Source organism: Onychostruthus taczanowskii, unplaced genomic scaffold, assembly GCF_017590055.1.
Source record: "Onychostruthus taczanowskii isolate IOZ18803 unplaced genomic scaffold, ASM1759005v1 scaffold22, whole genome shotgun sequence".
Classification (NCBI taxonomy): domain Eukaryota; kingdom Metazoa; phylum Chordata; class Aves; order Passeriformes; family Passeridae; genus Onychostruthus; species Onychostruthus taczanowskii.
Genome location: NW_024499462.1, coordinates 601,640 through 743,584, shown reverse-complemented (window position 1 = coordinate 743,584; position 141,945 = coordinate 601,640). Strand labels below are relative to the sequence as shown.

Sequence of the window (141,945 nt, the reverse complement as noted above, 5' to 3'; positions counted from 1 at the left end):
GTGCCAGAGGTTTTCCTGGCACATTCCACTGATGAAGTCTCCAGTACAGGTCCTGAGAACCCAATCTGCCTGGAGGGATTTCAGTGTAGCTGAGGGTCGGTGAAATTTGGGATTTGCCCTTCTTCTCCCTCTCAGAAAAGAGCCCAAAAGCTCCCAAAACATTGCAGATGTCTTTGAAAAACAAAGCTCCCCGTTTGCCTTGATGTAACCCAAGCTCATGTTGCTAAAGAAATTCAATTAAACTGAGAGCAACTCCTTGTGAAATTCAAATTGGGTGATCTGTGACTGACTGGAACTGAGTATGTTCACTTGGAAGGGACCTACAATGATCAAATTGAGTGTTTGAAGCTCTCTGAAAATTCCCCTGAAAATTTCCTCTCCACAAACCATTGAACATGGTTTCATAATCATATACAATTTTATTCACTATTATATATAGAATCACTATTATAGGTAACCTGCACTGCATACAGTCAGGGGAAATACTGTACAAAATATTCTGACAGGAAATCAAAAATGGTGCTTTTACCTTGGTAAAAATATCAGTGCTGCTGCTTGTGCTTAGTGGAGGCTTGTGCTCTAAACAGCATCACATTTTAGCCAGGAGGCATTTTCTCTTTAAAATAAAAAAAAAATAAATAAATTAGGAAGTCCCTGTGGAGAGCAGCCACCCTTTCTCATGGAGCACGAGCAGAAACAGGCTCGTCACTTCTGATTTCACCCCGCAAAGTGGGAGGCAGAGGGATCCCAAACACTTTCCTGCTTCACAGGACACTGGAGCAGCTCTGGGATGTCACTGGTGTCTGTGAGACATGTCCTGACCAATGCTATTTGTCTGAATTCCCAGGAATGCTGCTGCTTGTTCTTCAGAGCGGAAAAATGTTCTATTTTTGGCCGTGACAACTTTTTTTTTTTTTTTTTTTTTTTTTTTTTTTTTTTTTTTCTGGGAATCAAATGATTTAAACAAAGCATGGCAAGGGTTTGTATAGGTCTGAGTGGTGTGGGATGAGGCTGGAGCGAGGCAGAGCTTCAGGCAGGGACAGGAGGAATCTATTACTGCTCTCCTCACAGTTTAAGTGGATAGTGATGGAGATCCTGGCGTGCCAGAGTGGAGGCAGACGTGGATATGTGGGAAAATGTCTCTTGGAGCAGAAAAAAAAAAAGAAAAGATCAAAACAAACGGGTAAATAAACACAGGAGCATATGTCTCAAGACTGGGGTGAGGAAGGGGGGGAGAAGAAAAAAATGAGATTGGATCAAAACTCAGCGTCATTCCAGAGCTTGATGTGGCCCTGGGTGAGCAAAGGAATTGTGGCTGCCCCTGGATCCCTGGAGATGCCCAAGGCCAGGTTGGACAGGGCTGGCAGCACCCTGGGATAGTGGAAGGTGCAGGGGTGGAATTTTGGGTCTTCAGGGTGCATTCCAATCCAGACCATTCTGGGATTCTGTGACTCTAATTGGTCTAAAATTGCTTTAGGCTTTGCAGGTAAAATGGAGTTGGAATCTCGAGGGAAGGCCCAGCCTGGATCATCCTTTAGCAGCTGCTGGCCTAGGGAAGGATTTGGCCGATTTGGTGTTTTACTGGTTTCCTCCCCTGTGATCGGTGATGCCCTGTGTTAAAGTGGTTTAGAGATGAAGCCTTTTTCTGCCCACTTTTTAAACAAAACCAGCAACTGGTGAACCTCAGGCGCGTTCGGCGCCGGCGGTGAACAAGCCCCGAAAATCCACCCTCCTCCAGAAACTGCCCCGTGCCAGCTCTGCTTTGAGAACTCTCAGAAATACTTTGAAGTAGGGCTGAAGCAGGAAGTTAATTAGAGCTGCTTTGATATCTTCCAGCGTGTTTTAACAGCTGCTTTGGAGGCAGCTCGAGCAGCAAGAGCGTGGTTTGGTTTGTGCTCCTGAAAGTCCACGCTGCCCCTGCTGAAATTCCTCTGTGTGTCGTGGCATGGCTGCTTTTTTCTTTCCTGAGAGCTCAAACTCGCTTTTACAGAGATTTGGGGAGATTAAATGGCCAAACCTTATTGATTGTGGCTTGTAAAATTCTTTTTTAAGTAGTAATAATAATAATAATAATTTTATTTTTAAAAATCCCTTGATGCTGGGGTGTTGCAGCCACAGTCTGAAATTTCCCCGTTTTTCACTTATGTTTTCAGTTGTCTTTCTCCCAAATCCTCCAGCAGGCTACCATTTTCCACGGCTTGTTCACATCTAAATGACTTCCCAGGATATTTTAAAATGAAATCATTGCAGTGAAGAGGTTCAAGCTGTCTCTTCGTGGTGAGGAACCTCTAAAAAGCCCAAAAGCAGAGGTTTTGACCCTGTTGGTCCACCCTCTTGGGGAAGAATCCTCAACTAACTCTTGCTGTGCTGATTAATGGTTGATTGGCAATGTGCTGCTCTGTCATGGAAAATAAACATCCCTTCCAAAGGTTTTCCTCACTGCAGCTGTAACATTTATCTTCCTTTCTTGTCTTTTGGTTGGTCTTCATTCTTGTGACTTGGTTTTTGTTATGTTTGTTACCAATTTTTTTTTTTTTTTAATCATAAAATCGTGTAATCACAGAATGGTTTGGGTTGGAAGGGATCTTAAAGCTCATCCCATTCCACCCCCTGCCATGGGCAGGGACACCTTCCCCTATCCCAGATTGCTTCTCTCAGTCATAGCCCACATTGGGTTTATCTTAAGCAAGGCCAATGTCTGGGTATGGATTTTAAAAGAAAAATGAAATTATTTGGGTGGCTGTAGAAAGCAAAACAAATAAAGGAAAATAAAACAAGGGGGTTCCCATCTTCCCACCTCTTTTAGCTCAAAGCATTCTACCTAGAATTGGGGAATACACATCTGTGGGTCACACAGTGGGATCTAAAATTGGGGAATACTCATCTGTGGGTCACAAATTGGGAACCAAAACTGGGGAATACACATCTGTGGGTCACAAATTGGGAACCAAAACTGGGGAATACACATCTGTGGGTCACAAATTGGGAATTAAATTGGGGAATACACATTTGTGGGTCACACAGTGGGAACCAAAATTGGGGAATACACATCTGTAGGTCACACAGTGGGACCTGAAATTGGGGAATGCACATCTGTGGGTCACAAATTGGGAACTAAAATTGGGGAATGCACATCTGTGGGTCACAAATTTGGATCTAAAATTAGGGAATGCATATCTGTGGGTCACAATGGGACCTGAAATTGGGGAATGCACATCTGTGGGTCACAAAAGTCACGAAAGCCATGACTTGCTTCATCATGGAAGAGTGGGAGATATCCAGGCTTTCCAATTGCTCCTTGCTCGTCCTCTTTGGGCTTTCTGGGAGCTGTTAGGAGAATGCCTGGCCCAGGCTGAGCTGTAGACACGGGGCAAGCCAGCGGAGGCTGTGGATTTTTGGGTCTGTGCTGGAGTTTTCCCAGTTAGCAGTGGCAGGAGGCCCTGGGCTCACAGGGATTCACAGGACCATGTCCCCATCCCTGGGGAGCACGAGCAGCCTCGGCACCTTTCTCCTGGAAGTGCCTCCTGAGGTGAGGCTAGAGGACAAATCCCACCCTGTGGTACCTCTGGAGCCTCTCTCTTTCCCTCTTGGATCCCTCCTGCTCACCCCTGGCCCTGGGCCTGCCTTCTGCAGCCACTGCAGCAACATCTGCTCTGCCCATCAGTGCCTCTCCTCCGCTGGCCCCAGCCCACACCATGGCTGCCATGGATTAAGGACAATTTCCTTCCCTGACCTGGAAGCACAGGCTGGATGGGGCTGTGGTGGAGGAGCACGGAGGGTGTGTGTGTGTGAATGCACAGCATGGAATCCTAGCCCTGGCAGGAGTCCTTGCTCCCTCTGGATTTGGGATCACCTTCTGAGAAGAACTTCTGTAAAGCCCCTGCACCTCTGACTCACCCTAAATCCAGTTCTCTCCACACTTTCTTCCCATTTTGCTCAAGCAGCTGACCTGAAGTCACTTAGCAGTGACTTAACGTGCCTGGAGCCGCTTCAGTGAGACACAAATCCCCCCTGGAAGAGCCAGGATCTCCTGTCTGGCTGCTGCATGCAGAGCCCAACTATTCCTGGAGCCATAAATCCTCACACCTCATTCGTCACGGGCCAGAGCCGGGCCATGGGACTGGTGTTAATTACTTTGGGGAAATTAAGGGATCCCCAGCCATCTCCTGGGCTGGTGCAGTTACCAAAGGCATGATCAGGCAGAGGGTTTGGGGAGGAATGCCATGTCTCTCTGTGCTGCCTGGTGAAGAGTTGCTCTTGGAACAGATGCTTCTTTTGGGGGGTGAAAATCGATGCTGCTCTTCCAAGTGTCCCTGGAACCTGCTGTGGATGGCTCTGGATGGGCTCCAGCCAAGGCACTGCAGGGTGTGGGGAAAAAAGACAGGAAGATGAAACCCCTTGGAGCTGATCACCTCACAGAAGTCACCACTGCTGCTTCTGCTTCTTCAAACCTGCTCTTTATTACCATTAATTATGAGCTCTCTTTATTGTGCTATTTATATTTTGCAGGAATCTTCGCTGGTTTGTCCTGCTGTGGAAAACCGGTATCTGTCAGAATTTGTGAAACACTGTCTTCCTGGAAAGAAGTTATTAAAGTCTAACTTGTTTTTTACACAAACAATCTCTGGCACCTTCAAAAATATTCCTCCACCCAGTGCCACAGTACTGTGACCCCTTAAATCTCTAGAAAACCAGCTATGTTCAGATGGTTTTTAAATTATTGAGGATTTTTGGCACATCCCCCGTGAGAGGAGAGAATGAGCAGGAGTAATCTGGTGAAGTGTCCAATGCAGGAGAGGATGGGGCTCAGAATCAGGGAATAATTTAGGTCAGAAGAGCCTGCTGGAGGTCTCTAGTCCAACTTTACCCAATGCCATGTCAGCTGTGAAGCTTCATGGTGCCAGTGCTGCAAGGATGTGCTTTCCTGGGATTATTGGGGTGAGGTGGGGTGGTTTCCTTGGGATTATTTGGGTCAGGTGGGATGGCTTTCCTGGGATTATTGGGGTCAAGAGGGATGGTTTTCCTGGGATTATTTGGATCAGGAGGGATTGTTTTCCTGGGCTTATTTGGGTCAAGAGGGATGGCTTTCCTGCGATTATTGGGGTCAAGAGGGATGGCATTCCTGGGATTATTTGGATTGGGAGGGATGGCTTTCCTGGGATTATTGGGGTCAGGAGGGATGGCATTCCTGGGATTATTTGGATTGGGAGGGATGGCTTTCCTGGGATATCCCACTGCCAAATTCAAAGCCCTGCCTAGAAAGGCACTTGGCCTTTCAGGATTCTGCTTCTTGCAAATAGCGTCTGTCACTAAACCACTGGAAATGTGGAGAGGGAAGGTAGAAAACCCTCTCCAATGCCTGCAGGTCAATGTCCTTCCAGGAAAAAAAAAAAAAAAAAAGAAAAAAAAGGAATAATGGAATTTGGCTCAGGCTTGAGAACAAACATGAAACCTCCCCTAAATTGCCATCTGCAGGAGAGGGACAGGGGAGAGCATGTTTACCATGGCAGGCTCCAGGGTGATGCAGGCTGTCAGAATTATAAAATATTCTTGGAATTGCTAAATGTTATAGACAGTAATTCCACCTCGGAAAGCCTCCCAGTGCAAATGAAATCCATGAAAGGAGGGCTCGGCACCAAATTAATCTGGGCACCGCTGTAGGAATTAGCTGCTCTTTGGTCCCAGCTCCTGGGGAACTGCTCAAGGACATTCCAGTGGAAGGTCCAAGGCCTGCTCAGGAAGGCTGTGCTGGCAGAAAGGGCTGGGCTGATGTGGAGGGGAAGACAAGAGGGTTTGACTTGTCTTCAAAGTGGAAACCACAGCAGGCCTTGAAACAGCCTGCAGGAGATGGAAATAGAAACAGGGAGCGCTGGATGGCAGCAGGGAGAGAGAAACCTCAGGAGAGAAACTGCTTTGAGATATTGGGAATCAGGAATTGTTCCCTGGGAGGGTGGGCAGGCCCTGGCACAGGGTGCCCAGAGCAGCAGTGGCTGCCCCTGGATCCCTGGCAGTGCCCAAGGCCAGGCTGGATTTGGGCCTTGGTGCCACCTGGGATGGTGGAAGGTGTCCCTGACATGGGAGGGGTGACACTGGATGGGCTTTAAGGTTCCTTCCAGCTTAAACATTGTGTGGGACAAAATGACCAGAAAGGTGTTGGAGACCCTTGAAGTGAGAAAAATCTCCTTTGGGACGCCACGGGGGAGAGGCCTGGTGGGCAAACGCTGCAATGGCCTCCCATGTCAGTGCTTGAATGGAAACCAGCCAAAATAACACCTCCGGCTTCTGGACAAGGAGCTGCTGGCAGCTTTGGAGAAGGCTGAGGAGCTTTTGGAGAGGGATGGTGGCAGCTCCAGAGAGGCTGCAAGCTCAAGATGGAGGCTGAGCTAAGGCCCGGCAGTGCCGAGGGGAAGCTTTAATCCAGGAAAACACCTAGTCCAGCCCTTTCTGCTCAGGACTGGCAGGTCTAAAACACTGAATCTCATGCAGATGAGATTTTTGGCACCTCTTAAGGTCCTATTTCTGTCCTTCAAGACAGACTCAACGTGACACATCTAAAAGTGTGTGAGGCACACGTCAGCAGGCTGGGAATTGGCTGCTGGGTCTGGCCATCCCTCCGATTGAAAAGTGTCCCAGGATGTGATTCCCACAGCCAGGGTCTGCTCTGCATTGTCTTGTGCTCTTTTTTATTAAAAAAAAAAATTAAAAATTTTAAAAATTAAAATTTTTGGTGGTATCAGCTGCTCTAGAGGGGAAAAGCCATGGTTGTCATGTTTTCATGGACTTTCTTTGTGCTGGTGAACTTTTCCCAGTCCCTGGGGGTTTCCTGGTCCCAGCCCCATGGCAGAAGTGCTGGTCTTGTGTCCAGCCCTCACAGGTTCTTGGCCATCCTGTTGTACAGCTGCTGGTGGTTGTTGTGCTTCTGTTTTACATCATCATGGCAAAAAGTCCTCTGGAAATCGAGAAGAAAAGAAAAAAACCCAAAAGCTTGATGGATGTGGTCATGTAAATAAGAGGTTGCCCGATACTATAAAGATATTTTTAAATTAAGTGCTCAGAATTGATTTAATATTAATTTATATAATATTTTTAATATTTATAGCTATAAAATATTTACATTAATATCAATAACAGTATATTATATTAATTATATTATGTAATATTTATATAATATAGTTTACACTAAACTTACAAATATTTATATTCATTATAATTTATTAAATATTTAAGCAGGGAAAACGGAAGAGCCCCTGTGGTGGGATGGGTGCCCTCAGCTGAACTTCCACCTGGGCTTTGTTTAAGCCCCATCTCACAGCAGCTTTAAATGGACACTTTTTGGGTTGGCCAATGTGGAGGAATATAAAAAACATTATTTTTTTTTTAAATTGCCCATCATTATAAACAAAACTGTAATAACATTTTCAAACCCTAAAGACCAACAAAACAAGTTACATCAAATTTATTTCTCTCTCAACTTACCTCAAACATAACATTAAAACAATTAAACCAATTAAAATATTAACTAAATAAAAAAATCCATACTACTTCCATTACAATTAAGAACATAATAACAAATGTTAATACTATCAAACATTCAAACAAAACTATCAGAAAACTAAGCTATCAAACTGAACTAACAAACAAAAACTATCAAAACAAAACCACCATCAATTTTCTTTTACCAACACATAACTATAAAAGCTTTAAAAAATTATATTACATTAAAATTATATATAATATATAAAATTATATAAAATTATATTATATATATTATATTATCTAACTATTCAGAATCCATCCACAAACAACTCAAAAACTAAAAAATCTAACAAATCAAAATAAAGCAGATCATAATTAAACAACTTATTTAAACGATAAAATTTCACACCTTAACTGAAAAAACTTTACAAAATCAATTTATATACATTAATTATTACAATAATATTAATATTAATACCTTATAAACTTTACTGCACAACAATCAATTAAAATTCCATCAAAAAAAGTTTTTTCCATTCAAAAAAAAAAAGCAGATTGGGCAGGGAGGCTCCCTTGGAGGTCCCTGATGCTGACCTGGCACCTCCAGCAGGTGAGTCCTGAGGATGGAGATCCCCCACTGCTTGGAAACCCACCCAAGGGAGAAATCCCTCTTTTCCAGACCAAGGTAATAGCAAATCAAGTGTCAGCACTTCAATTTGTGGTTTGTATCCCACAAAGAGATTAAAATTCCTTCTTGAATCTGTTCTCCCTTTGTGAAATCAAATCCGGCTCATGGAGTGACAGAGCATGACCTTGCTGAACTGGGATTCCCTACGAGCAACCAAACCACTAATGATGGACATGTGGTTATTTTTGGATGGGGAGTTCCTGTTACTTGGTTTGTTGTCACTTTTTCTTTAGTGGATCTGGCCATGGAGATATGTTTTTTACTGAATTTGATAACAGGGGCCAAATTGAGGCACTCAGAGCTTCAGTGTTGAACCAACACACTGAAATATTTTCTCTCAGAGGGAATTTGGGGCAAAGTAAGGGCTTGCCTTTCAAACATAGTGGTGATAGGGGATGGAAAATCATGGAGAGCTGCAGGCACACACACAAAATCACAAAATATTCAGGAAATTTATAGTAAATCATGGGCTGGCTGCAGAATTATTTCCCTACTTGCTAAAATCTAAAGGGGCTCGTCCCTCTGATTTGGTTTTGGCACTAAGGATGCAGAGTGGACTTGCTCTGCAGGAAGCTAGCAGGTCTGAATTCCACTGAGATGCTCCCAAAAAGAGTTTGTCTTCGGAGGGAAAGCTGATACCATTTCTTACAGAGGACCCACATGGGAAATACTGACAGGAAAAAAAGGGATGGGGAGCTGGTAGGAGGAGGGTGGTGCTGGAGGGGGTCTGGGGTCCCAGGGGGAATCACAGAGCCATGGAATCCCAGACTGGTTTGGACCTTAAAGACCATTTCACTCCATCTCCCTGGCCTGGGCAGGGATGCCACACCCTAGGCCAGGTTGCTCAGATAATTCTCTCTGCTCATCACAGGGATCCACATCTGGATACTGGGAACATTTTAGTGCCCCCAGTGCCCCAGGGGCAAACTGCAAACTGGAGCCAGTCCAGTGTGGGGTCCTGTGGAGAATGGGGAGCAGGGAGAGCAGCCCAGGCTTTTCTTTCAAGGGAAGAGCAAATGTTTGGGGGTTTAAATTTTCAGGTAACAGGAACAGTGTTTTGAAAGGGACATAAGGAACACCCTCCCTGCAACACCAATTTCTCCTCCACAAAATCCAAGGAACCTGTAAATGTCTTTTTTTCCCCTTTACCATGCCTTGCAGAGGTGCTTGCAAGGATCTGTGCACAGCTGTGGAGTCGAGATGCCTCGTGGGCTGGCTGCAAGCACAGAGCTTTGAATGACTGATTTTATTTAGAAAGTTTCAAATCCACTTACTTTCCAACTGTGCTGGTTGTGCTCATTTATTAACTTCCTTCTCCACCTCATTTACTGCCTGTCAGATGTTCACACCCAGGAAATGTGTGCTTGCATAACTGAAACTTTTGCAACCTCAATGTTCAGTGGTAGCTTAAGCTTCTAGTTATTTTTTTTTCTTTTTTCAAAAAAGGTGTGTTTTGCAGCCTCAGCCCTGTTTGCAAACCTGTAGTAATAGTATGCTGTTAATTCCTAGGCTAGTAAAACAGACCCACTCTCTTCCTCCAACTGGCTCTGAAAAACAGCTCTGTGTGGCACAGAAACTTTCTGGTGGTTATTTTTTTTTTCGGGGGGGCAAGTCAAACAAAACCTTTGATCAAAAATATGAAGCAATGACAGGGTTTGTTTCTGATGCAGGTTTGTTTCTTGCACTCACTTCTTTTGTTTTTCTAAACACCACAGGGAAGTACCTGTGGCAGGCAAGTGCTCCTTTCAAGATCATTTACTGAGGAAAAAAACCCCAAAAACAAACAAACAAACAAAAACAAACAAACAAACAAACCAAACTAAACAAAAAAAAAAATTAGTTCAATGTTTTTAACAATATAGGCAATAACCGTGCCCATCATTCCACTGTGAGGGTTTGGAGGGTGCAAGTACAGGCTGTACTTGGCTTTCTGTGAAAGAAACCCCCAGCTTTGCCTGTGCAGACATCAGGATGTGGGGAGTTTCATCTGAGCAGGCTGAGACAAGCCTCCCTCACTGGGAAGACCCTAATTTGGAGGCATTTTTTAATGTGAGTCCCACAAGGTCAGGGGGCTCCACTTCCACCTCTTGGTGAACATGGAGAAAAAACACAGAGACCTCGAGCTGTCCACGGAGGAAAGGTGGGCACAGACCCCAGGTTGTGCAGAGACCGAGGGGATCTTTGTCCCCCCTCGCTGCTTGGGTGGAAAATGCCCCAGGTGCTCTGGTTCTGTGCCAGGAGCAGACTCTGATGATGGGGAGGTTGCCCAAGTCCATCTTGGTGCTCCTGGGCTGACATTTGCTGCTGCCTGGCCAGGGTGATTAAGGAGTTGTAGGAGAAGGTGTCATTTGCCTGTGGATTTAGGGAAAGAAGGGATGGCTGCTGTCACAGGATGAGCATGCTGTGGGAGCTCCAGAGAGCCAGCAGGCAGGACAACTTCAGCTCCAGGCTGAGCATGGGGAGAATCTTCTAATGGAAACCTGATGTTGCCTTGCCTGGTGCAGCACATGGAGAGAGAGAGGGGCTGCTTGATGCTGTCACCAGCTGCTCCAAGGCTGACACTGTGGGCTTCTACTGAATCCTTCCTAGCCCAGAGAGCAGAGCAGATGCTCCCCCATGGACCTAGCTCGTTTTTGGGACAGTTACAGTTCTTGCACGCTGTAAGAACAAAATGATTTTCCAGATTAAACACGCATTAGTTAGAGCACGCAATTCTTTCTTTTTGCTTGGTTGCAATCTCAAAAGAAGAGATGGCCACAAAGATACAGGGTAAGATTGTGATCTAGCAGGGTGTTGAAGTGTGTGCACTGATGAGAGAGTTACATGGTCTGCACTGCCTTCTGTGTGTAACAGTTGTACTGAATTTGCAGTAATTTATCACAGATGTGGAGGGTGGGCAGGCCCTGGCACAGGGTGCCCAGAGCAGCTGTGGCTGCCCCTGGATCCCTGGCAGTGCCCAAGGCCAGGTTGGACACTGTGGTTTGGAGCAGCCTGGGACACTGGAAGGTGTCCCTGACATGGCAGGGGTGGCACTGGATGGGTTTAAATTCCCTCCCAACCCAAACCATCCTGGGATTTCTGTGGTTCAGCACCAGTACTTTGCTTGGAGAGCAGTGTGGGTGTTGCCTGCTCACATCACATGCTGGAGACCTAATCTGAAACCACAAACCAGAATTTGTGCCCCGGCCAAAAGAATGTGGAAAGCAGAGCTCGTCAAACCTTCGCTTCGATGCTCAGGGTGCAGCGCTGCCGCGTTTGACGCACGATGGGCAAATGCCACAGCGAGAAAAACCACAAAGGTTCAGGGCTGGGATCAGAAACACGACTTACAACCTGGGCTGGGTGAAAAGGAATTAATTACTAGTACTAGTGATGCCTTCAGGAATTGGTTTTGTGCTCTGTGTAGAGAGCTCACCGCCCCCTAATATGAAGTTCAGAACTACACACTAAAGCAGCACAGAATCTTAAAAATATAAAAGCTAAAACCTGAGGCATCAGCAGGTCAAGGAAAAGTGTGCTCCAAGCTTTCCAGGTGAGCAGTGACAAAACAATTCAGTGTAAGTGGTTTCCCAAGGAGAAGGTCCAGAGCCTGGTGGGAAGGATGGCACTCTGCAGATGACAGCAAGCTTGGAAGTGAAACTGGAAGTAGGATCACCAGCCAAAAGGTTTTGGGAGCTTTCCCCATGGTGATCAAAGGCCTCACAATGTGAAAATCCTGCAAAGGGAAATGTCTCTACCACCAGGTCATTTCACCTTGCCAAGCCAAATAATTTAAATGCAACCACAGGCTTTAAGAGGGAGGATCTCAGTGTGGGAAGAAGAGAAGAGATCCCAGAGAGAAGATATCCCACATCAGGCACTAAACTGAAGGCGGAAAATCTGGGTTCAGATCCAGGGGCTGAATAATAGAGGGAATTTAAGTGTCATCCCACAAGGCTTCCAAGCATCAGGTTTTTTCTATAGGCTTCTGTGAAAAACTTCAGTTTTAATACATATAAATTTTTTCCAGGAAGAAATTTTTGATGTGAAAAAAATCCTCAAAAATATCTGAAATCATAAACTTGTTAAGGAAAAGCAGATTATTTCCAGAAGGGAGAGACTTCTTAGTAGAATGCAGTGTTTTGCAGTTGTTTTGGTGTGAGAGTTTGTTAGCCTGAGGCCATTCTCAGTCCTCACAGGTCTCCTGGGCACTTATTTTGCAGTTGGGTTGGTCTGCTGGTCTGCGGCCTTCTCTGGAGATTTATTAACTGCTCTTATTCTCCTCATCAGGAGTGTCCCACAAATAACCTTTTTTGGGTTTTTTTGTTGTTTTATTGGGGGTTTTTTGTTTGTTTGTTTGGTTGGTTTTGTTTTCCTTTTGGGGTTTTTTTTGGGTTTTTTTGGGTTTTTTTTGGTTTGGTTTGGTTTGGGGTTTTTTTATTTTGTTTTTTTGTTGTTGTTGTTGTTTGTTTGTTTGTTTGGGTTTTTTTTTTGTTTGTTTGTTTTGTTTTATTTTGTTTTGGGGTTTTTTTTGTTAATTTGTTTGTTAGGTTTGGTTTTTTTGGTGAGTAGAGAAAATAGCTGTTCCCTCCAGAGAAATCACAACTCTGGCTGACGTTACCTTGCATTTCCCCCCTTGTAGTTCCTCGTGCTCATTTTGTGGTCCTGTCAGGGCATCTGGAGTCTGGTAGAGCACACACATCCCCTGCTTCTGAGCTGAGCTAACATGGAACCATGGAATCCCAGGAAGGTTTGGGATGGAAGGGACCTTAAATATCATCAAGTTCCACCCCCTGCCACGGGCAGAGGCACCTTCCACTGTCCCAGGCTGCTCCAAGCCCCAATGTCCAATTGGCCCTGGGCACTGCCAGGGATCCAGGGGCAGCCACAGCAGCTCTGGGCACCCTGTGCCAGGGCCTGCCCACCCTGCCAGGGAACAATTCCTTCCCAATATCCCATCCATCCCTGCTGAAGCTGCAGGGATTGGAGCACAGGTGTGATGAGGAGCATCTGGGGGAGCTGGAAAGGGGCTGAGCCTGGAGAAAAGGAGGCTCAGGGGGGACCTTGTGGCTCTGCACAACTCCCTGCCAGGAGGGGACAGCCAGGGGGGGTCGGGCTGTGCTCCCAGGGAACAGGGACAGGACAAGGGGAAAGGGCCTCAGGCTGGGCCAGGGGAGGCTCAGCTTGGACAGCAGCAGGAATTTCTGCATGGAAAGGGTGCTCAGGCCTTGGCAGGGGCTGCCCAGGGAGCTTTGCAGTGCCCATCCCTGGAGGTGTCCCAGGAAGGGCTGGAGGGGGCACTCAGTGCTCTGGGCTGGGGACAAGGTGGGCACTGGGCACAGCTGGGACTCCATGGGCTGGGAGGGATTTTCCAGCCTCAATGATTCTGGGATTTATATTTATTTGGTACACTTGTTAATTTTTACCTTCTCCCCTCCCTCCTTTTCCTTTTGTTGGTGGAAGTTTGGGGCTGGTTCTTTGCTCAGTGCTCTCTGGTGTCCACGGCAGAAGGAACAGCTGCCAACGAAGGGAGATGTGCAGCCCAGGGAACACGGTGTCCCCCCTGCAGCACAAAGCCTGGCTCTGCTGGAGCTTGCTCCAGGTGGCTACATGTGTGTTGGTGCCACGAGTGACTCACAGATGACTGCAGAGTTAAAGACTCCTTGCACGGGGTTGATCTGAGGTGAGAAGAGAGGGAGGAAGGAGAAATCTTGCTTGACTCTCTCAGCTGGTTCTTCGAGGGTGCTGGAGAAGTCACTTGCCTGTGAAATTCTCTCTCTGGCAAAGCAGCTTGCAGCAGATTATTCCCAGAAGTTCTTCAGTTCTCAGCAACCACTGTCAGGAGCCAGGGAATGGCTGGAACTGTCCAAAGAGGGTTTAGATTAGGTATCAGGGCAAGGTTCTTCCCCCAAAGGGTGCTGGGCACTGCCCAGGCTCCCCAAGGAATGGGCACAGCCCAATCTGCCAGAGCTCCAGGAGGGTTCATACACCTCTCCAGGGATGCCCAGGATGGGGTTGTTGGGATCAGGAGTGGGATCAATGATCCCTGTGAATCCCTTCCAGCTCAGGATATTCTGTGGTTCTAAAGCTGGGAAAGCCAAGATGACCAACACAGCCAGCAAAAGGAAGACTTCCTGATGTGTGTTTGAATGCAACCAAAGATTTTACTTAATGAGCCAAACTGCTGTGAGAACCACTCCAAACTGTGCATCCAGGCCATCTTACAGGAACTTATTTATGTCTGTGGGAGCTCTGTCTCCAAGCTTGCCCTAATGTCTTCTGCTCACATCTCTTTTGGAGGACCCAAAGAGTTTAGGAACAGCTGGATGTGGTTCCTGTAGTTTTTAGAATCAAAGAATCCCAGGATGGTTTGGTCGGAAGAGAACTCAAAGCCCATCCCATTCCACCCCTGCCATGGGCAGGGACACCTTCCACTGTCCCAGGCTGCTCCAAGCCCTGTCCAACCTGGCCTTGGGCACTGCCAGGGATCCAGGGGCAGCCACAGCTGCTCTGGGCCCCCTGTGCCAGGGCCTGCCCCCCCTGCCAGGGAACAATTCCTAATTCCCAATATCCCATCCATCCCTGCCTCTGGCAGTGGAAATCCATACCCCTTGGCCAGGCACTCCAGGCCCTTGTAAGGAATCTCTCTCCAAGTTTCCTGTAGCTCCTTCAGGCACTGGAAGGCCACAATGAGGTCACCCCAAAGCTTCTCCTCTCCCAGGCAGACCAATCTCCACTCTCCCAGCTTTTCCATGAAAAATGTGAGTAAAGAAAAGAAAGCTCAAGATTCCCCCTTGTCCCGTAGGACAATCCTCAGAAATTCCACCTGTTCTTGCAGGCCTGCATTTCCCAGGGTCTAAAATTCCCATTTTCCTGCAGTGGCTTGGATCTAACCTGGACAGCAGCTCTGCTTTGGCAGGCCAGGCTCTCAGGGAGGTGTTGCAACGTCCTTTGGGCTGTGGGAGCAGAGAGCTCTGGAAGTCTGCGTGTTTGAGCAAGTTCCATGCAGTTGCCTCTGCCGGAGCCTGACTTCCTTCCTTGGACCAAGCCCGAGGTTTGTGGGCTCCAATAACGTGGCAAGTCACCAACTTGGCATCTATAGGAACCAGGAGGGCGCGGCCCCGCTCCCGTCGCACAGAAAATGTCAGAGCCTCTGGAGAGGAGACGAAGGTGGAAGCAAGACCTGGTTTATTTTCTTTCCTCCCAAAGCCTGTTGTGTTTCTGGTTGCTGAGAGCCATTCCATAAGTGCCAGCACACAGGGAAAATTTTGAGGTTCTGGTAAAGGCTTGGGGTCTGAAGCTGTGGCGTTCAGGGTGGGGGATTCCTCTTGTGACAAAGCTTCTTGGTATTTTAACACTGGGAACAGAGAGAAGAGAGGTTGGTTGTGGTGGTTGGCATTGATTTCTTGGTTGAAGGAGGTGTCTGTCTGTGGTCACCTCTGCTCATGAGGTCATGGGCCACAGAGCTGGCCTGAGATGTGTCTTCATCCCTGCCAGCCACAGGGTGACCAGGGTGATCTCCAAGAACAAAACTAGTCCAGCATGGGCTGTTCTTTGTTTTCCAGCTTCTTGGCACGCTCACAGCCGTGTTTTTGAGCCATCCCCAGTGGTCACGTGGATGTTTCCTTCTGACAGCAAGAATGGAGACTGGTGCAACTTCTGGTTTCCTTTAAAGGAGCTTTAAAACAAATCATCAGAAGTTTGCAGAACTTGTTGTAAAGTGGAGGCTTCATGTTCTACTCGTTACTGTGGCTCCAAACGTCAAAGCAGCAAGCACTTCCAACATCATTGTCACAGTGCTCTTCCCTGGGAGGAGAAAATGCCGTGGGTCTGCTGGGAATGACAAACAATGCTGGCACAGGGAGAGGCAACAAGGCTGAAATCAAAATGCTTGTGTTCATAATTGCTTTTACCATGGTCCCTGGAAGGCTCCCATCGCAGGGTCCTGTAGGGTGAGGGGCTGTGCAGGAATAGAACAGGGCATAATCCCAGTCCCCAAAGGGTTTGAGGGCTGTCAGAATCCTCCACCAGCCAGACTGACACCACCACGCTTGGAGACCGTGTCACAGACACACTGATTTTAATTGGGAAAACAAAAAAGAAATTTATAGCCTTCTTTTTCAGCTGCAAATTAAATTTCTTCTGTCTTGTCAACGGCTTTTGGATGGCCACTGCGGAAGGATCCTTCTGGTGAGACAAAAAGGCTGCAGAATTAATAGAAATGAACGTCTGCAGCTGAAGAGCTTGACTGAGACTTGAAAAGTTTGCTTTGGGTGGGAGCCAGGTCCTGCTGAGGTCTGCAGGAGTTTTGCTCTTGGCCTCGGTGGGGCCAAGCTTTCACCCTCGGAGTCATGTCCTGAGGAAGAATTTAGTCTAAAATAATTCTCAAAACTTGTATTGTTTGACTCCCATCCAGGGGTTTTTTGGAGGCTGAGAGGCTTTGTGTTTCTAATTGACTCGGATTGCTCCCCATGGCATCTCCCAAGGATGAGCTCTCAACAGAGGGCCAGGAGGCACAAGGGAGGGTCAGACCTCAATCTGCGTTCCCAAACCAACAGATTCTTTAGTTTGGGGGTGTAGGACTTGTTGGGTATGTGCTGAAGGCAGATATTTTTGGAGGAAGCCGTAGCACGTGAGAGAGTCACACCACGGTGACAGCCAGGACCTGGTGGCATCATTGGGGGGGATATCCTTCCCTCTCCTCTGCTGATTTCCCATCAAGCAGGCTTTGGAAAGAGGTAAGAAGCAGTTGGATTCCTACTGTATGTGCTTGCTGTTCTTGATGATTTTCCCCTCCTTTTTTTCAGGACAGGGTGGCAGGAAAAGCAACTTGTTCAATTCACAGCCCTGAAGCTCCCAGAGATGCAAGGCTGGGTTTTCCCCAACCTGCTATAGTATCCCTCTTACACAGTACATAATTATCAATATTTAAGGTTTGCTTCCTGAATTCAATTGGTTCCACAGCAGACCCTGAGAAATTAAATAATTAATTTCTTTTTTTTTTTTTAACTGAAAGGGGGTGTGAAATCATTTTAGCAGGTTTCTTTTGGAAAACCTTGAAAACTGTCTAATAAATAGATCTATAGTGTACAGGCTTTCTTTGGTTGCACTTGAAGTTGTCCAGCGTGGAGTGCATGACTTAGACTCGAAAAAGAAATTAATCTGTGAATCAGTGACTGCAATACAGGGACTATCAACCACCAAGAGGCTCCTTGAAATCTCTGCTGAGCTGGGCTCTCTGAAAACTGTGACCTTGCATGGAGAAGAATAACAAGAATAAAAGGAAATCTGAGAATTATTTGTCTTGTAATTATTTTTAGAAAAATAATTTCTTTTTGCTGGGAGAGCTTTCATTTTTTTCCCTGCTCTCAAATAAGGCAGTGATATGGTCCTGCTGTGCCTCAGGCTGTCCGCTTAAAATAAAGGAAGGGCTAAAAAGATGGACCATCTGGAAGCTTGTGCAGAAGGAGCGTGCCAGAGCAGGCTGACGTGCAAGAGCATCCTTTGGATGTATTTTTGAACACTGGTCAATCCACTGAGGGCTTTTTTTATCGTTGTTTTCTTGTGATGAGTTGATGGCAACTTCTCAGAGGCTTTTGCTGCATGTTGCAGTGCCGGTGGTTATTCCATGAGAGGCTGAAAGGGAATTTTGGGACACGCTGTTTCTGCATGGAAGCAGCCTATGATTGGCACCAAAACCTCCCCCAGCTGAGTTTTGCGCTGAAATTCCAGCTGGGACTGGCTATTCCTCCAGGTCAGTCGTCTCCAAACTTTTTTTTATTATGCTCCCCTCTGTGCAAAACCCATTTTTAAGCGTGCACCTCAGTTGTGTGTGTGTTTATAAATTCCATAATGTGCTACTGCCATCCAGGTATTTCCTCCTGCTGCACTTCGGATCATCTCATGCATTCCCCTTTGGAATCACTGCTCCAAGGGATGATGGCACAAGGAGAGCCAGGGGGTGATGGCACAACCTTCACCCCATCTCCTCTTTATTGAGACCTTCCTCCTCCTCCCATTTTGGTAGGGTTTTTTGTGGTTTTTTTGTTTTTGTTTTTGGTTTTGTTTTGTTTTGTTTTGTTTTGTTTTGTTGGGGTTTTTTTTGTTCTGTGGTTTTTTGGGGTTTTTTTTTTTTGTCTTGAGAGGCCTGGTTCCTGTGACTCCAAAGCCTAGAGTGGGAAGTTTTCCATTCTGCTGGACTTTGCAGGACTGATGCATTAATCAGCAGGCTTTGCTTCATTTCTGCCCCCCAGATATAGGCAGAAATTTGCCCACATTCCTGGGAAAAGGGATTAATCTCCAGCACAGGCAGAATTCTTCTTCTTAGGTTATATCCTCAGGCGCTCAAGTCCCAGCCCTGGACTCGATGCATCTCTAGGGAAACAAGGCAGTTTTTTTGGGTTTTTTTTTTTAGGAAATTTTTGGGAAATCTTGTTTTTTGCAATGCTGCTGGTTCTGGGTTGATGGTTTGCCTGGATAATCTTAAAGCCCCTTTCCAACCTTAATGTTTCTATGATTTTTGGTGGAAATTTTCATGCCACAAGCCCAACCAGCTCCACCTCCTCAAAGGCTCTCGGTGTTCCAAGCAGCCTCCACGAGGAGGTGATTCCTGGTCCTTTGGAGGGTGGTGGAGAGGGACATTTGAAGGCTGGTAATTTTTTACAAGGACAAGTGATGGCACTTTCCCTCCTCTCATCGTGGCCTGTGTAGAAAGTGCTGAAAGACTAAAGGGCATCACAGTGTGGGGGCATTTGTGCTGTTTGTTTCTCCAGCCATATGTACAGCTCAGTCCTTTTTAGAGTGCTGCACAACCAGAATTGAATTTTTCGTCGTAATTGATCTGACCTGTATCATCCTGTTGGCTTTAGCAGAACTAATTCCAACAGTCTGAGATTAGGACTGAAAATATGGCCCAGTTAGAGGAGGAGCCATGACTTCCCAGCCATGAGGAGGTGCAGATTCTTTGCTTCTTTTTTGCCAGGATCAGGATTAAATGTGTGAGATGGTATTTCTTGTTTGGACTCAGATGTTTATTAGTTCTTATCTATGTTACAGTCTCACAAACCCTGAGCTCTGCAGCACTTCACTCTAACAAACTAAAATTGGAGCTCCATCCCTCTCTCTGCAAGGCTTTTTAAGGATAAACTGTCCAATTAAGAAATGACACCTGAATTATTTTTACTTTTAGCCCAATAACTAACCACCCATAGCCTGCAATGTGGACTTTTTATCCAATTACACAAAACACCCAAACCCATGGAGAAGAAGGTGGAAAAGAAGGAACAGCCTCCACCCCAAAACCCCCATCTTGTTTATATCTAAAACCTTAGATTCTAAGTTTCCCACCCTGTGATATCACACACTTCTATTCAAACTCCACACCTACAATCCCAGATTATGGCAAGAATTGAATTCTACCATTCATTCAGATAGAATTGAATTATATAATTTAATTTTGGAAGCCTTCTCCATGGCCTCAGGTCAAATGCAGTGTTCTCCTGGGGGTCAGTGCCTGTCAGCACAGAAAGTCTGAAATTCTCAGCATCCAGGATTCCAAGAACTTTGCCCGCTTTGTGCTATTCATACGTGGCACGTGCTGGAGGCTGACACAGGCTTGGATTGCTTTTGTCTTCCATGGGATGTGATGCAGGGGGAGCAGGTGGATGCTGTGGGCTGCCTCTGCCCACAGCAGCTCTGCAGTGCTGGGGCTGGTGGCTCTGGCTGTGTTTTATGGAAAACAGGAGGCTGAGGGTGCTGCAGTGTCCCACCCCTGGCCAGTGGGATGCTGAAGGCACCTGTGTCACTCCGGAGCTTCACACAGCAAACTGGGGCAACAGCCGTGCCAAAAACACTGCAACTGGTGAGCTGAGCCTGACCTTGTGTTTAGAGGGGGAAAAAAACCCTTTGGTGGTCTCTAAATCTCCCCTCACTACAGCCAGAGCTTCTCTCTTCAGCTTGGACTCTCAAAGGAAGAAACAGCTCTGATGGGCTGCTGACAATTTGAGAAGATTAGAAACTGTCCTACAAGATTAGGAAGCTGCAAAAATGGGCTGTAGCTACTTTCTTTCCCAGTGCTCTCAGCTGCAGCTGAGAATCTAGACCAGACTTTATTTTTGGCAAGGGGGAAAAAATAAATCTCCTTTGATACTGTGCAAAAAAAAAGAAAAAAAAAGGCAAGTAAATGTTAAGCCTTGTGCCTTGAGCAAGGATCTCTTCTGCTGTACAGCAGCAGCATTTTAGAGCTGAAATCCACTTGCTTTGATCGCTGATGGGAGAAAAAAAAAAGACATAAAAGGGATTTATTGTGAAATAATGGATTTGATCCCTGGTAATCCTTTCTTTGGGATTAGACTTGGAATATTATTTTTCTGGAATTAGACTATGCTGGCGTAACAAACCAGAGCATGTGAGTTGCTCTGCAGGATGAGGGTGAGCTGTGAATAGAGAATTACTTGCACAGAACAAAGCAGATGATGAATTTACAGTTCTATTTTTGATTACTCAAGGCCTACAGGCAAGTCTAAAACCCAGCATAAAACCAACCCCAACCCAAGGCAGGAAAGACCCCAGATCTTCTCTTCTTTGTGGCTGAGCTGTTGTAACCTCCAAGGAGTGTTGCTTAGAGTTCCTTTTTTGGGGATTTTCCCATTTATGGGAATTTAGGAGCTTGTACCCACTCCTGTTGGTGTGGCTGTGGACATGAGATTTAAAATGTCACTGGAAACCCCCTTGGTGCAGGTTCTGGTGTATGGTCACAGGGAAATTGGGCAAACCTGGCTTTCTCTGCCCAAAGGGTGAGAAACAACCACAAACCTCAGGTCTCCCAGCATGGGTAATGTGCTGAGAAGTCTCCCTGGGCAGGTCGTTTATGGGGCTCTTAAAACAAAATATGTGCAAAATGTGCTGTGCAACCTTGATGTGGAGCTTTGAACTCCCAAATCTTTCAAAGGAAGCTGTTCCAAGGAACTTCTCTCAGTTTTCCTGCCAAATTTCAGCTTTCTGCACTCAGGGGTAGCTTTTAAACTGAGGAGAAATTCTTCAGTGTTGGGCTTTGAAACAACTGATATTTAAAAAAAAAAAAAAAAAAAAACCACCAAAACCACCAAAAGAAGCTGTGGGCAGAGAGGAAGCTATGGAAAGGGAAAAATATTCACTGCCTGCCCCATTGCTGGGTGTGCTGCTGGAATTGCAAAGGTCATTTTGTCACTGAACTTTGACCAGGCTCCAAACCTCACCCTCACCTGGGCACCTGTGATCCCAGAGTGGCACAAAGGCATAGCTGAAGGAGGATTAAGGGAATGAGCTCTGGAGACCTCCTTGGCATCAGGGGCTGCTGCTGTGGTGCTCTGTGCCAGCTGCTTCTCCAGGGCCTTGGCTGTGAGCAGCTCCTCTTTTGGGAGTTGTGGAGAGCCCAGGACAAGTTATCAGCTTCCCCAGCACTGTGTTTCCTGGCAAAATGTCACCTCCTGAAAGTGCAGGGAGGATTGCTGTGCTGGCTCTCTGCATTTGGGGAATTATTCATGGAGAGCTTGGATGGGGATCCCTCCCAAAAACCACTTGCAAGGACTTCTGGGCAATGTGATCCCCTAGGAAGCAGCCAGTGACTACAACCCATTTTCCAGAGGTAAAACAGTCTCCTGTTTCCTCTGGAGGATGAAAAATGTGCTAATTCTTTCAGATTTTGGCTCAGGGAGGGTGAGCTACCTTTCCCAGGCGTTGAAGGGTTATGGATGAGGAGCTTGGAGCCCATCCTGCTTGGCTGATGCTCAGGAGCTTTGCTGGAGCACTCCATGTCTGGAGGTGGTGCTGACAGCCCTGTGCACAGCCTGCAGCTGGCACCACGCCCCTGGATCTGGCAGTGCCACCTGGATTCCCCAGATCCAAGTAATGGCACCACAGCATCTCCCCTTGGAATGCTCAGGGAAGGATGATTCAGGTCCATGAGGGAGTGTGGTGGTGCCTGTTTTGCCTGCTGACACAGAGCTGGGGCTTTGCTGGGGATGGTGCTGCTGATGGGGAGTGCCCAGCAGAGCCCCCACCCTCGTTAACAAACCCTGGTGATGATGCCTCAGTGTGGCATTCACATTCTCTGGAAAAATCCCTTTGCCCAGGATTTTTCTCCTGGGAAGCTGAGATGCCTCAGAGAAAAAGGAAAACAATTCTTATCTCATTTGCTTCTCCTGTTGTGTGCTCACATGTGGAATGTGTTTGGAGATTGTTTACCCACAGGTGATTGTTTCATTGGGTTCTGCTGTGAGTTGTTTCCACTCTTTGGCCAATCAGGGCCAAGCTGTGTCGGACTCTGGAGAGAGTCACGAGTTTCATTATTATCTTTTTAGCCTTCTGTAAGTATCCTTTCTGTATTCTTTACGATAGTTTAGTATTCTTTAATATAATATAGTATCATAAAATAATAAATTAGCCTTCTAAGAACATGGGGTCAGATTCATCATTCCTTCCTTTGTCGTGGCACCCTGCAAATACAATACCTCAGATTTTAGCTTTCCTATTTTTCAGATTCTCTGCTGCTTTAGTGTGTGGGTCCGAGCTTCACATTAAGGGATGGTGAGCTCTTTTCACAGAGCAAGGAGACAAAACCAATTCCTTCTCTAGCTGGGGACTCTGCATTTGGGGAATTATTCATGGAGAGCTTGGATGGGGATCCCTCCCAAAAACCACTTGCAAGGACTTCTGGGCAATGTGATCCCCTAGGAAGCAGCCAGTGACTACAACCCATTTTCCAGAGGTAAAACAGTCTCCTGTTTCCTCTGGAGGATGAAAAATGTGCTAATTCTTTCAGATTTTGGCTCAGGGAGGGTGAGCTACCTTTCCCAGGCGTTGAAGGGTTATGGATGAGGAGCTTGGAGCCCATCCTGCTTGGCTGATGCTCAGGAGCTTTGCTGGAGCACTCCATGTCTGGAGGTGGTGCTGACAGCCCTGTGCACAGCCTGCAGCTGGCACCACGCCCCTGGATCTGGCAGTGCCACCTGGATTCCCCAGATCCAAGTAATGGCACCACAGCATCTCCCCTTGGAATGCTCAGGGAAGGATGATTCAGGTCCATGAGGGAGTGTGGTGGTGCCTGTTTTGCCTGCTGACACAGAGCTGGGGCTTTGCTGGGGATGGTGCTGCTGATGGGGAGTGCCCAGCAGAGCCCCCACCCTCGTTAACAAACCCTGGTGATGATGCCTCAGTGTGGCATTCACATTCTCTGGAAAAATCCCTTTGCCCAGGATTTTTCTCCTGGGAAGCTGAGATGCCTCAGAGAAAAAGGAAAACAATTCTTATCTCATTTGCTTCTCCTGTTGTGTGCTCACATGTGGAATGTGTTTGGAGATTGTTTACCCACAGGTGATTGTTTCATTGGGTTCTGCTGTGAGTTGTTTCCACTCTTTGGCCAATCAGGGCCAAGCTGTGTCGGACTCTGGAGAGAGTCACGAGTTTCATTATTATCTTTTTAGCCTTCTGTAAGTATCCTTTCTGTATTCTTTACGATAGTTTAGTATTCTTTAATATAATATAGTATCATAAAATAATAAATTAGCCTTCTAAGAACATGGAGTCAGATTCATCATTCCTTCCTTTGTCGTGGCACCCTGCAAATACAATACCTCAGATTTTAGCTTTCCTATTTTTCAGATTCTCTGCTGCTTTAGTGTGTGGGTCCGAGCTTCACATTAAGGGATGGTGAGCTCTCTTCACAGAGCAAGGAGACAAAACCAATTCCTTCTCTAGCTGGGGACCAAGGACAAATGATCCCGATCTCAGCCCCAAGATCACAAACAACGTGGGCTGAAGAGAGAAAAACAAGCAGGATGGGACTGCATGGGCTGGAGCTGGAATTGGGCAATTAACCCCAATATGCAAATGGAGCAGAACTGATCACAGTGACAGACCCCATGATCAGTTGTCCATTTTGTGACCATTTTGGTTCACCCTGGGTGCAGCCCTGGCTGGGCTCTTGTGCTGCCCAAGGTGCATCCATGGAGGAGATCCTTTTAATAAATCCCTGCTTTATTCTTTAACTCTGTCTGGCCTCTGTTCTAGCTCAGCCCTCTCAAGGCATCAGTGGTGCTCCAGGTCTGCTGTCCCCCCTTGTGCCTCTGGCTGCTTCCTTCCCTTGCATGGAAAACCACAATTATGGTGATATCAGCTCTAACTCAGTGAAGGATCTGACCTCCAACCTTCATTTTCTTTCTAGATTTGGACTCCTTGATCCTAAATTCCCTAGCAGCAGAGTGGTGATGCTTCGGAATTTTCTGGGAGCTGATGGCAGAGTAGTCTGCCTGCACCAGGGGTTTGTGCCAATCCAAGTCACACTTGAAGGCTCAGCAGCTCCTGGTTTGGGGGGTCTGGAGTAGAGACCACACAACTATTTACAAGAATGTGTAGCAATAGGACAAGGGGGAGAAGCTACACACTGAAATAGAGGAGGTTTAGAGTTGAAATTAGAAAAAAAATCCTTCCCTGTGGGGGTGCTGAGGCCCTGGCACAGGGTGGTCAGAGAAGCTGTGGCTGCCCCTGGATCCCTGGCAGAGTCTAAGGCCAGGCTGGACAGTTTATTGGAAGGGGTTCCAGTTCACAGCAGGGGTTTAGAACGAGATGATCTTTTACTGATCTTCTTTACTTTCAGGGAGGTGTGTGTTTGGGCTATTTGTGACACAGCCTTGCAGAAAACAACCTGTCTCTTGTGCTTCGAGCTCCGGCAAATTTTTGAGATCTGAAATCTAGAGAGATTTCTTTGGTTTCCAAAGAAACCTTCACCTCTGGCTTTTATTTCTACCTTCAGTTGTTGGCTTTCGGAGCTCCTCCCAACAGTGGTTTGATCCAAAACCACAGACTCCTACTTGCTGAAAAGGAGGAACAGAAAAATCCAAGGAGAAATAACACTTCAGCATCACTATTAGATCTCTATTGTCTTCAGTCTCAAAGTTCTCTTTCCCTTTCACTGGATCCAGGAGAAATAAAATACTGTGAGCAGTTGCTTTGCGTTCTTCCCATTCCTTTTTTCCCCCTCCTCCCCTTCAGGGTGAGTCAGGGTGCTGAGGTTCTCAGAGAGGCTGGGAAGAGGAGAGTGCCTGATTTCCAGGGGCACACAGAGATGTGTGACAGATGCCAGCATCTAGTCACAGTTACAACAAGCAAAAATTATAGATGGTGTTTATGGTCAGGAAGAATCTCCATTTATTTGCCATATGAGGCATTCATGGATACTGTAAGAGAGAAAAAAAGGCTCAGTTTTGGGATTTTTTTATTAAAAGTGTTTGGTAGAAGAATAAACCCAGACCTCTCCCTGGGGAAGGACACTTGTTTTCCAAAATCAGGCCCAGTTCCAGCCAGGGATGGCGATTTATGGCACAAACTGAGGTTGTCTTGATCCTGTGATCTGAGGGTTGCCAACATTTGTCATGTCTCAGAATATCCATTAGTTTATTTTTAAATAATATTTTATTTATCATTATATTTCATTTATCATGATATTTTTTATTTCCTTTTTAAAATTTAATAATATTTTATTTATCTTTTTTTTTTTTTAAATTTATCATGATATTTTATTTATCACACTGCTTATCTGGGTTGGTGAATTGTTGAGTATTATCCCATTATAAGTCAAGGTAGGACTGGTTTCTGCTCTGGAAACACCCAAAACTAATTGCTTTTAATTAAAAATGACCTAACAGAGAATGAGTGTAGACACTGTCCCACCTGCCTGTCCTGGTCCTGTGAATGCCTCAGAGCACAGGATAAAAAGGATACAGGGAAGACTAAAAAATCCAGTCAGGAAGACTTCATGGCCATAAATTCATTGATTTAGAGTCAGAATCCTCTTTAGCGTCAGCTGAAGAAAACCCAGGTGAAGGAAACAAGTACGGACTGCAGAGCAAACTGGTGGTCCAAACTCTAAGATTCACCTATAAATTATAAAAAGCCTCCCTTGGCTGATGATACCAGGCTGAAAAATGGCATCAGCTTCTGCAGGGGCAGGGAACATCTGGGTGCAGATCTCCTCCAACGCCCCCAGGCTCCTGGGCAAGCTGCACCTGCCCCTGCAGGGTGTGTTTCAATAACTGATATTGAAAATCTTCCATGGCAAGCAGAAGCTGATGGGAAGCATTTCTTCATTCTCACAAACCATTACCCCCCCCAGATACATTTTATGAAGTGTGGGAACCCAAAAAGCTGAAGTTTAGTTTCCATTGCTCGTTGGTTCAGTTTTGCAGAGTCATTTTTCTCGCCTAAAAGTGGAGCAGTTTTCTGCCCAAAGCTGTGCTACAGACCTGATTCCTCTCTGTGGCCCACTCACCTTGCAGGCAAGGTCAGAGCCTGCTGATCTAGCAAGCCCTGATTGTTGCTTTTCCCCACCCCATCACTTGAAAGGGTTTCTCAGACACACTCGTGTCATGATCTCGATTTTGATAATCAGTCTCATGAGGGGGTTTTCACAGAGAGGAGGAGGGGAGGTTCTGCTCCTCTCAGCTCCAGCCACAGGCCGCAGAGCACCTCCAGGCCTGTTGAGGAGCCCTCAGCTGGTGGAATGTCAGAATAATGGCACAATGGAAGTAAAATTACTGATTTCTGAGTCAGTCCTTTCCTTTGGGGTGCAGTGGGAGTAACACCGCCCTGCCAGGGGAAACCTTGGGGTTAAAGAGGGGATGTTTCATGAATTCTCAGGTGCTGGTGCTGCCCCTGGGTCAGGGCAACACCCAGGATCAATCCAGGGGATGAGCAGCTGGAGCAGCCCTGGAGAAGGAGCTGGGGGTGCTCGGGGTGAGAGTTGGGAGCCAGAGCCTCCCCGTGCCCTGGGCTGAGCCCCAGCGTGGGCAGCAGGGGAGGGGGGGATTCTGCCCCTCTGCCCCTGGGCTCAGCTGAGACCCCACCTGCAGAGCTGCCCCAGCCCTGGGGCCAGCACAGGAGGGACCTGGAGCTGCTGGAGAGAGCCCAGGGGAGGCACCAGGATGGGCACAGGCATGGAGCAGCTCTGCTGGGAGAGCTGGGGGTGTTCACTGGAGAGGAGAACCTCTGGGGTGACCAAATTGTGGCCTGAAGGAGCTGATGGGAAAGATGGAGGGAGACTCTTTACAAAGGCCTGGAGGGGCAGGACAAGAGGGAATGGCTTCCCACTGCCAGAGGGCAGGGATGGATGGGATATTGAGAGGGAATTGTTCCCTGGCAGGGTGGGCAGGCCCTGGCACAGGGTGCCCAGAGAAGCTGTGGCTGCCCCTGGATCCCTGGCAGTGCCCAAGGCCAGGTTGGACAGGGCTTGGAGCAGCCTGAGACAGTGGAAGGTGTCCCTTGGCAGGGGTGGCACAGGATGATCTCTAAGTTCCCTTCCCACCCAATCCATCCTGGGATTCCGTGATTATGTCCCATTTGCAAATCCTCTAGAAACTTTCTCCAAGAGACAAACACAGCACCACCCAGATTTGGGCTATCAACTGCCCTCCTGCTGCTCAGTAAAGGTGCATTGCAGTGAGAACTTCAACTTGTGTCTGTGGAGACCCAGGTGGAAACCAGCCCAAGCAAAGGATGGCACAAGAGAGTTGATAATTTCCATTTGCCTCCCTCCGTCCTTCCTGGGGCTGGTCACTCCACCAAGAGCTTAATTCCCAGTGCCAAATTCACATCCATGGGGCCTGCCAGAGGGGCAGGAGAATCTCTGATGATGCCACTGGAGATGTCAGGACCTCTTGAGACCTCAAAAATGTTAAGCAGAGCTCAAGCTGAGAAGATGTTTAGCAGATATTTTGTCTAAAGAAATATTCTGTGTAACTGTGCGTGAGAACAGAATTTGCTTTTTCTGGGGTTTTCCAAAGTGTCCCTGAAAAAACACCTCTCCTTGAGCACAGAGCAGTGGCTAATACAGGAAAAGGTGCTGTGATTTCAATTTCCAGCTGCTGAACTCCAGCTTCTTCCCAGGCATGCTCCTAGAAAAGCACAGGAATAGGGTGGTTAAACCCACGAGTGTCCCACTGTCCAGTATTGGATACCAGGACACACCACTGGCTACAAAATAAAATATAAAATCCTTATCTCCTTGGATTGATATTCCCTCTGTTATTTTAGCCTTAACAGGTTTATAGCCCTCTGAGGGACTGAAACCAAGCTGTCCCTGATGTAAAATAGAAGGAATCTTGCAAAATTGCAGGATATTTGCAGGAATCCTGCAAATGAGGATATTTACTTTATTTGCATTTTAGCTCATTAACCAGGGCAAGCCCCTGGCTCACTGCCCCTGTGTGAGGCACAGCCATGTGATGCCCTTGTCAATGCAGATTTTTGGAGTTCCAGGATCATTCCTCAGGACTTAAGCAATGTTCAAAACACAGCTGCAGGTGCCACCATCCCCATTTCCATCCCCATTTCCAGGTGTGTCTCTGCACGCCCTGGGGACACCAGGAGCCCCTGGTGCCAGTGTGGATGAAGCTCAGTGGGGATGTAGGTAAATCTAGAGGATTTGGGGTCTGGACTCTGCTCAGAAGGGCACAGTCAGAGCCTCAGATTCTCCAGCACAAGCTGCAGCAGGGAACACCCACATTACTGAAATCCAGGCTTTTCAGCCCATTCCTTGGCTACCTGGGGAAAAAGGGATGTGCAGGATGGTAAAGCTGAGGGACAACATGAAAGAATCCATTCGTTAACTGGGGGCAGAGTGACTCACAAAGGGAAAATAACCCAAATGCCAGCAGTGAGGTGATTGGCTCTGACTGCTATCAGCACTCCAGAATGACATCCCCACATGCTGATGGATGGTCTTAGCTTGCAAGATGTGGCTGGGGTTGTGCATTTTGTTGCCATCTGTTACAGGTGGGGCAGTTCTCTTCTGTTCTTTGGGCAGTTTCCTTTATCTCTTCCACAACCAACCCTCCCTCCAGGAGATCTCTGCTGTTAATGGACCATTAATTATTAATTATCTTCTGTTCATGGCCAGTGAGTGTCCCTGCATGGCTGATAAAATTCCATCATCCATTGGGAGATGCTCTGCCCAGGGGAGGAGCCAAGCATTCCTACCTGGATACAATCTGAGCCTGGAACAGCACAGCAGCCGTTGCCCACTGCATTCCCAGAGGAGCAACTTTCTCCTGCCCTGCATTCCCAGAGGAGCGGTTTTCTTCTGCCCTGCATTCCCAGAGGAGCACCAGGCCCATCTCCAGCAGCCCTGGAGCTTCAGAGGAAAACTCCAGCCTTGTGCAGGATCCCTGCTCCAGCAGAACCACAGCTGGCATTGCAGGAGGGCTGAACCCCCATGGGATGGGACTGTGCCACCACCCTGACACATAGGGGTTCAAGGCCTGTTCTGACTCTGTTCATCTTTTTGTACTATTGCATTTGTATTCTAATTTTCCTAGTAAAGAACTGTTATTCCTACTCCCATATGTTTGCCTGAGAGCCTCTTAATTTCAAAATTATAATAATTTGGAGGGAGGGGTTTACATTTTCCATTTCAGGAGAGGCTCCTGCCTTCCTTAGCAGACACCTGTCTTTCAAACTAAGACAGATGGTCTCTGGAAAGAACTAGTCCATTGCTCAGGACCATCCAAAAAAAGCCAAAATGTTGTGAGGAATTACCTCACAGTAGAGGAAAGGAGAGCACCAGGATGCTGCAGCACAAATCCACCACGCCCTGGGAATAGTTTTAGTCTCCCCAGCTCAGAAGGGAGGTAACAGAGCTGGGAAAGCTTGGGGAAGGATGGAAGAACTGGAATGGCTTCTGTGGGAGGAGCTATTTAAGCCAGGTTGCCTGTGACAGGTCCTGCTGTAAGAAATTAGAGTGTAGCAGATGGCACCAGCTTCAGCTGGAGACAGGTTCAGGTTGGACAGGAGAAGGGTGCTGCTCTCAGGACACATATTTCCCCTGGTTTTGGGGATGTAGGGAGTTTTTGTGAGTTTAAAAGGTTGATGAATGAGTTAATGAATGACCAAGGTGCTGGTGGCTTCCAAAATGACCCATTTCATAAAATCCCTGAGGAGCAAAGTACCAGAAGCTGAGAGAGCCCTCAGGTGAAATTTCCCTGCATGTTTTCCTTGTTCCTACACCTCTCCCTGGGTTTTTGGGCAGAGTTCAAGGTGGGGTTCTGGCCTTAGGGGATTTGCAACAATGCAGACATTGTCACGCTCTCCTGACACAGGAAATCAAAGAGACCTTGCTTTGTGAAGATGGATGTGATGAGCAAGTGATTTCTGCTTTACATCCTCATTCAAGCTGAGCACCTGATGATGAAGCCCAGAGCTCAGAGACTGAGGGATGGAAAAATTCAACTGCCCCAAACCATTCTGTTTCAGAACACCAGGTTTCTGAGTCAAAGAACTACTTACAGGCTGCCTCAGGATCCGACCACAGAGCAATATTGGCAGGATAAAAGCCAAGTCAACCAAAATGCTGAATAAGCAGAGAAACCTGTGCCACTTGCAACGTGTTCTCAGCTGCTTTTGCCAGCAGAAAAGGGTCCTGGGCTTGTGGGTGATTTGCTTTATGTCACTTGGCTCCACCTCAGAGGTGAGGGTTTCGGAATTACTCACAGCCCCGTGCTAACGGAGCGGGTCGTGTGATGCTACTGAAGTTTGCACCCTTTGAACCCAAAGAGGTTCTGAGCAGGTGGCTTCAAAATGCTCCTTTTCCCCCCAGATTGAGGCAGGTTTCATTCCAGTGAGTCCTTGTTTCAGACTGGGTGGCTGGTATTGATTGAGCCTCGGCAAAACAATCTCAGTTCTTCACTGGGAAGGGATAAGTGGGCTTCAATTATGGATGGCACAGAGCGCTTAACCATCACCTAGGCATCACAAATCCATTTCCAAAATCCCAGAGCCTGTCTTTTCTCATCCAACTCACACAAGGAAGGAAAAGGCTTTGGTGCAGACTGCTTGAGGGCCTGGGCATGGTCTGGCAGAGATGGAACAAGGTGGAGTGAGAGGACTCAAGCACCTAAAAAGTACAACCCTCTTTTGACTCCATAGATGCATTTCCTCCCCAAGGAAACTAGAATCTCACACACAAGAACAAAAGAGAAAAATCCCCAGGCCTTGCTTAAGCCATATATCCAAAACTCTTGTAAATGGAAAGTTTGGAAGCCAGAGAAAATTGTTTGTTGTGCCAGATAGGGCTACTTTCAAAGTCCCCAAGTGTATTCCTTTGCCCTTCTCTCATTAAAAAGCTATAATGGATCCTGCACAGGTGTGTTTTTAAAGGTGTAAAGAGTTGCCCAAGAAGCTGGAGGGATCACAGATACTGCTGTGAGGACTGTGGTGCCTCAGCCTGGCTGGGATGCAGCTGTAGCAAAAATTACCCACCTTGATCAGTGTAGATGGATTTAGGAGGTGACTGCAATTGTGAATTCTCCCTCAGCCTGTGCTTTCTACTGAGTGGAGGCTTTGGCTTATTTCCCCCCACTTCTCAACTACATGGCCACCTTTGTTTCAGCCATGAAGCCGCCTTGGCCAACCAAATATTTTTATTAATACTCATCAGCAAAACTATAAACAGATACTGAGTTAGAACCACAGGCTCAGCTCTGATTGTTTGACCTTTAGTTTCTATTGACAACAGCTAAGTAAACAATTTCTGTGGGGACTCAGAGCTGATTTCTGCCACAAATAAATAAGACCATGAGATGAGCACAGTGAGCTTTAAGTTATTAAACAGAGACCTGAAGCCATCAAAACTGGGAGCTGCCCTGGAAGAATTGATACCTGTGGAGCAACGAGTGTCCCTGGCAAAATGCTGCTCTTTGCTCATCTTGCAGGAAGGGACAGGTTGGATTAGGATGGATCTGCCCGGTGGTGTGACTTGAGCTGAAGTGGGCTTGAGAAGGGTGTCTGCCCTCCTGAGCAGTGCTCAGCGTGGGTTTTCAGAGCCAGCAGCTCTTGAGGAGCGTGACTGGGCAGGGAAGATCCTGTGCACAGTTCTGGTGTTCCAAGAAAGATGTGGAACTGTTGGAGCAGGTCCAGAGAAGGCACCGAGATGCTGAGGGAGCTGGAGCACCTCCCCTGTGGAGACAAGCTGGAAGAGCTGGGACTGGAGAAGGGTGTGTGGAGACCTCAGAGCTCCTTCCAGGGCCTGAAGGGACACAGGGAAGCTGGAGAGGGACCCTGCAACAGGAGTGACAGGACATGGGAATGGGTTCCAAAGGCAGGGATGGATGGGATATTGGGCAGGAATTGTTCCCTGGCAGGGTGGGCAGGCCCTGGCACAGGGTGCCCAGAGCAGCAGTGGCTGCCCCTGGATCCCTGGCAGTGCCCAAGGCCAGGTTGGACTTTGGGGCTTGGAGCAGCCTGAGACAGTGGAAGGTGTCCCTGCCATGGCAGGGGTGGAATGGGATGGTCTTTAAGTTCCCTTCCAACCCAAACCATTCTCTTCATCTGTAATTTCATAATTGAAGCCGAGCATGGAAGTAAAACCCCAGATCCCATTGCTTTATAACTGGATAGGAAAACACTGAAACCTCAAACACAGACGAACCTGCAGTCAAAGTAAAAGGTAAAAAGCCCCGGTTTTAGCATAGCTGCTGCCCTCAGCAGAGACCAGGAGGCACACGGAATGCTGTCCAGGCTGTGAGGAAGATGGCCGGCCCAGCGGGCCTGCTGTACTCGGAGGGTTACGGTAGCCCCACGAGCCGCGCTGACCTTTCGGGAGCTGCGAACCCGCCGTCCCTCCCCCACAGCCTGGGACAGCTGTAAACATCCCCATCATAAAGACACAATTGTGAGATTCTATTTATTTGCCATTAGGAACCGGCCTGGCACGGGGCTCGGGTTGCCCGAGGGGCTGGGCAGGCCGTGCCTGTCCCTGCCCTCCTGCCACGGCCCGGCCGGGGACCATGGCGTGCAACAAACGCCTCTGGGCTGTCCCCCAGCCCCTCCTGGCGCCAGCACCCCTGGGACAGCTCCTGGGAGATGAAAACAACCCAATTCCCTCCTTGCCTCTCACCAGCTCTTCCCATCCCTGCTGCTCCCCCGGGTGCAGGGGCCGAGGGTGGGGAGGAGGGCAGGAAGTTGCTGACGCGGGTGGTTGGATTTGGGTTTGAACACCATCCAGAAAGGAGCACCAAATATTAGTAAACAGAGCAGGAAACGTTTCCGTGTTTGGCAGTAACTCTGCTTTTCCACGGCAGCCATCTCCAATGGTTTTTCCACCAGGGAGAAAGACCCCACTTGGTTGCTTTGCTCAAACTGGAGCAGCTCAGCTCCTGAAACCCCTTCAGATTCTGCCCTTCAAAGGCAGGTGCTGCAGCAGGATTCTGATTTGGGCATGGGTCTGATTCTTGCAGAGCACAGGGTGCACAGCAGCCATCTCCAGTGGTTTTTCCACCAGGGAGAAAGACCCCACTTGGTTGCTTTGCTCAAACTGGAGCAGCTCAGCTCTTGGAGCCCCTTCAGATCCTGCCCTTCAAAGGCAGGTGCTGCAGCAGGATTCTGATTTGGGCATGGGTCCGAGCCCTGCAGAGCATAAGGTGCACACTTTTGGACGTCCCACTGGGTTACAGGATCCTGCAGCCATGTCCAGCATCTCCACCATGATCCAGGCTGAAAAGGAAAGGATCAAGATGCTTGGCCTATATTGCTTTGGAAAAGAAGATTATGAAGCAGTTTCCTCGCTGTGTGGTGAAGAGGGAATTACTGAGTTCTGTGGGCTCCTTGTGGCAGGGACAAAAGGCCTGTCAAGTCCTGCTGCTTCAAGCTGTAGTCTGTCCCATTAGGGAAAAAGACACAGAAATTAATCAAGCGCTGCATGAAATCCTGATTTTACCATTTCTCAGCATGCTGGGATGAATCCAAGCTGCTCCTCTTGCAACATGTGAGGGAAATATAGCAGTCCCTGATTCTGGAGGACTGAACTGCCCCAAATCTGCATTTCTGTGCCCTTCACCATGACTTCCACTCAACAAGTTCCACTTTAGGGGCTTGGATAAAAAGCCTGTGGTCAAGGGCTGGTTTTGGAGAGAAAACCTCATTTTTGGGCACAGCACCGCCCACTGCAGGTGCAGAGGGATATTGATGTGGGATGGAGATGCCACCAGCATGAAGAAGAGGAGCTGAGAGGATGAGGGTCAAAAGTGAGGCTTGTAAGGGGAAAATAATTTCAAATGAGACAATCCTGACCCACAGCCAACAGTAACCCTAAAAGCAAAGGAGGAAAAAGCAACAGAATTTGTCTTTTTTCATGTTGAACTCCATGAGATGGTGTGAGAAACTATCTGATCTAACATCTCGTGTGACCAAGTCACTGTGAGTGCATGAATCATCCCACACAGGCACCTGGTGATGCTAAAGGTGACAGTGTGACACCCACAGCTTGCCACTTATTTTGCCACTGGTGGTTTTCACTGATACCATCAGTGCTGCCTGCAATAACTAACAAATGGCATGTCCATTTGAGAACCAGGGTCTCCAGGGAGATGCCACCACACCTTGTGTTCTCACCATTTCAGTCTCCTTCCTACACCTTTGCCCTGCTTTTTCTGGTTTACAAAGATAAGGGGCTTGTCTCGCTCCAACCCCTGCCATGGGCAGGGACACCTTCCACTGTCCCAGGCTGCTCCAAGCCCTGGCCTTGGGCACTGCCAAGGATCCAGGGGCAGCCACAGCTGCTCTGGGCACCCTGTGCCGGGGCCTGCTCACCCTCGCTGCCCATCCTGGGCATCTCTCAGCCCCAGCAGCAGGGCTAACAAAGGGAGCAGGAAAAGTGAAACCAGCTTTGCAATAAAGCTGATTCCAGCCTCAGGGATCCTGGGATTCTTTAAACACCAACCAAAAGCACCCCGAGGGAATTGCTGGTGCAGCCTCCCGGCCCAGCTGGGAAGTTAATGCCGGGTTTAAGGGGCTTTGCTGGGGCTGGGCTGGAGCTCAGTCGCGTGCTCAGCTCCTGCAGGGCTCATCTCCAGCTCTCCTGGCCCGGGGAAAGCGCTGAACGTGCCGGGGCGTTCTGACGAGGTTTCCAAATGGTTCCTACCCCTGTGCTCCCAGGCCAGGCTTGCATGGAGCAAACAGAGCTGTGCCGAGGCGTGGATGGAGCCGGAATCCTTTCCTAGCCATGGCCAACTGGGAATAAGAGTTACTTCTTTATAGCAGATGTGTAGCTCAAAGTTCACCATAAGGGCACTCACATCGAGAGCACAGCGTGTATTGTTCTGCAAGAAGGCTCAGCTCAGCCCTTCAAAAGACTCTGGAACAACTAATTTCATTATTCAAAGAATAAAGTGAGGCAGAGGGAGCCAAAATTAACCCTCTGGCCGCTCCCTGGAAGCAGGGACTTCTTTAGCACCCTGTGCTCACAGTTGCAGACAGAAAATCTGCCTCACGGTGTCCCAGCTCTGTTTTTCTCACTAGTTTAGGAGCTGGATATCTTATTCCTCTCAAAATGACTACCTGGAGCCAGGCCAGGCTGAGCACCTCCACATGAAGCCCTCTGTGTACACACTGCATCAACAAATATGGCTCGGGGTTTTCATCTCCACTTATGACCTCCAGGGAAAATCAGAAGGAAAAAATATTATTTTTTTTTTAATTATCCATACAAAAAAAAAAAAAAAGTTCTCTTACTGACCAAATTCAAAAATAATACTTGCAGACAAGAAGGACAAAAGAAGACAAGTTCCACAAAAGAAAAATTCACCTATTTTTAGGCAGATTTGAGCAAAGAAAAACACACTCCTGCAAATCACGTCCCCTCCTTGGCCAAGGATCTCTTGCCCGTGTGGCTGGGGTGTGAACTGTTCCTGAAATTCTCCCTGCACGACCAAATTCCTCTCTCTGGAGCTGAGCTGCTCTCTCAGCAGCAATCCTACCTGTGAGTTAAGTTCTAAGGGAAAAGCCCAGGACACCTAAATGAAATCCACCCAGAGCAGGAGGCTGGTAAAGGGTCGGTCAAGGACCAGGACCATGAGCAGATGTGTCCCTTCCATTTGCTGTTTCACTTCCCACTTCCAGCACATGGTGCAGGGGGTGGAATTGAGATGAGCTCTGGTGAAATACCAGGAACCATCTCCAACCACGTTTGGGGCAGAAACCCTCTGTTTCTCCCCAACCCAGAGCTGCTCAAAAATCCTTTGGCGAGGGCCAGGGGCCAGCAGGAGCTGTGATGTGTGACAGGGATTATTCACACTTGCTCCCGTCCTGCTGTTCTTGCAGCTTGCATTCCCAAGCTGGCCCCCAGGACTGCTTTTAAATCCAAGGAAAGTGGGATTTGCACTACACAGGTGCGCTGAGGGAGGCAGCAAACCCCAGGTGATGGGATGAGGGGTGCTGGTGGTCTGATTTGGACCAGACTCGCTCCAGCTCTCCCTGGACAGAGCAACACCCGCGCACAGCCCGTGCCTATTGCAGCATCACATCTGGGAGCAGCTCGAGAACAAAAATCCCTTTGTCCCGGCGTGTTCCCGAGGCTCCATCCCTCCCGTGCCGGGGAATGTGTAAATGGTTTGCTGCAAACGGGAACGGCGGCCGTGCCTCGCTAAATTCGAGGTGCTCAGCCAGAATTTTCTGCACTGCAGAAGGTGGAGAAGTGTGGGAAATGGAAAATTTTATAGAAAATTTTATAGAAATTTTTAAAAACTTAACAGAAGGCTCGTATAGTGTGTGTTTGTGTGTAAACTTTGAGATAAGAAATGTTGACTTAGAAATAGTATAGAGTAAGGCAGATATTGTTAAGAGAAGAATATATCTAGAAACAAGTTTTAAAAGGTAGTTTTATAAATAAGATTAGATACTTTAGAGAAGTAGAATTGTGAAAGATACTTTGTAGCAAGATTTACAAGGGGTAATTTTAGATTATCAGTTTTAAGGTATTTACAGCATAGTGACAGGCTAAGAAACACTTATCCTGAATTGTAATTAAGAAATCGTTTCTGACTGGAATAGTGTGGATTACAACGTCTGTATCATCTCACTCTTAAGACTAAAAATAGAATGAAAGTTTAATAGAAAAATAGAATAAAAAATAAAACTAAAAATAAAATTATATTAATAGAATAATAGTTATAATAATAGTTTAATATATATATTATATTAAAATTATCTTAATAGAAGAATAGAATAAAAAATAAAAGAATAAACGCCTCTGGGTCGGAAAAGAATATAATCCGACAGCGAAGGAGAGCGGCCGAGCCCCTCCTCTCCCGCCAGCTCATCCCCTTTCCCTGCGCTCCGGCTCGGGAAGCAGCTGCCGGGACAGAGGCTGTCCTATATTCCAGCTCTGACTGCCTACCACGTTTTTTTTTCCTTTTTAAAATAATTTTTCCCCCAAATCTGGGCTGGAAAAGGCCGGTCCCAGCCTCGCCCGGGGCGCTGTCACCCTGCAGGGCCCGCAGGAGCGCTCGGTGCGCGGGGCAGGTGCGAGCGGCCGATAGCGCTGGGAAAGGAAGGATGTCGGGCACAGGTGAGGGAGGAGGTGGCTGCAGCCTGTGCGCAGCCCATGGTGTCACGCTGAGCTGCGGGTGACCGCAGCGGCCCCGTGACCGGCTGGAGGGGCACAGCGGAACCGGCTCGTTTTCCCGCTTGCACGGCGCTGGCTGCCAGCCCAGGCCAGCCCCCGGCGCTAAAAACCCTTCCCCAGATCTTCGGGGACTCACACGCCCGGCTGGGTTTTTCCCTGGGATGGAAATCGGGAAAGGACAAGCGCGAGGCTTCCCAAGGGTCTCCAGGGGTTTCGTCCCCAACAGCCTCCAAGATGACAGAAACCTGCCCTGCACCCCCTTTACCCAACGTGAAATCTCTCCACTAGGGTTGAGCCATTATGGGGATTTTTGAATGAGTTAGAATGGGACTTCTAAATTGGTTTTGATGGTGTGGTTTGTTTTTTTGGTTTTTTTTAATCTTTTACATAGGTAGGATGGGTGAGTTTGGCTCACATCTTTATTGTACGGTTTAAAATGTCACAAGACCCCTAGTTACAAGACTTCTTAAGGATTTATTGACTAATAAAACAAGGATATTTATGGTTTTTACTTAGTCTTTAAATATTTAATCTCATGGACTCATGTTACAGTGTCAGCTTTCTTAGCCAATCATGTTATGACACACAAACCTACAGTACTGCATTCTAAACTTCTTGTTTACCTTCATAACTACTTTTATCTTTATATCTTTAAAACTCTTTTCTTCTTTTTAACTTAACATGTTAAAAACATGCTTTAAACTATAAATCCACATTCTCACTTCAAGCACCTAAGTTTGGAAGCCTTTTCTAAGGTCTCAGATCAAATCCTGGGTTTAATTCTAAGCTTGGTCTTACAGGCCCAAAGTTCTGAGAGCTCCTTGCATTTCGGATTCCAACAAGCCACAACGCTCTCCCTGTTTCCATTTATTTACCTCCAGGGGAGAAATTTTGCTTGGATCTTCTTGAAAATGAAGCCAGTCACTCTTCCTCCTCCTCCTCCTCCTCGGGAAAGGGGCTGCTCCATGCCCTGTGGGGCTGATCCTGGAGGTGCCACCTGGAAGTGGGAATGAAGCACAAATCCCAGGGAGGATGACAGGGAGGTGCTGCAGCGATCAGGGCACAGCAGCAGCAGAAGGCTCTGGGATTTCAGGGCTCCAGCTCTGCCACACAAAGCGGCTTAGGGACAGCACAGCTGAGCCAGGGGATGGATTAGAGGCAAAACCTGCTCTGGCTCCAGAGAAATCTCTGCACAGGGGCTCAAGGTGCTTCCTTGGGAGCAGCCAGGATCCTGCATCCAGCACAGCCTCCTAATGGCCTGTCACAGCCTCCTGGTGGCCTGTCCCCAGCCCCTTGGAGCTGGTCACTCTGGGATTTGCAGCCAAGCCAACGCTGCCCTGGCCCAGGCAGCCACAGAGCCCTTGGTGCCAGGCTGGGCTGGTGACCCAGACACGGTGTGGGTGGCACAGGGTCAGGTTCCTCTTCCTTGCCCTGACTGAGGGAGGAAACTCCTCTGGCAGTGTCACAGCAGAGACCTCTGCTTTGGGTCTGGGGCTGCACCAGCACAACGCTGCCCCTCCACCAAGAGGAAGTGTGGTCACAGGGGTGCTTTCAGCTGGGCAGCACTTCCCACCTGCAGCTGACTTTTAAAAATAATTTAAAAAAAACCAAACCAACACAAAAACCCCAAGTCTCCAAAACTAAATTAATCTCTTAAATTATTTTCATATGCTTGCGCAAAACCACGGCCCAGGTGTCTGGAGACAGAAGAGACTTGTCTGGTTGATTTCCTGGGATTTTCCCTGGATGGATGTGACTTTTGATGGCAGATCCATCCACTGCAGCCTTGTTCCCATATTCCTGATCCCATTGTAAGAGCAGTGGTTGCACAGGGTGCCACGGGCCAGCCCTGCCAGGGGATGTTCCCTGGGTGGAAGTTACCACAGCTGGGAGCTGGAAGGCTTTGAGAACCCATGGCCGTGGCTTTCCTTGTGATGAGGAAGACAAGAACACCGTGGTCTGGGAGCTGGAAGGCTCCAGTTCCACTTCAGGCAGTGGCTGGGCTTGTGGCACAGATGAGAGCAGACACAGCCATCCCCCTTGTCTGGGAACAAGGGGAGAGCGGCCGGAATGGATGGATCTGCCAGTTAATCAAAAATCAGGGAAAATCCCAGGAAATCAACCAAAAAAGTCTCTTCTGTTGCCACCCTCCTGGATACAGTGGGCTCTTTGAAACATCACCCTGTCACTCGCCCTGTGTGGGAATTCCACATCTCCCTGCTCCCAGCGTTCCCACTGCCCAGAGGAACACATCCAGCAACTTTTCCTCTCCACCTTAAAAAAACCCCAAGCAGCTTTTACCCAAATCACCTTAACCTGGAGGGTGCTGCAGAACTGGTAGACTGGCATGATATTTTCAGCAGGAATTTCTGCATGGAAAGGGTGCTCAGGCCTTGGCAGGGCTGCCCAGGGAGCTTTGCAGTGCCCATCCCTGGAGGTGTCCCAGGAAGGGCTGGAGGTGGCACTCAGTGCTCTGGGCTGGGGACGAGGTGGGCATTGGCACAGCTGGGACTCCATGGGCTGGCAGGGATTTTCCAGCCTCAGGGACCCTGGGATATGAGGAAGGAGCAATTTGAGACTCATAGGGATTCCAAAAAGCTCCAAATTGAAAATCTTATTACACAAAAAACATCTCTGAATCTGTGATTCGGGTACTTTGAGGCATCAGGGTGACCAAAGCTCAGAGACTGCTGAAAGGAGGAGTCACAGACATCTGCACTGGTGTCAGAGGCTGCTGCTGATACAAAGCCCCTGAAAGAGCATCACAGCTCTTCAGAGAATAACCATTGAGCCAAAGATGCATCCAGTTTTCTGCCTACTTTGAAAATGAACAAATCTCAAATTCTTAGTGCCACTTAAAATACTCCACTGGAAATGGCCAAGGGCAGCAGTAAATCACAGTGGTCAGCTGGTGTGATACAGGATGTCAGATTTGGGTGAAATGCAGGGGTAAAATAAGAAAAACAGAGGCTGAATTGTACTCTTCTAATGGTTTAAATTCTAACTGCTATATTTTGTTATTTTCAGTACTGGGGTAGAGACATACTGGACTTGTGACACATGATAGAAGAGGAAGGGCATGTTAAAATCCAATTTTCAATAAATAAATTATTTCTTGGTTAACTTCTGAGTAATTTCTGATCCCATCCCATTTCACCTTCTGCCATGGCAGGGACACCTTCCACTGTCCCAGATGGTCCAGGAAGCTTCCAGGGATCCAGGGGCAGCCACAGCTGCTCTGGGCACCCTGTGCCAGGGCCTGCCCACCCTGCCAGGGAACAATTCCTCCCCAGTATCCCATCCAACCCTGCCTTTGGAAGTGGGAAGCCATTCCTCCTTGTCCTATCACTAGGACAAGGAGAAAATAAAGCATTTCCAAGGAATAAGCCCTGCAGCTTCATGGATTTTTGTGCTGCTTCAAGTCAGGCTCCTCTCCTTGACATAATTTTCATGGGCTGTAAAAGTATCAGGAGACCTGGCAAGAGTGCTGGAGCTCTGTGCCTCTGCCTACAGCCAGGGAAAGTCTTATTTTAACCAAAGTAACCGCTCTGAGCACAGATCCTGGCAAATTCAATTTAATTCCATCCCAATAATTATTCCAGTGCCCCGATACATCTTCCTTTATTTGTTTTTTGCAAGATGATGTCGATGTTAAACTCAAATTCGATCCATCACAGCAAAATTCATAACAAATCTAGAGGAATTTTAGCAGCCTGAGTTTGAAATTGCTGTAAATGAGGCTTCACAGCCTCTGCAAGGCTCATGGCAGATTCTATGCAGCCATCAAAGTTGGAACGAGTGAAGCCATCACCCCCACAGATCAGGAGAGGCTGAGTGTGAAGAATCATCTGTCCTGGACAACTGGGCACAGCTCTTGTAACCTGAGAATGAAAAACATAAAGGGAGTGGGAAGAGAGAGTATTTTATTTACCTGAATTACACAGCAGAAAGATCTGAATTCCTGAGAAGCACATCACAGAAGCACAGGATGGTTTGGGTTGGAAGGCACCTTAAAAATCATCTCCCCCCCCCCCCTGCCATGGGCAGGGACCTTCCACTATCCCAGGCTGCTCCAAGCCCTGTCCAACCTGGCCTCCTACCCCAAAAGGTAGATCCAAACATTAACCATCAAAGTAGCACAGTAAAATACTTACTTCTGGGAGTTGAATAATTACAGTAAAACTTGATTGTGTGTGGAAATTTAGAAACTTTACAGCCTGTTCTGTTTTATTCTCAGCAGATACGACTTGTCTGACCCTGGTGCAGAGATCCAAAAAGGTGTGAGGGTGATCTCACATCAGCAAAGTGGGGCTTGCAAACGCAGGTCCAACACAGGGAAGGGAACCTCCTGTCTCTGGATCACAAAATCCCAGAATCATTGAGGCTGGAAAATCCCTGCCAGCCCATGGAGCCCACCCTGTGCCCGATGCCCACCTTGTCCCCAGCCCAGAGCACTCAGTGCAACCTCCAGCCCTTCCTGGGACACCTCCAGGGATGGGCACTGCAAAGCTCCCTGGGCAGCCCCTGCCAAGGCCTGAGCAGCCTTTCCATGCAGAAATTCCTGCTGCTGTCCAAGCTGCTGAAGCATGATACTCTTACAATTTTCTTTTGATCATTCCATGGATTTCCACCCAGTAAACCATTGCTGTATCCTCTTGTGGAACTGTCAGCTTCCAAGGAATCTTGCTGAATCCAGGGGATTTTTCCACTGGTTCAGATGTACCCTCAATGGCCACTGCTGAGCCATCCTCTGCCATGCCAAATGTGGATGAGATGCAAAGCACCCACATTTATGGCTGCATTTTCTGCTACTGGGTGTTAGCATCTCTCCAAAGGAGGAAACCAGCTGAAATAACCAGTTGCAACCCCTCACCCTTTATTCAGCTTAACAGAGGAGTATGGCAAATCCAGACAGAGCTTCTCCCTCAGACCAGTTTTAAGTCAGTACTTAATTTATTCCTGAATTTTTCTCACAGATCGAGCTGAGTACAAACAATGCAGAAAGACTTGGCAGAAAAAGTCTTTTTTGAGTGTCCTTTCTTCTTGGCTACCCAGTTTTTATTTGATGCTGGCTGTACCAAACAGCTCCTACCCCTCCTGATATTTGGTCAAAGGCTGATGATCTTGGAGGTGTTTTCCAGCCTCAGTAATTCCATGTAAAGTGACTGTGCCAAAGACACACGGTGGGTTGGGAAGCTGCTGGCTCTGAATGCTAATGGTGCCTTCACCATAATTAGAGCAAAGGGATCCAGAGCTGCAGCTGTGCTGCTAAGTAGTGTCAGTAGAATTTTGGAAGTCCTAATCCCTCATCTGCCATGGATAATTGTAATGTCTGCATTTTAATCCCAGGATTGTGTTTGGCCATGTGAAGGATGTTACAGCCGGATTTAATTAACAAGTAGGGTAAATCCCAACTAAAAGAGTCAGGGGAAACAGGCACCCATCTTATCAGTTCCTTTGGCCTCTGTGGCAACAGCTTATTATAATTGAAAGTAAAGAGAGCTTTAGGAGAAAGAGGGAGCTGTGCCCCAGATATTTCATTTAGGCAGTGATTATTTTACAGGGTGGCTTTAGCGATCTCTTTATTGAGATAACAGGTCTGACCTACACGGACTTATCTGCAACCTAAGACATATTGACATTCATCCACCAAATTACAGGCTGGTGATAATTCCTCCTGTGGCACCAGCAGCTGCTGGACTCAGAGCCCTGGCTGGCAGCAGCAACAGAAGAGTTGGATGGGCTTTGGGAACCCTTTCTAGAGCTGCATCCAACTCTTCTCCCTGCTTCCAACCACAGCTCTCGTGAGCACCAGCAGCTCTCAGCAGGTAAGGCAGGAGAAAAGTCCAGATGTCACAACCAGGGAACCTTAGCAGTGACACCTGTTTGTCAAAAAAATCCCCCCTGCACTGATGAAGAGGAACTTAGAGAACACACCACGATTTTCATAGGTTTTATGTAAGTCTTAATACCCATGCTAAGGTCGCTTTTGCAATCCACCAATACTTTACTTGCAGAAAAATAAACTTTGTGCTAACGAGACCAGGTTCCCAAACTGGATGCAGATCAAGGGGTACAAGCAGACTCCACAGCAACTTCAAAAAAGGAAAAAATTTTAGGGGACTGCTTTAAAAGTAAATATTTTGCATCAACCTCCACGTTCAAATTCACCAATGTAAATTAACTTGAGAGGCTTTGGGTAAACATGGAGATACACTCCAATACTTTAGGAAATCGCCAACAATTTCCTTGGATTTTTAAAAGAAGACTGCGAAATATACACATTTTGCTATTATTACCCTTAGGTAGTTTACTTTAAAATACTTTTCGCATAACATTCTGTTAAATTGAGCTGGGCCAAATCAAATAATAACAATTAGTAGGTCTGTACTTCTGCTCTTCTGTGGCAGGGTGGGAATTTTGCTAATATCGCCACGTATTTTAGGATGCAGAGAGATGCATTGAGTCATGATTTTTAAATACCAGTGAAAATCCCACCAAATTACATGGGATTTACTTCCTTCCTGTACACTGCTCCTACCCCTGCTTACCAGGAGAGCTGCATAACTCACTGCTGAGCCAGGCCCACGATGTTAAAAAATGGCTAAAAATGACCTGGCTTTGCTGGCCAGCCCTGGATGCTGCTCATGGCTGCGTGGAGGAATGTGTTATGGATATTGAGGATGGAAAACGCAGCCCCAGCAGGTCCTCCCAGCTGAGTACCTGGGAGTATCTCCATCTCTGGCACTTGATGCTGCTGGGTTTAGGCAGGGAGGGCACAATCTTCTGCAGGTGGCTGAGGATGATCTGCTGCACCTCTGCAGGGTCTGAGTCCAGGTGCTGCCTTCCGAAGGTCACAGTGGTGTGCACCACGACTGAGGGCCCAATGTCAGGAGACTCTGGGAGAAAGAAAGGAAGAGAGGTGCTTTTGAAGGATTGCTCATTCACACCTGCCTTCCCCACATGCTGACAATTGTGTCTCTGGCCTAGGAGTCAGTAAGAACAAAAATATCCGTGGTACCACTCTGTTTTTCCAGATGGGAAAAAAAGCACATGAAGTAACAACACAAGGAGGGCAATCTCTGAACCTCTGTCAGGGAGGACAATCTCTGCAACAACCTGGCCTTGGACACTTCCAGGGATCCAGGGGCATCCATAGCTTCTCTGGGCAACCTGTGCCAGGGCCTCACTGTAAAAAAATTGGGGTTTTAATCTCATCTAAATCAACCCTCCCTCAGTTTAAAACCATCACACTTTGTCCTATCACAAAAATTTGTTCTCATCTATGAAATCACAGATCAGGTGCTGACAATGATCCCAGCAGACCTGGAAAGGGCCAGGCTTTGTTACATTTGGGGCTGGCTGCAGGTTGTCTGCAGCAGGTGACTTCTGTCCCCTTGGCATGTTGGCTTGTCACCTTACAGATGTGGCCTAACAAGCAGCAGCCAGGGAATTTGGCTGGATTAGGGGATTTTTGTGTGCCTCAATGAGCAGGATGGAGCAAGGACTCTGTGTGGGTTATGCTGCATTTCAGCTGAGCTGGTTGTTCAGTTAAATGATTCCCTCTCACTCCCTTACGCAGCAACTCCCTCCTTTGGAAGCCTCTCCTTGGCTGGACCTTTGTTTGGACTAGCACATTCTTAGAAGAAGATTTTATTTTCATCAAACCAGTGTTTTCTGACCCACAAAGAAAGAGGTGGCTGAACACTTGCTGGCCATTCTGGCTGTTAGGCACCAAGCTTGATAAACTCCTTATCTCTGCTCTGCCACTGAAGAAATCTCCAGCTCCTCAAGGCAGAGATCCCCTGTGGGAAGATGACACATTCCAGCTTTCCAAAATGATCTCAGGGGTCATCCAAGGGTTACAACCTGGTCTCCAGCAGAAAACTATCCGTGGATGTGATAGGCACACATCTCCCACAGGAATGTTCTCCTCATTTTAAGGGAAAAGCATTGAGTATTTTTCTCACGTTGCTGCCCAAAACCTGAAGCCATAACAGATCCTGATAAAAACCATGATGCAGTTGTTTCCTGACCCTCAGGGATTTGCGAGCTTCCTGGGGAGATATGTTTTGCCCTCTGAACCCCATTCTGGTCCTGGGTAGCAGGAGGAGAAGGGGTTTTGCCACACTAAACAAACCCTGGAAGAAGGAAATGCTGCTGGGTCAGCGTGGAGGGCAGCAGAGAAGCTGGACACCTCTGGACAGGCTGGAACTGCACCCCTGCTCCCTGGGAGGCTTCACATGGTGCCAAAAGAGAAGTCAATGTGCAGGCCTCATAAACCCTACCCAAAAGTGTAAAAAAGAGCAGTGATCTACTTTACTACACCTAGAAAGCAAGAGAGGTGGAGGGTCACTTTCAAAATGCCATGCTGCTGTTTGGGAGGAGGGCCAGCGAGCTTCCCCAGTTATCCTCAGAAGTTCCCGTGGTTCCTAAGGTCCCATCTTCTCCCTGGAATAAAATCTACTGTCTGACAAGGCACTTTTGGGAGCAGTCATGGAAAGAATGGCACTGACTTTTTCATATTCAGAAACCCAGCATCTCATTAGCCTTACCAACAGTTTCTGATTATTTTTCTAAAAGGCAGGCAGGGCTGGCAGAGGATTACAACACAACTGGCTGCGTAACAAGCAAAAACTTAAATAGTTCCTTAACTCCTTCATCTTCCTAACAATTCTTATTTCAGGAAGGAAAGGAATCTCTATTTCAAAATTAAAGAGGATACTCAGGAATTATACAATGCCAAAAAACCTGTGAGGCAGATCTTCCCTTTAAATTACATAACCCCACGATCCTGGAGCAAAAGAAAGGAACCACTTCCCCTTTGATGTGTCATCTATCTTTAGTCCTCCTGGAATGCAGAGAGATGCAAAGACTGCGGTATTCCAGAAATAATTGATGCTGGAGAATTCCCACTGTCCCCCCCGACCTGGTATAAATATGGATGGGGTGTTTGAGGCAGCCAATCCCACAAAGTGTTTAATATTCATGCACGCCACACGGGGAATTCAGCACATGCTTCTGGTGGGCTCTTCCTTACATAACATCACCTCTGCAGGCAGGGATGGGGTTCTGCCCACAGCAGCTGGGATCCCCAGCTGCTGGAAAAAGCCTTCCCTCCTGGAGGCTCCTGATTACACCAGGAATTGGTGGCATCAGGGAAATTGCTTTATCAAACCCACCCCGCTGCGTGATCATGACAGCAAGGCCGGGTTGGGTTTCACTGGTGAAACGCCCACGAGTTGGAGATGTCTCTGCTTTACTGAGCCAAGGCAGGGACTGCCACGTCTCAGGCAAGTGACAAGGACAGTCTGGGCTTCCAACAGCCTTTGCTGTTGGCCTTTGAGGGCTGGACTACCTGCTTTAGGGGAGATGTTATCTGAGTCCCTCAGCAGAAAGCTCACGGGATCATAGAATCATAAAATGGATTGAGGATCATCCAGCTCCAAACCTCCTGCAGGGGACAACTACCAGCTACAGTTATTTCCTCTGGATCTCTACTGTTCAAGGCTGTTTATGAAAAAGTTTGAGGTGGCAGTGAGGGTGAGATAAGCCCCCATTTACTGTGGATACATCAGGTGAAGAAACACCTGATGTAGAGGTGTTTCTTCTGGAGAAACTAATGGCTTTTTGGGAATGATGTCTGCCCTGGAAGATCTCAGCTGCCTCACCCAGCAATTCTGCTTTCTCTGAATATTTACTTTTTGGTCGTCACCATCCTCTCTTCAGATGAGTCCAAATAATAAGGTTGAAGAATGAAAGAGTGGGAAGATGATGAGTGGGGTTAAAAGGGACAGCGAGGTGCTCCTGTGCCTCCCACTGAAATCTTCTGGAGGGCAGTCAAAAGCACAGGAAGAAAAATGCAGATGCAAAATACTTGCATATGTGCTAAAACAAGCATAAAGGAACTTTTTATTCATGTGTTTTGGTTGCAGGGTTGCAGGGTTTCACATGTAAATAAAGTTCACACTCAACCTCCCTTGCCTGTGCTGTCTAAAGCCTGTCTCCTAGGAAGAGACACACACAATTTGTTCTTCTTGGAAAAATTTGCTCATATAAACAGAACTCTCCCACAATTCCAGCGAAATTTCAGTGAGAAAGGTATGTGTCAACACTGATGTTCTATGTATTTGTTAACAATATGCCCCAAATAATGTGCTTTGTACTTGGTTCAATTGCATCTGGAGACAGCAAAGCTGTTTGATAATTCCATCACAGCTCCATATTTGCTGTTCTTGGTGCTGGGGCTTTGAGACCACACGTGCAGAGAGGTGGGGAAGGTATGGGTGGATTCCTCCTTGACACTGGTAAGGATAATATCAGTAGGTCCTATTAACTGTCAGGTATTTTTCATTGAACACAACAATGGCAACAGACTCACAGATGCAAGAATATCTCCAGCTGAACGCTGTCAGTAACAAGGAGACAATGCCAGAGGAAAAGATCACTCTGTATTTGGCTTTCCTTGGCTCTTTTTTTCACATATTCACCTAAGTCCCTGCTGGAAAAAGCACATCAGGATGGTTACATCCTTATTTTGGCCAGTCCATCCATTCTTCTCTTTTGTCAGATCAAGTGCCTAAATTCTTAGGGAAAACAACAAATTTGTGCTTGCAGAGAGGGATGGAGAATCTCTCCTACAAGGAAAGGCTGAGTGAGCTGGGATTGTTCTGCCTGGAGAAGGGAAAGCTCTGGAGAGATCTCGGACCCCCTTCCAGTGCCTAAAAGAGGCTCCAGGAGAGCTGGAGAGGGACTGGGGACAAGGGATGGAGGGACAGGACACAGGGGATGGCTTCAGAGTGACAGAGGGCAGGGATGGATGGGATATTGGGAATTAGGAATTGTTCCCTGGGAGGGTAGGCAGGCCCTGGCACAGGGCGCCCAGAGCAGCTGTGGCTGCCCCTGGATCCCTGGCAGTGCCCAAGGCCAGGCTGGACATGTGCAAGGTGTCCCTGCCCATGGCAGGGGGTGGAACTTCGTGTCTTTAAGGTCCCTTGCAAGCCAAACCATGCTGGATTCTGTGACTCTAACTGGTCTGCAAGTGCTTTTTCTTGAGCTTTTCTATGCCACCCCACTCCTGGTAGGTGAAACACATTTAATAAATAAAACACACACTTCCTCAACTGCCATCCTCCAGAAAGGCAGGAGAAGGCTCTGTCTTGGGGGATATTCTCCAAGCCCTACCAAGCACGTGCAGCCATTGCAGGGACTCTCCCTGATGACAAGAGCAGCCTGGCTAACTCTGAACTGGGCTGGGCAGCTCCAATTATCCAAGTCATTCTTGCCTCCAAGCCTTGAGGAAAGAGCAGGAGTTGTGGAGTAACGGGTGACGGGAGACAAACTGGCGAGTGTTTAAACAAAGGAACCCCAGCTCTTTCTTGGAATAGCAACATTTTGATGTCTCCAATCCCCTGACACTGGTTTTATAAACGCAGTAACATAAACCATGTGCTGGGGGCTGATTTTCTGGGGGCCGGCCCACTCTCATTGTGTGCTTCGTTACAGGCCAGAAGTGACATGAAACGCCATCCGCTGCGGCCCGGAGTTAAACACTCGCTCTGCTCAGAACAGCAACACTCAATTAAACAGCATTTCTCATGCTCTGCACCCTCCATTGTGGCTGTGTTTAAGGGAAATAATGGGAGCACTGACCTATATTGCGCTTCTCGTTATCGATGGAGATGAAGCGGACGCAGGGATTATCGGCGATGTACCGAGCAGCCCAGGGGACACCAATCCCTGTGCCAGCCTCATAAAACAGTCCCAGGGCGTAGCGGGATGAGTAGCTCACAGATTCCAGTTGCTGCTTTTGACTTTCATTAATTACTGTGAAAACAGAGAAAAAAAAAAAAAAAAAAAGGGAAAGAAAATCAGACAATCCCTTCCCCGCTCAGAACATTAAATATGGGAATGCTGCAGTTAAGCTGATTATTCCTTCCTGAAAATGACCAGACTGCTAAAACTAAGAATTTAATATTAAGCCTAGTGCTTTGTAGTATTTTTTTTTTTCTGGGACACCTCTTCATGAAGTTTTAATGGTGTATGATGTGGAGTGTGTCCTTCACACACGACCCTCCCCCAGCTGCTGGGGGTTCATCTCCCAGCTCTCCCTTAGTTGCTTCTGACTTGAAACTTCGATGATTTTGGTGACTTTTTGTTTCAAATCTTGTCTCAAAGGGTGAATAAATAGCAATAAAATGCTTGGGTTGCCTCAAGGACATCAAGTAAATGGTCGTATGGCTCGACAAGCACCAAAATGACTTCACATATCAAGAAAATGAACTCAGAGCCTCTTGAACCTCTGGGGAAAAGAGCCCTGTGACTTCTGTGCTGCAATTCAAATGAATGAAGAAAACTGCACTTCAGCCTACAAAAGGATTGTAGTGAAGTTCAGCTCCTTCAGCTGAAGGAATTTTAAAGCAGTTTAGAAAATTTCAGCGCAAGCATGAATCCTAATTCCTCCCTATGATTAACTCTTCTATCTTCTAATTACAGCAAGATCTGCTTTTTGCTGCGATTTCGTAATCTTCATAAAAAGCTGCACAAAGTAGCATTAGCCCCACGGTGAGCATTCAAATACTATTTAATTTCATGCCACGGGGAAATCCACCAGCTTGGCTAATTGTGGAGTTCTGTTCCTTGTCTCTCTTCCTGTGACTGAATGGATGTCCAAGGCTCTTGTGAGCTGGAGCAGCACATGCAGAGACAACAGCTCAGCTGGTATTGTATGAAGAAAGGAACAGCTCACCCCACAATGGGACAGGCTGACCAAACTCACTCAGGGGCTCCTGGTGGGTCTTCCCCACCAGCCTGACTTAATGCCCAGCACACCAGAGGATCACAAGTCAGATTCCACCTCAAAACCCACCAGAAACCCACACTGAAATGCCCCCAAGGGGAAAAAAAAAAACCAAACTGAAAAAACTTGGGGAGTTTTTTTCACATTTTCCCCACAAATATTCTGGGGAACAGAGAAATGGGGAGAGCAGAAGGAAGCACTGACCAAGCCACAAAAGCTGGGGAGAGGAAAGGAGGAGAAAGAGGCACCTGGCCAGAGGTAGGTGGTGGTGGAGCTGCCAGTGGAGGAAGCAGGACTGGCTGAGCACGAAGGGCTTTGGAGAAGCTCCGTTTTCCTCTCCAGTGTTCCCTCCCAGAAGGAGCTGAGGGGTCCAGCTGCCTCTCATCCCTGCACTCAGATCTTTCCAAAGAGGATTTACTCCAAGGTCACGCTGCTTTCTTCCTCCCCTGGGACCCAGGGCTCCTGGGTGCCATGCCAAAGGCCCAGAGCAGCCTGGCATGCCCCAGGCAGGGCACTGGCTTCCATCCCAAATTTCTGAGCTGCTCAGGCAGGACCCAGGCTCTGGCAGGACTGTCTCCTGCAGGCTGTCACCCCCATCCTCTCCCACAGCTTCCCTGAAGCCCTCAGGGATGGATTTCATGGCTTGGAGGCAGGGATTAAGCAGGGCTGTGGGGCAGGCTGGAGGGCTGCCCTGGAGGAAAACATGCCAGCAGGAAAGGACCTTGCACATCCCTCCCTGCTGGAAGTGTTCCCTGGCCCAAGTTCTCATCAGCTTAACGTGGTGCCAGCATCCAGGAACATCCCGGGGCTCTTCTCCAAGCTCCAGCACTGATTTCCCTGGGGCTTGTCCCAGCTCCTCCTGGCAGACCCCAGGAGCCCAGCCAGGGAGCAGAGCTGCTGCTGAACACACTGAACACAGCCCAGGGCACAGATGTCACGCAGAAGCCACCCCCTGTCCCCTCTGAGGAAGGAGCTGTGCCCAGCCTGGCTCCCAGGTGTCCACCACCAGCAGGCTCCTTCTTACAGCCACCACGAACAACCACACTGCACTGCCCATTCTCGCTGTGCTTCAAAAGAACAGAAAAGTCCTGCAAACAAGCAAAGGTGAAGTTGTAACATCCCATGGAGAACACCACCCTTTGTCCAGGTTGCTCTGGCTACTCCTTTTCCCTTGGGGAAAGGAACACAAACAAGACCTCCTGCAAATTTCCCGTGATGGAGCTGAGCTTCCTCAGGGTGGGAATCCTCTCCAGGTTTCTTACAGGGAGCCCCTGAGCAGGTACAACCTTCACAACATTCAGTGTTGCCAGAGCTGGGGTGGCCAGCTGGCTCTGCAGCACTTTTTTGGAGACCCACCATGTCCTTATGGAGCTGCCTCACCAGCTACAGAGCCTCAGGAGGTGTCAGGGGTCATCAGGGTGGAGGCTGGACAGCTGGATTGAGGATAAACTGAGATTTTGTCAGGTGTAAACACGTGGTGCTTGGCCAGGGGATGATGGGGAAGTGCAGGAAGGAAGGAAATGAGCCCAGCTGAGAGGGCAGGAGAGGGGAGAAGAGGGAACACAGGCAGCTCCAGGGCTGGGACTTCCAGATCCAAGGGCTGTAAACAGCCAGGGCAGCTCATTCCCAGTGGCAGGGGAAGGAACAGCTTGGGGAAGAAGTGACTTTTCCAAGCCTTGAGGAGATGAGATAACAGCCAGGCTGAGGCCAGGTGCTGCAGTGCCTGCAGGTGTTTTGGGGACAGTGACAGGCTGCTCACCTGGTGACATGTGAACCCCAGAGACACTGAGGAGCTCACACAGGATCCCTGAGGCTGGAAAATCTCTCCTAGCCCATGAAATCCACCTTGTGCCCAATGCCCACCTTGTCCCCAGCCCAGAGCACTGAGTGCCACCTCCAGCCCTTCCTGGGACACCTCCAGGGATGGGCACTCCAAAGCTCCTTGGGCAGGCCCTGGCGAGGTCTGAGCAGCCTTTCTGTGAAAAAAGGTTCCTCCACACTCAGCCCTGCCCTGTCCCAGGCTAAGCCAGAGCTGGGAGGGAACCTGCAGGCTGGAAGCAGGAGGACCCTGGAGCCCTGGCCAGGCTCAGGGCAGCTGTCCCAGGTCACTGGGGCCATGTCAGGGCATCCCTGGGGATGGGATCCCCCAGCACCCATCCCAGGGCTGCTCCCCTGGGGCTGGCTGGGGTTTTCTGTGCCCCAGCTGTGCCTCTGGTCTCTTCCTGACCACACCATAAACCATAACTGACTAAAACCCATCACCCCCAACAGTCAGCTTTACACCCCAAAATTTGAAAGTGCATTAATTCAGTTACTGATGCGTGTTTGCCAACTAATTTCCTTCACTACTGCTTAGGTTCTTTAAAAAAAAACCAAAAAAATGTCTGTGGTTCACTGGGTTCTGAGCAGCTGCACATTTACCAAATCGAGGAAGTTTTTATAGCTTGAGAAGACAGGCAAGAAAGTGACGTCAAATTTGAAATCCAGCAACAAAAAAAGCTGAGCTATGTGCAAAAACAAAGCTAAGAGTTGTAGGATTGAGGTTTTTCCCCTGCTCCATCCATTATGTATTTCAGCAAGGCCAACAAGTTGATCTAAGGACATGGAGAGAACCTTCATTTTGAATTTCCATACTTTTATTGGTTTAAATGAAAACCAGACTGTTGTTTTAGCGCTGGGTATGAAACCACAAAATAACTATTAATTTTTCCCCTTCCAACAAAAACGGTTAAGATGATTTTAATAACATTTTGGAAAAAAAAACCAAAAAAAAACCAACAAAACAACCCTAGCTTTCAGAACACAGAATTGCCCAGCATACAGCCATAGTGATATTTTTAAAGCAATGCATGAAGACATGAAAATCTTGTATTTTCCACTGCAGGACTCAGCTACAGCTGCGCTGTGAGCGCCACTGAAGTGAGTGTCCTCTGGAGATTTCATCACATCAAAGCAAGGGCCATGTATACTTTATTTGCTGTTTCTGCAGACACTGACAGCAGAGTGGATTACTTATCTGTAACACTCAATAAATACAGCCAGGGCCTTTTATCTACTGTTCCAGGGCTTTAATGTCACCTCGCTGCCTCCCTGGTGTTGTGGGAAGGAAAGGACCCAGAGATCCCATCAGGGCCAGCAGCACAGAGCAGAGCCAAGGCTGGAGCTGGCAGGCTGGGAGCACGGGCACCATGCCATCCAGGAGGGAGGCCAGCCTCCCACCACAGAGCCAGGGAGGCAAAAATAAACCCAGGAACTGACTGGGGTGATCACGGTTTCACCCTGGGCTTTTTTACTCTTCTTTCTGCCAGAAAGTGCAGGAGGCGGCTGCAATATTACAGCATCACAGAGTGGTTTGGGTTGGAAGGGACCTTAAAAATCATCTCTTCCATGGGCAGGGACACCTTCCACCATCCCAGGCTGCTCCAAGCCTGGCCTTGGGCACTGCCAGGGATCCAGGGGCAGCCACAGCTGCTCTGGGCACCCTGTGCCAGGGCCTGCCCACCCTGCCAGGGAACAATTCCTAATTCCCAATATCCCATCCATCCCTGCCCTGTGGCAGTGGGAAGCCACCCTGCTCTGCAGAGAGGCACTGCAGGAGTGCACAGTGCACCCCTCACCACCAGCTCATGGCAATTGTCAGAGGCTGCAGCAAGGGCTGGGCTCCCAAAATGCACCTTTGGGCAAGCAGAGATGGGCAAGAGGCACCACGGCTCAGTGCAGGCTGCTGAGGGCAGGGAGAAACCACTGCAGGGCTGCAGGGAAAAGCAGATGCCACGATGTGAGGTGTATTTAAAAGAACATTTGTTTTGGAAAGTTTCGCTATTGCTAACTCAGTACTGCTGAAAGCTTGTGGGGACTCAGGTCCCCATGAAGTCACCACATGACATCAGAGCTCAGCTGGAACGCCTGGAGCCAGCTCTTGCATGACCCCAAGGGTGTGTGGGCCAACTTGGGCAAAGGAACCAAGACCCTGGTTTGAAAGGCTTCCAGGGATGAGAGGGAAAACCCTCACTTTGTTTCACCAGCCAGTCTTGCTGAGTGGCAGAGGGGATTTTGCATCCTGACAATCAAAAAAGGGTAACAAACAGCCAGAACTATCTTCTGCTTTAGTGCACAGCAGCTACTGCCTAGAATGCTCAAAGTCACTTATTAAGGTATTGCCAAGGTGACTAAATCGAGAGCTAATAGACATGACCAGCCACCAAAGCAGTAAGGAAAAAAAACCCCTTTGGCAGTACTTTGAAGGAATGAAAGTGCTATTAAAACTGCAAAATATGAGGATGCTAGACTTTTTACTTCAGGAGAAGATGGCTCTTTTTCATCTTAACTTCTTTCACTGTAAACTTCTTATCCTAATAATTCCATTTTGACGGGAATAGCGTTAGAGCCTGGCTTGAACTTTGTGACTTTGCCACTGCCCAGCCACCCTGCAGCTTCCAGCACCTGAAACCCTCCACCTTCTTCATTTTTTCTCCCACTTGATTTCAGTGACCACCTGCCACTCTCACAGCCATGCCCTCAGTAACCCCACCGCTGACCCTGTGCCCCAAAAGGTTTTGTGGTTTCCTTAAACTGCTCTGCTTAAGATTTCACTTGCAGCAAATCCCCACACGTCACTCAGACTCTGCTGCTGACAGGGCATCTGTGAGTGCCCAGTGGCCAGCACTGCTCTAAAAGCAGAAAATGAAACTGTGGTTAAACGGCTACAAAGATATTTTCAGCTCAGGTATCAAGTTGAGGGATCTCCAGAGATTCACCCAGCAGAATGGGCAGCTCACATAATATCTGCAGGGACAGTTTATTGTCAGAGTTTCGGGTTTAGTGCTGCTGAAATGGCTCCTGAGGTATTAAAGTCTCTTTTTTCCCAGCCCCGTGACCGAAGAAGAAGCCGAGATGTGTAGGTTCAGCTTTTCAAGGTTTATTTTTCCTTATCTATAACATTCTTTCTCTGACCTGCTGAGGTCTGTCCAACAGGTTGGTTCATGGCACCTTGACCGCCCTTGGAGTGGTGTTAAATTTTATCCTAAGAGCTACGTGCACTTTATTTACAATAATTTCTCAATACCTAGCACCTATGTTAGACAGTCTGTCTCTAACCCAATCCAAAGTGTCACCATCACAGCAGAAGATGGAGGACAAGAAGAAGGAGAAGAAGGGCAGGACACGTCCAGAATCCTCCATCTTGCCTCCTGAACCCTCATTCTACAAACCCCAAAATCCTACTTTTTCACCCTGTGATAAATTCACTACCATTCTACTCAAACTCTTGTGGCTTGTACATCTTCACACAAAGCTGGTAATGTTCTCCATGGGTTAAAATCAAAGGCACAGGTGTTTTTGACTCCGTGCCAAGGTCTCTGAGCCCCCTGCCAGGGTCTTGAGCCCTTCAGGGCAGCCAGAGGAACTTCCTGGGTTCCGACACCACAGCTCTGCCCAGGAAGCGACTTAGGCTGGCACATTATCACAACCTTCACACACCAGAGCCTCCCTGCCCGGCCACCTCTCCATGCCCAGCAGAGAGCTCTCCCGCTGCTCTCCAGAGGCAGGAGCTGCTGCCCTGAGCTCCCCAGCTGCGTGGGGACAAAGGACAGGCCCTGCAGGCCACCCTCTCAGCAGTGGCCGTGCCACTGGCCCTCTGCCACCGCGCCTGCTCCTGCTGCTGCTCTGCGTGGGAGGGAGCAGAGGTTATGGGAAAGGCTCCGGTTTTAATCCAGCTGCCTTATCAAACAGCTCAGAAATCTGTTGGGTTTTTTATTTTTTAAAAAGGCAGCCTAACAGTTAAGGCCAGCCATGGTTGTGTCTGCACTGAAATGGTCACTAAGCACAGTTATTGCTGCGATGTTCTTCCCACTGCTGGAATAATCCTGCTGGGATCCAGCACGTCCCTCACCCCTGTGTGTGTGTTTGCAACAATAAATAATTACTTCAAATCACAGCAGCCCTGGCTCACTTGGCACAGAGCATCATTATCTCAAGTCTGTGGCACACGAAGGAAAGGCACATCTAGAAATGTAGATGATGAAGAGGAAAATAGATGCTGGGGGAGAAAAAGGCAGCACAGCGTAGTTTTTTATGAAGTTTCTGATTTTGAGAACTAAGCTTGCATAACTGTCCATCAGCTGCTCTTGAGGAGATTATTGGGAATTCACAGAATTCCAGATGATCCAGTGCAGACAGGTCACCTGGAGCAGGTGACACAGCAGCACTTCCAGGTGAGCTTGGGATGGATCCAGAGAGGGAGACTCCACATCCTGCCCAGGCAGCTCTGCCACCCTCATGGAAAAAAGTTCTGCCTCGTGTTGAGGTGGAACTTCCTGTGTTTCAGTTTATGGCCATTGCTCCTTGTCCTCAGTGTTTCACTCAGTATTAAACTGCAACCTTGCATTTTCACAAGAAACATTTCCATTCATCTCCTGCACAAACCCACGAGTTCAAGTCAACTTTTGAGCCAACAGAGAAATGGAACTGCACCTTTCCTAGAACAGGGGGCAAAGCTGGCACAGGGGCCGAGAGCCACCCACTCCTGTCTCCTGCAGGAAGGGCAAAAAAATTTAAAAAAATAAAAAAGAGGAGGGATGAGAAACCAGGGGAGAAGCTCCTTTGCCAAACACTTCAACGCTCAACTCATACTTTAAAAAAACCAACAAACCAGCTCTGTTCTCCAAAGCAATAATACTTTTTGTTACTTTTAACAGACAATTCAATTTTTAAATTTGGCAAACCACTACCCTCCATCCCCAATTCCATATTTTTACCCTGCATTGCACCCAGCCAAGGAGTTCCACACTGCTCTCTTCAGCCAGCACGCTCACTCTCAGGTGGATCAATGCACATGCTGACACCACATTCACATTTCCTTGTGTTTGTATTCGTGAAGAAAATCACTTTTCAGCCTGGTTACTTGGAGGACTGAGCTGTGAGGGCAGAGGCTGACTCTCAACCCAAAATCTGGTGGTGCAATGCCCACACAGCACAGCATGGAAATGCAGCTCCCCGGGGGTTACTGCATCCATGGTTTAGATCCAAAATTAATGACAGTCGAAAATATGAACCTCTGCTAAGCTTCCACCCTGGGAGGAACAGGATTTGACATTTATAAGCAAGTAGAGCTAAAGGAGAAGACAATAACTGAGTGTTTCTCACCATCCAAACCCTTCCTGTGGTTACAGCACAACCTGCCTGGGGAAAGGAAGCCAGTCCTGCCACGGTTCAAAATGCCCACATTTCAGCTGGGAATTTTCTTCCAGTTTTGTTTGGCTGTGCAGCATCCAGTACAGAGTAACTCCTTCCATCAAGGAATTAAGATCCCCAGAATTTTCCAGGAGAGTTTGGGCATGCCTGGAAATTAGATTCACTTAGAAAGAACCCTGAGAAATTAGTCAATAAAGCCCAAATAAAAAATATAATGCATGTGTACACTCCAGTTCCTGCTTTGTAAGCATTTAGAGGGAGATGCAGATGATACATATGGCAGATTAGCAGGACTGCAAATCCAGTTTCCACACAAAACCACATTTTTAATGTGTTATTCTCACAGAGCCCACTAGTTCCTGTGGCTAGCACTGATGTTGACAGAAACCAAAGACATCTTTGAGAAAATCTGATTTATTCAGGGATCTCTACACAGATGTCAGACCTCACCTTTGAGGTAAGAGACTTGGAAAAGCTTGGCTATAAAAAATAAAACTCATTGTCACATTTCCCCCAGATTAATCTGCAAATTAATTTGCAGAAGTTACTCTGTAACTTGATGTAGGAAGGAAGCTCCTCCAAGTCCTCTGTAATGACAGGGCACAGCAGGAAGATGAAACTGGATTAATTTGCAAATTAAGCTTCCTTCCTACATCGAGTCACAAAGTACTACACACAGTTCTGGTACTCTCTGGTGCCAAAACGTAAAAGCTCATTACTTACATAATCACCGTCATAAAACATTTAGCAAATAACTTCTTCACCTACTGTACACAGCATTGAGCTGAATAATAAAGCCAGGAGGATTTATTTTCTTTAAATATTCCACCAGTTGCTGAAATAGCATTAAAAGCTTTTCAAGGCAACGAAGCAAGAGGTTGGATTATTGCTCCGTGCTGTGACTCAGGCAGAAGAAACACATAAATAAATTGAATTAGGACTGCCTGATGTTTGTGGTTTCTGGGCTGCAGCAAGACCCTAATGGCCTGTAGGGCTGGGACACAGCAACTGGGATTCTCCCACAAGGTCCCAGTAAAGGCAGACTCCTGGAAACCCTTCCCTGTTTCCCAGCTCACACCAAGCCCTGCAAAGCAACACCAGGCAGTGCAATGCAGCTTCACAATGTCAGACACCAAAGCTATTTCCATTTAAATAAGAACTGGAGGAAAATGCTTTGCTTTCAGGCATTAATTATTGAAGAAGGATTCAGCTGGCCGCTGTAAATTTCCACTTAAGATGAGGTATTAACATATTTTCTTCTCTTTTTAAAGTGCATCTGGTTCATTACCAGGGGGATGCAGAAGAAGGATGCACAGGGTAGAGCTGTGCACGTAAGAAGTCAAATAAATTGCATTCAACTTTGTAAAGAACCTCCTCGGGGTGACTTTTGGGGGATTTTTTCCCCTCATTCAGGCCAGACTAAGTTTCAGTATTAATTCACATTATTCTCTACCTGGACCTGTGCTTTTGCAAATTCTCTGAGTCCCTCCAAACATCCTTCCTGGGCTTTCCAGCGCTGGAAGAGAGCTTCACACTCCGACCACAGTGCAGCTGAGGAGTCCCAGGCCTCTGAGCCACCTGGATGGCACCTCTGGAGCTCCTGGAATGCAGGGCTGCAGGCACAGCAGGCTGTCCCAGGGGATGCACAAGCAGCAGGAGCCTGCACAGGAGCCCCCTCCTTTCCTCCCACGCTGACCTGCACCACGGTCACCTCCCCAAGGCACAGCTTCTCTCCTGTTAAAACTGAATTATGGTGTTCTTCCTCCTGATGCTGTGGGAATCACCAATCCCACTCCTCCTAAAAAAGCAGAGCTGAAGGGGAAGGCACGGCCAAGAAGTGGTTTGCTGCCATCCCCTCCTCCCTGACAGTCCAGCTGTGGTTCCCCTGTGGTTTTTACTGGTAAGGAAAGGCTGTGTTCAATGCTGAAGGATCTGTCTGCTGCCTTACTTGGCTAAGAAAAATGCTTGCTGGGGAACTAAATGACCTTGCACATCTGCAGGGAATTTCTGGATGCCTATTCTACTGTTCATTCTCAGTGTTAAGCTTTGTTTTCTCAATTCATCATAAACAGCCTCCTTTTTTTGATATTATTAATGAATGTGAGTTTCTATCTGTCACACAATTTAGCTTAAATGCTTCCAGGCTGCTTCTCCTCCTTCCAGGGGTTTGGCCTGAAGTTGCCTCTGTATTTTACTATCCTCAGATGGGTCCTCTACCAGCTCTGCTCATTTCCACCCCCTCCTGACCAGAACCTCAGTGCATGCAGATTGGGATTTTGCAATTTTGAACTAAGCTGGACACTTGACTTCCCAAAGAGATGCAAGCCACGATGGTACAAAAAAAAAAAAAAACAAAAACAAAAAAACCCCCAGGATTTATTATGTTATTTTTTTTTTTAATTAAATCTGCAAAGAATGATCCCCTTATGGAGGTGATTCCTTACAGGAAATACCTTATCAGCTACCCAATCTATCCTGCTTCCACCACAGGAAAGCACAGACCAGACTGAAAGCAAAGAAGGGAAAAAAAAATGCAGCACAGAATAAATCCCAAAGAGAACAGTGGAAGATGTCCCTGCCATGGCAGGGGTGGCACTGGGTGGGCTCTAAGGTCCCTTCCAACTCCTTAAAGTTCTGTGATTCTGTGACAATCCTGAAGCCCCCCAGGAGGGCAGAGTTGCAGCAAGAATATTTTCCCCCATCTGATAAAGTTCTGTGCTGAAAACTCACAAAATATCAAATTTGGATGGGTGAGCTGAAAACTCCCCAAAATATCAAATCCCACTGTTCCTTCCTCCTGCTGTGGAATGTGTGAAAGGCAAAAAGACCAGGATGACAAAGTCATCAGACAGAAAGGAGGAAAGGCACTGGTGCAGGAACTATGCCAGTGGTGCTAGAAAATTCATGACAAATCACACACAAATATTTGCACAAAAAAAACCCCCCACCCCTAAATTATATTTGCAGGAAGTCTGTGATTTTCTACTGTTGGGAGAAATCTCATCACTGAAACACTGAATCCATTTAAATGTAATTTAAACTCCCAATGAGCCTTTCAGGCTTCCAAAGGCATACAAATTATTTCAGAGGGTAAATTCTCATCCTGCTAAGACACAGCCAAGAGAGCTGAGCTTGGTTTGTCAACACCTGCAGGGCAAGCAGGAGGGAGGTGCAGTAGGTTTAAAGGGAAGAAAGCAGGGGATAAGGCAGAGAGGTGACACAAGGCAAAGACACTCATTTCCCTCCTCATCACCAGAGAAAACAAGTATTTGCTTCATACAATCCACCACAATTGTGCCTGTGCAAACACAAAACTCCACTACTGGCACTAGAAGCTTTCTGATGATCATCTTTTGCTTAATCATGCCCAATAGCCCCCTGTCTCAAATAATTCATCCCAAACACACTTTTTTTTCTTTTTTTTTTTTGTTTTTTTGTGCCTGTCTGCCTTACCAGTACTTCAGGGGCTTATGGGGAAGGAAATAAAGCCATAAAGTTTATTCTTTCAAGAGGAAAATACAACTTTTCTGAAGAGAAAAGTTGTTATAACACCTAGTAGCTAATGAGAAAGTTTATTTTTAGGAGGTTTCTGCACTGTAATAATTAGTCCAGGAGAATCTGGGACACACAATTTCAGGAATCCTCATCCTGAGATAAAACTACATAACACTGGAGCATCACAGGGCTGGGGATCTTTATAACCACGTCACAAACATCTACAGATCCAAATTTGGATGGAATTTAAAGTTTAACATTCATAATATTGCGTACAGGATGATAATAATGAAAAAAATCAAATCCATTTACTTTCCTCTGAGAATTATCTAAGCAGTCTTACAAAGCAAATCCTCTTGCTGGGGGAGAAGCTTTTGGACAATGGAAAATGCCAGGACTTCACTACTGCCAGCCTGGACAGACACTTCCTGCAGGAAGAAATTCTCATCCATCAGATCTTTTACCCTTTTCATTACTCTCATCTCCTCTAAAAATGGCCCTGACAAACCTTTCCTTTTTTAAACCCACACCAAGTTCATATGAACTGTGAGAAACACAACGAACCTCCTCACAGAAATCAAGAGACAGAAATCAAGGATATAAAATGCCACTTTGGATTACACACCTGAAATTTGGGGCTTTTGTTTTATTCTGGATGGTTTTTAAACAAATAAATTGTGGCCATATTTCTTTCTAGGTTTTATTTTGCCTTTTTTTTTGTTTTTGTTTTTTTTTTTTTGTTCCCCGCAGCTGAATTAGTTCTAGACTTTCTGGGTCTTTCCTGCCAGAAGTTCTAATAAAGCAAAGACTGAAAAGCTGAAACAAACAGTTTTATCCTTTTGCTATTTTTAGAAGCCCATTTGAATTCTTATGTGCATATTTCAGTAACTAAAAGGGCAAGGGAGAGGGGGAAACATAATTTCTGATGTGTTCCAGCACTGCAAACGGAAGAATCTGAAGTGGATACAAAGGGATAGGCAGGAGAGAAAAGGGAAGAACTGGGACTGGATAAAGGAGCAGGGAAAGAAGCAAAAGGGCAGAGGAGAAAACCAAGGCAGTGTGTACAGAGGAAAAATAACATTAAACACAAGGCAACAAGACAGGAGGACAAGACAAGAGAAAATACAGTAGAGGTGACAGATTTACAAACAAAAAAAGTTTCAAACTTTTAGGGAAGAGTTTTCAAAAAGCAAGTGAAAGACGAATTAAAGGAAATCAGAACTAAAGGAGGAAAACACAGAACTGAGGTTTCCAGAGGGAGGCGGCCCAGAAGGAAGGCTCACAGCTCAGTTTAACAGACACTTCTGTGCATTCCCATGCCAGATGTTCTGTCTCCCTGAACTTAGAAGAAACAATGGGATGGCTCCTTTTACTGAACTGGCAGGGAATTTTATTTTCGATTACGCGGTTTAAGAATTCAAGTTGCCTTGGCCGGTGCTAAATGTCTGAAAGTCTCTTTAAAGATTTCCACTGCAACTGCTGACAAGAAGCATCCAGAGAGCTGCTGTTCTCCTCCCAAATATGCTCTGTGTGCTTTATTTACTCTTCTGAACAGGAGAACCACAAGAGATCTCTCCACCAAAAGCAGAACAAACTTAAAGGCCCTATAACAATTTTAAAAGTTACTGTGTTCTGTAACTGAATGCTCAGCACCACCACCAGCCCCAAGCAATCTCAGAGCTCATTCCACCTTTTCAGAAAAGGCTAAGACAACACAAAACACAACCTGAAAAGTTATTCAGGAGCTGAGAGATGCTAAAACACACTAAAAATACAATAAATGGAGAAATTTTTGAGGTCAGCTCAAACAGGGCTTGGAGCAACCAGGTCTGGTGGGAAGTGTCCCTGCCCCATGGCAGGGGTGGGGAGTGGGATGATTTTTAAGGTCCCTTCCAACCCAAAGCATCCTGTGATTCCCTGATCCTATGGCATGGGTGAGGAGCTGCCAGTGGGTATTTTCAGTGGGTTCCTGCAGAGATGGGCAAGAAGTTTAAAAGTGCACAAACAATTAAGTAAATGACAATGGGAACTTGCTAATGGCACAAAGTGTGGGCAGCCCTGCATCATCTGGACCTTCCATGCAGGAAGCTGGGGCAGCAAGGAGGAGGAGAGCTTGAATTCCTGAAATGACAAATTCTGACCTTAAAAAGGAGCTGGAGGAAAAAAGATGTCTGGGAGATGGGATAATTAAGGAGGCTCAGCACTTCCCACCTCTAAGAAGATCAGCCAGCCCCAGAAAAACACCTCAAGAGGCAACAACTGGAAAGAAAGTTTTCAAAAGCAGGTGGTTAACTAACAGGTGTTCCATCTTTGATGGCTTCTGCAAACCCTGAATTAATTTATCTGCTGAAGAGGGGAACCTACATGTGATTTATTGTCATCTGAGAGACCAGGCTCAGCTCAGAATGGGAAGGAAGGGATGGCCTGTGGCAGGTCAGGAAAAGACACTGACTGAACAGTCTTCCAAACTTTAAACCATTTGTGAGATCCGTGCAAAGTCTCTCCTGTCGTATCAGCAACCCAGAGGGGCTCCAAGAGAGCTGGGAAAGGACTTTGCCCATGGGAATGGAGTGACAGGACAAGGGGGAATGCCCTTAACTGAAGAAGGGAAGGTTAAAAGCAGATATTGGGTTTAGATTAGATATTAGGAAGTAGCTCTTTACCCTGCAGGCTTGGGGGGAGAAATCTCCCTCCTTCCCCAGCCTGGATGTGAGCCAAGACCCAAACACAACTTCCCAGTGCCTAAGGTAGCCCAGTGACTCCATCACCTCCTGTCAGCAATTCTGGTTTTCTTGCAGCACAGCCTGGACCAGTAAACACAGAGATCCATCCTTGCTGTACCCACAGCCAAAACCACAGCCCTGATGGGCTGGGCCAGGGGCTGGGGCCAGGACAGGAGCCAGGCATGGAACGCTGCAGGCAGGACAGCCTGGGCAGGAGGCACTGGGAGCACTGGGAGCACTGGGAGTACTGGGGGCACTGGGAGCACTGGGGACACTGGGGAACTGGAAGAACTGGAGGCACTGGGAGCACTGGGAGCACTGGGGACACTGGGGGCACTGGGAGCACTGGGGACACTGGGGGCACTGGGAGCACTGCAGGCACTGGGAGCACTGGGAGCACTGCAGGCACTGGGAGCACTGGGAGCACTGGGAGCACTGGGAGCACTGGGGGCACTGGGAGCACTGGGAGCACTGGGAGCACTGCAGGCACTGCAGGCAGTGGCAGCATGGGGGCACTCCAAGTGCCCAGGACTTTGAGGTCCCTTCCCACCCAAACCATTCCATGATCATCAAACTTCAGCTTCTCCAGCTCCCAGGTCAAGATTTGAAATTAAGCATGTTTGCCTTCTGATTTTTTAATTTCTTTCAAATTCTCTCACTAGCATAGAAAATATAATATTTAATCTTCCAGACATGGTCTAAAGCAGCTCAGAATTTAAGGTGACTCTTTAACTCTGGATTAAAAAAACCCAAACAAAACAAACCAAAACCAAATCCCCCAGATGCTGCAGAATAAAACTGATACCACTGTAACCACATGAAAAAATACTACCATGATAGCTGTAAAAACAGTATTTCTAGTTTTGAATAGTTGCATGATACAATCAAAGCTCTCTGACAAAAACTGCCAAAGGAAAAAACTCTTGCAGCCCCAGTCTCAATAACTAGGATTGGAAACTACTTATTTTTGACAAATCCCTTCATTCTGTGGAAATCAGGATTGTCACAAAGGCAACAGAAACCCATTAAGTGAGTGGTCCAGGCTTCCAGGGTATTAGGTCTCTTCCCTGGATCAAGCTGTGTATGTCTAAATATAATCCAGAATAAGCAGCTAAATGCTATCACATTCATAGTAAGTAACAGCAGAGCTTTTCAACTTAAATAGCCAACCCAAAAGAGGAAACTTCTTCTGGAGAAATAAAAACACCAGGGAAGATCCTGAAAATCTACTGAAATACTACTGAAATCTACTGAAAATCTACTGAAATCCTACTGAAATCTACTGAAAATCTACTGAAATTCTACTGAAATCTACTGAAAATCTACTGAAATCCTACTGAAATCTACTGAAAATCTACTGAAATCTACTGAAATCCTACTGAAATCTGCTGAAATCCTACAGGCACAGGATCTGGTCTTACAGAAATCCCTGAAGAACCAGTTCAGAAGGGAAAATCAATTACAGCTCAGTCCTTTCTGCAGGACACTGCAGGGATTTTCTCACCTGACTAACCAGAAAAAAAAAACAGACCAACCAAAAAAATTAGCAACAAAACAAGGAAAACCTGTCCAGTTATCTGGAAAAAAAAATCCTTTCCAAAAATCACGTCCTGGTCTGCTGTGTTAGTTCATACATAATGCACTTCCCTCATTAAAAGATGTTATTCTGACTCTGGCCCTTGGCTGAAAACGGAGCACAGCAGGACAAGTGTACCCTAAATATGTGGAGAAGTTGCAGTTTTGCTTGGCATTAACACACTGTCCCTTCCTACACTTGTTGTGATTCACAGGAAGGTTATTAACAGGCAGGAATTCTCTCCTCTGCTGTTTGAAATCCATCAAGCACTAAAGCCCCAGCCCTAAGTGAAGCTTTTTTACTTTTCATCACACATACACAATAAGATACATCAGTATTCAAATTACATCAAATTACAGAATGACCATAATGGATATTTTATGGTTAAAAATACCCTAAGCAATGCAGTCAACACCAGCCACTTCAATTGTTTATAGGACTGCAAACTCTTCTTTTTATAAATAGAGATTTCATCTATATGATCAAAGAAAGATTTCTTTGCAGCCACACTTTAAAAAAAAAAAGCTTTTCAAGTTCAGAAAACACTTAAAGAATGAAGCTTTCCTAGTCCAAGTCCCAGCCTGCAGCAGATTTTACAGTTGAGTAATAAACCCTTTTAAAATATGGTTTATTATGGAAATACTGTCAGAGCTTTAATTAAAGAAGGCGCCACAACAGCAGAGCTGCTTCCACAACAAATGGGCTCTGCAGAGCTCACCAGGCACCCACTGGGCATGGGGGGCTTTCCTGCCATCCCACCCTTCCTTTTTCCTGGAATGGGATCCCTGGAACAGCAGCTGGTGGAAGCTCCAAGGTGCCCACACCTCCTGCAATGCCGTGGAATCGCTGCTGGCCGCAAAGTTAGAAAGGGATCTTTAAACCAGACTTTAAGGTCTGAGGTTTAATTCAGCTGTGGCTCAAATCTGTGGTGTGGATCACGAAGAATTAAGATCCCATGTCAGCAATGTTTCATGATTTGCATTCAAATATCCTGGCCTCACCCAAGTCAGTTTTGCTCACAGCTTCAGAGCCCAAGTTTTACCCGAAGTAAATCAGAGAATCACCTGCTTATTATGGGAAAAAATAAAAAAAAAAAAAAAGAAAAAGAAAAAAAGGAGAAAAATTATGCATTATGAAAAGAATTTGTTACATGCTGGTAAAATGGGTCAAGACTGAGAGAGTCTGGTAAATGTAAAAATGTACTCTTCTATCAGAGAAATTCAGAATCTGGGTGTAAAACACACTGAGGGCACCTATTCCAAGCAGGAATGTTCCCAGAGCCTCCTGTCCTTCTGCAGCCTTCCCTCCCTGTGTCTAGGTTTAATCCCACAGTTCCTCACCCCGAGGCAAACAGGATTCTTTCCCAGTCAATTATGTTAATTGCAAAAGAACTTGCGTGTCCCTGGGGGAACTGTGGGAAGATCCTGCAGGGCCAGCCAGGGATCCCGGCCACATCCTCAGTGTCACTGAGCATGTTTGCCTCCTGATTCCTTCATGTCTTTCAGCTTCTCTCACTAGCATAGAAAATACTCAATTTTTAATATTTTTAATATTTTTTTTAATATATATATTTAATTTTCCAGACATGGTCAAAGCAGCTCCGAATTTAAGGTGACTCTTTAACTCTGGATTGAAAAAAAAAAAACAAAACAAACCCAAACAAAACAAACCAAGTGCAGGGGAGGAGGGAGGAAAGGAGGCTTCTGCCTCCAGCTTTAAGGAATGCTGGCTGTGCCAGGAGGAGGAGGCTGAAAGTTCTTCACATAGATGGTGTTTTCTTTGTGTTTTCATTTCCAGGGTACACCAGAGGCACAGTCTCCCCTTAATTTCCTCAAATGACCACGTCACCAACTTCTTTTTGTAAAAAGACCCAACTTCTTGGTCTCCCGGCCCCCCCCCCCCAAAAAAACCCATCAGGACAGCAGGGATAATACCACAGGAAAAGCAGACCCAGGAAAAGCACCTTCACGTGGTTTAAAGCCAGGTTTCTCCAGCGACAGAAAGGCAGTGCAAGGAGCCCTGGTGAGGACACATGAGGAGTTTTGGAAAGCACTGCCGCAGATGAAAAGCTCATGGGCTGAGCTCCGTCCAGCCCACGCACAGGAGGCCAAGGAACAACTGAATCCCACAGGGATTGCAGAAATCTGGGAAGCAAACATCCACTAGAGCGCTTTTCACTTGCAAGCCTAGCAAGGCCTGCTGGCCAGCTAAATCCAGGCTTTCTCTCGAGGCAGAATTTCAAGGGAGAGATAAATCTCTCAAAGGCAAGGAAGGGAAGACCTGTTGCCCTTCCCAAAAAGCTGAAAAATCACAAGCCAGAGCGATCCCCACTCCAATGTACCAAGCATCCTTTGGCTCATCCATCACTGGAAGTGTTTATGCCAAGACTGGATGTTTCTTTCTAGATTGGCCCCAATTAAAACAGCCTTGTGGCCTCCAGGGCACCGCTTTATCTGGTCAGAGAGGTCCCTCTGGGCTTTCTAATCTGTAATCTGATTTCCAATCATGGAACAGCACTGCTGTGTGCTCTCCTTGGTTCCATCCTTGGAAGTGTCATGCGGTGCAGGATGTGGTAAATAAAAGCACATAGCACTTATTTTTAAAGCTGGCTGGGCTGAGATAGGGAGGAAGGACTATTTGTGGGTGGTTTAAATGAATGTACTATATTTAATTCATGGCACTCATCAGATGACACAGCAAGAGGAACAGAACAAGGATCAAACAATTAAGATTTACTGAGAAAATGCAGTAATTCTACTGGTTTGGAATCGCTAAGGAGGGCCAGCTCTTCAGCCAGCCACGAGATTTCAGTTTTCCATTCATCAGTTTCCCCCCAAAGCCTGGCAGTGAAATACGTATTTATTCACATTAGGTTTGGTGACATCATATATTTAAGAACATACCAGATCTCCCCATCCCACTGATGAATTCTGGTGTGTAAAACAAGAACAGAACTGAAAAAATAACCTTGTCTGAGCATGGGCCCTCAGCACTGAACTGCTCCCAGCTTGCTTCCCATCACTTTGAATTCTCTGTGGATTTGCCAGAGAGGAGGTGGCCAAGTGGCTCTTCTGCCTGCCCCAGTGTCAGGCCACTCTAAAAGTTTGGTTAGATTTTTATGATAAATACAAATAATAAATCTACCTGGCCCAAGAATGCCTTTTTTTGTCCCCCTGAGTGCCCTATTCTCTCTCCAATTTTCCACACAATCGACAAACAAAAGAAGGTCTCGTGTGTTTCCTTGAAAAGAATTCTGTAATTAGAAAGAAATTTGACTGATACAAAGTTAGCTCAGTGGAAAACTGCAGGAATGGTGAAATGATCAAAGTCACTTGTAAAAACAGACAAAACTAAACATTTGCTGGTGTTTATCCAATGGGGCTCCAGAAAAGAAACACCAATGAACATTTTAATAGGACATTTCACAGCCTAGATAAAAACCGTATTAAAAAAACCCAAACAACTAATTCCAAATCAAATCTTGAGCAACTCAGGAGCATAAATGAAAACAATGAGCAGTCTCCTGTGGCATTCACATTCTCTGACAAAATCCCTTCAGCCAGGATTTTTCCCCTGGGAAGCTGAGAAGCCTCAGAGAAAAAGGCAAACAATTCTTATCTCATTTGCTTCTCCTGTGTTGTGCTCATGTGGAATGTGTTTGGAGATTGTTTACCCACAGGTGATTGTTCCATTGGATTCTGCTGTGAGTTGTTTTCACTCTCTGGCCAATCAGGGCCAAGCTGTGTCAGGACTCTGGAGAGAGTCACGAGTTTTCATTATTATCTTTTTAGCCTTCTGTAAGTATCCTTTCTGATTCTTTAGTATAGTTTAGTTTAGTATTCTTTAATATAATATAGTATCATAAAACGATAAATTAGCCATCTGAGAACATGGAGTCAGATTCACCATTCCTTCCTGCCACGAGGGTCTCTGCAAATACAATAGTCTCCTACTTTTTATATGATAAGCAAATCTCTGTTTATTAAATACCAAGGGCCCAATTTTCATTCCACAGGAGCTGCATGTGTAATTCCTCTCAGCTTTTCTGGAAGACAGCACTTGCAGGGACAGACAGCCATTCTTTCCAACCCCTGATGCCTGTGCTTCGTGAGCTTCTGAGTGGGAGCTCCTTTAAAGGGAACACGAAAGAACCAAGCACACATAAAGAGCAAATTCACAGCCAGACAAACAATAAACAGCACAACGAGGCCAGATTGTGATAGCACAGCAGAGGCTCGTCCAGCGTGTGCGCGCGTGTTGTTTTGAAGTTCAAAAAGTCACATACATTTTTAATAAGGCAAAACCACACATGATGAGTTCATTACTTATGAGCCTTCAGAGCAATGGCTTGGTGGACCGGAATAATAATCCCAAGCTGGAGTTCATGAGGTTCCAGGTCTTTTTCTGCACGACAGATCCCAGCCTCACGCAGTAAGGAGAACAATTCCCACCCTCTGCTCGCTCAGCCTGGGATTCCCAGGGACTGCAAACTTCCCCCACCGTAGCCAAGAGAAACTAAAACACCAAAAACTTATGCAAATCACCCCCCAAAACACCGCCTCAGAAAGAGAAAATGAAAATAAAAACCCTACTGCCGTTCGAATTCTGCATATTTATTTTCTCTCACTTCAGCCAGAAAAACAGACATTATGTTATTGCTCCGTGGTGAAGTTGTGATTTAAAAAACTTGCTTTTAAAAAACTTCCATGGTCCCTGCAGTGGATTTAAGGCTGTGAACTGTGTTCATGCTGAATAAGAAATCCCACAGTTTTTAAAACAAACCTCCTAAAAACAGAGAAGTGCAAAGGCAGGTGTTTAACCACCCCAAGTCCCATTTAAAATAAATCCAGTTTGGCAAGGGAGGGAAGGAAGGTGGAATGGCAGCATCACCCCAGCCACGTTTCCTCCAGAGAGCTCTGTGGGGGGAGCATGGAAACGTGAAAGTCAGAGAGAATTTGGGTTATTTGCACCTCCAAAATCTGGGACTCAGCCCAAGCTGCCCCAAACTTCCTGGAAGCCTGAATGGGAAGGGAAAGATATAACTATAAATATATTTATATTTTTAATATAAAAATGTTTTTACATTTATACATTATTTTTAGAATATATAAAATACATAAATATATTTTATATACTTTATGTATTTATATATTTATATACTTATATCTATATACTAATATAATAAATATATATCTAATATATTATATAATATTAATTACATTCTAGATAATATTATTATATAGAATAATATTAATAATTAATATTATATAATATTATTATATTTTATAATATATTATATAATATGTTATATAAATATATTTATATGTTTATATAATAATTATATATTTAATATAATGAATGTATATTTATATATTTTTCTATATCTTAATATAGTTTATATATCATATATATTTTTATGTCTTATATATTTTAATATATATTTTATAAGTACTTTTGGTTTTGGTTTGGGGGGGGGGGGGTTGTTTTTCGGGGGTTTTGGTTGTTTGGGGGTTTTTTGTTGTCATATTTGAGGATTTTGGGAAGGGCCCTGGAGGGGAATTCCACCGCCAGGCTGTGGTGCAGAGCAGGTCACTGGGCCAGGGCTCATTCTTGTCCCTCTGTCCCACAGAGCTCACCTTAGTGGGATATTTTGGAGGAAAATCCCCACAGCCCCATCTTCCTGGTGGTTACAGAGGTTACAAAGACAGCTCACTCTGAGGTAGTTCCCAGCTTCCAAATTAAGGGTTGTAAACCCTCTAAGGAAAGCAAAATAACTGATGGATTTTATAAAACCATTCTGAGAAACGCCCAGTGATGCACCTGCCCTACAGATCCAGCAGAGCTGCAGAGGGACTAAACCCCTGATTTTTAACTGTCTATAAAAACTTGCACTTGGCTTAAATTAGTGAAAAGAGTCACTCTGGCCCTGACTTATAAATTGTACATTTACCTGAGGGATACCAGCAATGACAGAGCCTCAACTATTTGATGTTTTCATATCAACCAACAAGATAAATTTGATCACTTGGAATCACAAAATCATTTAAGTTGGAAAAGGCCTCCAAAACAGAGTCCAGCCTTTGACTGAGAATTCCTTTTAATTTCAAGGGGAGGAATTTAGGACACAGCTTTCAAACTGACCGTGGAGAAGACTCCAAAACCCCAAAAAAACCCCTGACCAGTAGGAAGGTGATTCCACCCAGAACACCAAAAGCTTTGCCAAACAGTTATTTGCATGCAACTGATGATGGAACTGGTCCCAGCTTGCTTCCCACCACTTTGAAATCTTTGTGGATTTGCCAGAGTGGAGGTGGCTCTTCTGCCTGCCCCACACTGTCAGGCCAATCAAAAAGTTTGGTTAGATTTTTTTTATAAATATGAATTATTACTATTATTATTATTATTATTATTGTTGTTGTTGTTGTTGTGGTTTCATTTTAATTTTTATAATCATCATTATTATCATTATTATAATCATTATTATTATCATTATTATCACTGGTATTGGTATTATTGTTATTATCATCATAATTATATGACTGCATTATTTTGATTATTTTAAGGATAAATACTAAATAATTATTATTACAAATAAGTATAATCAATTATTATAAATGATAATCTATAACTGTGATAATTATCAATTATACTATTAATTCATATTATTGATTATACTAATTGTTATAAATAATAATCCATAATTGTGATAATTATCAATTATACTATTAATTAACAACAGCAACAATTTATTATATTAATAATAATGTAATGACAATAATAATGATGATTATAATAACAATAATAACAATAACAATAACAACAACAACAACAACAACAATAATAATAATAATAATAATAATAATAATAATAATAATAATAATAATAATAATAATAATAATAATTTATTATAGATCCAAGCACAAGTGAAGATGAAGTTTCAGGCCTGCACTCCCAGATAAGATTGCTGCTGCTTCCAAGCCAATATCAAGTTGTGCCCACCTGATGGAGGGAACAGTGAGGCAGCTCAAAGTTCTCATTACCTGCCCCAAGAGGCCTTTATTTGAAGGCTGCATGAATAAATGTGATGCTGATCCCTCTGCTGTTCAGCCCCACCCTGCTGGATCCACTCCAAAAATTTCCCGCATTTTCCTCAGAATTACCTAATGCTGAAGCTTGCTGTAATCACATCTGGTTTGGCCTTCAGCTGAGCCTCACCAGCTTGATGAAAAGGATGAAAACAAAGCCTCAGTGACAACCAAAGGCACGGGTGGAGCTGAAATTCAGAATACTGAGCGGGATTCTACCTGCTCACCATTCCTGTGCCAGCCAGCAAAAGCCACCAGCACTGTTTATTGTCATGGTGTGGGGTTCAAGGCAGGACTCGGTCTCACATGCTCTGCTAGGGATAAGCAATAGATAATTTATTACCTATCTGAACTAAAAAAACTCAGAGTAACACCACCAAATAAAGTCATCTCAGCCGGGAAAAAAAAAAAAATTAGTATTAGTTGCCAAATCAAAACTCAAAGTTTTAAAAAATATAATTTCTAGCATGCTCCATATACTGGGATTGGCAGAATAAAATTTAGCAAAGAGCAGATGGGATTTGCCCTTGTTATCCCCCCAGATTACGAAAAATAACACAATGCTGATTAAAATCAGAGGAAACTTCGCAGAAGATATTTTGGGGTTCTTGGGCAGCAGGAGTCCTGAATAAACTGGGAAGAAAAAAACAAAAGCAAAAAACAAAAACAAAACAATAAAAAACACAGGGAAAAAAAAGAAAACAAGACAAAAAATGAAAAAAAAAATCACTCAGACAAAAAGAAAAAAAATAAAAAATAAAAGAGCCCACCAAAAACCAAAACAAAAACCCCAGAAATTCCAGAATGCTCAATCCCCCGTGCTGGTTGTGCACAGGGACACACCATTCTCTCCGTCCACCCTTCCAAAAACACTTAGGGGAAGTCACAAATCACAGGGAGAAGCTCTCCAAACCCTGCAGAAGATTTCTGACCCTAAAGCAGTGGGTGACTCAGACGTGCAGCCCGAGCGAGTGAAACTGCTGACACCAACCCCAGTGCCAGGGGTGAGCTGGCATGACAATTATGCACACTCACTTCCAGCTAGCCAAAATGCCTCCCAAAAATAGAACCAGAGATATCAGGCCTAATTAGAAGTGTCTGAATTACCAGGATTCCTCTTTTTTTTTTTTTTTTTAAAGAACTTTATTGATGACAACTCAGCAGGTTTCCATTCCATCATAATTAATGTAGTAAAATATTCAGAATATTTAAAGGGAAATTAAGGAATGGCCCCACAAAAAAAAAAAAAAAATCTCCTACCTGGCAGTTTTGTCTTTTGTTCAGCATGAAAATTTACAGCTCATTAATTAGCTTTTAGGAGATGCTTTAGGTGCCCTGCAATGAATGCACATCTCTCACTGTAAACTGCACTGAGAGGTTCTGGAGCACAAAACCCAGTGTGGTAATGAACAATTAATTGGTAAAAGCATGCTAAAATTTAGGGCTGGCCATTTGACACACAAGCACACCTGAGCAGCACTGCTTTTCTTCCTACACTGCTGGAAAACAGCAGAGAAAATGCAGAATTGTGTGGGAAAGCTGTGCCCATCTGGGAGGTCAACACACATCCAAACTGACTCCTCCAGCAAGAACCTCATCATCCCGTGTCTGTGCTTTGCAGCCCTCTGCCTTAAAAACACTGAATTTACACAAAGCTGAATTTATTCTCCCTAGTTTTCTTCGATTCCTGTTTCCAGAGGTCCACATCTCTTCTTTTACTACCTAAATAAAAGGTACTGAATGCTTCCATAGAGATCCCTGCTCTCCACCACCACCTTTGAAAAAAATTCTCACAAAGTGCTAAAACTCAGTCAAAGCACAGCATTTGCACCGCCCTGAAATGAACATTTTTACACAGCAAAATGAAGCATTTTTGGTACCAACTGTTCCCACAGAAAGGGAACACTCAATCCAGTTTCCCCAAACGGAAAAAAAAAAAATAAAATAAAAAGGCAAGGAAAGACATTTTTAGACTGTACAAAAATACAAAGAACTGATATAACCCACAAGGAAGTGTGGCTTGTGTGCACCACTATTAATCTATCTTGACTGAACAATATATATATATATTTTTTTTTTTTTATTTCACTCTTCCGCCTCCACTTTTTGTTTGCTGTTGAGGACAGATAAGTGCTCCTGGCAGTATCTTGGCACAGGCATTTCACTGAACACGAGCTATTGTAAAAGCAAAAAAAAAAAAAAAAAAAAAAAAACCAACTCAATCCCTCAGGTTCTGAGAATTTCACTTTGGGCCTGTTAGGCTGAAAGGTCTCCAGTTCCAGGTTCATGCTGGAAAAACAAGAAACCTTTCCTTTGTAGAGAGTGCTAACCCAGGCAATGAGGGGGTTGAAAATTCTGATTAAATCCTGTAAGGTTCTGCCAGTACTGGGAAGGCAAACATCAGCCAAGACAAAGAATCCCACTCCTGGATGGTCTTTGAGATCCCTTCCATCACATTCTGCAATTTTCATCACATTTGTGATTTTCATCACGTTTGTGATTTTCATTTTTTTTATGTGAACATCACAACAAGCCTGGGAAGGAGGGTGCTGTAACACCCAGTGAGGAGCAGCTCCCTGCACTGGGGATCTTGCAGGGATTAAGGGCAGAGATTAACAAGTGGATGGGGAGTTTTTGCCTCACCCCTGTGGAAAACAAACAATAAAAAATCTGCCACATTAGGAGTTTTCACTCAGAAGGGACTGGCTCATCCTGGTAAATATCCCAACTGACGCTGTGCACGTTTTTTTTTTTTTTGTTTTTAAAGGGATTTTTCAAATCAGTTCACAGCTGTGTCATCTTTTGTACCAGCTTTGTCAGGCCTACTAAATTAGCTTTTTTTTTTTTTTTTTTATTTACTCTGAAGTGTCTTTTTAGGGAAGATTCAGAACTGTGCCAAGAAATAAAAGTGCTAAATCTTCTCAGACGTGAAGGTATCTTAAATAACTGTGTCGCTGTGCCTTTGATCATTTCAGGGTGTAAGCTTGGCAATGCTGCTGAGAGGAGTCATCCCCTCTATTAGCTCAGCAGATCCTGCACTGAGAAAACAGAAACACTTTGAGGCTCACCAAGCTCCCCTGCCTTTATCAAGAATGAAGTGAAGCTGTAATTGGCAAACCAAGGACTAATTGAGAGCAATTGCTCCCTCTGTAACTTGATTATGTTAATCAAGTAACAGTTAGGGGGGAAAATAAAAGGGAAAGAGATGGTTAACAGTAATTATCTTTTTCTTTTGGAAAGCTGATACATGCATCATCTTCCTCTTTGCTAAAACCTTTTTACTACACACATCCACCACTTTTATTTTTTTTTCTTCTTTTTCTTTCCAGCTGGCTGAAATCCTGCCTGTGGAGGCAGAGCTGTGACACAGGTGACATTCAGGTTTTGGAGGACACAGCCTCTGGACTTTAATTTAGCTACTTGTTTTCCTAGTTTTTTCCTAGAAAAAAAAAATCAACATTTTTTTTCTTCTCCCCACCTTCAGCTGGATTTATTTATCCCCTTACTATTCCCAGCAGCTCTGCAAAACTCATTTCCCTCATTCTTTTGGCTTCCTAGGATAAAGAGGCAATTGCACCCTTCAAACCTCATTATGGGGGAAAGACACAACTGAGGCAAAACCTACTTATGATAAAAGAGTCAGTGGAAATTTGGCAATTAACTGTGAGCAGGATGAGCTGCACAAACTGCCAGATCCAGGGTCCCCTTTCTTTGCTGATGATCAAACTGTGACAGCAAAGTTTTAAAAGTAAATTTAGATTTATTTTTTTTTAATACACTTTTCCAGGGCTCTTTTACCCCCACTTCATCATGGTTCTGAGAAGGCATTGCTGCATGTTCACAAAAATGTCCAGCACGTACTGCCAAATCCTTCTGGGTTTTTTTCAGCTGCTCAAATTTTCCATCAATTTTAATAACCAGCGATTTCTTCTGCTGACTGCTTCTCATTCTTCCTTCTATTCCTGAATTCAGGGATTCCATATTTTATTTCCTCTTCTTCTTTATGTGGGGACTTTTTTTCTTTTTTAATTTGCATGCATAGTCCCTGAATTTTATTGGAGGGCTTTTTTTTTCATTTACCAAATTTTTCACGAGATAATTCCCCAAACCCAGGAAATCATAGTTGTCTCCTACCAATTTCATCTCAGGCAACTGAAGGCACTCCATTTAAAATTAATTTTTGAGTAAAAAAAACACCCAAATTGCAGCTAAACTTGGCAGTGCACTCTTCTGGTGGAGGACGTGCTCTAAGTGACAAAGAGATAAAAAAGAGGCTCAAAATACCTTCCCACAGGAAGAAAACCTTGCTTTTTTATTCCAACCTAGCCCTTGTCTTTTGATTCAGAGAGCTTCAGTCGGCTTAGCCCATCAGTTTTGTGAGCAATAATTCTAATTAAACCCCACTAATAACGTTGACAGGGGAAATAAACCCTCTCCAAGTATAGATTTTCATAGAGCTAAACACACAACATTATAAAGCTGCAAGCAGCCACTGTAACAAAAGAAGGTGAGGTGCCAGAGTTCCAAAAAGAAATTGATAAAACCCCATTAAAATCCCCTTCTGGGAATAATTTGCAATCTGCTCCACTTGGTGGATTCAAGCATGTGAGCACAAACCTTAATCTGGGGCTTTGTTTGGGTTTGTTTCACCATGGGTTTCCCTCCCTGCTGCTTCCAGGGAAGGGAGAAGGACTGAAGTGACCACAGCACCACAGGAATGTCACATTAAGCCTCTGATCCTGCTGCAAGTCTGGAGGTGACACCCACAGGGCCCTTCCTTTTCCCCTTCTCTCACCCCCAAGCCCTTTTCCTAAACTCACACTCTCTTCTAAGCTGCTCTAATTGCAGTTACCCAAGATTTAAATGGGTATTTCCTTGTCACACAGCCTTTCCCAGGGATCACATCCCATTATTGCCCTGGTGGTTGCCAACCTGCACCCCTCACGTGTGTCCCAATGTCAGCTGCACTTCAGGGCAATCAAACAAGGGCAGGAGGCACCTCAAAAAGAACAATTTTTGGGTATTACTCATCCCCTTGAGAGATGCTGTGAAAGCTGAGCCTTATCTTCCACCTCCCTCTTTCCAAGGCAGCTGCAGGTGAAGGAGCAGAACCAGCAGGCGTGGGACAGCAAATGTGACCCCTGCAAGCACAGAGCCACAGCAGCACAGCTCAGAAAAGACCTGCCTGCTACATCACAGCCCAAAAAACCCGAAACAAACCGAAAAAAACACCCAGTGCAACGCCAAAAACAAGGCAGAAGCGAGTAGAGGGGAGAAGTACAAAGTGAAAACTGGAAGTGGAAAGAGAGCGTGTCAACTCTGGTGTAGCTGTCTGCTCTTCTGGAGTGTGACTCAGCAGAACAAAGGCTTTTGTCTTCATGGAGAAACAGAGTCCATATTGCACAGGAAGCGGCAAGAATTCACTGTCTGGAATGTGACTGGAGCTCCAGTGGCTTCCGTGGGGGATTTCCTCACTTTGGAGAGATTGCAGATCACCACCCTGCTCCACATCAGCTGCAGAGACCAGGGTAAGGCTCTGCTTTTCCTGCACTCAATGGAAATAAAAAAGAAATTCGCAGAAAAACTAGATGAGTGTGAGACTGTCATAGCTGAGAAAATTCACTTTTGCATGGAATGAATCTGGAAACAGCTGGATTTATAAACTGGAATACTCTGGATGGACACAGGTACAGGACAAACCCTGTGCCTCCACCATGACCCAACACTGAAACTGTCACCATACAAAAGTCACCAGGTTTAAGACCAACATCTATATTTGAAATACTTGTACTTCCCTTTTTACATCAGTTCTGTCACATGCATAAATGCTAAAGGAGGCTGAAAGGGGAACATGAACAAACAGCTTTTAAACCATCAATTAAAAAAAAAAAAAGATGTTTTTAGCAGTACCAAGAGATGCAGCACTTGGATGCGATCAGACCCAGAGGCTGCAGCTTATCAGCATTTTACAGTTAAAAACCATGTGGTAGAAAAAGCAAGACAGCTATAGCTTTATCCAAGGACATTTCTGTCCCATGCACACACTGCAATATCTGTGTTTGGACTAGTTTCTGTCACTCTTCCTCTCCAAGCATTCCTCACCAGTGAATTTTCTGATGAAAACACCCAGAAATCACCTGCTACCATGCAAAGCAGCATGCTCAGGAGGTGTAAAAACATAAAAGTTAACATAAATTAATATTAAAAATTAAAAGTTATTTTATTAAAAATAAAAATTAAAAAGTCAAATAGAAAAGAAAAGTTAATTTTCTTTGGTTTAGTGAAGCCATGCTTATCTTCACTTTGATAGAATAAATCTCCACCTCCATCCATGCACTCTTCCTGTTTTTATTAAAATCCTGAGTGCAGTTTTCCTTGCAGAGTGGGTGAGTGGGAGTGTGGAGCACAAGTAAACCCTGTCTCTGCACGTCACAGTTGTGAAACATATTCTAAATAAAACCATATGCTCTCAGAAGGAAAATTTCATCTCTCTCCCCTTTTGCTGCCTGCTCAGGTCGGCCCCAGTGCAGGACTGAGGGAATGCAAATACATTTATAGAAAGGTTTGATGAGAAACTGATAAAAAACACACTCATTTCTTTATTCATTCTGCAGGGTGAATGCACAAGAGACTTAATTTTAAGAAGAATTCCATTATTTGGCTGCTTCTCTTGTGTTATCCCTTGAAACAGTTGGGAATTGGTGTCAACTGGTACCTGTAATGTTTTAGTCTGAAACTTCAGTGATTTCCAGATCATCTCACGATGATGGGGAGGAAACAAACAAACAAAAAATCACCAATCCACTGTTCTAGCAAAAAAAAAGTCCTTAATAACAGATTTCTTCTAGAGCTGGTTAAAAGTTCTGTGGTTTTCCTCACATTTAACACTTTAATGATGCCCTGTGTGGCTCTCAGCTATGAAATTTAACAAGCCATTCTGTTAATTCTTTGTAACATTTTGCAAAACATGCCTGTCGTGCCACAGAAATAACTGACCCCACGTTCTTCTTTTCCATTCCTTATTTTCTGTCCAAATACCTGCCTTGGTGACACAGAGAGACTGACCCAGGAGCTTGGGGAGCAAAGATAAACCACCTCATTTCTCTCTCCTACCAGGACTTCTTCTGGTGATCAAAAGCACACCAAAGGGGAAGTGCCAGAACTTTTTCTGCTCTGTATAATATTTAATTTCCCATTCTGGGTTATGCAATGATCTCTCCCACGAGCATCTTTCTTCCCTGGGCCTGCACTAGGTATTTTGGACACATGTAAAGCCCACCGTGTGTTACCTTCTTCCTCCCATCCTTTGGCATCTCAGCTGTTGGTCTCAAAAAAAAAAAGGAGGCAAACCCAAAAGCAACACCTTCCAATGCTGCAGTTGTGGAATGATGGAAAAAAAGGAATATTGGGAAAGCAAGCCAGCAAGTCTGAAGGGCCAGGTTGTTCAGGAGTCCTCATCAAACCTTCATCTGTGCGATCAGCACTGACTCCCAGGCTCAGACACTGATAAAGGGAAGATAAACTTCCCCCCAGGCTGAGGCTGCTCCGTCGTGCAAACCACAGCCCCACTTCAGAGCTCTGACAGCTAAATGTTGTTAAATTACTAAATTTCCAGCAGTAACAGGGATTTTTGCTTGTTTTTCAAGCAGCTTCCTCGCCCGGTTTTCAGACGTACCTAAGACATAATCACTACCAGAGACGGCTAAAATAATGAAATTAAATTCAATTAAAGCTGTGTACATTTGTAATGCTTCACCCACAATCAGTTTCACGTGGCTTCGACTGGATCGCATGTTCTGGGTGTCTTGTCTGGTTTATTTCTTTTGTTTTATCACACATTCTTTCATTTTGAGTCCTGTCTCTCCTGTCACAACTTTCCAAAGGATTTAGACAGGCAGCCAAACATGCAGAGCACATGTTCTGGAAGGACAGATAAATTAAACAAGCTGTACCTGACTGCAGCTGGCCCCTCCTCTGCCATAATTTTGCCAACTTTCATAAATTAGACACACAGTCAAGTGCACAGCTTAAAAAACCTGGATCTCCACTCTCCTTTTTTTAGCTTGCGAGAAGGGAAGCCACAGCTAACAAATCCTAATGCACAAAAAGTGACACAGTGGAGGGGGGAAAATAAAAATATGATTCCTTGAAAGTTATTGACAGATCAGCTGCAACCTACCAGAGGCTGAAAAAAGATACCAGATGGAATAAAAGATCCTTGATATTAGTGCATCATTCCAAATGCTGGATTCTAAAGCCAAGCTCTGCCCTCCTCCTGCTGCAAGGAACTGTTTCTTGGAAAATTTTATTGATGGTGACTATTGGTTCTAATAGATAAATGTGACAAAGGGGAAAAAAAAACCCCAAACAAACAGAAATACTGATGTCGTAATACACTGTCCAAACCTCCCTGCCTTACAAATCCCATCAATTTTAAGTGAGTACCACGCAGGTACTCACTTAAAATTGAACCTTAAACCCCCACAAATTGTTATTAATACTGAGTACCCTGACATTTGACTTTACAGTAAAATACAAGAGATAACCAAAAAAAAAAAAAAAGTGGGGAGATAGGATTTCAGGATTTATGGCTGAAGGAAACATGACAGAAAAGAACAAATTCTAATTGAAAATACACCAAGTAAGAATGTCTCTCATTGCCTACAAACACACATGGATCAGCAGCACAGCTCCACTTCCAGCAGACTGATGCAGGCTTAAAAAACACAAAACAAAACCCCATTGATGTAAAGCCCAGTTCAGGCCAGCAAACCACCTGGAAATCCCGCTTAGGATCCAGAACTACCAGTTTTTTGAGCACTGAAAAGACATGAAAGCCAAACTTTTTCCCAAACAAGCCTCAAACCGCTCCCAAGGAAGTGTCAGATCCCATCCCTGTGGATTACTGAGGCATTCTACCACCTCCTGAGGGTTAAAAAAAAAAAAAAGAACTGATGTGTTACATTTATTTTCCAAACACCTGCTGGAGTTTCAGGGCCCGAAGCAGCAAAGCTGTGGTGACTGTCACCAACAGCCAGGGAAAATCACAAGAAATTCTGACCCAAGGGGCAAAAACTTGAGGAGTGAAGTTTAAAAAGTCTGCCATAACTGTGGCCTCTCCCAGGATTTTAAGTAGAATGCAAATTGAGACTGGGATGCCTTCCTGGAAGCATCCTGATAGCACCAAAATATGTCATTTATTAGTTATATATATATAATATATAAATATATATTTATATATTAATTAGATTAAAATAATAATAAAATAATATATGTAATAGATACATCCTATATATTATATAATATAGAATTATATAATAATATTGTTGTGTAATATATATTATTATATGTATATTACATAATATATAATTATGTAATAATTATATATTATATTAATTTATCTGTTTCTATTTATATTGTTATATAAAATTTAAAAGCCTGCTATAACCACGGCCTCTCCCCGGATTTTAAGGAGAATCCAAATCGAGACTGGAATGTCTTCCTGGAAGCATTCTGATAGCACCACAGATATGTCATTTATTAGTTATATATAATATATAAATAAATATTTATATATTTATTAATTTAAAAATTAATAAAATAATATATAGAATAGTTACATCACATATACTATATAATATATAATTATACAATAATATTATTATATAATATATATTATATGTATATTACATAACATAAGATATAATTATGTAATAATTATATACATTATATATATTTATATAACTTTCAATAAATTTATAGATTTCTACTGATTTCTATTTATATTATTATATTTATTTTATTTATTACATTCATATATAATATAGAATATTATATATAATATATGATATATATTATGTAAATATATATTATAAAATTAATAATTATATATAATATATAAACTACATTCTATATTATATAATATTATATAGTTATATTATATAATATATCATATAATATTATATAGTTATATATAATATAATATTATATATATAATATCATATATATATCATATATATAGTTACACATTATATATTTATATTATATAATATAATATTATATAGTTATATAGCTATATGATACAAAGTAATATAATATAGTATCATATCAGATTATAGAAAGTTATATGATATAAAGTAATATAATATCATATATTATATAATATAATATTATATATATAATATCATATATATATCATATATATAGTTACACATTATATATTTATATTATATAATATAATATTATATATATAATATCATATATATATCATATATATAGTTACACATTATATATTTATATTATATAATATAATATCATATCATACTATGTTTATATATATAATTATTCACCTCTTTCCAAGTGTGCAGATGCTGACAGATGCTGCAGCAGCAGCACGAGGCAAACAGACTTACACTGACATCTAAAGGTGTCATTTACCACACAATGCCCTACAAAATGTCTGCAAAGGGCCAGCGTCTTGTAAAAAGCTAACAAGAAATATCAATATTTAATTCTTACAATGAGTGTCCAAGGCCAGGCTGGACAGGGCTTGGAGAAATCTGGAACAGAGGAAGGAGTCCCTGCCCATGGAATGAGATGAGCTTCAAGGCCCTTCCCAAACCGTTCTATGATAGTCTGCACACAAACCCCAATTTTGAGGCAAATTTCCTTGTTTCAGTAAGAATTATGTGGTGTTTTCTTCCATCTAGAAAACTCAGCTTTGGCTAAATTCTGTCTTAGGGAAAAAGATGCGTCTTTTCCAAGGAGCTGGGCACAAATCCTAGTTGTAGTTCAGCCACTTGAAACCACGTGGTCGTTTCAAAGTTAGTATTTTTCCCTGCTTTTTTTGAGCATAAGAAAACGTGAATGCTGGTTTTGCAAGCAGCATGGCTTAAATCAGAATATATGAAAAGGTCTCTCATCAGTGATCCTGAACACATCTCCCACTGTGCCAGACAGAAAGGGACATGGAAACAGACAGCAAACCTATTTCTTTTGTGCTTTTCAAACCCAGCCAACACCTCCTTGTTCTGCAGTCACTCAACAGTCTGTGAGACACTTCAACCACTTGCTGCCTGCACACAGTTCACTGAATAAAATTTATTTTCCTGCATTTCCATAGGCATGCAGCCCACTCTCCCTCAAGTATAAATCCAGTGGGAAGGGAGCAGTAAATCCTTCTTTAAGGAGAGGTGTACACCCATCCTCTGTGCCTCTGCAGAGTCTCGCCACTCAGCCACATCCTGGCAGAGCTGCATTTCTAAAGGATGACTTTGGGAATAGAATTGGAGGCTCCTGGTACATCAGGGCTGACTCTGGAAAGCCTGATCTGCAGGTCCCTGGTTCTGTGGAATAAATGAAGTGAAGAGAGTTTTAATCCATTTCAGTAAGGTTCTTTAAATGTTAAATAATTTGGGCAGCAGAGTTCACTGCTACAACAGGAGGTGCTTCATCAGCAGAGTCAATAAAGGTGACCAATCACACCTTCACTCCTCACCCAGCCTATCCCATTTCCTAAATTACACCAGCCCTCGAAGAGAGCTTGTTTCTCTTTTTTTAAACAGTTAAAGTGCTTTGATCATCCCTGACAAGGTGGGTAGAGGAGGGAATTCAAACCCTAAGGAACAGCAACGCAACCAGTAATGAACTCTGGCTTCCAAGGCAGCACAGGTAAATCCAAAACCATCTGTAACATCTCACCTGATGGCTCAGGAAATCATTTTTGATTTCTACAAAAGGTGTCTGAGGGTGAGTTATTCCTAAGGCTTCTTTAATCCAAGAGCACACCAGCATTCCTGGAAATTACGAAGCCGAGTGTGGAGAGCTGACAGCAGGCTCCACACAAAATTTAGGTTTGACTCAATGGAGCCAAAACCTCATTAGGTTTAAAATTAGTATTTTTTTCTCTGCTTTAATCCAGATGTGGACCACAAAAAATAACTGAAGAGCTCACAGACGTGTCCGTGGGAGGTAAAGATAATCTTTGTAAAGAATGGTCTCAATTACAGTGATGGGAGTGGCCAGCAACTATTAAAAAATCCTCTAGAAATCTACAAAACCCCATCCAGTCCAGAGGCACTGCCTAAGCTATGAGAATACATTTAGAAAGCATTGTCCAGTGAAGGCTTTTGTCTGCCTACTCGATTGCAGCACTAAAAAATAAATAAATCCCAAAGCAAGCAATTAAATGCAAGGACTCCTTGCAAACCTGCACCAGACTTTTCAAGGGTTTTCAGCTCTATAAAATCCACAGTTTGAGTGGCAGATTTCACATCAAAAAGAAGGATGTAAAGTCCAAATCAGCCTGTGGTCACCTTTGCACCTTTCTGTCTCTCAAGGGTGCCCAGAAGGTTTGGTAACAGGAAAGGAGGAAGCGCTTTCCCAAATATATTTTTCCAAAACAAAAAAAACCCTGAGTGAAAAACTTCAAATTAAAAAAAAAGGATTTTATTCAAAGGGAGAGGTGACCCATAACATTATCATACATCCCAAAACCAACCATCAAAACCATTTTAGATTCAGGATCTTAAAATTCAAGGCTGGTAAAAATGCTCTAACTGGACTTCCTGAAGAATGAGATCTTATAGCACATCCCAGGCTCCTACAACACAGAAACCAGCAGTTCATTAAACACATGTCCCACAAGACACAAATAAAGAATTTTCAGAATTGCTCAGTTTGGTCTCATTTTTTGGCAAGGAACTTTTTTTTCCCCCCACCCCTTCCTTTTAGGCTCATGGCAAAAAGCAGCTTTGGAAAGATTTCTCCATCTGAACCTAACCCCTGGAGAGAACCAAAGACTGGGAAAAACTGAGAGGTATCTGTGTTTACGGTTGGGATAAACAAACTTCAGAGCATTTATTTGTTCTGTTCCAAGTATGTCCTGTGCACAAATACCATCACCTTTATTATCCAGAAAATAAAACCCCACTTTGTGCACACGGCTGATCTTTGTGCACGTTCAGCTTCTGTGGTCCCATTCTCTATTTCGGGTACTGGAATGACACAAAAGAGCTAAAAAAGCATCAGATAAAGTCTGTGACCAAGAGCCCTGGTGCTGATGGACCCTGCCAAGCCAGCCCAGGCTGCAGTGGCAGGAGAAGCACGTCCAGGTTTAAGGAATTACAAACAGCCACGTCAGGCAGACTTGAAAGCGTCAGCACACAAAAAAAACCCACTTCTTTTTCCAAACCAGCCTAGCTAAATCAGCACAATCTGCTGCCAGTTTAACGTGCAGGTGCTCTGAAATCCCTCCTGGGACTGCACAGGAAACCTGAGCTTAGGACTCAAACCACAGAATCACCAGCATTCAGAGGGCTCAACCACTCTCCCAGCCCCTGAGCTGCTCCCTGCCCTTGCTGGAAGAGCAGGATGTGCCAGCAAGTCTGTGGGCCACATGGTGAACTGAGGATCACACCACTGAGCCTGCTAAAAATAACTTCCCCCACCCTTTTTTGGGGGAGAAAGGGCGGGGGGAGCATGTCTGAGATCCCACAGACAGCTGTGCTGCTGCAGCTGGAGGTGGGGCAGGACAGGAGCAGGGACTGCTGGAGGAAATGCTCCTGCCACGTCTCCAGGCACTGAAAGGTGATGCTGTGACACAGCAGGACTCACCTTCCCTGCAGGGTGACTTTTTGAGAGCTGACACCCTGGTCTGGCCAAAGGATGGGCAGCCCTGGAGGGGGAACCAAGCCTGAAGAGAAGAAGCTGTGTATTTTGCTCTTCCAGCAAATTGCATCTGGTTTTCCTTCAGTTTTACCCTGACATCTGTCAAATAAAGAGTTTCAGCTCTCCACCCAAGGCAGGCAGCCTCAGCTGACAACACCAAAATGCAAACTAGCCCTTTATCTAATACAGACTGGATTTCTCTCTCCTTTCCAAGCCTCCTCTCTGCTCACACACGTGGGGTTTAATCCACACACTGCCCAGAGGGAGAGGGTCACTGGCATCAGCGTTTCACAGGTTTCCAATGTGCTCAAGAACTGCAGAATAAGCCCATTATAAGCACTGTGGATATTTTAAAAAAACACCTAAAAGCAGACTAGGTTTCCAATGTGCTCAGTAACTGCAGAATAAGTCCATTATAGGCACTGTAGATATTAAAAAAAAAAACAAAACAACACCTAAAAACACACTAAGCCAAACACACACTGAAGAATACACACGGCCTACTTTGACTTTTTTTTTCCTCTCCTCCTGATGTGCAATTCCAGCTCAGGCAGCCTTTATTTTTAGAAGTACTCCCTCAGAGAGGCTATACCCGAGCTGCAGCAGGCAGTGAGCACAAGAGGAGCTCTGCCCTGCTTTGAAGGCTGCCAGAGAGGTTCTGGAGGCAGCGGCTCCTCCTCAGACACTGCCCTGCTCCCCAGGGGTGCAGCGCCACCTTCTCCCTCCCTCACGCCCGTCAGACCATCCCAAGAGCAAATCCTCGACAATAACAACAAAAACAGCCTCCCCAAAACCAAAAGAAAACAACCTCCCAAAAGGAGGGCCATGGAGATGATCTGAGGGAGGGAGCAGCTCTGCTGGGAGAGCTGGGGGTGTTCAGCCCGGAGAGGAGAAGCTCTGGGGTGACCGAATTGAGGCCTTACAGGGCCTGGAGGAGCCAACAAAAAAGATGGAGACTCCTTACAAGGGCCTGGATACAGGGAATGGCTTCAAACTGGAAGAAAGTAGGGTTAGATGGGATTTTGGGAAGGAATTGTTCCCTGGCAGGGTGGGCAGGCCCTGGCACAGGGTGCCCAGAGCAGCTGTGGCTGCCCCTGGATCCCTGGCAGTGCCCAAGGCCAGGTTGGACTTTGGGGCTTGGAGCAGTCTGGGACAGTGGAAGATGTCCCTGCCCATGGCAGGGGTGGCACAAAGGTTTTTAAGGTCCTTCCAACCCAAACCATTCAGGGACGGCATGACAGAAATCTCCATCTCCCCGCTGGACTGGTGAGATCGCCTCACAGCAGGGCCCAAAACGCTGCTGGGCAGGGTTTGGGGCAGAGCTGGCAGCAGCAGAGGGACACAGGGACTGGCAGCCTGGCCCTGCATCCCAGCAGGGAACAGCTCTCCCTGAGTGCCAGGGGTGAATCCTGCCCCAAAACCCAGCAGGACACGAGGGTTTCCTGCACAGGGATGGATGCTCCATGTCCTGCTGCAGCCACAGTACTGTCTTTGGCACTCCCGTGCCAGGGATCACCCAAATTTACCACACACCCTTCCCCTGCCACAGCCTCAGGCAGCACTGGGTGCTCTCCAGCCAGGTTTTAAAAGGAGCACAACCAAGAACTCCTCCAATTATGTTTCCAAAAAAGCCCAAATATTTCCACATTGAGGCCTCAGCTCCCTGATAAGCAACTAACAAATCAGTGTACATGTTTACAGTGCACATTTCAGATCTGTTAGGTAATGAGAGCTCCAAGCTGGATAAGCCCTGCTTAGATTGCTTGGAACTGGAAGCACAGAATTCCGAATTTATCGTCGTGCTATCCAAAAATAAACAGATTCACTCAGCAAGGACTTGTGACTCGTGAAAAATTATCAGAGTTTTGTGCTTTCCTAACTCACATTATAAAGCCTTCCCACGCAAATACAGCCCTATTTCACTTGTATCTTCTCATCAGCTTGTATTATTTAAAACATGTGGGACATTCACACAGATGGAAAAAAAAAAAAAATAGGTCAGGCTCGAAACAAAAGCCAAGCCATCCTGTTTTATTAGCAGCTTAAACATGCAGAACTGTAATTTGAAATTCCAAGGAAAGCAACATAATGAAAACATTCTGAACGCACAAATAATAATTAAAAAAAAAAACTACTGCAAATCACTGCAACCTTAAATTGCCATGTTGCCAAATGCCTTAAACTAAAAACCAGAACTGATAAGAAGGCTTCTCCAACTGATATGAAAATGCAGGGAAAGAACTACACTGCTCAGTGATCATATGGAATTTGGGCTATAAATCTAGGATTTTTCTAACATCAACAGTCTGTGTAACAGTCCAGCACCTTTGAAATACTGTTGGACAATGAACAACTTGCAAAATCTTGTCCTTTGATTTGCCAAGATCCTACTTTTAAGTAAATTTATTCCTTTCCTTGAACTGACATTACAAACCTCAGAAACATTTATTCATCTCCCTTTTATCCGCTGCACAACCCCAATATTTACTAGCAGAATACGTAAAGCCCAAATCAGTGCAGTGAATTTAATTTAGTTATTCAAGCTGAATGTCCCAAACATCATTTGATTGCTGCCACCTATTGTTGTTCCAAACATGTTGCAAGGAGTTAACCCTTTATGCAGCAGCTACTGGATGTCATGCTGGAAGTAATTCTGGCTCTGCTGCTGCTAAATATGCAACTGAATAATTAGCATCTATTTGGGTGTGATAATTGTAGAAATAACAAATAAAGGCTGAAAAATAAGGTGAATTATATATATATATATATACACTCACAAACACATACACACACTGCTTATTACATTATTTATTTTATATCTGTTTTTTAAAATTGGGCATGTTTACACACTAATTTCTCCATGAATCTAAGACGTGGCTTTTCTCTCACAAGATAAGTAAATCTGGAACATTCATTTTTCACACAGCCCATATAAAATGGTCACTTTAGGTTGCCAAAGGCCACTTAATTCTGTCTCCTCCTAAACACAAACAGTTGCTCCACAATGATATCATGTTCAGGCTCATCTAAGAGGTTAAAGGACACAAAAACTATCCAGTCTAGTTTAGTCTGCTGAGTTCAAGTATTCAAACAGCAATGTAAAATTTGAGAGGTTGTTTCAAGATATTAATTTTCCGAGTATGCTGTAAATAAGTGAAAATTGTTTTCAAAAAAAATGGGGTGGGGGGCAAAAGACCTCCTCCCTCAGACAGGAAAAGATGAATTCCAGAGGGTTAAATTCCCACCTCTGACTCTGGCAAGTCATTTGAACTCTCCAATTCAGGCTCAAATGTCAAAAGCTAATTCCAGCCCTCACTAATGGATCAAAGCAACCCCTACCCCACCCGGCTCTTCCTTTGCTCCTTCTCCTCTCCTGCAGCCTTTAGCCACACATTAATGCCAGCAACGCCTCACCACAACCCATTTAAAAATTCATCTGGCTTTCAACTGGGAACTCAATTATACCCAAGTGGCTCAAGAGGGTCCTGGCACAGGTCTCCAGCCAAGCACTTCAACCCGTGGCAAAACTGCCCCAAAAAGGGAGCAGCTCAAATGGGACAAGAAAAGGGGGATGTGGTAGAGCTTTAAACCCATAGATGAGTTTAATAAATAAATGCCCCTGATGAAGGAGCTGCCAAAGCAGGGATGTGACACCAGAGCAGCAGGAGCAGCCAGAACTGGTTCCTTTAACACCCCTCATCCCAAACCACAACAGCCACTGGGATTAACACTGACCAGGCAGATTTTTCAGTTGGCTCCAGAGTCCTTCTTCTATACAATAAGGGCCTCCCAGGGCAGCAGGGAATACTCCCAAATCCTGTCCCCTTCCCTTTAAGCCGCCCGCGGTGGCGGAGTGGCCGCACGTGACCCTTTGCTGGCCACACAGGAGGAAGCCCTCCTCTTCCTCCAGCTCTGCACATCTCCTGTTTCGTCCCACGGCAGCAACAGAGCCCTGTCACCCGCAGTGACAGCCAGAGGGAAGTTTCCAACAGGCAGCAGGAACCTCCCCTTCCAGGAGCAGCTGGAATCGCTACCGGGAATGCACAAACATGGCTCCTGCTAGAATCCCATTTTTGCCCCTGGATTTGGGAGACCATAGCGTACAAATGACTAAAAAGTGTCAGTGTGGAGGGGAGAGAACACCCATTCCTTCCAGCAGCTGTCAGGAAACTGCATCTTAAATCCCAAGCGAGGTGAATCCAGGGAAAGCTCCCTTCTCTGCCAGCAAAACTCGGTTCTCTGACACACAACCAAAACAACGCTGAGATTTACACACAGCGATGCACCCGAGCTTCTGTAAGTCAAAACAGAGCTGAAACTGCACCCTGCTCAGGCTCTGAAACACCCTCCTCAGCTGCTCTTCCCCACACTTAGCTCTCAGCTTAAAGAACCAGGAGTAAAGCTGCCCATGGCTCCAATGCCAAGGAGCTCTGGGGCAGGGGGAGTCAGTCCTGCAGCCTGAGATGCAGAATGAACAGCTGGATGGACATCTGGAAGCTGGTCTCACCCAGGGAACAGGCAGAGAGGGCAAGAGAAACAGGAAGAAGGGGAGGAGAAGACAAAACTTGCTGGATTCCCTCAGATAAAAGTCAATCCTGCAGTTACACAGAGTATGAAGAGAGGATGTTGTGGGAAGCATCTGACAGCTCCAGCTCACCCAAGAGCAAGTGAAATGAGCTGTTCACCTTAATTACACCTTTCTGAAGGGGAGCTGCCTGCTTTCTGGACAAGAAAGGATTTAATTACCCCAAGAAAAACAATTTGCAAAGACATCAGTGCCAGCTGGGGAAGGCCTTGAGATGCAGACAGCAGAAACTCAGGAAGGCTCTGAAAAAAACACTCTACTTCTCTTCTACTTTTTATTTCTATTTTTCTATGCCATTTCTTATTCTATTTTTATGTCTTTCACTATTAACCAGAGCATCACAGTAAGGACAGGATGGGCCGGACCCACCACTATTTTCCAGAGTAAATGGGAGGCCTCATGAAACAGCAATTAGCAGAGAAGTCCTGTTCTTACAGAATATTCACCTATTTAGGCACAAAGCTTAAAATCAGAGGTTGTAATGAAGATCCTTCTCTTTACAGAAATGCTCAAGAAAACTTGTGCAATTCAGTAACTATTTGCAAGCTGCACAAAGACAAGCCCTGCTTTAGAAGTCAGCAAAAAAATTAAAGATCAGATTCAAAACTGACTCATCCATTTAGGTATTTTATGCCATCAAAACACATATGGCCTTGAAATTACCCACCTCTTATCATTTTCCAACCTGTCTCGATGGAATAATTAAGCAGCTCAGACCGCTGACTGTTATTTTTTGCTTCACAAGATGCTCAAATGCTATTTTAAATTCGACACCTGCCACCTTGAGGGCCCAAACTTACTGTTCACAATGTCACCTTGCAGCTGGAGAATCTGTGGTACAGGCATGGTGAGAATTACCACATCAAACTGCTCCGGGGGCCCAGCTTTCCTGGAGACTTCCCACCTGCCATCCCGCAGAGAGATGTGAGTTACGTGCCGCTCATAGGACACGTCTGCACCTGCGTGGGAAAAAGCAGCAGCTGAATACCTTACAGCAGGGAATTCCACAGGGAAAATGCACACAGAGAGAGTTATTACAAGGGGGAAAAGGGGGAATGGCTCCCCACTGCCAGAGGGCAGGAATATAGCTAATTATTTACAAGGTTAGGGTATAAAAACCAGCTGATTAAAAAACTAAATGAAATCAGTTGCAGGGAATGCCAAAGCTTGACTATTCTCTCAGCTCAAACTTCTCTGAACAGGATTAAATAAGTCATTGAACTGCACACGTGGTTGTGCCACATGGCATCTAAGGCAGTAGTTAGAGAGTTTAAACTCATTTCCCAAAGGACTCTCCACCCAGCAGGCTCACATCCTTTCCCCAAAACACAGGGTGGAGCTCACCCCTCTGCCCCCAGCTACACAGCAGATGTTCTGTTGGTACAAAGATTTTTATACCTGCAGGACTCGGAAATTCACCGAGCTCACAGACACGTTTATCCACCCAAGCGACTTCCAGACATACATAAACCAACGAGGAGCGTCAACATCCTCATCAGGGATTTAAATTAAAAAACCGTTCAAAGGCACCGCCAAAAACACAGCCATTAAAACCTTTCCCTTCACACAAAGGCATCCAAAGGCATTACCTGACTGCTCCAAATAGTACTTGACAACCGAGGAGATGCCCTGGGGTGCCACGTAATTGCGGGAGCCTTCTCTCACCACCATTCCTTCCACGGGAGCGGTCAGTGGCTTCAGGATGCCGTGAGTGACAAGCTCCTCGTAGAAGCTAGAAAGGAAGAAATACACAGGAAATACAGATGAATACACGGAAACACACATGAAAACTCGCTCTGTTTCTTAATCAAAGTAAAGACCAGCCAGAATGTTAATAGGATGCACTTTAAGGCAGGTTATGCATAAATGCAGCAATAAAACAACAAACTGCCTTGCTATTGCATTGGGCCTAGCATTTTACCTGAGAGCAAGGCTACCTGTGATGGAACTACCAGCAGTTGGGCAGGAGGCAGAGGAATACACAGCATTTCCCTAAAGCTCAGAACAGCAGCACGAACTCCACAGCCGCTGCGAAGCATAGGAATATTCAGGTGCCCGAAACGCACCTGCCTTTTCGCTGCTTCCCAGGCAAATTTTGCATTTTCACACCGCTGCTACACCTCCGTCCCCTTCCCCAAGGTACAGGCGAGCTACCCCTGCACCTTTCATCCTAACCTACACCTTTCCCGGCTTTCACCCCTCCACTCCTGCCCGCAAATCCCGCAGAGAGGGCAGCGAGCGAGCGGCTGCGGGGGTTTGGGGGCTGGCAGGGGTTAAAGCACCAGAGCACGGACCCCAGCAGCGGGGTCCCTCCGTGTCCCCACGCCGGGCCACCAACCCCTCCCGACCCGGCACGGAAGCGCTGGGGCGGGATGGGATGGGACGGGACGGGATGGGGCGGGTCTCACCTGAGCCGCGGCCCCGCCAGCTCCGGCTCGCAGGTGACGAACTGCGCGCCCAGGTCAGCGCTGCCGCGGTCGGTGCGGGTCGTGCTCATGCGGCCCCCTGCGCGACACGCCACACATGACACCACACTACACACGCCACCACACCACACGCCAGGGCTCCCCCGCCCCGCCGGACCCACCTGAGCCCCGCGCCTTGTCCCAGACGGCCACTTGTCCCCGCGGGGCCCCGCGCAGCAGCGCCGCGCCCGCCGCGCCCGTCAGCCCCGCGCCCACCACCAGCACCCGCGCCATGGCCGCCGCGCAAGCCGGGCACCCGCGGTGACAGCGGCACCGACACGCCCCGGGACACGCCCCGCGGTGGGCGGGGCCTCCCGCGCTGCCGCGCGCCCCCGGGAGCGAGCCACGCCCATGGGCGGGGCGGGGAATAGCCACGCCTACAGCCCGCACGTGTGCGCGCGCGGGAACCCGCGCACACACCTGTGCTGGGCACACACCTGGGCACACACATCTGTACGGGCACACACATCTGTACGGGCACACACCTGTGCTGGGCACACACCTGGGCACACACATCTGTACGGGCACACACATCTGTACGGGCACACACCTGTGCTGGGCACACACCTGGACTGACACCTCTGTATGGGCACACCTGTGCTGGGCACACACCTGGACTGACACCTCTGTACGGGTACACCTGTGCTGAGCACACACCTGTATGTGCACACCTGTACACACACACACCCTGTACGTGCAAGCCTGCCTGGTGCACACAGCTGGACACACAGACACCCTTGTGTCACACACCCCCACATCTCACAGCCCTGTGTCACACACACCTATACACACACAGACACTCCTGTGTCACACACCCCCGTGTCACATGCACCCCTGTGTCACACGCCCCTGTGTCACACACACATCCTTGTGTCACACACACTGGTGTCACACACTCCTGTGCACACCCGTGTCACACACCCAGTGTCACACACCCCCGTGTCACACACACCTGTGTCACACACACCCGTGTCACACACACCTGTGTCACACACACACCCGTGTCACACACACCTGCCAGCGGTCCGGAGCTGGGTCTGCCCCACCCTCACTGAGCTGCCCCTGCCCTATCCACTCCTGCCCTGCTGGAGGTGCTCCCAGCAGGAGCTGTGGGTGTGACACCTTCCAGAAGGCGCTGCTGTTTTGCAAGGAGCCGTAGCTGGCTGTGAGGAAAGCGGGATGCTGGGCCCGGAGCAAACAGTGCTGAGGGGCGGTGACACTGCGTGGTGACACTGCGTGGTGACACTGTGCAATGCCTCTGCCTCAGGAAAACAACCTCCCGTGCCCAGAGCCCTGAGAGTGGGCAGCTGGGGAAGGATCTGGGTTGCTGCCCTTACCCAGCTGCGCGGGTGGGAGGAGATGTTCCAGAAAACCTGTGATAGGATCGTTGTGGTATGGGGGACACCAGAAGCCGACGCTTTGGCAGAGGTGTTTATCTACAGAGAGGTGTGAAGCTCTTGTGCCCGAGGCACAGGCAGGTGTCGGTGGTGCTCCCCTTCCAAGGGAGCTCCGAGCTGACCTCAGGGCAGGTGTTGTTTAATAGGCTCTTCCTGGAGAGAGGTGGGAGCCCCTGTCTCCCCTTCCCATGTGTTGTGGGGCCCTCACAGAGGAGGACATGTGCTCGGCCTGGCACTTTTTTTCACAAAAATAAAAGATGGGCTGTATAAGTGACTGTCCAACATGTGAGAGTTTACAGCTGTGGATTCCCATTTGTGGGAGGTTTTCTCTTCTCAACACCGCTGCCCCCAAAAGAAGCCTCAGGAGGTTGTGTCCCCTCCTCAGCACCTCCTGCAGAGCTGGCACCTTTTCCTAGTCCCTGCCTGCTGTGGATCCATCCAGATTCTGCTGTCTCCCAGAGGACCCGTGGGGTTGTACTTCAGCAGGGGATTGTCACCACCATTTGTCACCACCATTGCTGGTGTCTTTGTGAAAAGGAGATTTCTGAAACCTCATAATATTTGACCCACTGGCCACTGAATGGCTCTGTGTGGGAGATGTGCTTGGGAATGGTTGATGGCTCTGAGTGGTCACCTGGATTGTCACTGCCAGCTCGGCATGCCAGTGAGCTCAGCAGAGTCTCTCACATGTGGAAGCAGGCAGGAAAGCAGTCACAGAGTCATAGAACCATGGAATATCCTGAGCTGGAAGGGACCCACAGGGCTCATCAGTCCAACTCCTGGCCCTGCCCAGACACCCCAACAATCCCACCCTGTGTGGAGCTCTGGCAGCCTCAGGGCTGTGCCCATTCCCTGGGGAGCCTCGGCAGTGCCCAGCACCCTCTCAGAGAAGCACCTTTCCGTGATCTCCAACCTGGCCCAGCTCCAGCCATTCCCTGGCCCTGTCCCTGTCACAGAGCAGAGCTCGGGGCTGCCCTGGGGAGGAGCTGCAGCCCCTGGTGAAGTCTGACCTCAGTGTGCTCTGCTCCAGCTGAACAAACCAAATTCCCTCAGCCAGTCCCTGTGTGACCCTCCAGACCCTTCACCATCGTCTCCTTTGAATCCTTTCTAACACCTATTAGATGCTGAACAGTATTAAGACATTATTACACTTAAAGAGTTGAGGCCAAAAGAGGAACACCAAGAATTAAGGCAGAATCTCTGGCAGTAATTTTACAGAAAACTCAATTATTAAGCTTGAGCATGATGGGTAGTGCTGAAGTTTCCACTGCAGTGGAAAAAGTGCTGTGCTCACCTGATGAGCACGTGGGGACTGCCAGCAAAAAAGCAGGAGTGGTGCAAGAGAGGGAGGCAGGAGCTGGGTGAGAACCCTTGGATGTGTGACATGTGCCTGCTTTCGGGCTAAACACCTACCTGAAGTATGTGCTGGTGGCAGCTGGCCCTGGATGAGGGCAGGGCACGGGGACACAGATTAGGAGCTGTGGCACAACAGCCTGACTGGAAAGGAGCTGGGAAGGGTGGCAGGCACAACACTGGATACAAGCCAGCAATGTGCTCTCCCTGCAAGGATGGAGAGCCCTGGCCTGGGCCACAGGAGCAGGCAAGGGGCACTGGCTGTTGTCACCCCCACCAAGGAAGGTGACATCTGGATGCTACGTCCAGTCTGGAATGCCTGGTGGGAAGGATGTGGAGATGGTGACCTCCACAGAGGCTGATGAGCTGTCAGTGACCCTGCAGCAGGAGGTGGATGGAGCTGAGTTTACAGGGTCTGGCCATGCAGTGAAGTTCAAGGGGCTCTCCTTGATCCCGATGCCTTGAGAAGCTGACCTAGAACAGAGCCCAGACAGAGTTAAAGAATAAAGTAGGGATTTATTAAAAGGATCTCCTCCATGGATCCACCTTGGGCAGCACAAGAGCCCAGCCAGGGCTGCACCCAAAGTGAACCAAAATGGTCACAAAATGGACACCTGCTCACAGGGGCTCTCAGTTTTATAAGTTCTGCTCCATTTGCATATTGAGTTAATTGTCTAATTATACCTTCAGGTTATAAGTCCCATCCTGCTTGTTTTTGTTCTTCAATTCACAGTTGTTTATCATCTTGGGCCTGAAATTTGGGTGGTTGTCCTTGGTTCCCAGCTACAGAAGGAATTGTTTTGTCTCCCTACTCTATAACAGCTCACCATCCCATAATATGATGCCTAGACTTCCACACTAAAGCAGCACAGAATCTGAAAAGTATAAAAGCTAAACCTGAGGCATCAATCCCATTCAGTCTCTGCAGTGGTGGTGCTTCAGCAGGAGCTGCACATGACCCTCAGGAGGCTGGAGCACCTTGTAAGAAATATGGCAATGTCCTGCTCTTCAAGTGCTGCAGGACTCTTCTGGGTGCAGCCTTTGTCTTGCCCCTTCCAGTGCCTCCAGATGAGTGTGGCCAGAGCTGCTCTGCCCTTTCCCTGGAGTGTAGATTTCCATGTTCAGTTTCCTCAGAAGGTGAAAGCCAGAGGTCTCTTACTCAGCTTCAGTACCCCAAAAACGAAGTCACCTTTCACCTCCAAAAATCCAAATTACACACCCCTGTTCTACTGTGTGTTTATAGAAGTGGGACAAACTGACAAATCTAAGTGCACGCCTTGGACATATCTCAGGCCCATTCCAGGCTGACAGACAAAGACACCTTTCCCTACTGACCTTTCACTGCAATTTCCTCAGCAAAACAATCTAGGAAAGAAGGGCAGGAGGCAGCCTCAGCCCTGGCACGGGTGATGGAGAGGGATAACTCTCCCTGTTGGCAGGACACTTGCAGGATAAGGCACTCAGGTACTCCTCATGCCTTCCTGTAAGGGTGTGAAGAACGAGGGTGTTGTGGTGGGCTGGCACAGCTCCATCCCCCAGCCCAAAGTGGGGCAGGTGGAGGGAACTGGGAGAGCAAAAGTGAAAAACTGGGTCAAGGGATAGACAAGGTATGGAGTGTGCTATGGCAACTTGGCTGGGTCCCATCCCTGTGCTATGAGGAAAGGGAGCTCCATCCCAGCCTGACCCAGTACAGATGTTTTCAGGCTGTTGCCTGGGATTTAATCTCCATCTCGCATGTGGCATCTTTGTATAACAAGAAGCATCATCATTTCTAAACCACAACTATGGGAAATCCATTTTAGACTTTGATCTTTCCTTGCAATGACTTAATTATGTCTCTTGTAATAAATAAATAAAACCATCATTGAAATGGGAAGCTGGAAACTTTCTTCAGCAATACCAATTAAACCACTTTATCACTGGAAATCACCTCCAAACATCCACAGTCACTTGACTCCGCCTAAACAATATTTAACCGGCCTCCACAAACAAATTCTGGGGAATTGCACTTTCTAAACTGTGCTATCACCTAATGATTTATATGTTCTGTATCCCAGGGTGTTTACAGTTGCCACCCCACCCTGCAGCCAGCTCAAATAGGGCTGTCTCCAGAGGGGTGCAGAGCACTGCTCCGTGCACCAGCCAGGGGTGAGAACCCATCCTCTGGCACTGCCACATCTCCGTCTCCTCCAGGCTGGGCATCTCTTCCCTGCACTGCCCATCCTCTCCAAGGGCTGACACATCCCTGCCTCCTACTGCAGGAGCTGTGCCACCTCTCCACAGGGCTGGCTGCCTTCCCTTCTGGACAGGTGAGTGTGGGGAAAGCATGGCTAGAGCTGGACAGGTGAGTGTGGGGAAAGCATGGCTAGAGCCTGGACAGGTGAGTGTGGGAAAGGATGGCTAGAGCCTGGACAGGTGAGTGTGGGGAAAGCATGGCTAGAGCCTGGACAGGTGAGTGTGGGGAAAGCATGGCTAGAGCCTGGACAGGTGAGTGTGGGAAAGGATGGCTAGAGCCTGGACAGGTGAGTGTGGGGAAAGCATTCTAAACGTGCCTGTGAATGGCACTTCCCACTCATGGCATTTCCAGCCCATGCTTGCCTCAGAACACGGGACCAAAATCTCATTTGCTGTGTTGGTTCCAGAGGCTGCTCCAGCCCAATTTTTCTTGTGGTGTCCAGTGTTATAGTTGTTGGAGGGAGCAATCCTGGCCAGACTTTCAGTACCTGTCTGTGATGCCTCCTGCCCACAACTGTGTGCAAAATCTGCTGTTCCCATCAGCCTCCCCCACCTCTTGTGGCAGCTAGTCTGCAGCACATTGAGTGAGGGGTTTTTAAAGCTGTCTTAAACCCAGTATCGCTAAGGGATGTCCAGATCTGCTGGAAAATACATCTCTCCCCATTCTGCATATAGAATTGCACTTCAAAATGTCCTTCTCTGAATTAAATGTAATCAATTCTCGTCTTTTACACCATGATCAAGGAGAAGGGCAAGAAGTTAGAGATTTCCTTCTCATGATTTTATTTCTATTTAGGGAGGGAAGGCCGTGCTGGAATTTATTTGTCCTCCCTCTCCCTCCTGAGGAGGTTTGGGCAGTGGTGTCAACAGGTGGTGCAAACAACAGGGTGATGGGACAGAGCTGTCCCTTTCCTGGAAGGGAGACTGGAGCAGTGGCACTGCATGGTCACTGAGAGGACAAGCAACACTCTACATCCTCTGTGCATTGGAAGTGTTCAGTGGAGGGCTGAGCAACCTCAGGGGGTTGGAATGAGAGGGACTTTAAGGTCCCTCCCAACCCAAACCATTCTGTGACTCCGTGATTTTAACCTCTTGCAGTTCCCAGTGGTTTGTACAGCACCACAAGGGTTGTTTCCTCACCTCGTACAGGAATTCCTGAAAGTCTGCCCCACCTCCCTGGAAATATCCCTGCTGTGTTCCCTGAGCCACCCCATGTGCATTAACGCTTTTAGGTGCTCATCCAGGCCACCAGACTGAGGCTGAGTCCTACCTGGGCTGTTTCCCTGCCCTCAGCTCTCCTTGCCCTGCTCTCCCTGGCACTGACTCTGTGGGTGTGTTGTTCCAGGCACAGCGAGGATGTGGCTGGCTCTAGCTCTGGTGTCCATGTTCCTCGGGATGGCATCTGGGGAATGCTTCTTGAACTCCCCAGCTCCAAAGAACCCAGAAGCAGGGATGAACATTGTGAGTATGATGGCATTGGAGAGGAGGTGGGAAGTGCCCAGGAAACAGCCACCATTAAATAATTACAATGAAATATCACATTTAGGGATTTCCTTGCAGGAGCCTTGAAAATGTTATTATTTATGGGAATAAATCACACAGGGCTCCATTTTCTTCATGGTTGAAAAAAGCCCCTTCTTTATTCACATAACTCCTTTTTATACAGTTTTACAGACCTTGTGTGTGACTCTAATTGGTCAGTAGCTTTCTTTCCAATTACTTTTATTGGTTGTTAACAAATTGTTGTTCTGTATTGATTGGTCACTTAAACTCTCAGTGTGTACATGCAGAGAAATTGTTTGTGAGAGATAGTTTTCACTGTGTAAAAACAGTTTATACAGGTGCAAGTTATTTTTTACCCATAAATAGCTTGTTATGTTAACTAATTGCTCACCCCAGGATTGCTTTCACATGGGAACTTGTAAAATCCTGGCTTTGACCAGGCCAGCCACTGATTCCAGGAGAGCAGGCTTGATTTTATGGAGCCTTTCTCTATGATTTTTCTACCTTACTGCAAGAATTATTGGCTTTCTTCTTGTTGCAGAGTGAAATGGTCTCCTTCTGGGGGTACCCCAGCGAGGAGTATGACGTGGTGACAGAAGATGGCTACATCCTTCAGCTCAACAGAATTCCTCATGGGAGAGGAAATGCTGGGTGCCAAGGTAAAACTGATGCCATACACACCTTGACCCACCCACTGGGATACCAGGGCTTGTGCAAGAGGGTGTTCAGGGTTCCCCGTGGCTTGGCATCTGTAGCATGAGTTTTGATGGATCAGAATTTGTCAGGAAGGCTGATCCCTTGCCAGGGATGTTTCCTCACCCTTCACGGACCCCTGAGCACTGAATGCCAGGCTGCAATCCCTGGTGGCACACCTTGGGCTCTCTCCAGAGCCTGGCTCCCAAAATGTGCTCCTGCAGCCATTTGATGGATCAGCAGACTGGTTTGGTTTTCCCTGAGGAGCCTCCAGGGGATCCTCTTGTCCTGTGAGGAGGGTTAGATCCATGAAAATTGCATTTTTCCTATCACATCCCCAGGCTCCCCTGTGTTTGCCTACAGAGCTCCCTGGGCAGCCCAAGTTCTGCCAACACCTCCAGAGATTTTGGGGATAAAGTCCAAGATAATGGTGCAGCTTAGCAAAACTGGTTTTAAAATGAAATCTAGAGTAACACCGACACAGATTTTGGCTGCCATGGGGATAGCACTTCACAAACAGTCTCAAAAGTCAACAAAATCATTAAAAATAAGGAGAGCCATCATGCTGCCTGTCTTGCAGGTGTGAGACCCGTGGCACTTCTGCAGCATGGTCTCCTCTCAGAAGGCAGCAGCTGGCTCACCAATTTGCCCAACAGCAGCCTGGGCTTCATCCTGGCAGATGCTGGCTACGATGTCTGGATAGGAAACAGCAGAGGGAACACCTGGTCCAGGAGACACCAGGTCCTGATTACCACACAGGATGAATTCTGGGCTTTCAGGTAAATGGGTTTGAGGGTCTCAGAAACAGCTGAATTCTGTCAGGGTCACGCTGCCCTAGCTGGGGGATGAGTGAACCAGGCTGGACTGAAGCTCATCCAACTTATTTTGAGTGAAAACCCCACGGGAAAACTCAGTAGGATGAGGAAGTTTGTGGGCTGGCCCTGCCCTCCCTGCTGGTTTTGTGGTTTGCTGGTGGTGGCTGTGCATGTGCAGATGCTGCCCCTCTCAGCAGCACATCTCCTCTTCCTTCTGCAGCTTTGATGAGATGGCTAAATATGATCTGCCAGCCATGATCAGCTTTATTGAGCAGAAAACAGGACAGAAACAGCTCTATTATATTGGCCATTCCCAAGGCACCACGATAGGTGAGTGGGTCCTTCTGATGACAGCACAGGAAGTCTACATCTCCTCTCAGATTTGTAAAATTACTCACTGAAATTAAACTATGTCCATTAACGTCTTGAAAGACTAAACCTTTTTTTTTTTTTTTTCTACTTTTTCCCCCCACCCAGGTTTTATAGCCTTTTCCACTATGCCCCAGCTGGCTCGGAAAATCAAGGTGTTCTTTGCTCTTTCACCTGTGACCACGGTGATATTTTCTCAGAGCCCGTTTAGAAAACTCTCATTCTTTTCTGACTCTGGGCTTAAGGTTGGTCTGCACTATGTTCCGCACAGCCAAAATGTTTTTCGTAGGGATTGTGAAATTATCTGTGGAGTATTTCAAGTCATTTACAGAGAGGGGAGCTCTGCACTCTGTTTTATAATGAAGGAAAACACATCTCACTGCAGAACCTTTCAGTCCTGTCCTGAATTCACTCCCCAAAATGTTCTGGCAGAATTATTCTTGTGAATAAAACTGATGCAGGGGCTGTGAACTGAGCCCTAGAATTTAACACAAGAGCATTAAAGGCTCTAAGAGATCATGCCCATAAGAAACAAGGAGCAGAATCATTTAATGGGGTGCAAGGGAGGCTTCACTATGGGCAACCTTAACATGGGGATAAAATAGAAGTTGTAAAGTGCTGGTGCTTTGGGGAAAAGCATGACCAGACTTCCTATTTGATGAGCACATTTGGGATTTTACAGGAGCTGTTTGGCACCAGGGAGTTCCTGCCACACACTGCCCTGGGGGAGCTGATCCTCTCCAGGTTCTGCGTCTGCTCCAAGGTCTGCAAGCACATCCTGGCTACAGTTTTCGGGTTTAACTGGAAGAACACAAACATGGTACGTGGGAATCAATCTGCAGAGGGTCTTTCAGAAGGCCAAAGCCTTGGCAATGCCCTGTTTTGCAGAGCCAAGTGAATGCTGTGAAATGTGAAATGTGCTCGTGTCCTTGCAGAGCCGATTCGATGTGTACATGGGACACACCCCGGCGGGGTCCTCAGTCCAGAACATCATCCACTGGCTGCAGGTAAACCTTCCCAGCTTCCCTCCCGTGCCCAGCAGAGTGTCCCTGCTCCCTTGTGGGCAGCCTGCTGTGCTGCTTGCTGCAAGACAGACCTTTGCCAGGTCTTTGTGGGTTTTGTTTCCACCCCTCCGTAAAACGCTCGGCAGATTTTGGAGCCTCCAGAGGAGTGGATCTGTCAGGAGGAACACGTGGAGCTGCATCCACAGCAGGCACATTGCAGGGCTCTTGTTACAAACCAGCTCCAGCCCTGCAGCCCCAGTGCCATTGGTGGTCAGGCTGTGGCAGATGTGCATCAGGACAGCAGCCAATTAAGCTTATTACTGATAAAGCTGATTATTTCTCCTTCTTCCCCTCGTGGGCATGAGAACAGTCACCACCAGGGCCCTCTGACACTGCAGTTGTGTTCTGCTGCGCTCCTTTTCTCTTCCCCAAGCTAAAAATTTGCACATTTTTTGTAGATTGCAGGCTCAGCCCGTGTACATTCTCTGAGTTGTGTGCCACAGGCTGTACTCAGGGCACAGCTCCTTCCCTGTGTGGAATTCCTGCTCAGGGACCCCAGAAGAACTCTGTGGGGTTTGTAGCAAGAACACACACTCCATTTTCTGAAGTGCTGCTGCCCAGTGGAGGGATCAAGCCACCTTGACCTTGTATTGCTGATAGTCCTGTTCCAGTCAGACAAGAGCTGTTCAGAGGCTCCTTCCATCTTTGTGCCATTTCAGGCCAATTCTCCAGCCCACAAGGAATACCTAGAGTTCTAAACCCATTTTCCAGAACATTTTCATTTCTTCCCATCCTGGTGTTATCCACAAACATTAGCAGCATAACCTCTGCCCATTTGTCCAAAATCACAACAATAATTACTTGTGCTGGATCTAGGGCCAAACCTGTGACACACGCTTGGAAAATCCTGCCGGTTTAGTGGTGAAAACTAACTTTTGAGGGTTGACTGCACCCCCAGAGAGCTGTGATTTCACTCAGATTTTACTGTGATTTCACTGCATGTCTGAATTTGCTGCAGGGAGTCCATGGTGGGGCACTGAGAGCTTTTGATGGTGGGCACGTGTACAACAGCCTTCACTACAGACAGGTGAGGTGCTTCCTTCCCTTTCCCTGCTCTCTTCCCATGTATGCCTGCTGTGTCTCCCCTTAATGCATTCCTCTCTTCACAAACTGGAAGTCAGGATCTCTGCCTGCAACAACAGCATTTTCCATTCTCAACTTTATTTTGCAAATAGCTTTTAGATGGAATAAAACACTTTAAATTAGATGCTTTCCACTTTCCATAGAAAAAGTCTCAAGTTACACCAGGGTGAATATTGGGAAAAATTTCTACTCTGAAATAGTGGTTAAATCTTGGAACAGAAAAAAAATGCTTCTTTCTTCCTTAAACAAACAAAAAAAATTGTTCAGAAAGCAGCATGCTTCTCAACTGGATTAATTACAGTGCATGTAATGAGAGCTGTTGTTGACAAATCACCTCGTGGCAAGTCCTCAGGGTGTGGAGGTGAAACAAACCCTCCAGAAACATTTTAATTTCAAAAACTTGTTTCCAACCCCCTCCCTGCTGTCACTGAAGGAAGTCCTGGTGAAGTGTCACCACAAACCCAGCAGGGCTGGCTGGGGGGGCCTGTGGAGGTCAGGATGATCCAACAGCACAAAATCGGGGCAGCCAAAGTTCTACCTCCTTATCCAAACCATCTGTAGAATCAGAACTAGAATTTCTAGCCGGGCAGAACAAATTCTCTAATTAATTTCAATTAATTAACTAGTTAATTATTAATCAATTAAATTAATTCGCTAAATCAGAGCACGTCAGACTCTGCTGCATCCCTACTGAAATTCCTCTCCTTTCCAGAAGAAAGGAGTTCCAGATTTCATTTCCCCCAATTCCCAAAGACTACCAACAGTGCACAGTTTGTTGCAGTCCAGCAACATCTCCTCTTTGTGGAGCCCCTTTTCCCTCTCCTCTTCATGAAGCCCCTTTTCCATCTGCTCTTTGTGAATCCACATTTCCATGTCTTCTTTGTGAAGCCCCTTTTCCCTCTCCTCTTTGTGCAACCACTTTTCCATTCCCTCTTTGTGAAGCCACTTTTCCATCTCTTCCTTGTGACACCACTTTTCCACCTACTCCTTATGAAGCCCCTTTTCCCTCGCCTCTTTTAAAGCCACCTTTCCATCTCCTCCCTGTGAAACAACTTTTCCCTCTCCTCCTTGTGAAGCCCCTTTTCCATCTATCCGTCCTTGAAGCCCCTTTTCCCTCTCCTCTTTGTGCAACCACTTTTCCATTCCCTCTTTGTGAAGCCACTTTTCCATCTCTTCCTTGTGGCACCACTTTTCCATCTTCTCCTTGTGAAGCCCCTTTTCCCTCTCCTCTTTTAAAGCCACTTTTCCATCTCCTCCCTGTGAAACAACTTGTCCCTCTCCTTCTTGTGAAGCCCCTTTTCCATCTATCCGTCCTTGAAGCCCCTTTTCCCTCTCCTCCTCGTGAAGCCCCTTTTCCCTCTCCTCCTCGTGAAGCCCCTTTTCCCTCTGCTCCTCGTGAATCCCCTTTTCCATCTCCTCCCTGTGAATCCCTTTTTCCCTCTCCTCAGCCCGGCGCTCCGTTCTACGACGTGCAGACCATGGAGGTGCCCACGGCCATCTGGAACGCGGGCCAGGACTGCCTGGCCGACCCCCGGGACACCGCCCTCCTCCTCCCCCAGGTCAAGAACCTGGTGCACCACAAGCTGATCCCCCACTGGAACCACATGGATTTCGTGCTGGGCCTCGATGCCACCGAGGTTTTGTACCGGGAAATCCTTGACATCATGAAGAAGCATCCCTAAAATGATGATTCTGCTTGATATGATTTTTTTTTTTTTTTTTTTTTTAGTCCTGTCTCTAGAGGATTTTGAAATTTCTCTCTGTTTGGACCACATGAATGCAGTTGATTAAAATGTTCTGCTTTTAACTGGAGCACAGGGTGCGGAGAGGAGCCTTCATGATATTCCTGGCTGGCACTGCATTGCCTTTCTTTTTCCACTTGCTTTCCTTCTTTTTCCTTCATTTTTTGTTTTGTTTGTTTTGGAGGTTTTTTTGTTGTTTTTTTTTGTTTTGGTTTCTTTTTGGTTTGTTTTTTTTTGGTTTTTTTTTGTTTTTTTTCTTTTATTTTTTTTTTTTGTTGTTGTTGTTTTTTTGGGGGGGGGGTTTGTTTTGAGGTTTTTGTTTTTGGGGGATTTTTTGTGCCTTCCTCAGTGACACAAAGCTCATTGTTGCTGTCTCAGGTCTGCCACTGCTACGCCTAAAACCATCAAGGTGGATCAGAAAGAGATCCAACAGATCTGTGGTGAAAAACACCAGAATTAGGATCCTGGAATGGTTTGGGTGGGAAGGACCTTAAAGCCCATCCACCTTCCACTGTTCCAGGCTGCTCCAAGCCCCAGTGTCCAGCCTGGCCTTGGGCACTGCCAGGGATCCAGGGGCAGCCACAGCTGCTCTGGGCACCCTGTGCCAGGGCCTGCCCACCCTGCCAGGGAACAATTCCTAATTCCCAATATCCCATCCATCCCTGCCCTATGGCAGTGGGAAGCCATTCCTGCTTGTCCTGTCCCTCCATCCCTTGTAAATAGTTTCTTTCCATCTTTCTCCCTCCAGGTTCTGGAAGGACATCTCCCTAAGGAAAAAACATTCCTAGTGGTTTTGAATTCAATAAAAATTGTAATTAATCCCATTTTTAATGTGGCTGGGTTTGGGCATTATTTTTTTCCTTTCAGTGACTGAGAGGTGAGAAATTAATAAATCCTGAAGAGAAATTACCAGCCAGGCAGCCCAGTGTGTGATTCTGGTGGAGAATGTGTAAAATCCAAATAAAAAGGGGCTTAGGGCATTCACAAAGTGCTTATCTGAGAGGTTTGGGGAATGAGACTGAGCAGTGATCTCAGAGGTGCCGTGATGTGCTGATGGTTATTTTCTTTAGCCTGAAGGAAGGGCAGTTACTTTACAGCAATAAAAAATTAGGCTGTTTCTGTCAGCCAAAATCCCGAGGCCCATCAGAAAATCTCGATAAAGAAGAATCAGCTTCTTTCAGGGAGGGAGAATCCAGCTGTGAGGCAAAGCAATATTTTGTGGAGAAATTACTCAAAATCGTGCACTGGAGTATGATCAGATTTTCAGTCTGTCAGGCTTCCTTTAAAATTCCCTGGAAGATCTACATTGCCCAGAAAAGCAGAGTAGATCAGTCAGAAGCTTGGGGAGGACAGGAATTAAATTTGGGGGAGAGCAGCCATTCCAAGGGTTGCTGTGGGTTTATATATTATATTATATTATATTATATTATATTATATTATATTATATTATATTATATTATATTATATTATATTATATTATTATTCCTATTATATTATTCCTATTATATTATTCCTATTATATTATTCCTATTATATTTCTATTATATCATATAATATATCATATAATATAATATTATACCATATATTACATTATATTTAAATGATATATGTTATGATTATATATTATATAATTATATAATAATATATACTGATTTTATATATTATTATTATATACTATATTATTATATATATTATGATATATAATATTATGATTATATATAATATATGCTATATGAAATATAACATATAATTTATATATTAATATATTATATATGCTATATTAATACATATTATATTCTAATATTGTAATGTATATTATATAATACAATAAATATATAATAATATATTGAACATAATATAAAATAATAATATATAATATAATAATATATATTGTTATATTCTATTATTTCTGTTGCTGGTGTGTTACTATATATCAGAATTCCTGGCTATAATTTGCTTGGCTGGCTGTCCTTGTGCTGGCCTTGCTGACCCCTGCAGTGGCATTTGGGTGGAACCTTCCCAGGGTGACTGATCCACGACGTGTTTGCTCCCCTGCTGCTTCCCTCACCATCCTGTCCTAAGCCTTTCTCCTCTGAAGGGCAAAGCCAGCAAGCAAAATGAAAATTTAATGGCATTTATTTATGAAAAGAAGCTTGCATTCGTTACAGTTTCCTGGAGTGTCATGAAGCCACGTTGGTTTCAGTACATAATTCATTATTTAGTTCTTTTTTTTCACCCTTTTTTTTTCCTAAGTATGTAGCTTCAGCCTCATTCCAAGAAGCTTTCTGTAAAATTGTCTTTTTAGGTAATGCTCTTCACCTAATCTGTTTATTCAGTTTCTTCAAGACCATCCATTTCCAGTAAATACTCTTCTCTCTGCTAAGAAAATTGCTTGTAAATTTTATCGGGTGATCAGATTGGATTTGGATATTGTTTGCTTCTCTGTCTTTAAGAGATTCTCTAAGCATCTTTCTGTAGTACAAATTCTTTCTTAAGTTAATCCTGTTTAAACACTTTTTTTTTTTATAAAGTCTCTTGCCAGTTCTGCAGAAACAATCTGCCTAAAGCAAAAAAAAAAATTTAAAATTCGGCTTCACTTCACTGGTATTTTGCCATGGGGCAAAAGGGCATTTCCTTGATTGCTTTGTCTCTTTTTCCTGTGCCTAAATATTTTCTTTCCCTTTCAAAGCCCTGAAACAAGGCTGTGACCCAAATCCTGGCTGAAATGAAAATAAATCAGCTGCCAGCAGCGGAGACATTTGCAGATGAGGCTCGTGGCACATGGCAGGGCCCAGAAGGTGTAGAAATAAATGAGTGAAGGACCCCCAAATCGTCCCCTGGGGTCAGGAGGTACAGAGGGGACACCCCAGGGTGACACAGCAATCCCCAGTGGGCACCCAAGCAGCTGGGAAGCACCAAAAATCCCAAATTCCCAGTCAGGGTTTTCCTGTGTGCAGTTTTCCATCAGTACCTGGCACCCCGAAGGTCCCATCCCAGCTGGAGGGGGCCCTGACCTGTCCCCACCACTGCTCCTGTGACAGGTCCTGTGCCACTGCCACCACGGGCTGCCACCCTGCTCCCACCCAGTCTGGCCTGTTGTCCCTTGCTGGGAGCACTGGGAAGGCACCAGGGACCTCAGGGGACATTGGCACTGCCCTGAGGCCACCACCGCCCTGCAGAGGGAGAGGACATTCCATGCCTTCTGTCATTCCATGAGGATATTCTGTGTCCCCTGTCATCCCAATGCCCCCTGTCATTCCCTGCCCCCTGTCATTCCATGAGGACATTACGTGTCCCCTGTCATTCCATGTCCCCTGTTATCCCATGTCCCCTGTCATTCTGTGCCTTCTGTCATTCCATGAGGACATCCCATCATTCCATCTCCCCTGTCATTCCATGCCCCCTGTTATCCCATGCCCCCTGTTATTCCACGAGGTCATCACATGCCCCCTGTCATTCCATGAGGACATTCTGTGTCCCCTGTCATCCCAATGCCCCCTGTCATTCCATGCCCCCTGTTATCCCATGTCCCCTGTCATTCCATGAGGACATTCTGTGTCCCCTGTCATTCCATGCCCCCTGTTATCCCATGCCTTCTGTCATTCCACGAGGTCATCACATGCCCCCTATCACTCCATGTCCCCTATCACTCCATGTCCTCTGTCACTCCTTGCCCCCTGTCATTCCCTGCTGTCCTGGTGGGAAAGGGTCACTGGAGTTGTGCCATGCCAGACTCCCCAGCCTGCTGAGTCAGCACGTTTGTCCCTTGGCTGGCAGGCAAACACGTCCCCAAATTAAACGCTAAACAAACAAACAAACAAACAAAGAGCCTTTTGCCAGCTCGTGGGCTCCTGGGAGAGCAGGCCGGGTTTGGTGTGGCACCAGTGACAGCCAGACCTGCTGGCCCTTGGCTGCTGAGCTCCTCTGATTCCGTGAGCAGGTTGACTCTTGCGTGAAAGGGTTGGGAAGCAACATAAAACAATGGCCAGGACTCCAGGTCCTCACAGTTTTGTGGGTGGAATAGCAGGAGCCTGGCTTTCTTTCACATGGAAAAGGTGCTTGAAGGTGTTGTTGAAGGTGCAGCCCTAAACACAGGCGCCACCCGCCCTCACCAGTCCCAGAGTTGTGTTGCAAATTGCTGGCAACAGCCTCCAGCCCCGTGTGCCAACTCCCTACTTCTGTCAACCTGTCATTAACCAATCTATTGACAGGCTGACTTCAATCCTTCTCCTTTCCCTCTCCAGATGCAGGTCAGGGCTTGGAATATCTTTGAGGAGCCCTAGGTGGGCTCAGTGCTCATGGCTGCTGCTGGTGGCACCACCAGATGCCTTCCTCAGGAGGATCGATGCCCTGAGCCCAGCTTTGCAGCCCCACAAGCTGCTCAGCTGACGTCAGTTTGGGTTAGAGAGCAACGCTTTATCCTTTAAACATATTTATCTGTCTATTAAAAGGCGGGGGATGTGGAGGTTGCAAATTAATCCCACTGAGGTTTAATCCTCCCAGACCGTCAGCATTTTTATTTTCTTTGGATTGGAGGTCCTGAAACCTTCTGCTGTGGGTGTCTTCTGCCACGTGCAGGGACTTGCAGGCAGAATCCTGTGCAGCTCCACAAACAGCTGCTGGCCAGCACACGTAACAGACGTTTATTCTGTTTATTGCATATTATTTATGACCCATTATTTACTGTCGTAAACAATATGCCATAAACAGAATAAGTGAATCCCATGTAAATAGATGGGGCTGCTAGGCTGAGCACGAGCATGCCCACCACACCTGCTGGCTGGGCAGTCATCAGGGAGCTGGGGAGATGCTGGTGTCTGTTCCTTGGAAAACCTTGAGCTGCTGTTTCTCATCATCCACCCGGTCAGGTTTTCACACTGAGGTTTTTCTCCAGAGTCCTGGAGCTGCTGACAAGGTAGAAATAGCTGAGTCCTGGTCACTGGGCCACACCAAGGCTGCCCTGTTGATGCAGATGATCTTTCTGGTGCCAACCTCTGGCAATACTCTGCCATTCCCATCCCTGGCAAGGTGAAAGGCACCTGCAGAGGACTCATCCTTCCTGGTGCTGGGCTGCTCTGCTCCTACAAGCTGGCAGATGAATGGCTTTGGGGATTGCAGGGATTTTCTCTGAGTAGTCCTGCTGATAAGGTGGAACCCAGAAAGTGAGATGCTCAGCTTTGCCAGATGTCCACAGAACCTGAAACTAAGTCATGGCACTACCAATTCCTGCCCCGTTCAATGCAGCACAAATGTAGGGGACAAAAATACTGTAACTTTGATTCCAGAGAGTCAGTAACGAGTTAACCTCTCCAGGATAAACAGAGTGGCTGAAATTTACTGCTCTAGTCATAACTTTCTTTTTCATTTCAACAGTAAGGAGCTAAACAGGATGAGCAAGAAAAGCTTGGCAAGAAACCATGTGATTGGAGAGGGATAGCTGGGTGGATTTGTGAGGTGAGAAAGGGCTCAGCCTCTCCTTGCACATTTCATCACCAGCAGATCACCAGGTCTGAACTCCATTCTCTGCAGTGAGGAGGATCTGGTGAGGAGAATCTCCTGCTTCTCTGCCCTTTGCCAGCTGTGCCTGGCTCAGAGCCCCCTGGGCCAGATGTGGCCTCTTTCCACCAGTGGCTCACTCTCCTCCCCTCCTGTGCCTAAACCCACAAACCACAGCACGAGCTCGATTCCTGGAGTAAAGTTTCGCTCTTTGATTGCTCAGAGCCTGCAAAAGCTGGAAGGGAAACCCCAACACTGCAAGCCAAGGGCTGGAGCTTGGCTGTGATGCAAGACTTTATTGCAATCTCTACAGACGCAGAGGGCAGGCAGAAATCACAGCATTGCATTGAAAAGCCTTAAATCAGTGTGGAACAGGGGGACAGGGGATATTTTTAAGCAGGGCATCCCTCACACAAACCCAAGGCACATGGGAACAGGCTGCCTCTCCATCCTGGGGCAGCACATGGATGGATGGATGGATGGATGGATGGATGGATGGATGGATGGATGGATGGATGGATGGATGATGGATTCATGGCTTATTGGATTCATGGATGGATTCATGGATTCATAGATGGATTCATGGATTCATGGGTGGATTAATGGATGGATGGATGGATTAATGGATGGGTTGATGGAGGTATTGATGGAGGGATTCACAGATGGATAGATTCATGGGTAGATGGATTCATAGATGGGTTCATCAATGGATTCATGGATGGCTTTATGGGTGGATTTATGGATAGATTCATGGATGGATGGATTCATCGATGGATTCATGGATGGGTTCATCGATGGATTTATGGATGGATTCGTGGATGGATTGATGGATGGATCCATGGATGGATTGATGGATGGGTTGATAGATGGGTTCATGGGTGGATTCATAGATGAGTTAATGGATGGATTCATGGATGGGTTAATGGATGGATTCATGGATGGATTCATAGATAGGTTAATGGATGGATTCATGGATGGGTTCATGGATGGGTCAATGGATGGATCCACGGATGGATTAATGGATGGATCCACGATGGATTAATGGATTCTGCTCCATCATGGCCACTGTCCGCTGATACACGCGCTGCGGGGTGTTCAGGCCCCAGTGCTGGTCGAAGTGGTTCCGGTCGGGGAAGTGCTCAGCTGGGCAGGGGGAAAGCACTCCTGTTACCTGGGGGCTCTGATGGGTGGGGTGTGCTCCCCCATCCCCATCCCAGCCAGCCCCCTCACCTGGTTGTACTTCTCCATGTTTCTCAGCCCGTAGTCAAACTGCTTGAACTCAGCGGTTTTTGCAGTCTGGAAGGCAGAGGCAAAGGGTTAATCCAGGTAATATCCTGGATCAGCCTCCCCAGACAGAGACAATTTGGTGCAGCAGCTTAAAAATCCCTTTTATTTCTTGGCTTTGATTCCACCTCCTTTACCTGTTTCCAGCAGCATTTGGAAATGCCACATTCACAGATTAAAACAAAGGCAAGTTAAAATAGTTATACAATCAGAATCTCTACCTGTCCCCAGTGCAGAAGATTTTTTACTGATGTATAGTCTGGGAAATGAGAAATGTACACATCCAGTCGACTCTACAGGAAAAAGAAAGTATTTTCTAAGTGAGTTTCGAAGGATGAAAATCCATCTAGGCGAAAAACCTCAAGCATTCTGTCTTATAGCTGCAATATAAATGTTATACGCTCTTTATTCTTTAGCAGCTTTATTCTCCCCAGAGCTAGAAGCAGCTTTCAAAGGTAAGTCACTTAATCAATGGAAATACACTTAAAATGGAAATATAGCTGGTCCAGTCATTCTTTGGTTATTTTCTTCTGTAAAATTGTGGTGTGTCAGCCAAAAATGAGGCAGGAGTTTGCTTTCCTAAGAGATGAGACCACAAGTGATTTTGTTTTACCATTAGGTTTGACACTCCCACACCACTGCAGGAAATCTCCAAATAACCACTGCCTTCCACACCATGTTTTGGGGGTTTATACTCATTGTTGTGTCTCATTAACTATCTCCAGGTGTCCAGGAAAACCAGAGAGAGCTGTCACCTGGAAAGCCTGGCGCACCCACCGTGTTCAAGTTGTGCCTGTCGTACCCTCCAAGAAGGAAGATACTGTTGGCACACACTCCAGCCTCCAGAGGCCTGCTGCACTTCTCAACCAGCAGCAGCTTCTCCTTCCTTGGCACCAGAACCAGCTCTCTGTTCCAAATATCTCCTGCAGGAGCACGAGGAAACGTTAGGAATGATGCCAGGAGCTCCAGCGCCCGCCGCAGGTGCAGGAGCAGCACACGGTGGCAATGCAGAGGGGAGGAGTTGCCAGAAGCCCCTGGATTTTGGCAGTAAAACCCACAAACGCCTCCTGCACCTTGAGCAGCAGGTCTGGTAGAAAGGCCAGCTTCAGCACCGGGCCCTGGGCATGGCGGAATGCGTACACAGGAGCCAGGGCAAAGAAGAGTTTTCTTTTCTTGGCCAGATGTGGCAAGCTGGAAAATGCTATGAAACCTGAAAAGCAGCATGAGAGCACACAACACAAACCCCAGCTCAGCCCAGGCCCTGTGTTTGAGGGGATTTTTTGAACAAAAAACTCTCCTGGATGCCAGCAGAGCCCGGGATGGACGGGCAGGACGTGGCAAAGCCCTCCATGCAGAAGGCTGGGAAGGCAGGAGGGGACAGCAGCTCCCAGCAGTGTCCAGCTTGGGATGGACATTAATGTCACTCACCCAGGGAGCTGCCCTGAGCGTGGCCAACATAGAACAGCTGCTCTTGCTCCCTTTGCATCAGGATGAAGCCCACCATGGCCGGCAGGTCGTACATGGCCATCTCGTGGAAGCTGCACGGCAAAGGGAGAGCCTGGGGGAGATTCCCACCTCCCAACCGCCCAGGGACACCAGGGGCTCAGCGCTGGCAGCCCTGCAGCCCCTCTGTCTTTGGTGGTCCCCTGACCTGAAGTCCCAGAACTCCTGGGAGGCCACAGACCGGCTGCGGTGCCGGTGGGACCAGCTGCTGCCCCGGTTGTTCCCGATCCAGACGTCATGTCCCGCATCCACCAGGATGAAGGCCAGGCTGTTCTCAGGCAAATTGTCCACCCAGTCACCACCATCCAGGCAAAACCCATGCACTATCAGCACGGGGGTCCTGGGTCCTGAAAGAGGAGATAGGAAGGAGCTGACAGAAGAAGACACCTTTCCCATATGGAAATAAAACACCACTGTACGTCTTGATGCTATTTTCTGCAGGCTGCACATTAAATGTTCCCTTCTCCCATTATTTCTCTGGTTATGCTGGTGCTTTTTTGTGTTTGGGAAGCTTCTGCCACCCCAGGCCCTGAGCCTGGATCTTGGAGCAGGGGTTTGCTGCAGGGAAAGAGCCACTGGGGCTTTGCTGCATCACGCTGCCCCATCTCAGGTGCACCAAAACACAACGCTGAGCTTCTGAAGGCAGCCAGGAAGAAACTCCTCACCCCTCTCCCAGCTGCCCAAACCATGCCTGAAGGCACAGGCACTCCTCTTGCACCTGGGCAGGAGCCAGGCTCACAGCTGGTGGCCCCTGGGTGAGGCTGAGCCCACCTGCCAGCCCAGCGCCGCCCTTGCCGTGGGGAATCCTGTTGAGGCTCAGGAAGTAGCCGTCCTCTGTCATCACCTCGTACTCCTTGCTGGGATAGCCATGGAAAAGGATCTTCTGGCTCTGCAGGGACAGTGGTGTGAGGACAGAGGGTGACCCTGTGCCTGCCTCAGCTTCACCCACTGCTGCCACCCACGTGGTGTCCCCCGGTGTCACCTGCACCCGAAGGAATCGGAGAGCAGGGAGAGGCCAAGCTCAAGATGAGGGCATGAAGGGAGTGCCAGCAATGTAAATATGGGAGATTTTTGATGCCCTGAGCCCCTCAAAGAGGCCAGGTGCAGATGCAGGGAAGGGGTGAGCCCAGCTGGTCCCTCAGGAAGGACTTTGGGCATGCCCATGGAGAAGTGAGGTGCTCCCCCAGCACTTACAACGTTCATGAACCTCTCAGGGTTGTAGAATACTTCAGCATCTGGGATGGCATCTTCCAGCCCCTGGGCCAGGCACAGGGCCACCAGCAGCAGCCACATCTGACCTGCCCAGAGCACCTGGGGGATAAGGGGCTGGATGAGCAGGGCTGTGCGTGCTCCAGGGCCACGAGGACACTGTGCAGCCCCAGCAGCGTGGCAGCACAGCCAAAGCCTGAAGCTGCCACAGGGAGCAGGTGTCTGCAACCCCTTGTGCAGTTTGGAGCCCACCCCAAGCCTCTCTTGGTGGCCATTCTCATCTAGTCCAGCTGTAAGTGCAGCGTGGGACAAGTGACCTCCCAGCATCCCCTGCCTGGGAAAAGCATCAGGGTGCCTTCAGGGAAATCCTTAGGCTTTCAGAAAAAGCATTTCAGGGCAAGAATGCTCCCCCAAACAGGAGGGGTCATGCCAGAGCTCCATCCTGCAGGAGCTTCCCTGCTCCATCCCTGCCTTGGATGCTTTACAGCTCCCTGCCAGGTGCTCCTGGACTGCCCTGCCACCCACAGTACCCAGCCCAAGGCATTCCAGACTCAAGGGCACATCCAGCAAAGTCCAGGTCCCTGGTGATCTCTTGCAGGAGCTAAAGATGGCTCCCTGCCTCCCAAAGTGTGTTTTCCCAGTACCCTTATTGCATGAAAATCTTTCCTGGGCTGCTCAGAAAACCAGCAGAGCTCCATGTGGGCACAACAAAAACTCCCTCTCACTCAAAAACAAAGTGCCAACTCAAGCCCACCACCAGCACCTCGGTGCCTCCATCTCCACATGCAGGTGAGGAGGGATGTGCTGGGATTAAACTGCTGTGATGGCTGAAGGAAGGAGAGGTTGGATTGCTCTTGGAGCCCCTAGGCAAACTGCATCGCTAAACCCATCTCCCTTCGTCCTGCCCAGCTGCCCAACGCCACAACTGCAGGCTGGACTCAGTGCAAATCACCTCTTTTAGGGGCTTTCAGTCCTGTAGCCCCTCAGCCTGCGTGTGGAATGAAGATGGAAAGGACAGCAGGGAGGCAGGAGCTGCAGTGGCTGGCTCCTCACCTTAGCTGCCCACAGACACAGGCAAGACATTGCAGGCCATGCCTGGGCACATCAGAGCCTGGCCAGCTGCTGAAATAACCACTTCACTGAGCACGGGGGTTACAGGGGATGGAGAAGCCAGGCCTGCTCAGGAATCAGGAGATGCCAGATAGAACAGTGTGATCCCCAGTGCTGTTCTCTTGTTGCTAAACCCACAGGAGTTTCACACCAATTGCATCCTCTGGTTGAGCTTGTCACTTCGGACAGAGCTTCTTTCCCTTGGGGCTTTCCAGAGAGGAGTCAAATCCCTGCCAAATTCTGCCCTCCATGGTCCATCTCCCTTAGATCTTCACCACATGCAAGGGACCTTCCACTGCTCCATGGCCAGCAACAGCCCACACATATTTTTACTGATGTATAGTCTGGGAAATGAGAAATGTACACATCCAGTCGACTCTACAGGAAAAAGAAAGTATTTTCTAAGTGAGTTTTGAAGGATGAAAATCCATCTAGGCAAAAAACCTCAAGCATTCTGTGTTACAACTGCAATATAAATGTTATACACTCTTTATTCTTTAGCAGCTTTATTCTGCTGAGAGCTAAAAGCACCTTTCAAAAGCAAGCCACTTAATATCTTAAAATGGAAATACAGCTGGTCCAATCATTCTTTATTTTCTTCTGTAAAATTGTGGTGTGTCAACCAAAAATGAGGCAGGAATTTCCTTTCTGCCTGTGGTTTCTGTAGCTCCTGCGCATTTCATGATGAGAGTTTCCTCCTCTCAACACCCCTCTCCCAGCTCCTGAGGCGTGGCACTGAGGTGTCCCACATGCTGGAGGTCACCTCCAGGCCCAAGGCTCTGCTGCCCAGCCCAGTGTCACCCAGAGGTTACAGTGGCATGCCTTGGTGGCCGTGACAAGCTGTGCCACAAAGGTGTCAGAGAGAGCACTGGCAGCATTCAGCAGTGACAGAAGCAGCTCCTCCTGGCACCCCAAGATGTGGCAGAGAGGGAAGGATGAGTCCCTGGGCATGGCAGCCAGGGTGGAGAACAGCAGAGCTCGTCCTCAAAGCTGCTGCTCCCCAGGCACCAGCCCTGGGCAATGCACCCCATCCCTTTCACAGAGCCAAAATGGAATGGGGAAGGCCTAGGAAAATGTCTAACCACCAAGTTCTCCACACACAAAATGCACAGCTGGAGTGGTAATAACGCCTCTCAACTCAGCTGGGATCCTTCCTTTCAGCAGTACCCTGGGCTAGAAGGAGAAGAGGAGAACAGGAGAGCACCACCCTGACCTGCTGCTTGGGGCCCTCCGTGCAGCCAGCGGGGTTGGTGGCACTGAGGGAACCAGTCCTTGGCTCATAAAGACACCCAGAGAGGCTGGCACTTGTCCATCAACACCCAGTCCCTCCCCAGCCACCCAGCCCGGGGGTTCAGACCCTGCACCCCAAACCCGTGGGAGCTCAGCAGCAAAGAGCCACATCCCAAAGTCTGGGGCGTGTCCCCATCACCAGGAACACACAGGCCCTGTGGTGCCCTCCAGCTGGGATGGCATTTTTGGCATTCCTCGGCAGAGGGATTCCAGCTGCATTGCCTGTGCTCTGGTGTTTCCAGGCACGGCTCCTGCTGGCTTTCCAGGTGCAGGTGCCTGTTGGTAACCTGCCAGCCCTGCATGTCAGCACGAGGCTCAGGGACAGGGCTGGGATGAAAAGAAAGGGGCAAATCTCACCCGGGAGAGGAGGAAGAAATACCACTTGCATGTGACCCTGACTGAATTTGTCAGTGTGGGCGTCCTGAGAGGGGAAATCCACAGGGTGCACAGCAAATCTCCCATGGCAGGGGTGACAGTCAGCCCCCCACGATGGCTCTGGGTCCATGGGCCCCTTTAAGCAGGTTTCCAGCCCCACCACCTCTCCTCCTGCCAGGAGAGCAGTGGTGCTGGGAAGGCACCTTTGGGCTCTCCATCTCCATCCCAACTTCCTGCTCACCCTGGTTTGGGGTGGTATCACTGCTGAGCAAAGTATTTCCTCTGTCAGTGCAAAACACCTCTGGCTTGCATAGACACACGTTTGTTGTGGTTTTCACCAGCAGAATGATTGTCTGGGCTTCTTCCTGGGCTTAAATGCTGGCATGAAAGAGCAGGATGAGGCACTTTGCAAGAGCTCTATTTAATTCTGGGGCATTTGGGTGCTGTTCCCCACACCCAGCCGAGGTCCTGGAGGAAGGAGGTGGTCTGGTAACAGCTACAGAGAGGTGGCAAAATGCTGGGTGAGGAGCTCCCTGCCCTGGCTGACCCTTCAGACAGCACCAGGCATGGACCTGACGAGGCAAAGTTGGGCATTCCTTCAAGAAAAGAGACTAAAAACCCTGCTGAGAAGTGCCAGAGAACAACATAGGCTTAATCTTCAAGCTGACCTAGGGACAGCCTCCACCAGCAGAAATGATGAGAATCTTCTCCCTCAGCTTCCCTGCTACTATAGCTTGGGCCTTTGACATGATTCCAGCGACCCTCTGAGGTCACCTGCTCCTTCCCAGCACCCCAGAGCCCAGCGGCTGGGGAGATGCTCCCCAAAACCTCTCCATAGCCCAGCTCACAGCCTCCAGGCTGTGGTTCCCTGCAGTGCTGTCCCCAGTGTCCCCTGCTGCCACCAGAGCAGGGACAGGCTGCTGAGCTGCACAGACCTTCTCCTTCTCCCCTGAATGCCCCAGGTGCAGCAAAGCCAGATCCCGCCAGGATTGGGCAGGGATGCCCACTGGGCTTAGGCCAGGTCTGCCTTTGGTCCCCATGTCCTCACAAGCACTTCTGACCTCCAGGCTCACCTTCATCTCCCTCAGAGGCTTGCAGGAAGCCTGACGAGCCTTTCTTGGTCCTTCAGAGGTCCTTCCTCTCCCCAAATCCCCGTTTCCCTCTGTGCCTCTCTGGACAAGCCGAGCCCACAGCTCTCCCTTGGCCTTCCCCCCTTATTTCTCCAGCCCCTGCCCCACCTCCTGAGCCTCTCCTCCTGGGCAGGCTGGGCCACTTTTGGGAAGGATGACTCCATACCTGGCCCTCTGCTCCACTCAGGACAGGAGATGCCTTGCACATGCAAGCCCTGGGAGGGGATAATCCCCTCTGCTTGGCACTGGGGAGGCTGCATCCCATGCAGAACCAGAGCTGGGATCCCAGGGACTACTGGGACACCCCCACACTGGATAATCCCCTCTGCTTGGCACTGGGGAGGCTGCATCCCATGCAGAACCCAGAGCTGGGATCCCAGGGACTACTGGGACACCCCCACACTGGATAATCCCCTCTGCTTGGCACTGGGGAGGCTGCATCCCATGCAGAACCCAGAGCTGGGATCCCAGGGACTACTGGGACACCCCCACACTGGATGAGCCCAGAGGAGGTGGGTGGAGGCCGAGGCCAAGGTGCAAGGAGAGGCTGGGTTGGCTCAACAGAGCCACTGGCTGATTCCTGCCCAAAGGGGTGCCAGAGTCACCGGGGCTGGAGAGGCACAGGGAGAGCCCCAGGGGCACAGAAAGCCTGGCTGTGCTCAAGGAAACAGCCTGAAAAGTGTGAGCAGGGCAGCCCTGGGGCCAGGCTGGGATCCCCCAGCTGTCCACAGGCTGGACAGGCTCAGATTGTTGCCTGGCAAATCCAGAAAACCTCCAGAAAACGTCAAGCCCTCTGTTTTTCCTCTCAGCCAGGGCAGCACAAATCCCTCTCAGCAATTTTCCTCTCAGCCAGGGCAGCACAAATTGTGTTGGCACAAATCCCTCTCAGCACGTCCCACTTGTGAGCTCCTCACCAGCATGGGCATGGCCAACAGCCAGGACAACCACAGCTGGAGCCAGGACAGGTTTTGCCCCACCAAGCAGGAGCTGTGTCACCGTCATATTTTCTGGGAAAATCCCTTTGGCAGGATTTCTCTCCTGGGAAGCTGAGAAGTCTCCAAGAAAAGGGAAAACAATATTATCTAATTTGCTTCCCCTGTGTTTTGCTGCTTTGGAATGTGTTTGGAGATTGTTTCCCCACAGGTGATTGTTTCATTGGGTTCTGCTGTGAGTTGTTTTGACTCATTGGCCAATTATGGCCAAGCTGTGTTGGACTCTGGAGAGAGAATCACAAGATTCATTATTATTCTTTTAGCCTTCTGTCTGTATCCTTTCTGTATTCTTTGGTATAGTTTAGTTTAGTATTCTTTAATATAATATAGATCATAAAATAATAAATTAGCCTTCTGAGAATATGGAGTCAGATTCATCATTCCTTCCTTTGTCTGGGAATCCTGCAAATACCAGAGAGCTGAGAGACACTGAGGGGACACAAGGGTGGGAAGGGAGCCTGGAATATCCATGTCCAGGGCTGGGAGCAGCAATGCCACAGCCACCCCTCCCTGCTCTGCCACTCTCAGCCCAGCACCCAAGGGACAATTGCCTCTTCTTGAAGCCCATGAGGTCTTTCCAGCCCTGACCTGTGGTGGTTTGCAAAATAGCTCCAGAGGGAGAGTCGGAGGGGTTTAGAGACAGGAGCAGTAAAAAGATCAGGTAGGGAGGGAGCTCAGCACAGAGCCTTGCTTGGCCCTCTGGTGACAAAGGAGGAAAGTGATGCCTCAGGTTTTAGCTTTTATATTTTTAAGATTCTGTGCTGCTTTAGTGTGTAGGTCTGAGTTTCACATTAAGGGATGGTGAGCTCTCTGCACAGAGCAGGGAGACAAAACAATTCCTTCTCCAGCTGGGGACCAAGGACAAATGATCCAAATTTCAGGCCCAAGAGCACAAACAACGTGGGCTGGAGAGAGAAAAACAAGCAGGATGGGACTGCATGGGCTAAAGCTGGAATTGGGCAATTAACTCCAATATGCAAATGGAGCAGAACTGATCACAGTGAGAGCCCCCGTGACTGGGTGTCCATTTTATGACCATTTTGGTTCACCTTGGGTGCAGCCCTGGCTGGGCTCTTGTGCTGCCCAAGGTGCATCCATGGAGGAGATCCTTTTAATAAATCCCTGTTTTATTCTTTAGCTCTGTCTGGGCTCTGTTCTAGGTCAGCTTCTCAAGGCATCAAAAGCAAACCAGAGACAGGGGTGGCCTGGGGTTTTGGGGTTGGGTGGGATTTTTTCACCAGCAGACTTTACATTCTGTTACTGACAAAGCAGGGAAAACTGAGCTCAAATTTCTCTCTAAATTAAACTCAACAGCACTGATTGCACACACAGAAAGGAACATCCCACATGCTCTGCGGCAGAAGGAAAACCAAAAACCTTTATAATCAGCTGAAAGTGATTCCCATCCTCTCCCAGGAGAGAGCTCCATCCCCACAGAGCCCCGGATGGCCACACAACCACCTCATGCTCAAGGAGACGTGGGGTTTGTTGGGTTTGGGGTTTCTCCATGCACCAAACCACCACACTTTCCATGAGGAGTTGGGCAGGAGCTCCTTTGCCTCACCTGCACTTTCACAGCACCCTCTGCTGCCCAGGCTGTCCTGTTTGCTTTGGAGAGCACCATCCCATGGACAGGAGCGCTCCAAGACTGCCAAGTCACAACTTCTTTTTTGCCAGGGTCAGGATTAAATGTGTGAGATGGTATTTCTTGTTTGGACTCAGATGTTTTTTAGTTCTTATCTGTGTTACAGTCTCACAAACCCTGGGTTCTGCAGCACTTTAACAAACTAAAAATGGAGCCCCATCTCTCTCTCTGCAAGGCTTTTTAAGGATAAACTGTCCAATTAAGAAATGAAACCTAAATTATTTTTACTTTTAGCCCAAAAACCCACCACCCATAGCTGCAATGTGGACTTTTTATCCAGTTACACAAAACCACCCAAACCCATGGAGAAGGTGAAGAAGGAGCAGCCTCCGCCCTAAAACCTCCATCTTGTTTATATATATTACTGTATTCTAAACCCTTAAACTCTAATTTTCCCACCATGTGATATCACACACTTCTATTCAAACTCCACACCCACAATCCCAGTTCCATCATTCAATTTTGGAAGCCTTCTCCATGGCCTCAGGTCAGATGCAGTGTTCTCTTGGGGATCAGTGCCTGGCAGCACAGAAAGTCTGAAATTCTCAGCATCCAAGGCTCCAACACAAGACCTCAGTGCCCACATGGCTGGCCAGCAGCAAGCTGAAGAGCAAGGAAATTTAGGAAAAGCTTCCTGAGATGAAAGCAGCGTGGGGCAGGGGGTCTCAGGTCCCTCTCTGCCCGTGTGTGGGGGATGCTCCCTCCCAGGGCTCCCATCATGGTCACACCAGTCCTGTCCTGGCAGCAGCTGGTGGGAAAGCAGCTCAGTGTTCACCCTCTGGCTGCTTTCCAGCAATCCCCTCCTCTCCCCATGCCTTTCAGTGGGTGATTGTTGCAGGGAAATAAAATAACTGTTAAAACCTATGGAATGAGCTTGGCTCAGAACTCTTAATTTTTATCATGATTTTCTATTTTTTCTGATTTGCTCATGTCTTAATGGGCTGTGCAGTGATTTACCCTGGGGAGCTGACCACTGATGTGGCCCTAAGCTTGATGCCAGGACCAGGAGTGGCCATAGGAGCCTTTCTGGTGCCCTGTCCCCAAAAGGAAGCCAAATTCTGTCCGTGCTGGGAGGAAGAGGGAGTGGCTTCTTTCTCATCTGGCCATACCCGATCCTGTCCTTCCACCTTTCCTCCTCTCCCTGCAGGGGAAAAATCAGATTCTTCTCTGAGCACCTGCTTATTTGAGGGTGAGGCAGCTGGGAGGGCTTCTGGCACTGCCTCCAGCTAGTCTTTGGTACAGACCAGTCATTAGAGCTGCAGGTAGAGGTGGAGCTGCTGAGGCTTTCCAAAGCCTGTCTGCATTTGGGCCAGCGTGGCTGGACCAGCCCTGGCAGGTCGGGATGCAGGAGGGATGCAGGATCCCAGGGGGAGCACGCTCAGCACCACGGCCCCGCAGCAAGGAGTGGGCACCTGGGCAAGGAGTGCAGAGGTGCCAAAAATGACACCCAGAGCTCGTGTGACCTGCCACCATCCCTGCAGGGATCTCCTCAGGCAGCAGGCAGCTCCTGGCCAAAGGCATCACCAGCTGGCAAGAGGGGAAGCCTGGCATGATGTGAAATCTCCATCCACAGCTCCTTCCCTCCCTGGGGATGGATTTATTTTTCTTTCTTTTTTCTTTTTTCTTTTTTCTTTTTTTTTAATTGAGCACCCCCCGAAGTCACTATTGGGAGTGGGAGGTTCTGCATTTTCAGGCTCATTCCGTGCCAGGAGGCAGCAGGAAGAGCCAAAAGGAGCTTTCCCAGTGGAGTTTGGTGGGATGAGCTGGGCTGGTGGCACTCATCCCTCAGCTCCCAGGGCACCAGCAGCATCCCCCTGCACCAGAGCCGCTCCCAGGGCAGGTCCGAGCCGGGAGTGCCCACCCCGGGCTTCACAGATGCCGAATGACTCCATCAGCTGGAACCAACCCATTTGTCACAGCTCTCAGCTCTTCTCAGCGCCACGGGAACATTCCCAGGCAGGGCGGCTGTCTCCTGCCGGAGCAGACTCCAGCCCGCAGGTAAATCACACCTTCGTGGGAGGAGGGATCAGAGGGGGTGGCGGCTCCCGGCTCTCCCGAATTCGGAGCAGAGGGAATGCCAGCCCCATGCGAGCGGCAGCAGGGACCTTCTGCTCGGGGGACAGCGGGGACAGAGGGGACAGCTCTTGTGACCGCCACGGTAATCCCTCCTGCTTGGTGCCATCCTCCCTGGGGACAGCGGGACGGGGCTGCAGGCACTGGGAGAGCGCCGGGGATGGGACAGCAGCGCTTCCCCGGGAGCCCCGGCTCCACAGGAATGTTCTGCTCAGGGAGGAACCTGGGAGTGTTCGGAGAGGGGTCAGCACCGTGCTGCTGCCGCTAAAAGAGGTGCCTTTTACCCTGCTGCACCTCTGGGTTACTCTGGTTATTCCAGGTGTGCTGGGACGAACAGCATTTACCATTACCATTTCACAAAGGGAATATTTTTCCAAGCTGGCTGTCGGGAGGAAAGGGCCATCCATCCCAGGCAAGGCTCTGCCCTGGAATTTGCATGCCCTTCTCCTGACGCTAGGTCACAAAAATGCGTTCAGCCTCTCCCCGCTCTGCTAAAGGCTCGCCCTTAAATTAACAAGTCCGGAGCCTCGTGGAACCCAGCGACAAGCGACACAAGGAGGGCTCAGGGTGACGGTGGCAGCCCTTGGTGCCCCGGTGGGAGATGGGGTCCCTGGCCGTGCCCAGGTGAGCGGGGCGGTGCGCTGATGCTCCGCTCCGAGCCGCTCCGGCCACACCTGAGGCAGCAGGTGGCTTTTGTCACCTCCTGCAGCAGCAGGTGGCTTTTGTCACCTCCTGCAGCACGGGCAGCCCGTTCCTCCCGCGGCAGGATGGGGGGCAGCCGGGAAGTGACGGAAAATCTCCTCTGTTTCACCGGGGAAGCAATGATAGCTGGCATTCAGCGGGAATTTGGCCGGTGCCTGCTAAGTTGGTCCATATAATTGAACTCCTCTAAGTAGCTGAGGGAGTATTTCTGCTGCAAATTTGTCACCTCCAACAAATTTACCCGTCTGCCCACGGCAGAGGGGTTGGAACAAGATGATCTTTAAGGTCCCTTTCCTCCCAGAGCACTCTGTGATTCTGTTTCCACGAGATAAAATAGCAGGGAGATGTTCTGTGGTAGGAACAAGCCAAAGCAGACATCAAAATCCTTCCCGGGAGGAACAGGGGAGTCCTGAGATGGCATTTCACTCAGGTCTGCAAAACCAAGCCAAGGGAATCCCAGGATCTCTCTCAGCCATAAGGAGAACCCAAGCAAAGCACATTATTTGATTTCTTCTTAAGAACATGGCCCTGCAACTTAAAATTGGGTGGTTTACTCCTCATTAGTTCAGCTATCAGTGGAACAAAACAACCTATTTTTCCAACTATCCAAGAAATTATTTTACATGAATGATTTATAATCACCTCCTGGAAAACCAGGTTTGCCCAGGCACATACAGATTTACCTGTACCTCTGCATGTTTCTGAATACAAGGGCCTGATGGAGAACACGGGATTAAAATGTGATGGAATTTGGACTCTGGCTTTGTTCAACATTAGCAAAATGAGCCATTTTCAGAGTTAGAGGACTTCTGGTTTAGAATCATTTCACCCGTGGAGGGGCCAGGTTGATATCCTGGTGGAAGTGCAGCGCACATTAAGAGAACTCCCCCCAGCTTCTGTGCCAGTGCCAGCAAAGTCTCTCAATGTTTTGACAACGTTTTGCAGAGCACCATGATGTGGCTGTTCCTCACCATTTCTTGTTTCATGCTCGTCGCTGCAAAGTCAGAAGAGAACCCCGAGGTGTCCATGGATGTTGTAAGTCCCTTCTTTTCCTGCTCGCTTGAGCAAGTTATCCACATGATCTGTGCAAGACCCACGGGCTCTGTGTGTCTTCACCGAGGATTGACACCAGGATTTTATGAGATATTTGTCTCCCTGCTCTTACATGCACGGAGATTTATGGCAGGCATTTATTGGGGGGGGACTTTGATCCAAGTCAGCAGGTTTGGTCAGAACAGCCCTCTCAGGCTCAGAATTTGGCTGTCTGTGCTGCCCTGCTCTTGACTGCAACACAAAAAGTGACAGTTCTCTGCCAAAAATTCTGGCTGGAGTCATGGCATTGCCACGGCGTTGGTGGAAGGGACATTGGGAGGTCCTGAGCCCACCCCCCCCCTGGAGTCACCACCAGCACTGATGGCTTTGCCCAGCCAAGCCCTACCACCCTTGAGGACAGAGACCCTCCCTCCCTGGGGACTGTCCCATGCTGTCCTTCCCTTCCCACAGGGCGAAATTGTCCGGTACCACGGGTACCCCTATGAGGAGCACGAGGTGCTGACAGAGGATGGATATTACCTCACCCTGCAGAGGATCCCCCACGGCAGAGACAACCCAGAGAGCTTCAGCCTCCCCCGCAAGGCAGGGGCGCAGGCATCCAACATGTTCTGTCCCCGTAAGTGCCACAGGGAGCTCTGCCTGGCCCTGGCACCCCAAGGGCTTTGCTGGGCTGGAGTAGCCACGGCCAAGGCCACCTCACCTTGGGCTGGGTAACCTCCAGGAGGCAGCTGTCCCCGCAGGAAAACCTAGGCAAATAGCCTAGGGAGCAGAAGAAATGCAGGTGCCCACCATGCTGACCTTGTTCTGAGAGGCTTTGCTCCAAAGAGGAAGGAGGATGAATGGGGCAGAGAAATCTTGCCCCAGGTTTTACCTCAGCTCAAAACCAGAGAGTGGAGCAGCAAAAAGCCCTTAGTCAGGAAAGGAAACCAAACCAGGCGGCCAATCCAATGCCATCTCACTATTTTGCATCCTCCCTGTGTCCAGCTCAGTGCCATCTCACCATCTGGGGATCTTCCTGTTCCGCACTGAAACCCCTGCTTCCGAGCTGTGGTGGGGTGAGGCCCCGTTCTTGTCATGTATATGGCAAATAAGTGCAAAAAACCCCTCAGATTTCCAGTCTTTGCCCTGGCCTGCTTCAAAAACACCTCCCAGAAAGGCTGAGGACAGGAGACAGGGGACAGTGTCCCTGCCCTGGCGTCACCTCCCAGGGGTGCTGCCAAAGCAATACCTGGATGTGAATGATCCATTTCGCTCGTGGTCACAGAAAATGATTCCTCCTCTTCTTCCTCCAGCTCCAAAGGCCGTGGTCCTCCTGCAGCATGGCCTGGTGTTGGAGGGAAGTAACTGGGTCACCAACTTGCCCAACACCAGCCTGGGATTCATCCTCGCCGACGCTGGCTACGATGTCTGGATCGGGAACAGCCGCGGGAACAGCTGGTCACGGAAACACCAGGAGTTTGAGTTCCACCAGCAGGAATACTCAGCTTACAGGTATTTGGTGTGAAACTGGAGGGTGGGCAGCTCCCTGGTACCCCCAGCAGTGTCTGCAGGCTGGAGGAGGGGTGCTCCCAGCACTCACACCCTCTGCCAGTGGGCAGAAATTGGGTTGCTTGTTGCTGCCAAAGCTCTTGCCCACACCCCAGCAGCCATGGCAAGGTCAGCAAGGGTGATTTTGTCGTGGGCCTGTCTCCCCTGCAGCTTCCATGAGATGGCCATGTATGACCTTCCAGCGTCCATCAACTACATCCTGGAGAAAACGGGGCAGGAGCAGTTGTACTACGTGGCTTATTCCCAAGGCACCACCACAGGTACTGAGGAGGAGAGCAGGCCTGGCAGAGTCACATCAGCTGTGCACCCCCAGTCTGGGAGTGTTCCTAAAGCCTCGGTCAGGGAGGGAAATGTCCAGGCATTCCCAAACCACAAAAGGGAAAAGAGCAGGTAGTTGCTTTAACAGAAGGGTTTTGAGCACTGGCAGTCCCAAACTGAGTTTGTCTCATTGCTGCCAGAGCCTGACCTGCTAGAGCCACCTCTGAGGGGCCTTCTGGTGGGCACACACACCTGGAAGTCAACAGCTGCCTCAGAAACCACAGGGCAGGCTCTGCTTCCTTCTCCCTCACCCAGGTTTCATTGCCTTCTCATCCATTCCCGAACTGGATCGCAAAATCAAGATGTTCTTCGCCTTGGCTCCCATCACCGTGAACTCCAACATGAAGTCCCCCTTGGTGAGGGTGTTCGACCTCCCCGAGGCGCTGATTAAGGTGTGTCCTCCCCACAGGTGAGGTGTGAGGGGAGGAGGGGCTGGGAATGTAACCTGAGACACGCAGGGCTTGTACATCACCTCCACCTCCTCGTTCTGGGAGTTTGTGCGTGTGCTGTGAGCCTGGAGGGCAGGAAAATCCTCTCCTTGTCGAGCCTTAATCACAGAACTATTAACAGGAATTGGTTTTGGGTCCCTTCTCCTGGGAGAAACCTCTCCTAGGAAGGTCAGGGCTCTTCCAGGGCCATGGCCTTTTCTGAAAAGCCAAAATGATGAAGCACAGCAAAGTTGTCAGCAACATTCGGGGGTGAGCAAATAGGTGGGGAGCACCTGGAGGCAAAAAAGAGCGTGATACACCCCACTGATCCACCCCTCTGACTTCCACAGATCATTTTAGGACAGACAGTGGTTTTTGATAAGGATGAGGTCTTGAAGCAAGTGATTTCCAGAATGTGCATCTACCCCATACTGAAAACCGTGTGCTCTTTGGTCTTTTACCTGCCCGGTGGGTTTACCAACAGCTTGAACGTGGTATGTACACTGCAGCTTCCCTCTCAGGAGATCCCCTTCTCTCTTAGGAGATCCCCTTCCCTCTCAAGAGATCCCCTTCCCTCTCAAGAGATCCCCTTCCTCACTGTCTGAGCCCAATCTGTCCATCTGCTGCCTCCACATGGCCTTCCACATCTTTGGCTGGCAGAAAAATTCAGGCTGGAGGTACCAGGGTGGGGGTTTCTCAAGTAAAGCATTGGTGTATTCCTTATTATTCCAAGAAGGAAACGTATTAGGAACAACACATAGAGCTACTGCCATGAGCTGAGCTTTGTCTTTGCAAAAGGATCCTGAGCATGAGGTATGGAGCCTTACTTTGCCTTGGGAACCAGGCATGCCCCTGCCATGGGAATTGCCCAGCTTGCTGCAGGGAGCTCTACAGATCTGTGTGGGTGAGGCTCGTGTGGTTACTGAACAGGTTTGGTTTATTTCTGACGTGGATTTTTTTGGGGGAGCAGAGGATAACCCTCTCTGATGGTTTCTTGCAGAGCCGCATGGATGTCTACCTGGCCCGCTACCCTGACTCCACATCCCTAAAAAACATGTTGCACTGGCGCCAGGTAACACCTCGTGCTCTCCTCCCTGTGCTCAGGGCTGGGAACAATCCCCCACTGCTCCCCCTGCACAGCTGTGTAAGGGAGGGAGAGGAAAGCTGCCCTGAAACTCTGCTGCAGATGAAGATATTTATTCCAAAAAAAGAGGTGTCCCTGGGGCTTGTAGGAGGTGGAGGTGGAACAAAGGCTGATGATAAACCAGGAGATGCCAGAGTGAAGGCTGAGGGTCGGTAAGACCACTAATGATACAATTAATTACTGGAAATGTTCTACTCACGTCCTCCTGCTGCTGGCACTGACCACAACACACAAAAAACTTGCCCAAAGGTCTGATTCGTGTCTCCTTTGAGGCTCTTGGCTGTACACCAGCTTCTTCCTGGTGGGTTTCCTCGCTGAGGTCTTCCTGGGGCTGGGCCCTCCTCCCAAAACCCAGTACCAGATGTAAAAATGGTTTCCTGAGCCTTGGTGGCAGGAGGGAGCAGTGCAGTCCCCTGTCACCTGTTTTGTCTTTCTTAGAGCCCCCTCCAGTGTGTGGATAATAAACATAACTCTCCTTTTCCAGCTCTATCAGACGGGGGAATTCAAGCATTATGATTACGGCAGTGACAACGTGCTTCACTACAACCAGGTAAGAGAGAGCCATGCTCAGAGGGGAAAAATAAATATTGCAATGGAAATATTGTCATGGCTGAGACTGCGTTTGGAGAATGGAGCAGCCTGGGCCAGTGGAAGGTGCCCCTGTCCACGGCAGGGGAGCTGGGACAAGATGATGTTTGAGGTCCATCCCAACCCAAACCATGCTGTGATTCCATTAATTACATGGTAGTTATGGAATTTGCTCTGTATGAGGAAGCAGGTTCGTAACTTTCTAATAAAAATAAGTGACTCAGTCACTCAGATGACTTTTTGACCTTCTGGTGAAAAGAAGAAGAGCCCAAGGCACAGTGAGGCTCCCTGGTGATAGCTCCTCTTCTATCCCTTGGGATAAGGAAGAAATTCCAAGCAGCCGCCAGGATACACTTACTTTGAATTTTTGGCTTTCCCTTTACCTCCCTCCTGTCTTCCAGACCACTCCTCCCTTCTATGAGCTGGAGAACATGAAAACCCCTCTGGCTGCCTGGTATGGGGGCAAGGACTGGATTTCAGCCCCTGAGGATGTGAACATCACCCTGCCCCGTATCTCCAACGTGGCCTACAAAAAGTACATCCCCGAATTTGTGCACTTTGACTTCCTCTGGGGCAAGCAGGTCTACGAGCAGGTCTACAAAGAAATGCTTGACCTGATGGAGAAGGGCACCTAGAGCTGGAGCAGTGGCAGTGATTGGTGGCTTCTCAATGACTTCTGGGGCTTCTTTCATCTGGGGGGGGAATGATAAAAAAAAATAAGAAAAACTGGGGGGGAAAGCTCAATAAACTGCTACACTTGGTCTGGATTGATATTATTCTGGCCAGGGAGCAAAAACAGGCAATCCAGCGACTGGGAAGCACTCTGGATTGAGATTCAGTAGGCTGAGGTCCCTGCAGAAGCTGAGCACAGCCCTCACACCCTGAGTCTCCCAGGTGCCTCCCTCACAACCAATTTAGTGGAACTTGGCTCCTGGTGGCCACTGTGGACTCTGGGCTCCTTGAGCTTGGGTTCCCAGCTGCAAACAGCTGGCCAGAAGCTCCATGCCCTCCTGGATGCTGGTGTCCCACAGGAGCAGGTCTGCTGGGATGAAGCCACGTGGTGGATGGATCCTGCTTGATTCACCTTCTGGCAGCACTTCCACACCAAGAATCCCAACATCCTGGCACTCAGTGCCTTCCTTCACGGCTGGAAGGAGCTATGAACATCCTGCCTAGTGACAATGAAGAGTGGCCATAGGTTTGTGTCCATGAGAACCTCCCACTTTACTAACAAAGGGGACATCTTTCTGAGATCCATGCTGATTTGGATAATCTTACTTATGCCCAAAGGAGTTTCAATAGGTTCTAGCAGGAAACACCATTTTGCACCACTTTAAGCTATTCTGAGGCACAAACCCAGCTGCAAAAGCCACCTTTTGCTGCCTCTCAGGGAGACAGAAGAAGAGTGTGGTGGAAAGCAGTAACGAGCCTAAATCTGTTTTCAGCTTCTGGATTAAATTGTTAATAATACCTTGATCAGAGGAGGAATTGTGAATTTGCCAGTTTGTGTAACTATCTTCTTAAAATATGCCTGGGAGCAAGCATATTTTAAAGGATAAAGTTCTCTTTCCACAAATACGTAATGATGATGATGATGATAATAATAATAATAATAATAATAATAATAATAATAATAATAATAAATTGGATAGGGTCTACTGGCTCTGTGTGGTTATACCGTTAACTAGAGGTTAAAACTCTGGAGGAATTGTTCCCTGGCAGGGTGGGCAGGCCCTGGCACAGGGTGCCCAGAGCAGCTGTGGCTGCCCCTGGATCCCTGGCAGTGCCCAAGGCCAGGCTGGATGGGGCTGGGAGTCACTTGGGATAGTGGAAGGGGTGGAATGAGATGGGCTTTGAGGTCCCTTCCCACCCAAACCATTCCAGGGTTCTGTGGGCGTGGGGGTTTTCAGCACAGACCTCTTAGCACGTGCAGGTGAGGGAGAGCTGCTTGCCCAATGCTCCTCGTGCTCAGGGATCATTTCCAGTGGCTGTCATGCTGGCAGATGCCCAGGGTGCCACCAGCATCTCCCTGCAGGGAAGAGGTGGGTGGTGAGGAGGGTATGGAGCCCAGCACAGCTGCTCTCCAGAGCCAAACTGTGGGGTTTTAGCAGCTGAGTTTCATGCAGGTGTCTGGAGATGGTGGCACAGGGCTGGCTCTGCTGAGTTACCATCTGTAAAGTGTTTCACTTTCTACCCTTACAGCTGGAACTGACCACAGCAGGAAAACAGGGCAGGGTGAGGTAATCCCAGGGTGCAGGAATGAGGCTATAGGTCAGATAGGATCTGCCTGGATTGCCAGTGATTAGCTGCCTCACTTAGGATATTTGTAATGACATCTTTTTCCCTGCGATCAGCTGCTCACGGCAGGGCTGTGCCCTGGAGCAGCACCTCACAGGACTGCACTGTGCTCATGCCATGGATATCAATGAAAATGCAGGATGACTTCTCCACCTTGGAAAATAAACACACAAAGATGCTGGCAAGATGTTCCCCCTGCAAGCTTCTGAAAAACTGGCAAGAAATCAGAATCACAGAATCCTTAAGAGACCCCCAAGATCATCAAAGCCAACCATACTCACCACTAAACCACACCTCCCACCTACCATTTATTCAAATTCAGTTTTAAATTTTAACTTCTGAAAACTCATTAAAAGTGCAGGGTTTAGTCTCTTTCTGTTCAGTTTATGAAGTTTCTGCCACTCCTGCAATTATCTGGTTCAGTGTTTGCAATGCATTATCTTCATTCTCCCCTGACAGAGCACATTGGTGAAGTTCTGGCTCAATCAGGTTCTGGTACTTGCTTCCCCTCTGCTGTCAAAGGATCAATAATAAATGAAGAGGTGTGTTTTGGAAGTGAATTGATTTATGCCTGCAGAATAAATATCGTGAAATTCCGTCTCCTGGGATGGCCATGGCAGGATTGGAGGCCTGGCATGTCTCAGGTCCGACAGGCAAGTCAAACACCACCAGACAGGTCTGTGGAGGCACAGAATCATGGAATCACAGGATGGTTTGGGTGGAAAGGAACCTCAATGCCCACCTCATCCCACCCCAGGGACAACTTCCACTGTCCCAGGCTGCTCCAAGCTCCATCCAGCCTGGCCTTGGGCACTGCCAGGGATCCAGGGGCAGCCACAGCTGCTCTGGGCACCCTGTGCCAGGGCCTGCCCACCCTCACAGGGAACAATTCCTTCTCAATGTCCGATCCATCCCTGCCTCTGGCAGTGGGAAGCCATTCCCTGTGCCCTGTCCCTCCATCCCTTTTAAACAGTCTCTCTTCGTGACTCTTATATCTCCTTAGGCACTGGAATGCCACAATTTGGTCACCCCAGAGCTTCTCCTCTCCAGGCTGAACACAGCCCCAGCTCTCCCAGCCTTCCCTCCCTGCAGAGCTGCTCCATGCCTCTGCCCATCCTGGTGCCTCCCCTGGGCTCTCTCCAGCAGATCAATGTCCCACACATCTCAGTCCATGGCGATCCATCCAACCCCTCACCCTCAGGCAGCAGAGAGCCTTCAGCACCCTTTTCCCCTCCCTGAGTGGGCAAGCCAGCCTCAGCCACACGTGGGGAGGATGTTGCTCTCTCAGCCTCTGATTCAACTTTCTTCCAGCTGTGCTCACGCAGAGGGTGTCACGCGGGGCTGTGCGGGCTCAGAGCTGTGTCACATCCCGCCCAGGGCACAGCAGTGTCACCCTGCTGGCTGAGCCAGCGCTCCCCAGCAGCACACAGGGCAGCAGCACAGGCAGCAGTCGTGGAGGGGAGCACAGGGCCAGCCCCAGGCTGTGCCCACGCTGAGAGGTGCTGAACACCCCTAGCACTGCCTTCTTCCCACAGGCACGGGCTTGAAGGGAAGTGGTGCCTCTGCAAGTAACCCAAGGATTGTTCTGGTGTCTGCTTTAAGCAACCTGCTGGCCTCTGGGGTGATTTAGAAACTGATTTGTCCCAGAGTTAATCTAGAACAAGGTTTGATGGAGTTATGATGGATGGTGTGCTGCCTTTTCACATCTTTTTGATCCTTTACAGCCTGACAATGATTTCCAGAGGCATTGCTGAGTAGATTCGGGGTTTCATTTGGTTGAAAACACTGTGCTTCCTTATTTCAGGAACTCACAGCAATTTCCGTGTTATTTCCAATGCAATTTTCAAATTTTCTTTTGAGTTTGTAGGATGAAACTCTGAGAGAGAGAGAGAGACTCCGGTTTTGAGACTTGCATTTTCATGTGATGGGGCTTCAAGCAGGTGGGAATATAAAGCCATGGAAAGTTACAGTTAGCTGAAATCAAGATCAGATGTTATTTTCTCTAAAACGTCACAAAACAGTGATGATCACGATGGTTCTTCCCCCAGGCAACCACTGACAGAACGAGAGGGTACAGCCCTAAAGCTGTGCCAGGGGAAGTTTAGGTTAGACATCAGGAGAAAATTCTTCACTGAAAGAGTGATTTGGCACTGGAATGGTCTGCCCAAGGAGGTGGTGGAGGGACTCACCATCCCTGGACGTGTTTAAAAGAAGACTAGACATGGCACTCAGTGTCGTGGTTGGTGAGTTGACGAGTTGATGGTTGATGAGGAGGTGTCAGGTCCTAGGTTGGACTTGATGATCTCCTAAGGTTTTTTCCAACCAAGTTCATTCTGTGGTTCTGTGATGACCCCTGACCCTGGACTGTGTCCTGTGGGACATGTTCCTGCTCGCTCATAGCCCTGATCAGGGCTTTGGCAAAGCTCAGCCAGATCAGCTTTTTTCTCCAGTATGCTGGAAAATAATCTCAAGAGCACTATGGCACCAAATTTGAAAACTGCAGGTGTTTTTTTTACCGAGAAATTTTGCTCACGTTGTCCCAGATCTGTTCAGCCACAAACCAAACTCTTTCAGCTGTAAAATACACTTTAAAGCCAGTTGTACAATGAAGAGAGATCAGGGAAGAAGTACAAAAAGTTCAGGGTTGTTCTGGGCTCTTCTGAACACAGGAACAGGGGAGGAATTGCCAGAGAAGAAACACCAGTGACCACATCTCCATTATTTCCCAACACACATTTATGCTTTTGTTTATTCCATTTCATTATAGAGAACGGAATGATTGCATGAACAACCCTGGCAAGGCATTGTGAAAAGATCAGCGGTTTCCTCAAGCTCCTCTGTGCAACTCCAGCACGGGCAAAACCCCTACCAAATGTGTAAAGCAGAGATATCCCAGCCTAGCCAAAGGGACTTTAAACTAGGAGAAGTACAAGCAGATAAGGACTGCTTCCCTCATCAGGTTCTTTAACCTGAGCCATGTTCTGCAAGGTTACTGCAAGGGAGTTGTGTTTATCTGGCAGGAATTGCACAAGAGCTGGCATTATTCTCTCCTTGCCAACATCAGGGTGCTACTCCCTTTCCCAGCTCGGGATGCCAGGACCAGGTGATCTGTGACTGCTTTACCCTCGTGCTTGGCAAGAGGCACCACCCTGGGCTCACAGCCTGGTGGAAAGCAGCAGCAGCAGCAGGGCAGCAGCTGGAGGAAAGGTGGGCATGGGCAGCCCAGGAGAGGATTAACCCCAAGCCCAGAGCTGGGGAACGTGCTGCTTGCACCACGGTGTGCCTCAGAGGAGGTGACTCAGCAGCAGCAGACCTGCACCTGAGGGACAGCAGTGGGGACACAGCTGATCCCACGGGCTGTTTCCCTTCCTGTCGTGCCAGCAGCAGGTGGGGTTGCAGTCCTGTGATGCCTCAGACGAGAACATGAAAGGCATCCAGGGGCTATGCTGCATAATGTCTGTGATGTGTGAAGCTAACAAGCAACACACCACACCAGAAGATGTAACTTTTGATTCTTAAAGGGCCCCAGAGGCCAAGAAAAACCTGGGGTTTGGGGGTCAGGCACAGGAAGCACATGGATGACTCATTGGGTGGAAACCTTGGCCTTCCATGTTACACTTTGACCAGCCCACCTGGACACATCCCTCTGGGAATGTGGGATCCCAGGGTGGTTTGGGTTGGAAGGGACCTTAGAGATCACCTCATTCCACCCCACTGCCATGGGCAGGGACACCTTCCACTGTCCCAGGCTGCTCCAAGCCCTGGCCAGCCTGGCCTGGGGCACTGCCAGGGATCCAGGGGCAGCCACAGCTGCTCTGGGCACCCTGTGCCAAGGCCTGCCCACCCTCACAGGGAACAATTCCTAATTCCCAATATCCCATCTAAACCCAACCTCCTTCAAGTCCTCAAAGGTCTTCATTCCTCCCTTTGACTAAGGTACACAAGAGTCCCTCAGTAAAAATCCAGCTGCATTTTTTTTTTTAGAACCTTCTGTCCCTCCACCACAGGTGGAATAACCCCAGGTGCTGAATCACTCACCTCAGCACTGACACACTGCTCCCATGGCCTCATTCCACAGCCTGAGCATGTCAGGGAAGTCTCTGCTGCCTTTCCAACCTCTACTACTATACTACTATTAATTTATCACTACTATTACTACTACTTAGTACCTCCACTAGAGAGCAAGGAGTGGGTTAGAAGGCAGCAGTGTGGGCAGCAGGGGAGGGGGGATTCTGCCCCTCTGCCCCACTCAGATGAGACCTCACCTGTGCACAGTCCTCGTGCTCCCAACATAAGGAGGGCATGGAACTGTTGGAGCAGGTACATGGAGCTGCTGAGGGGTCTGGAGCATCTTCCCTGTGGAGCCAGGCTGGGAGAGCTGGGAATGCTCAGACTGGAGAAGGGAAGGGTGTGTGGAGACCTCAGAGCTCCTTCCAGGACCTGAAGGGACACAGGGGAGCTGGAGAGGGAATCTGCATCAGGAAAGATGCAGATCTGTACCTGGAGTGCCAGGACACAGGGAATGGGTTCAAATTGCCAAAGGACAGGGATGGATGGGATATTGGGAAGGAATTGTTCTCTGGCAGGGTGGGCAGGCCCTGGCACAGGGTGCCCAGAGCAGCAGTGGCTGCCCCTGGATCCCTGGCAGTGCCCAAGGCCAGGCTGTTCTTTGGGGTTTGGAGCAGCCTGGGAAAGTGGAAGGTGTCCCTGTCATGGCAGGGGTGGAATGAGCTGAGATTTAAGATCCTTCCAACCTACATAAGTTCCATCCCACGACTCTCTGACTCTTTGCAGTGGGATTTTTATGCTCACATGCAAAGGAAGACATTTCCAAAAGCCCAGATCAGGCAGAGGGGCAGGAGGTAAGGAAGGAGGGAAGGTTCTGGCCAGGCCTGCCATGAGGAGGAAGGCACCCACAGAGCCCCTTTGTGCCAGCAGCTGTGGCAGCGAGAGGAAATCTCAGCGCGGCGATGGACCAAGGCGTTTGTGTTTCACAACCCACATTCCCTGCCTCGGGAGGCAGCCTGACCCACAGCCAGGGAAGGCACACTCCAGCAGAGCCAGCCACAGGCTGGGCTCCCAGGTGGCTCCCAGGGCAGGGAAAGGCGTGGGCTGGCGGTCACAGGCTGCAGCTGGGGTACAAACACCCTGGTACAGGCAATTCCTGTGGCTTTGGCCGAGCACGGGTGTTGCACCAGCTCTGCCCCACAGCTCTGGCTGCTGGTGAGACCTCCAGCCTAAAGCTTTCCCAGAGAACCCTGCAGAGCTTTTGTGAGTTGCCCCTTGCTAACACGACACTTTTAGACCTTACTGTCACTTCTCACGAGGGGTGGGATGCCCAAGTGTCTCCCATCCAGGCAGGCAGTGAGGCCTGGCCTGTCCTTGGGGTGTCCTTGGGGAGCTCGGCATGCTGCTGAGGCTTTGGAAAGGTGGGAGTGATGCCTTAAGAATGATGCCTTAAGTTTTAGTTTTTATATTTTTCAGATTCTATTCTGCTTTGGTGTGTAGTTCTGAGCTTCACCTTAAGGGATGGTGAGATTTTTGCACAGAGCAGGGAGACAAAACAATTCCTGCTCTAGCTGGGGACCAAGGACAAATGATCCAAATCTCAGCCCAAGAGCACAAACAATGTGGGCTGAAGAGAGAAAAACAAGCAGGATGGGACTGCATGGGCTGGAGCTGTAACTGGACAATTAACTCCAATATGCAAATGGAGCAGAACTGATCACAGTGACAGAGCCCGTGAGCGGGAGTCCATTTTGTGTCCATTTTGGTTCACCTTGGGTGCAGCCCTGGCTGGGCTCTTGTGCTGCCCAAGGCGGATCCATGGAGGCCTTTTAATAAATCTCTGCTCTATTCTTTAACTCTGTCTGGGCTCTGTTCTAGGTCAGCTTCTCAAGGCATCAGTTCAGTCCAAGTTTTTTGTTGCCCCAGGAACTCTTCTAAATTACCCTGGGAGATAGGAAATTACACTGGTAATTAGGAAATGACCCTTTACAAAGAAAAGCTGTTAGTTTTTTGTTTTGTTTTGTTTTTACCCTGGCTTGTTGGCTTTTTTCTTTTCCACCCTGGCTATCAAGAGCTTAAGGTGCAACTCCATAGCTGGAATTCCTCAGCGCACCAACCTGGCTGCCTCTGCAAAACCTCAATCCTCTGCAAGCACGAAAGCCACGTGAAGCCTCCCATGAAGGGAGGTGCCACAGGAGCCATCAGCACCCACCTGTTAATTGGAGGACACGTGAACAGCAAGTGCCAGCGTGGCTGGGCTCTGACACAGCGTGGTCCTTTTAACTCTGGTGGTGACAGAGCCACTGGCACTGCCACCACCAGCCTGGTCAGACGTGCCACTGGGCTCTGCCTGGTAACGTATTTCCCTCCGTGTCCTTCAGATTTGTGTCCTTTTGGAGCTGCCCCAACACGGGGGAAAAGCATCGGTCGATCTTTTTTTATATTTGGTCCTAACTTGCACCTTGGTGACACCACAGGTAGGTTTGCTGGGAGTGTTTCAGAGGGTAGGAAAGTCTCGTGGTGTGGGAGCAGAAGGAGGGAGGCAGAGTGTAATTCACAGTTCATGCTGCTGGGCTGAAGCTAGGCTCTAACTTTTGAGAGTTTGGCAAAACATTAGAAATCATATGTAATGTTAAGTGTGTGCATTAAAAATAGGCCACTGCTCAGCTCAGGAGCATCTAAGGTGATCAGAAAGGTTTCTGCTTTTTTTTCAAGCTACACTTATTTAACCAATAGCCTTCCTATGAGGCTGTACCAGTTTCAGCTCATAGGATCCTTCTGTTTACAGTGGGTTTTGAGTAGAAAAGCTAATCAATAGAGAAACACGAAAAGTATAGACATAGTCATAGCCCAGCCACACTAAACATGTTCCTTCTGTAGCACAAACTCCCCCTTTAGGTTGATTTCCTCTCTGACACAACTGGCCCAGTCTGGGATTATCCCAGTATTGGTTTAGTTCTTGTTTTGCACAGCTGGTTCTCTTCTTCTTGCCATTAAAAATATAAAAAAGGCTCCTGCCTACTACCAGATCCTGTCTGTACAATATAAAAAATTGTCATGTGGACTGCAAAGAAAACTGAAATTGGGAATTCCTCCACTTTCCCAGCCCAGAAAATGATATGTAATCTGCAGATATGCGAGGAACCTAACAAATCCCAACCAAGTAGAAACAAACATTCACATCAATTCCAGTAACAATAACAATCAATAATAACAACAACAGCATCCGCGTTGCCGGTTTCGCTGTTGCCATTCCTGCTGTGGCTCCTGTTGCTATTATTACTATCATTATCATTATTTGTTGTTGTTGCTGTCGCTGTTATTATTTACAGAGGCACAAGATGTGGCTGCTCATTGCAATCCTGCTCCTCATACAAGCACCCACGAGCTCCGAAGGTGCCACCAAGCAGAAGAAGGCTCTAAATCCCGAGGCTCTCATGAACGTTGTAAGCCAGGAGAACTTTGAATTTCCTGTCTGAAGGCTTGGGCACATTCAGCTGGAGGAGAGAGAGGTTTGGAGAGGGTTGGTCTTGCTGAGCTGCTGTGATATGACGCTGCCTCCACCCCATCATTAACAAGCTCCTCCTCCCAGCAGAATTAAGCACAATTACCAGCAGGGCAGTTAGAGATGGGGATAATCCCAGATTGGATTTGATCAGGTTTCTCCCTAGAGGGTAGAAATTTGTGCGTGGCTCCTCTCCTTCAGCAGCAGCAAAGTGCTCAGGGCCATGTCCAGGTGAGCCCTGTGAGGCTCTGAAGCTGGGTTATAAGATAAAGTTTCTGCATTTAATCTTTCCTGCCAATCTCATAACACAGCAACCTGTGGGCAGGACCACTGCTCGATTTTCGCAGTCTGTGGAGTTTTCAGCATAAATAAAGCTCAGGCAGAGCCTCTAGAGCCCTGCAACGGATCCTGTGGGGTTTATCCCAGTGCCCTTCCAGTCAGCCCAGCTTGGCAGGTTCCATGTGCCCCACCACCTTATCTGCCCTGCTCATCACCTGGAGCCTGACGTGACATGTGCTGCCATCGGTGTCAGGCGTCAGGAAATCGGTGCCAGCCGTCAGTAAAGCGGGGTCAGGCGTCAGGAAATCTTTTTGGTTTCAATGGTTTCAAGCCCTGCAGCCACCAGCTCCCCTCCTGCCCACGGCTGAGCATCTCCCCTGCCCCTGGGCAGGTCACTGAGGCAGGGTTTGGACAGAGCATCCTCTGAGGACAAAAAGTCCTCAGCTGAGCCAGAGACAGCCTGGGCAAAGCCATGTCCCACAGCTTCGGTTTTACCAAGTGATATGCTCTTCATGCCTTCCCTATGGAAAGCTTCCCACCTGGGTTTTTCTTCCCCAGAGCCAAATCATCTGCCACAGAGGGTACCCCAGTGAGGAGTATGAAGTGCTGACTCGTGATGGCTACTACATCCACCTGAACAGAATTCCTCATGGAAGAGAAAAGCCTAAGAACAGAGGTACAGCTCTATTTCACTCAGAGCTAGCCAAAAAAAAAAAGCCCTGAACGTCAGCAGGGGAATGGAAGAACCTGGACAGGCTGGGGGAATATTCATTGTTAAAGCAAAAATACCGAATCCATGGGATTTCTCCAATTTACACTCAGATCTGTAGCACCAGAAGACATTGTCAAAATGCACATTTTGCACTCTGACAGCGCAAGGAAGAGGCTTTACTGGCCTTAATTTGGGGTGAGTGAATAGAGAGAATGTGGCTCAATGAAATGCGCTGTTTCTTTTGCACCCAGGGGCCAAGCCAGTCGTGTTTCTCCAGCATGGGATATTTGGAGAAGGCAGCCACTGGGTGGAAAATCTGGCTAACAACAGCCTTGGCTTCATACTAGCAGACTCTGGCTATGACGTGTGGCTGGCAAACAGCCGGGGGACGAGCTGGTCCCGGAGACACCAGCACCTTTCAGCTGACCAGCTGGAATTCTGGGATTTCAGGTGGGCTGGAGCGCGTTACAAAAGCCTGGCCATGCTCTCTGCCTGTCAGCAGGCCCTAGGCAGAGGTGGGTGCCTCTGAGCAGGCAAGTCAGAGCACCTAATCCCTGGCACAGCCTCCCCCAGGGAGGATGGAGGGAGCTGAGCAGACCTGCCTGCTGACACGGTGCCAGCACCTCCGTGCAGCTGCCGAGAGCACGGGGCACTGCCACCTGCGTGGGGACACACAGAGACATCAGCCCTGCCTCGGGGGCCTCCACTGAGGTGTCCACAAGTGTCATTGCCACCTCCCCTGCTCTTAGACCTTGTTGCCCCTTGTCCCCCCTCTTTAAGCTGCTACTGCCTCTCCAGAGCTGATCCCCAGAGCAGAATCCCCATGCTCATAAAGAGGCTTTTAGGAAAACCTCACACAGCAGGTCTGCCTTTCACCACCTCCCACCAACAGGCACACGGGCAGGAGCCAGTGCTCCATTCCCCTGGGGAAAAAAGGATGCCAGGGAGCAGAGCTGGTGCTGTAATCCTGGTGGGAGCCAGCTCTGGCTCTGCACAGAGGCTGGGCATGGCACTGGAATGCTGGCCAGGCTCTGCACAGTCTGTTTACTGCTCACCACGGCCGTGGGAGGTATAAGCCCTCTCAGGGGAGGATGATGCCATGGCAGGAGGGATCCATGCCAGGAATTTTCCCCGGGAAAATCGGCCCTGGATGTGGAGCTGGGCCATGCAAGGCAGCTCAGGGGAAGTTGAAGCCTCACAACCAACATCCCCCTCGTGTGCTGCAGCTTCCATGAGATGGCAATGTTCGACCTCCCGGCCACCATCGACTTTGTGCTGCAGAAAACGGGGCAGAAGCAGCTCCACTACGTCGGCTACTCCCAGGGCTGCTCACTTGGTGAGTTCCAAAGGGTCACCCACCACCTTGACTCGAAAAATTCCATTTTGGTGTTTTTTGTCAGCAGAAAGCAGAGGGCTCCCCTCCTTGTGGGCTTAAAAACCACTGAAGTGCCCCATCAGCCAAGGGAATAAAGGTGTTGCCTCCCTTTGGGCACCTCTTGCACCAACATTTAGCAAGAAGGTGGCAGGAGATCTCAGATTTCCAAGTGGAGATAACCAATTAAACAGAGCTGGGTCCAAGTGAGCCCTTGGATTAAGCACCTGAGGAAAGATGGAGCAAGTCTGAGGTTGTTTTTTCTGTTTTCTCAGCGTTTATTGCGTTTTCATCCATGCCCGAACTGGCTCAGAAAGTCAAAATGTTTTTTGCCCTGGCTCCAGTAGTGTCACTCAAGCACACCAAAAGTCCATTCATGAAGATGCAGCTCCTCGTGGACAACAAGCTCAAGATGATTCCGGTAAGGGATTACTCCACGCCCTTCTGCCCCAAAACTGACTGGTTCTAGAGAAG

General features: G+C 47.5%; 5 protein-coding genes across 6 annotated transcripts in view; 3 read left to right on the top strand and 2 right to left on the bottom strand.

Annotated features, from left to right (window-relative positions):
• Positions 1 to 38,109: 38,109 nt before the first annotated feature.
• RNLS (renalase, FAD dependent amine oxidase) lies at positions 38,110 to 93,401 on the bottom strand. Of its 2 annotated transcripts, none has more exons than XM_041404924.1 (7): positions 93,278 to 93,401; positions 93,099 to 93,195; positions 92,280 to 92,422; positions 91,491 to 91,649; positions 49,221 to 49,394; positions 44,292 to 44,467; positions 38,110 to 38,565 (listed from the first exon to the last, which is right to left on the bottom strand). In XM_041404924.1, exons 1-7 carry the CDS (start codon positions 93,387 to 93,389, stop codon positions 38,440 to 38,442), a joined length of 987 nt encoding a protein of 328 aa, XP_041260858.1. In that variant the 5' UTR covers positions 93,390 to 93,401; the 3' UTR covers positions 38,110 to 38,439. The 2 variants fall into 2 exon arrangements, with proteins under 2 accessions (XP_041260858.1, XP_041260857.1); XM_041404923.1 differs by lacking the exon at positions 38,110 to 38,565 and adding an exon at positions 40,910 to 41,449.
• A 6,095-nt stretch (positions 93,402 to 99,496) lies between these two features.
• Positions 99,497 to 105,349, top strand: LOC121336182 (lipase member K-like). Its single transcript, XM_041405108.1, has 9 exons — positions 99,497 to 99,601; positions 100,185 to 100,302; positions 100,917 to 101,115; positions 101,372 to 101,481; positions 101,629 to 101,765; positions 102,203 to 102,340; positions 102,456 to 102,527; positions 103,543 to 103,611; positions 105,116 to 105,349. The coding sequence occupies exons 1-9, from the start codon at positions 99,497 to 99,499 to the stop codon at positions 105,347 to 105,349; spliced, it is 1,182 nt and encodes a 393-aa protein (XP_041261042.1).
• Positions 105,350 to 111,920: 6,571 nt separating this feature from the next.
• Positions 111,921 to 114,985, bottom strand: LOC121336181 (lipase member M-like). Its single transcript, XM_041405107.1, is given in 9 exon segments — positions 111,921 to 112,129; positions 112,132 to 112,201; positions 112,411 to 112,482; positions 112,967 to 113,094; positions 113,244 to 113,399; positions 113,618 to 113,727; positions 113,841 to 114,039; positions 114,464 to 114,581; positions 114,887 to 114,985. Coding segments are annotated over 9 exon segments (1,161 nt in total).
• Positions 114,986 to 125,169: 10,184 nt separating this feature from the next.
• Positions 125,170 to 129,932, top strand: LOC121336110 (lysosomal acid lipase/cholesteryl ester hydrolase-like). The gene is made up of 9 exons (XM_041404957.1): positions 125,170 to 125,253; positions 125,722 to 125,887; positions 126,564 to 126,762; positions 126,970 to 127,079; positions 127,393 to 127,529; positions 127,916 to 128,059; positions 128,566 to 128,637; positions 129,194 to 129,259; positions 129,699 to 129,932. The coding sequence occupies exons 1-9, from the start codon at positions 125,170 to 125,172 to the stop codon at positions 129,930 to 129,932; spliced, it is 1,212 nt and encodes a 403-aa protein (XP_041260891.1).
• A 9,012-nt stretch (positions 129,933 to 138,944) lies between these two features.
• Positions 138,945 to 141,945, top strand: part of LOC121336094 (lipase member M-like) — a 6,210-nt gene continuing 3,209 nt past the window's right edge. The window contains exons 1-5 of the mRNA XM_041404922.1: positions 138,945 to 139,049; positions 139,946 to 140,063; positions 140,351 to 140,549; positions 141,326 to 141,435; positions 141,747 to 141,892. Of these exons, the coding sequence (XP_041260856.1) occupies positions 138,945 to 139,049; positions 139,946 to 140,063; positions 140,351 to 140,549; positions 141,326 to 141,435; positions 141,747 to 141,892 (678 nt within the window). The remainder of the gene's footprint in view (positions 139,050 to 139,945; positions 140,064 to 140,350; positions 140,550 to 141,325; positions 141,436 to 141,746; positions 141,893 to 141,945) is intronic.

Coding starts and splice junctions, on each gene's coding strand:
- RNLS (XM_041404923.1), bottom strand. CDS start 93,389: ATGGCGCGGGTGCTGGTGGTGGGCGCGGGGCTGACGGGCGCGGCGGGC. Junction 93,196..93,277: donor GGACAAGGCGCGGGGCTCAG/GTGGGTCCGGCG, acceptor CGTGTCGCGCAG/GGGGCCGCATGAGCACGACC. Junction 92,423..93,098: donor CTGGCGGGGCCGCGGCTCAG/GTGAGACCCGCC, acceptor CTTCCTTTCTAG/CTTCTACGAGGAGCTTGTCA.
- LOC121336182 (XM_041405108.1), top strand. CDS start 99,497: ATGTGGCTGGCTCTAGCTCTGGTGTCCATGTTCCTCGGGATGGCATCT. Junction 101,482..101,628: donor TTCCCAAGGCACCACGATAG/GTGAGTGGGTCC, acceptor CCCCCCACCCAG/GTTTTATAGCCTTTTCCACT. Junction 103,612..105,115: donor ACAGCCTTCACTACAGACAG/GTGAGGTGCTTC, acceptor CCCTCTCCTCAG/CCCGGCGCTCCGTTCTACGA.
- LOC121336110 (XM_041404957.1), top strand. CDS start 125,170: ATGATGTGGCTGTTCCTCACCATTTCTTGTTTCATGCTCGTCGCTGCA. Junction 127,080..127,392: donor TTCCCAAGGCACCACCACAG/GTACTGAGGAGG, acceptor TCCCTCACCCAG/GTTTCATTGCCTTCTCATCC. Junction 128,638..129,193: donor ACATGTTGCACTGGCGCCAG/GTAACACCTCGT, acceptor CTCCTTTTCCAG/CTCTATCAGACGGGGGAATT.